This window comes from Diceros bicornis, chromosome 39 (genome assembly GCF_020826845.1).
Source record: "Diceros bicornis minor isolate mBicDic1 chromosome 39, mDicBic1.mat.cur, whole genome shotgun sequence".
Taxonomy (NCBI): Eukaryota; Metazoa; Chordata; class Mammalia; order Perissodactyla; family Rhinocerotidae; genus Diceros; species Diceros bicornis.
The window spans coordinates 10,006,520-10,148,228 of record NC_080778.1 but is presented as its reverse complement, the minus strand read 5'-3'; the positions used below and the strand labels follow the sequence as shown (position 1 = coordinate 10,148,228).

Here is a 141,709-nt window from a genome sequence, read left to right as displayed (position 1 = left end):
ACAAGGCTCAGGGCTGGACCTCAGAGTAGCTGATGTCAGCCCCGCTGACCCCTCCACGGGGCACCTTTGGGCCGGGCAGGAACTTCACCATTTCCCAGGCTGTCTCTGGCCAGAATCCCACTTCTTCAGCTTTGAGATCGTCTATCAACCTAGCTTTTCTCAACCTTCTTATCATTACCCCCCTTCTCCCAAGAAGCCTTTTTAGCCCTTTTTTCCTAATCACCCTCTCCCATAAAATTTAAATACCATGGATATACTGTATATCTGTTCGTGGACTGAGGCCCTTTGGAGGGCCATAAACCATTGCAACGATCTAAGATTTTTTGCTTCCCAAGAACCAGTTTTTGTGCTCTCACCCCCATTGAGAATGTGTATATCAGCTGTTTCTGCAGTAAAGTCTCTCTTCTGTCACAAGAGGAGTCTACCTGCCCAGGGAGGGTAGAACCATCTCATCAATAGCACAGAAATGATGGGTTCCTCACACCAGTCCCAAAGCACCCTCCCTGCCAGGCTGCCCTGGACAGAGCACTGAGCCTGTTCCCCTGACCCCCGCCCCTGTCCACTTCCCATGCTCCCTCCGCCCTCACTAACCTCCACTCTTCATCGGTTTCCTTCTGCTCCCACATTCTGCTTTCTAGTGTGCAGGAGAGAAAGATTCAGTTCACAAGGGAATCTCGTAATCTTTGAATACTTTGTGAAGCAAAGCATCATAACTCTTTAAGTTGGCAAATTGGTAAATTAGTAAATTTATTCATTCATCTATTTATCAGTTCAGGTAATCAATCAACAAACATAAGGAGAGGACTCTGTGAGCAGGAGTAGTAGTTCTGAAGCACAGGACATGGGGAAAGCCGGGGGTGCAGAGCAACTTCCAGAAAGAGCTGATGCTTGACCGGGTCTTGAGGAACAAACATGACCTAGTTTAGATAGTTGGACATCTGTGCAAAGACCGGGAGGACAGATGGAGCATGATAGCTAGTTTTGGGAAACTGCACCAGAGTTCAGCGTGCTGGAGTGTGGAGTGAGGACAGGGAAACTAGAGTGAGCAAGGAAGGCAGAGAACGGGCTGGGAGAGGCAGACAGGGGCCAAGTCGGCGTCTGGCATTACACACATATAGAAAAGACGTGTGTGCCTCCTGGAGAGAAGTGACACCTCAGGCTGTGCCCACACGGAGGGGCTGCGGGAGTTAAGGAGGGCTCTGCTGGAGGCTGCAGAGAGAGAGAGAGAGAGAGGGCCCGTCAGGCTTAGATGGAGCAGGATGGGCTGAAAAGGAGAGAACCAAAAGCAGAATCCATACAGACTCATGGGAAGGATGAAGGTCAAGGGTCTGGGCATAAGCATACTGTCTGATTTTAATACTTCCAGAAGTCATAAAGGCAGATGCAGGTTTGAACTGAAAGATGAACCAAGAATTAGAAGAGAAGACATGGCTACCACTAGCCGAAGGTCTCATTTGAATCTAAGATGTCTAGTATTTAAGCAGCAACCGTGCAAGAAATCAGCAGAGTTCAGATGGACAATCCAACCTTAAGATTGCAATAGGGGGCCAGCCCTGTGGCCTAGCGGTTAAGTGTGCACACTCCGCTGCTGGCGGCCTGGGTTCGGATCCCGGGCACGCACCGATGCAACGCTTGTCAGGCCATGCTGTGGCGGCGTCCCACATAAAGTGGAGAAAGATCGACACGGTTGTTAGCTCAGTGCCAGCCTTCCTCAGCAAAAAGAGGAGGATTGGCATGGATGTTAGCTCAGGGCTGGTCTTCCTCACAAAAAAAAAAAGATTGCAATAGAACTAGCAGCAAGAATACCTAGATAATGAACTCATGCACTTCTGACCTACGGAGTCCTGCATCTTCCTCATTAGAGACAGAACTTTCCAAGAGTCTATGGCAGAGATCAACCTGAAGTTAGGGGCCAAGAGGATGCAGATTCCCAGGTTAAGAAGGGAGGTGGGCAGAACACTGTATCAGGAAAGAAAAATATCAGTGCAGACAGAACCTCTGACCTGCACATGTCCATTTTAATTTTACCTGAACATGTCCATTTAAAAGCAGATGAGGGGCCGGCCCTGTGGCTTAGCAGTTAAGTGCGTGCGCTCCGCTACTGGCGGCCCGGATTCAGATCCCCGGACGCGCACCGATGCACCGCTCATCCGGCCATGCTGAGGCGGCGCCCCACATACGGCGACTAGAAGGATGTGCAACTATGACATACAACTATCTACTGGGGCTTTGGGGAGAAAAAGGAGGAGGACTGGCAATAGATGTTAGCTCAGGGCCAGTCTTCCTCAGCAAAAAGAGGAGGATTGGCATGGATGTTAGCTCAGGGCTGATCTTCCTCACAAAAAAATAAAAAATAAAAAAATAAAAGCAGATGAGGGGCAGGCCCCATGGCCTAGCAGTTAAGTTTGGCGTGCTCCACTTTGGCAGCCCAGGTTCAGTTCCCAGGTGCGGACCTCCACCACTCGTCAGCAGCCACACTGTGGCGGCGACCCACGTGCAAAATAGAGGAAGATTGGTGCAGATATTAGCTCAGGGCAAATCTTCCTCAGCGAAAAAAAGGCAGATGATCCCCTTCCCAACATTCTCTAATTCTAGAGTTGCATGCCTCTATAAGATTCCAATTAACGAGATATTGACTAAGGGAATCAATTTTAATTTAATAAGTGCAACCATGTGGAAAGAGCATTCACCCCAACTGAGGTAGTGAGAAAGAACACAATTTGAAGCAGATCCAGAAGGAAAATGCAACAGCTTTAGAGTGAGCAGTGATAATAACAAACCATATGTGTGTCATGCACTGTTGAGGGACCCAAGTGGTGGAGGAAAAGATCACAGATTAACCCAAATTAGTCAGACCATGGTACAAATGTAACAAGTAACTATTTAAAATTAAATTCTTAACAAAAATTGACTCAAAATGGATCACAGACCTAAATGTAAAATGCAAAGCTACAAGACTTCTAGAAGAAAATATAGAACAAAGTCTATGTGATCTTGGATTTGGCAATGACTCTTTAGTTACAACGCCAAAAAGCACAATCTAAGAAATAAAAATTGATAAGTTGAACTTCATTAAAATTTTTTAAACTTCTGCTCTTGGAAAGACACTGTTAGGAGAATGAAAAGATAAACCACAGACTGGGAGAAAATATTTGTAAAACATATATCTGATAAAGGACTTGAATCCAATATGTTTGAGGAACATTTAAAACTCAACAATAAGAAAACAAACAATTCAATTAAAAAATGTGCAAAAGATCTGAACAGACACTTCACCAATGTAGAAATATAGATGGCAAATAAGCATATGAAAAGATGCTCTATGTCATTTGTCATTAGAGAACTAAAAATTAAAACAACAATGAGATACCACTACACGCTTTTTAGAATGGCTGAAATCCAAAACACTGACATCACCAAATGCTGGTGAGGATGCGGAGCAACATGAACTCTCAATCATTGCTGGTGGGAATGCAACGTGTTACAGCCACTTTGGAAGACAGTCTGGCAGTTTCTTACAAAGCTAAACATAGACTTACCATACGACCCAGCAATTGCACTCTTAGGTGTTTCCCCAATTGATTTAAAAACTTGTGTTTAGACAAAAGCCTGCACATGATTGTTTACAGATGCTTTATGCAACCAAGATGTCCTTCAATAGTGAATGGATAAACAAACTTCGGCACATCCATACAATAGAATACTATTCAGCAATTTAAAGAAATGAGCTATTAAGCCACAAAAAGATGTGGAGAAACCTTAAATGCATATTGCAAAGTGCAAGAAACCAGTCTGAAAAAGCTACATATTATATGATTCCAATTATATGACATTCTGGAAAAGGCAAATATATAGAGACAGTTAAAAGACCAGGTTGCCAGGAGTTCGGGGTGGGGAGGGGTGTGAATTGACTAGGAGAAGAGCAGGCGTTTTTTAGGGTGATGAAACTATTCTGTGTGATACTATAGTAGTGGCTGTCTGACATCATGCTTTTGTCAAAACCCAAAAAACTTTACAGCACAGAGATTGAACCTTAATGCAAATTTGTGAAAATCATTTAGGAAGTTGAGGGTCCCATAAGTAATGTAGACTGTAACGAAAGAATCTATCTGTATGACAAATGTATGAAACGGTCTCACTGAGGGGGGAGGGGAAAAGATGCTGACCTAAACAACTCTGGAAATGAGAGGAGTCTGTAAGATTAAAGGTAAAAGCAGCCGCACATCAGCATGGTACTCTATTCGATAAAATTGTTTCCCGTTGGGGTGCAGGTTGACAATTTCAATGCCGCTCTTCATGTATACTATGCTTAACTAAGTAAACAGATGGTGGATGGTGAGAGCAGGCTTCCCTGCTGGAGAGGGAATTTACAAGTAAGCAAGGAGGCTAGAACGACTCATGTGCTAATGAATTAGAATTGGAGACATCAGTAAGAACTCGTGTTTGGCTTAATACAGATACAGATGGTCATACACAGAAATATTTATGGGCCAGCTTGGGGCCTGGGTTGGGCAAAGGCACAGTCCTGGCTGCATTTTCCAGCCCTTTTTGGTGGGCGATCCCCTCTTGGGGGTAACAGCACTCCTCCAGGAGTCATCTGAGGAGGGATCTCTTTTAAGAAGACCCCAGGCTTTTTTTTTAGCATGTTCCACTTCTGTTCCTGGAATCACACACCTTTGTCCTGCTGTTGATTGAGGAACAGCCAAATCCCTCACACTCTGTTCTCCAACTTGAGGGAGCAACAGCCACATTCTCTCTCCTTTAGACTTCTCTTATAAAGAATTAGACACTTAATCATGTGCCCCCAAATCTTCAGAGGACACTTATCTAGTTCTCCAAGGGTTCTCTTGGAGCCCCCTCTTGTGGGTTGAATTGTGTCCCCCAAAAAGATATGTTGAAGTCCTGACACTGAGTACCTGTGAATGTGACCTTATTTGGAAGTAGTGTCTTTGCAGATGTAATCAAGTTAAGATGAGCTCACATTGCAGTAGGGTAGGCCCTAAATCCAATCTGACTAGTGTCCTAATAAGACAAGGAGAGACACAGACACACAGGCAGAAGATGGAAGATTGGTGTGAGCTGCCACAAGACAAGGAACTGTCAAGGATTGCTGGCCACCACCAGAAGCTGCAAGAGGCAAGGAAGGATCCTCCCTTAGAGTCTTCAGAAAGAGCATGGCCCTGCCAACACCGATTTTAGACTTCTAGCCTCCAGAACTGTCAAACAATAACTATCTGTTGCTTTAAGCCACCCAGTTTGTGGTGTTTTGTTACAGCAGTTCAGTAAACTAAGATTCCTCCTCTATGACCTTGTTTGAGGCGAGGGGCATCACCCCATCCCTGCCTGCATGAGGAGGGGACATGCCACAGTACTCCCACCAGTCTCTCTTGAAAAATCCTCCACATTGTCATCTCTCGCATGTCAATTCTCTTCTAGGCTGGAGGTAGGTGATGTACTAATGCAGCTTATCTGAAGCCATTCACTCTGCAAGTCCCACACAGAGGGTCTACACCTCACTTCAAAACATAGAGGTACTTGGCACCTGTGTTTCATTCCTGACTCGCGGCCTCCGCTGACACTAAAATTAAAAGAGTCTCATTTTAACATCCTGCTGCATATTGTCATCGATTCAGCCTATCCCATGAGCTGAATTTCTTCATTGCCTCTCAATCCAATCGCAGATTCGGGTCAGAATAATCCCCCGCCTCTACCACATATTTCCTGCACAGTGTCACACTTTGGCCTGCCTTCTAACTTTTGTAACTGGGGCTATGTAACCCCCACCAATATCTTCAGCCCCACTCTGAAGCCCATTCTAGAGAAAGGCAGGAAGATATGAAGAGCTCTAATATCACATCCCATCTGCGCCCTGTTAGGTCAGTTTCCTGGCTCATCCTTGGTCTCCTCAGCTTCCCGAGATTGAGATCTACTCTTCCCATCTAAGATGTCCTGTGCCCCACTACCATCTTTCCCCAGCACCTTCAGGGACAAAATTCCTCTCCCAGAACTCTGGTTCTCCCAGCCAAAATAATTGGATTCTTGTCTCTGAAATCCTGCCCAATGCAATCAGGTGTTCAACAACTCTGCCCAATCCTTGCCTCTCCTTTTCAGGAGAAAACCTGGATATTCGATTGGGTTTGGGCCTTTTGCTAAGGAATAGTATTCATGGCTCACCTCTATTTTCTCCCTTCACTCTCCATCCTGTGATGAATATTGTGGTTGACTCCCCTCTGATGTTGCAATAGTTGGCTTTGAAGGATTGGTGTCAGCTCCAGGGATGGACTCTAACTGGTCTACACCAGGAGGGTAGACCTCTTACCAGAGATTGGTTTAGGAAGCTAGGCCTAAGCCCATCAGTGAACACACTGGTTCAAAAACAGGAATGTGGCTCAGTTCAAACCAATGGAATGCAAGAAGTTTGTGTTTCTGGGTTTTTCTCTCTTCAAAAAACCATAGGACACAAGACCTCTCTCCTGCTGGATATGAATAGAGAAGCATGAAGCAGCCAAACCACAACTACTCAGAAAACAGCCTTTGCACGAAGCTGATATTGTGGATGTCAGAGCAGACAGACAGAAAATACCTGGATCCTTGACGACCATGCTGAGCCACTGGATCAATCAGCCCTGAAGTCCACCATATCATTGGACTTCTGTTATATGAGCCATTCAGTGTTCTCATTAGTTAAGCCAGTGTGAGTTGGGATTCTTTTTCTTTGCAACTAAAACATCCTAACTGATCCACCCTCAATTTGGACCACCCTTCAGTTTCATGGTTCAACACATGTCACTAAATGTTCATCTGAGTGTGCGTGTTTGTCTATACATCCACATAAATACCTTGAAAAACATAAAATGGAAATTGAAACTTCTAACATATGATTTGTGTACTCTACAAATGTCAACAAATTAAATAGTGATACTATACACAGTAAACTTTGTATAACTGCAAGTACACACACATAAATACAGCCTACTTAGCGTGATCTTAACCGGGCGGAGAAAGTCAGTGTTTTACGTCATGAATAATGACACTTTACCAAAATTACTTTAGTACTATCTCTCTGTGGCAGTAAAACTTAAATGCTTTGGGGTAAAGTCTTAGGATGGGATTTTAAAAGCCATCCTATAACCAGTAGGATCTTAATACAAATAGTGAACAAAACTCATGGTACATAGGTGTGACACTGAGCTGTCACAATGGCAAACATCTCTCATGAGCGAATATGTCCATGAGCTATGTGACACTACAGTGGGGCCCACATAATGCCAGACACCTGGTTGAAAACTAAAAATAAATAATAATGGGTGTCTCCAAATAGTCATGGATTTAGAATATGAAATAGAACTTCGCATGTTAAAATTTTTATTCTATGGTCTAACTGTAATACAGTTTTGCTGTTTATCAAAGTCAAAATTAAATTTTCACATTTGTGTATTTTGCTCATTAAGAGCTAACATATTTTATGTGTAAATGACTAGAATTGCTCTAGAACTAGAACTAAGACATAAAACATGAAATTGAATTTGAAATCCCTACACTTTTTGTTACTGTGGTCATCTAAATACTGAGGCTCTCGTACATTTTCAAGAGGTAAATTCCACATTAATTTCACAATTTGATTTTGAAACATAAATGTATTTCAAATTTTCATAGATGCTAGAGTTCAAAAACTCAAATTTAAGGCACACGCATTCTTTGGCAGTAGGAAAGTATATACTGTATTTTTGAAGAATTCAGAAAAGTTTGTGTAAAGTCAAGAAAAAGTAACTTGACATTTTAATTGGTCTGCCTCAGACAATTACAGAAGACTAAAAACAGATAATTAATCTGTTTTTTATAATCTAAATAAACACCAGTAAGTTTTAGATAAACTATCTAGCAAAGAGTCTAGAATATAACAAAATGGTAAATGTCATCTTCAAATAAGATTTTAAAATGTTTGCCTTAAGTGGAAAATAAAAAGCAATAGTCTTGGCATTTGCCCAAGACATGCATTCTCAAATTCTTGTACTTATTTACCAGAACTACACAGTACTTTTCATCTCAAGCATTTCAACTTAACATTAAAAATCTTGAAAATAACCAGAGGCAAACATTCTGCCCGATTCTCCTTAAAGATCTCGATAAGAGGTTATGAACTCATCAAAGTTTAAGGACCAGCTTAAACAAACAATTATATTTAAAGAATAACTCCTCTCTCCTCTCTCTCTCTCCTTCTTTCTCTGTCTCACACACACACACACAAACACCCCACACCCACACACACAGAGAAAAAATTACTAAATTGATTACATATTTGGGTCTGAATAAATAGGCAGTAAGTTACTATTTAGCCTAATGTTTTTAAGCTACAGTCCTCTGATATATTTTTGGATACTCTCAAGTTTTTCTACAAAGTAGTAAATTATCAATTTTTTGTTTTCATTTTAGTAGTAATGCAAACAATTTTAATGTAAGCGCTTTCTGGCCTATTTGGATGTCTGTCTGCCTTATGTTGGAAGATGGCGAGATGATTTCATTTGTGGTTGCACTGATTGATTACATGGTCATCAGGTAATACCACTTTAAGTTTGGTGAGCTAAACAGAAATGAATTTAATAGAATGAGGCATTTTTAACCCAGTAAAGGTAAAAGGTAAATTGCACTGCAGATGACAGAAGGAATATATATTTTGCAATATTTTGAATAAAGGAGAGTGTTAGGAGAATTGCATCACCTCATGCAACAGTGTGGAAGCCTGCCAAGGAAAACACAGGAGAGGGGAGCAGGCAGTGCAATGTCCACAGGGGAAGGCACGATTTAGTTTCCCTGACGCTATTCATTTAAATTGTATTGGTTTCATAATTGTGTTTGTATTAAGTGATACATTTATTTGGTTTTATAGTTATATAAGAGCTATAAAAAAAGAGATTTTTACATATGTTTGTGTTTTTACATATTCATATTAAATATAATAAAAAATCACTTAAAAAAACACTTAATTGAGTTTCCTGAATTTTTTCATTTATACACACAAATCAAATGGGTTTTCTTATCAAATCTTACCATTCCTCTGAAATATTTTTGTCTGACTTTTCAACAAATTGGCAGAGAGGGAACATTTCAGACAGTTACTAAATCATGATAAGAGCTGGGCCCCATGGCCCACATCTTGCAGGCATAAAATGCAGTCTTGCAATGCATTCTTAAATAGATTTTTGTCCAATAATATAATTTCCTACGGCTCTCTGAACACAAGTTTCATAATGTGTGGCTCTAGCATTATGGCAGTAAAGAAAACAGAAGTTATCACACTGATTCAATGTATTCATTCATTCAACCAATATTATTAAGTGTACAGGGCAGTGTAGTGGGATACAGTGTGGATTTTAAAACAGCCTCTGCCTTCATGGAGCTTATGGTCTGGTAGAGAAAACTGCTACTAACCAAACAATCATGCAGCCAAAAGAGTAATAACCAGCCGTGGCGTGTTCTCTGAAGTCACCTACTGCTGAGGAAGTTGTACAGATAGCCAAGTCAGGTTTTGTCAACCCAACATTCTATTGCCAAAAAGGGGCCCTTGCTCTGATCTGAAAGTTGATGTAGACTAGCTTTCTGACTGTCAACACAAAGAACACAACCCTGGAAGTCACACAAGTCACGCTTTTCGTAATCATATCTGAAAAACAACCCGCTGCTCAGAGACATAGCTGATCTGATATTGTGATTTGAGGGAAAAATTTCCTGTTGATCCACCAGAAGGAGGATGAGGAGGAAGAAGAAGATGAAGGAGAAGAGGAAGGAGAAGGAAGAAAAAAGGAGAGATGAAAGAAAAAGAAAAGGAAGGAAGGGAGAGAAGGAAGGAAGGAAAGAAGAGAAGGAAGGGAGGGAGGAAGAGAAGGAAGGGAGGGAGGGAGGAAGGAAGGAAGGAAAGAAGGAAGAGAAGGAAGGAAGGAAGGGAGGAAAGGAAGAAAGGAAGGGAGGGAGGGAGGGAGACGAAAGAAAGAAAAAGAAAGAAAGAAAGAAGGAAAGAGAGAGAGAGAGAAAAAGAAAGAAAGGAAGAAAGAGAGAGAACGGAGCGGGGAGGGAGAGAGGAAGGAAGGGAGGAAAGGAAGAAAGGAAGGAAAGAAGAGAGAGAGTAGAAGAAGGAGGAAGAGAAAGAAAAAAAGAGAGACAGAGAGAGAGAGGGAGGGAGGGAGGAAGAATCTGCGAGGTACGAGTTGAACAACATATCCTTCACCCGCACCCTCCAATGGTTCCCATCTCATTCAGAGCAAAAGCCACTGTCCTCCTAAGCGAACTGCTCCCCCACGCCCACCCCAGCCTCCTTGTCCACCGCTAGCCCCCTTGCTCTCAGCCGCCTTGTCCTGCTGGCTATTCCCGGAACACCAGGAACTCATCCCCACACTAAGGCTTTAGTGGGGTGCCCTTCCCCTAGATATCTGTGCCCCACACCCCTGCTTCCTTCAAGTGTTCACTCAAAGGACACTTTCTCAGTGAGGCCCACCATGACCACATTCTTAAAATGCACCCTCTTCCCCACTATCTTGCTCTGACTCTATTTCCATAGCACTCTCACCTTCTAACGTATTAAATAATTTACTTATTTTTTTATGCTTATTGCCTCCCCCCACCCACCGGCAACTAGAATATAAGGTCCTTGAGGGCAGGAGATATTTAACGTTTTGCTCATTGTTCTACCACCAGCGACTAAAATTGTGCCTGTCAATAATAGTCAGTCAACAAATACCTGTTGAAGAAATGAAGGAATGAGCATCTTGGCAAATCCCCACCACAATACCACAAGGGACCTCCATCTTATACCGTCACCTCCATGCAGGCCAACGATAGCACATCAAAATGCAGTTAATAATTACGTCAAAAATGTTAAATAGTTTTTAAATATATACTGAGTACTTACTATGGGCCAGGCGCTGTGGTAAATGTTGCACATGAATTATTTGTTTCATCATTAGCTGCAATGCTGTCAAGCGTATTCTTACCCTATGTTACAGATGGGGAAACTGAGACTTAGAGAGGTCAGGGAATCTGCCAGGGGTACATGAGTGGCAAGAGAAAGAGCCAGGATTAGAGCACGATTCAATTAGGAATGTCTGTCTCCGAAGCCCAAGCTCTCGACCACTGTCTTACACTGCTCCCCTGTTCAGTAAATGGAGGTCTACAAAAACCGAAATAATGTGGTGCACGTGGGCAGTAATCCAACGGTCCGTCCAGTCCAAGAATGATTTTTAGAGGATCTCGAAAGATCTAGAGAACAGATGGACTGCATCACCTTTATCGTAGTAATAATTATAGTAACAATAACAAGGAGGAGGAAGCAGATGATGATGATGAGAGCAAAACTTATCACGTAGGAAGGACTTCCATGTGATGTACCAAGCCATTATCTTCAGACCAACTTCTATAAATATTGTTTCTTGATTTTTATAACTATTCGTCAGCAGAGAGTTTGGGATTTTACCCTGACAACTATCTGAAGTGTGAAGTATATATTGCAAATTATGGGCAGGTCCATACCCCTCCATCCTCAGTGGGGTTGAGGTGGGATTTGTAGAATAAACTACAATGTGCACAAACAGAAGGCCGTTCACTCCACAGGAGGGCAGCTCAGGAGACAGCAGGAGGCAGGGTCACCATCTTCCCTAGAGGACAATTCTAGGTCCACACAGACAAATGGACCCTTGAAGTTCAAGTTGTAGGCCATTACAGCTACCCACAACAATGCTCACCAGGCAAGAGTTTTTAAATTAATCTTACCAAATGCTATTTGCAGCCATTTTTTTAAAAAAAATCTTAGTGAAGATTTTAGTTAGTAAAGAGCCAGAAATGTTTAACAGTTTAACTTTCAAAAAGCTTGAATAAATTAAACTATGTAGAGTGGTTAGCAATAAGCCTTTAAAATGACAGTTTGGTTTTTCAAAGAGACTATGTTGTGCTTTCTGACAATAATTAAACGTCTATTAAGACAACTCCTAGTTATTGATAATAAAACATGTCATCAGCATATGGGATAATGCTTTCTATTTCATTTTCCACAACTAAAAACATATGCCATCGAAACTGAGAAAAGTGCTAGACTAAAATGTGAGAGGAAAATATCTAACGGAAAGAGCTAAGTATCCCCTTTTTGCTTATTTTATTTTATTTTATTTTATTTTATTTTATTTTATTTTATTTTATTTTTTGCTGAGGAAGATTCACCCTGAGCTAACATCTTCCTCTTTTTGTATGTGGGACGCCACCAGAGCACAGCCACTGACAGACAAGCAGCAGAGGTCTGTGCCCAGGAACTGAGCCCAGGCCACTGAAATGGAGCGTGCCGTACTTAACCACTAAGCCACCGGGGCAGGCCCTAAGTATCCCCTTTTTAGATTGACCATGTGCCAGATGTCCAGCCCTGTGATAAGCTTTAGGGATACAAAATGAATAAAGACCCAATCCCCACCCTGGAGAAACTGGCAGCTTAGCAGAGAAAACAGACCAAGAAGCCAATTATTATCATATAAACCAGTAAGTACCAGGACAGAGACAGGAGCAGACAGAATGCAGAGGAGTGAGCAGTTTGGCCTGGGGCGTCAAAAGACGCAGCATCACACTGAATCTTAGAGAATAAGTAGATTTTCCCAGGAAGAGAAAGAGAGGGAAGGAACAAGTAAAATATTTAAAGAAGTAGAAATTGAGAATTATAACCTACACAAATCTGATTACCTTCTCGTGGGAAGAAACCTCTTGGCAGGAAGTGGAGGAAATAAAATCAACACGCGACATCATGGCTGACACCCGCGCAGAGTTTTCCTCAACTGTGGTGGGGTCCTCCTTAAAATGTCTGAAACTGAGTATGGCATCTCAGTAACCTAAATATGTCAGAACAAAGGATGTGGAAAAAAAACATGAAACATGGGCTCTTGCCTAAAGGGAATTTACTTTTAGGTGGTTGAGAAACAGGAGAACTGATGACAGTGAACTGAAATTGGCATTCCGTAGAAACTTACCTCAGGCAAATTGAGAAGCTTCCTGTTTCAGAGTCTTTACAAGGCTATGCATATAGGCTAAATACTCTATCCAAACGTAGCAGATGTACCAAACAAAGAAATGAGTGTTTTTCCCTGGATCACCATTTGCGCTGGGTCCGTGATGTGAGGACCTTCTAACTAAATCCACGGCAGCCTCGAAGGCAGCTTCTAAGAGGGTTTTGTTGTGGATGTGAGATGCCAGAGCCCAGGCCAGCGTCCTGGAGATGTGATCCACGCAGATCCACAGGGACCTGAGCTCCAAAGACCCTGTGCTTTATGACATACTCTGCTGTCAGCATCTCAAAATTCTTAATAATTTGGAACTTGTGTTGTGGAAATGAAGTCCAACAGGAGGATAGAGCCTAGAATAAGCAGAGCAGACACACGCAATACACGTCTGTCATTCCCTGATGTCCCATTCACATGTAACATCCGCCATGCCCCATGAGCATAGAATTTCCATGGGCCCTTAATGTGTGGGAGCTCAGCAAGCCTGAAAGCCAGCACAAGGTAGCAGTGTTCCATCCACCACTGAGCAACAGACCACTGGCAGCTCTGAGAGCCACTCTCCGTTTGTGGACACTAGCACTTGCTTCCAACATAAAGAAGACAGTGGCTTTCTAAGAAACACAAAAGACCAAGGAACCCTGTCAGAGTCTTTCTTACTCATGTTATCTTGTATACTTCAACCCAATATGCTGAAAATGGTGACATAGAAGGAAAAGGAAAGATATGGGAACTCGTAGTTCCTTTCCCTTTAAGTCCTCCGTTACTCATCAGTGAGCCAAATCTACAGCGAGTATCAGTAGAATATGCACATGGCAGGAGGTAGGATAAAAAGAGTTGAGTTAGTTTTGTGCAGCGTTAACACTGTTCTGGCAAGAACAAAATACACAACTCAAAACATGAAGTGTGTCATTATTGGTGATTCCACATACAAGTTAAATGCTCTTATATTGGCATTGAAAGCTCACATTGCAAGATACAAAGATGAATGGTAAAATTCATGCTAAGAATTTAAATTTTTAATTATTCTTTCCTTAGAATGACATTAAATAGCAAATTAAAAAAACACCGTGATAAGTCGAGAGAGACAGTGAAAGATACGAAATAGCTTTATATTTTAGTACCCTAAACAGCACTTTTTTCCTGTTTTTTGAACATTTTCCTTTTGCCCTGGGACCCAAAAATTATGTAGTCAGCTTTGGTGTGAATTCATGGTTTTCAGTATATATATTTATTTCAGAAATAAACATAAATGTAATTGTCTGATATCTGTGTATCTATACACGCAGATATATATATGTGTGTGTGCGTGTGTACGTGTGTATGTATATGTGTGTGTATATACAATATATACATATTTACATGCATATTCACATATTCCTTAGCTCTGTCCATCAAAAAACCCTGGGAGGGGCTGGCCTAGTGACATAGTGGTTAAGTTTGTGTGCTCTGCTTCAGTGGCCCAGGGTTCACAGGTTCGGATCCCAGGCATGGACATACACACTGCTTATCAAGCCATGCTGCGGCAGCGTCCCACATAAAATAGAGGAAGATGGGCACAGATGTTAGCCCAGGGCCAATCTTCCTCAGCAAAAAAAGGAGGATGGGCAACAGATGTTAGCTCAGGGCTAATCCTCTTCACCAAAAAAAAAAAAAAACAAACAAGAAACTCTGGGAGCAATGACACCCCAATAGCAATGAGCTCAGCTGGCACCTAGATCTTGGTTTCTAAATACCATTCTCCACTAAAAAGACCCGGGGCTCTTAGGAGAAATAACCGATTTGGGGGCAGAGAAAGTATAATATGAACTTTGAACATGTTGAGCCAGAAATTAATGATGGGGCGTGTCAAAAGGACACAGGAGGCATCTTGAAGTGGTTCTCACTGACTAAGCCTGCAACAATCCGAGCATCAAAATAAATAACCCATTGAATAAAATAGCAATTCTTCAGTCCGTACAGATATAAACCAATGAGCGAATAATTTGAAAATTTGATGATAAACATGATATATACATAATCTCAAAGTATCTCCTCACAAAAGTCCTATTAGTTACAGAGGAGAGAAGAATATCTTTATGATGGAGAAGGATGGCAGGCACTACCGTACTCAAGTGGTCAAAGTTACCATCAATTAACCAGTAATGGCACAAATTGAAACCGTGCCACCTGATGGGATGCAGTGAAAAGAACACATATCACTTCCGAGATATTCCTGCCAGAGATGCATAAATCGAATCTAATATAAGGCAACAGTCGGTTTCATATTGAGGGACATTCTACAAAAGAACGCCTGTAATCACAAAAGTATCAAGGTCGTGGAAGATAAGAAAAGATTGTGGAACATTCTCAGTTTGAAGGATATTAGGAGACATGATAACTAAAGACAAAGGTGATTCTGAACTGGATCCTTTTACTAGAAAGGGCATCATTGGGACAACGGATGAAACTTGAATGGTATCTGAGGATTAGAGAACAGTAATGTGTAATTGTTAATTTCCTGATTTTGAAGGCTGTATAGTGGCTATACAGGAGAACGTCCTTGCTCGCAGGAAACGCAGAGAAAGTTCTCACTGATGGTGCGGCATCACGTCGACAACTTGCTCTCAAAAGATTCTGAAAAACCTAAGGTTCTTGTTCTATGATTGCAACTTTTATGTAAATTTGAGATTGTTTCAAAATAAAAAGAATTAAAAAGTTTAAAATGAAAAGAAGACTAAAAGATGATCGGTTCTCAAATGAACAAAACAAAAAAAGTGCAGGTAATGTGCACCTTGGAGGCCTCCTTGAATACTGTTCCAATGCCCTGATCCCACTCTGCCCTTTCAGAAATCCTGTTTTCAGCAGAGTGCATGGAAGGGAGAAAAGCGTGGAAATACTGCCACCTACTGGTTTTAGAGCAAATATATTTAGGGTAACAACAACAGCAACAAAAGACAATTCGCAGGTTTCCTTGGGGGAAGAATAGAGCTTTGTATGGGGACTGACTTTTAAAGGCTGATGGAGAACAATGGCAACAGGTCCTTAACTGTGAGGGCTGCATAAGAATTAAATCTGAGGGGCCAGCCCGGCAGCATAGCGGTTAAGTTCGCGCACTCCACTTCTGCAGCCCTGGGTTCGCGGGTTCGGATCCCAGGTGCAGACCTACACCCCTCATCAAGTCATGCTGTGGAGGCGTCCCACACACAAAATAAAGGAAGATGGGCACAGAAGTTAGCTCAGGGCTAATCTTCCTCAGCACAAAGTGGAAGAATGGCAAGTGATGTTAGCTCAGGGCTGATCTTCCTCACAAAAAAAAAAAAATTATTTGTTAATTTGTTAAAACTCCATTTCTACAAAACTAAACATACTCTTACCACATGATCCAGCAATCATTCTCTTTGGTATTTACTCAAAGGAGTTGAAAATGTATTTCCACACAAAAACCTGCACATGATTGTTTATAGCAGCTTTATTCATAATTGCCCAAAGCAACCAAGATGTCCTTCAGCAGGTGAACGGATAGACTGTAGTCCATCCAGACAATGGAATATTATTCAGTGCTAAAATAAAGGAGCTCTCAAGCCATGAAAAGATGTGGAGGAACATATTAGTAAGTGAAAGAAAACAATCTGAAAGGACAACATACTGTATGATCCCAACTCTATGACATTCTGGAAATGGCAAAACTTCCAAGACAGTAAAAAGATCAGTGGTTGCCAGAGATTTGTGGGGAGGGATGAACAGGCAGAGCACAGAGGATTTTAAGGGCAGTGAAACTACTCTGTGTGATACTGCAATGGTGGATGCAGGTCATTGTACATTTGCCTAAACACATAGAATGTACAACATCAAGAGTAAACTTTCATGGAAACCGTGGACTTTGGGTGGTTATGATGTGTCAGTTTAGGTTCATTGATTATAACATATGCCCCACTCTAGGGGGGATGTTGATAGCGGTGAGGTCTGTGGGGCAGGCAGGGGGTAAATGGGAAGTCTCTACTTTCTGCTCAATTTCTCTGTTAATCTAAAACTGCTCTAAAAATAGAGTCTATTTATAAAAATTCCATCTCTATTTCACCAATAACCATCACGACAGCTGAATATAGCCAAACTAGAGAGAATAATAGAGAATTGGGCATATAATTGTCCACTTCTTTCCAACATTTCAAGTGTTACAAATTCATGTGTTTGGGTTAAATCTTAACCTTTGGGGAAAGAAAAGGGAACTCCTTACAAGTATTCAATTAAAACAAAATTGAAGTATTGATTTCATCTATTTCCTACCTCTATAACCAGGAAACATGCAAGAAATCTCATACTCAGTAAAAAAAAAAAAATCTAGAAAAACAAGGAAAGCTTGTGCTTAGTTTAAAACCTCAAAAGGCTGGAAATTCTCCATGTTAAAATTCTCTAAGTGCAGATATTCCTTAAACAAAGACCAGGTGTTTGAGTATATGAGAAGGTTTTATACAGTTGTCTTAAGGGTAAAGATGTAAATTTACTCCCTTTGCCAGATTTTTTGCATCATTAGGACTTGACCTGTTTACAGTAATATTGTGATTCATACAGAGATCCATTACTCACCTGGAATCCTGAGGTATTGCAAAAAAAAAAGAGCTTAAAGAGATTAGAAACTGCTGTGGACTGAATTGTGTTCCCCCAAAATTCATATGTTGAAGCCCTAACCCCCAGTGTGACTGTATCTGCAGATAGGGTCTTTGGGAGGTAATTAAGGTTAAGTGAAGTCATAAGAGTAGGACCCTAATTCGAGAAGACTGTGATTTTAAAAGAAGAGGAAGAGAGAAAGATCTCTCTCTCTGCCATGTGAGGACAGAGCAAGGAAGTGGCCCTCTGCAAGCCAGGAAATGAACCAGCTGGCCCTTTGATCTTGGATTCCCAACCTCCAGAACTGTGAGAAACAAATTTCTGTTGTTTAAGCCAAGTCTACAGTATTTTGTTATGGCAGCCCAAGCAGACTAAGACATAGTGTTGACTTCCTGGTGAAAAACATTCCATGAAGAGAGCTACAACTCTAAATTACCTGGCTCTATGTCCCTGTATCACTCCAACCTGAATCAATATTAATCAAAATACTATATTTGATTTGCATTTAGTTCAGGAGGATCACAAACTCTGGAACCAACAGGGACCATAGAGAATTTGAAGTCAAAGGAGTTTTAAACTGCATTGTGAGGACACCCTCAGGGCCTGCCACATGGAGAGGAGAGTTATTTATTAAGCACCAACCATGTGCTAGACACAGGACCTGGAGATTCAGCTATGAATGGCACAATAAGGTCCCTGTCTCCTTGAAGCTCACATTCTAATGAAGAGAGGCAAGTAATAAACAAGCAAAGGAATAAATAGCCAAGATAATTACAGACTCTTCTAGGCAGGAAATAAATAGGTTTAAATAGGATGATCAGGAAAGCTTCTCTGGGCAAGCATGGCCACGTGAAGAAAGAGAGGAATAACTTCCCCGGTAGTGGGAACAGAAGGTGCAAAAGAACCAACAGTGGTCTGGGAAATGCCGAGTCCAGGCCCCCTGGAGTGTAAGAAGTGGGGGGAGTGAGGTGAGATGAGACTGAAAAAGCAGGGACGAGCCGGACCATGCAAAGCCCTGCAGGTCTTGGTAAAGAATTTTGGACTCTATACTAAGAGCAAAGGAATGACAGTGGAGAGTTTTAAGCAGAAGAATGTGCACTTCTAGGATTATTCTCCTTGTTATGTAAGAATCAAGTTATAGGGAGGCAAGATGGGAAGCTGAAAAGCCACTTGGGAGGCTTTTGGAGAAGATGCAGGTGAGACAGCATAGGGACGAAAAGGTTGTATTTTGGAAGTGGAAATGACAACAGTTGCTGATAAATTGGATAAAGAGAGTGAGAGAAAGAGAAGACTTAAGAGTAACTTAGGTTCTGGGTTCAAGCCATTAGGTGTTACTGTTTACTGAGACGGAAAAGACAGAAATGAGTGGATTTGGGAGTAGGCATAATCCAGAGTTCACTTTGGAGCAAGTTAGTTTTGAGCTGCCTCTTAGCCACTCCAATGGAGCAGCGAGATGGGAGCACGCTCTGTAAGTCTGGAGGGTAGAGCTGAAGTGGGCATCTAGTGGTGCAGAGTGTTAGCCAGGGACAACAATCCAACTCAACTCCCCTAAGCAGAGTGAGTAACTAAACGACAATTAAACACAACGATGTTCAAGAATTTTCGGCCACATAAGCAGTAAACCCCAGCACTGGCTTCAGGCACCACCAGATTCAGAGACTCGAACAGTGACATCAGGCTGCCTCTCTCTCCGTCACTCAGCTCGTCCTTCCACCACTCTCTGTCTTAATTCTGCAGCCAGCTTGTTCTGCTGCAGCAGACGAGATGCCATCATCTTGCAGGCCCTCCCAAACACGAGTCCAAAGGAAGAGGAAAATTCCTTTCCCCATTGCCCATATGCTGAAGCTGAGGGAAGATGCTCATTGACCTAATTTGAGTCATAGGACCATCCTTGAACTTATGGCTCATTCAAAAAAAATGGAGAACTTGACTAATCTAGTTCATGACTGGGGAGGGGAGCGGGCAGAGCACAGGAATAGACAGCCTCACCAAGCCTGATGGAGTGAAAAGAAGTTGTCCCCCCAAGGAATAACAGGCACTATATCAGACAGAAGAGAAAGGCCGCTAGGTAATTAGAGCAATGTTAGTTGCTGTAACAAACAAATCCCAACATTTCTATGCCTTAACACATTAAATGTTATTTTTTGCTCACATAATCTCATAATCTGAGAACACTCACTCACTGGTGTTCTTCTTTTTTCTTTTTTTTAGTGAGGAAGATCAGCCCTGAGCTAACATCTTATGCCAATCCTCCTCTTTTTTTTTCTGAGGAAAAAAAAGGCCCTGAGCTAACATCCATGCCCATCTTCCTCTACTTTACATAGGATGCCGCCACAGCCTAGCTCGACAAGCGGTGCATCTGTGAGCGCCTGGGATACGAACTGGCGAACCCTGGGCCACCGTAGCAGAGCACACGCACTTAACCGCTTTCGCCACCAGGCTGGCCCCCGCTCACTGGTGTTCTTGATCACGCAGTTCTCCTTGAAGTAGTGATTCAAGAATACAGTTTTCTTCTGCATCCCTGCCATGTTCAACAAGTGGTTTCCAAAATAGCAGCACTCATGCCCAGAAGCCAGCAGAAGGGACACAGGAAGGGTAAGAAGGTTTACCCGCTTCTTAACCAACTCTGGTCACAGTACAGAACTAGCCAGGTGGCCCCATCTAGATGTAAGGAAGGCAGTGCCTGCCTGAGCAGCCAGTTCACAGCAACAACCCCACACTACGGGAGAGAAGCCTAGGTCTTCAGTGAGCAGAGGCCATCTCTGCCGCAGGTGCTGAGAGGCAAGGGCAGCAGACACCACCTCAAGCAGCCCTGCAACAGTCCTGCTCAGGGGCAAAGGGATAAACGTGCACCTGCTCTAGTCCATGCTTCTCTAGGCTGGTCCCTCTCTGTCACAGTGGGGCTCTGTTCATGGTTCTCGACCCTGGATGCACATTAGCATCACCCGGGAAACTTTTAAAAAATATACCCATGCTGGACCACTAGAATCAGCGTCTTCTGTGGGTGAAGCCTGGGCATCATTATTTGTGGGAAGTTCCTCGAAGGTGACCCAAATGTGCAGCCAGGATTGAGAACCATTTGGTTTAAATAAAGGGAAGACATTTAATAGTTTTAAGCAATCAAGAGAGGAACCGTCTTTTAAAATTCTAGTCTTAAAAATTCGAGAGAAGAGCTCCAAGGAGCCCATCTCGGGACAAGCGGCCATCACTAGACGACGGAGCATCGCTGGAGGGATGAGTCCATGAAGAACACGTCAAGCCCAACTACCAACGTTCACCACAGCATTCAGAACACGCTGGACGTGGCGTTGGATCGTCAGAGGCATGGAGCAGAACCTGGAATGCAGCAGCGGGACAGGAAAAGATGGGAGGGCAGACAGCACTGTGACTTGTACTCTTCCGAGGAGTTTGTCCTGGAAGGGAATATGCAACATAGAGAGCATTCCTAGGAGATCTAAGTTGATGCATCAAGGAAAAGGAGACACAGCTGACGGAGAAAGGCCTGGAGAAGGGGTGTCACTATGGGAGAGAAGGTTGAGAAGGCCCAGAGTGAGAAAATTAATCAGAGTACACACTAGTGTGCATAGTGTGCCCCAAAATATCCCAGTTTGTCTGAAAAATCTCCCTTTCAAATCGAAAAAAAAAAATCTCAATTTGCTTACAAAGACCCTGTAAAGAATCTTACTCCTTAACAATTTGGTGTCTAAGTTTAAAAAAATAGAAATCAAAGCCACACACCCTTCCCATCTGCTCTTTGCAGGGAGGGGTACGTTCACTTGTGGCTTATCTCAGGCGTTCTTACAGAAAGGCTTAACCAAATAAAAATCAGCTTTTTGGAAAAAATTGCTTGGTAAACAATTACATACTTGGGTGCTGGGGAGGAAATGAAAGGATACATTGAAAACATATATAGACACAAGTAAATCAAAACGTCAGTGGAATAGCTTTATTAAATCAAGAAATTACAGCTTTTTCCTAAATGAGGAAGCTCCCCCCCATCCTGACTTATAAGATACAAATAAAAAGCATTCTTTCAGAATATTGCGCACTGTTGTGGAAAGAACACCAAGCAGGCAGAGGATCGGAGAACAGGCCATCTGAGCCTGGGCCAGTGCTGTATGAGCCTGTCCCCGAGCCTGGGTTTGCTCTGCCTGCCTTGCAGGGGGGCTGAGTCAGACAAGGTAAAAACTGAGAAGACACGTTAAACAATGGGTATTATGGGTGCACTTAATAGTGCTTACTACATACCAGACACTGTCCTAAGCACCTCACATATATTAAGGCATCTAAAACTCACAGCAACCTATTACCACCAGCTGGGGAAACTGAGGCACAGAGAGGTCAAATAAATCAAAGTCCCAAAGCAGTATCGAGACTGGCTGTTCACAAAGCCTGTTTCTCCTTCTGCCTGGGCATGGGAGTAGAACTAACCTACCCTTCCCAGCCTTCCTCACAATTCAGTGCACTGTTGTTGTCAATGAAATGTGAGCAGAAGCACATGCGCCATCTCTAGGCCTGGCCCACAGAACTGCACACTCGAGATCCTCATGCCCCTTCACACTCCACTCGCTTAATGAAGATGATGAGAGCCACGTGGATGGCACATCCAGCATGTGGCAAACCAGTAAAACCCAAACGCGGGTGGACCTCCCTTCACTTTCCTAGAACACCATACAGCAGTCCGGGGAAAGCTGCACTAGGTAAGCTCACACTTTCCAATACCAGACTGAAAAATATCGCCAGTCCACAACTTCATGTAAAATACATCTTGTGATAAGAGTGTGATTACTTCTTTTATCTCAAAGAGTTAAGGCGATATTCTGTTTGGTTAACGTTCTCAGATGTTATCACATTATAATTTAGTGTATAAAATACTATGCTATTATAGTATCAGATGATGTTACTACAGCTATGACTGGAGATCGAGTTCATAAGCTTTCTGGGTTTTAAGAGTAAAATTTCAACTGCCTATCATTGATTATTCCTTTCTCACGGTAAAAATGATGAAGCATTGTAGGATTATTGGTTTTGACACACATGCACAATACAGACCTCCTTTGATAGCTGACAGATTATTTTATTAATAATCAAAAAGCTTCACACTTACAATAGGAAAATAAATGTTTCTTCAATGAATAATTAAATGAAAACTATCCAGGACCTATTATAGGATTTTTAATATGTACTATGCATATCTTGGAAGACAGGACCTTAGCTTGCTGGGATCATAGGGTACGACTGAAAATCAGAGACAGTAATTTATAAAAGTTACCTACTAGCTTTCCCAAACAGTAATTTCTCCTGAAATTAAAACAGGAAGTAAAATTTGTATTTATATCTAGTTTTAGATATGACTCACAACACACAGCAATCTTAATTTTGTGATTTTGATGTTACTTCTCTAAAGGAACTCAACAGAAATTCAAATCTCATTTTAAAATCATGAATTTGAGGTGCGCAATAAAGTTGTAATTTCTCAACATCAAAGTTTAATTATTACACAGCAATTGAAGCAACAGATACCATTTCCCAGACAGCATTTGTTTGGGGTCCTGTCTCCCACAGCACTAATCACAGTAAGGTTTTTGAAGCACATCTATGACGAGAGCAGGCACTGCGGATTCGGTCACAAAAACCCTTCTCAGATGAACAATACTCATTCTTTTTGGAAGAAATGGCTATTTTACCTTTTCTGTTTCTTTTCTATTATGAAAAACGGGGCTAAACAGAATCTTAAATTCTCACTATCCACTGAATGATTAAAATCTTTACTCTGTAAATTAAAATCTTTACTCTGTAAATTATCTTAGTGTCTTAAAATCTATCCAACAGGGAGGAAAAACCAAAATCTTAGTGAAGGACACTGCTTTCCCTCATTCCCTCAACATCAAGTCAAAGCAAAAATAGGGCCCCATAGAAATTTCAACCTTAAATTTTTTTGGAATCTTAAAGCTTAGTAAGAGCCTAAAAGCTTTATATAAATCAGTAGTCCCTGTATATCTTTGTCAGTTCAGTACAAACCAGGATCTAGTAGACTACTTGTATTCAAAAGCCCACCTTTCAAAAAGTTCCTATTGTCTAGATGGTCTATGTAAACAGAGGTCACTGCCTTATTTACGTAGGTAAGCAGTAACCACATTACTCCTTGTAAGTCACCTTACTGTGGGACATCACGGATGGCAATCAGAGTCTCCGAAGTGTTTTCAATCCACAAGCATAAACACACATGCAGAGTTATCACTAGTCTCATCAACACTGTCTGACAACTCAGAAAACCTAAATCCTTTCCTAATTGAATTCTAAAAGTGCCTTGAATATAATTTTTTTTAAAAACTTCAGTCTTCAATATTGAAACTGCTAAATTACTCCATTTTTCCATGAAAAAAATAGAAAAATAAAGTTGGGGGAAAAAATAGAAAAATAAACTTGGGAAAACATCCTGTTACTAAATAAGTTTAAGAAAAAACCTATATGGAGAAAATAATCCAGTAGAAGGGAAAACCTATGTGGGCTGCAGACCACAGCGTTATTTGTAGTAAATAACAATTAGAAACAAATGAGATATTCAGTAATACAATAGTAAATTAGGAAAAGTCTAACTGATAAAATAGTATACAGCCATTAAAGACAATGAGGAAGATGATGCAACCTGGGAAATGCATGACAACATTAAGCCAAACACAGAAAGGATCCCTCCACCTGTAAACAGCTCCATCTGCAAAAATGAAACAGGAACATAACGTGACGTGCTGAGTCACTGTATTGTGGGTCTGGTTTCCCCTTTATTGAAAAAACTAAATATAAAGCTCCTACAGTCACTGTACATTTTTTAAAAGAAAAGAAAAACATCAAATAGGACAGAATAACTCAAAAACAAGTCTTTGGAAATAAATGAGGCAGGCATTCTTCCTTCCGTCCTGAGGCAGGCACGCTGCTGACCTCCTCCAGAAACGACTTTGTCTCTTCCGGTGAAGGCAGCACCTGACCTAGTGCCCAACCAGAACGATCCGTGACCTCCCCCCATCATTGATTTTATCAGCTTGGCCCTAACTTGTCCATGCTGAGAACCTGTACAATACATACTTCTTTGAGGACAAAATTTCACATAAAGTCTTTGTATTTCTCCCTACAGGAAAATTCAGATGCACAACTATTTCCTTCTCATAATAAAGCATTCTCAGTTAGCAATCAAGTTACACATTTTAAAAAGACAAAATGTGACCACAAACAATTAAAGACCACTGGATGATACCTGCCAGAAGTACTACTAGATAGAGGAATACCTACAAAAAGAGCAATTTTCAATAGAAAACTGACTATTTCCCCTGAGAAATAAATTTAATATTTTGTTGTTAAACAACTGGGGCAAAAGACTAGATTTTCTATAACTGCAATAGAACAGAATTAGAAACGCTTCCCTAGAGGCCCTCGCAGAATAGGGATGGGACACTTTTGATGGTTTTATGATGACAATTAAAACCTCTTAGCTATTTTAGCTCTCTGAAGAAAATGTTCAATGAAAAGACCGAATCATACAAAGCATTTAATATTTTCAAACAGTTGCCCAATAACAAAATTTTAAAACAAGAAATTATTCATAGCATTACGTTTATCAAATATTTGAATAAGCAACAATCAGAAATGCTATCCTAGAGCAGCTTACTGGCACACTGTGGTACTTCGTACTACTACAAAAATAGTCGTAAATTGCTTAATGTGCTGAGTGTAATGATAACGTTTTACTTTTTGCAAGCCACGTATCTCTCGGTTACATTCTCCCAGTTGATTACATTCCAAATAGCTTTCAGATAATCAGGTCTGACGTTTTTATACTGAAGGTAATAAGCGTGCTCCCACACATCAATCCCCAGCAGGGGTACAAGACCTATCGGAAAGAAGGGAAAAAAGCAAAAACCATGAATTTCAATCTAAAACACTGCATCTTCTCAATTTAAACTTTATTTTATGCACACGAAATTACCCTTTACAACATTCTCATCCATTTTTCAGTTTCTTATATAAATAGGAAATTGGCACAAGAGTAAGTATTCCTATAAAAAGATTTTAAACTTCACTCTTTGGAAGAAAATGTGATAAGTAGTAAAAATAATTAAAACAGACTTGGGAAAATCAATTAACTATAGTATTTTACTAGCTGTTCTTAAAACACCAACAGATTCATCCAAGAGCCAATTCTCAGTCCTCCTCACTGGGGGTCTCACAGGGTGCTACGTTGGTGGGGGTGGTCGAGGACCTTCCAGGCCCTGAGCACTCAGAGGGGTTTATGAGAAACCTGCTCTGCTCCCCAAGGCCAATGTTAGTCTTAGAGAATACGATGCACTTATGAAACACTAACAGAAAGAAAAAATTAACAAGGAAAACTAAATAGGACTATAGAAAAAAATAGTTTTCAAAAATTAAACAGTGTAAATGAAGAATTAGTTGTATCTATAAAACGTTCATTTAGAAAAACTCTCAACTAAATGATAGCTCTCCTCTAGGAAAACAAGCCTCAACCAGTATGTCTTGATCAGCTGTGAGGTATGCCACTAATAACTTATTATTAATAACTAAGGTAGTGAAATTTATAAACAATTTTTCCCACAAATAAGTTGGCACTATCTTCATTCCAATGGGCTTTCTTCAAGTGGGAGAGGAGGAGGTATAGCTAGGACTCACCTAGAAATCACAGCCTTTCCAGGTAGGTGCCTTCACCGACACACCTGACTGTCTACAGCAGGCAGGGCTCACAAATCTTCTGTGGCTTTTACAAATTCTGTGGCATCTCACTTTCCTAAGAAAGCTGTTTAGATTCTGGCAAAATCTGAGCATATCCAGGGAAGTGGGTCTGTAACCCAGTCTTCTGACATGTGTAGAGGCAGAAAAAGTGGCTGAGAACTACTGTTGTTTGATGTTAAGGTGTCACTAGAGGTTTGTGACATTGAAGACCAGAGTTCCAGCTAACCACTGGATGACTCACGACTCTATTTCCTAAAGATCTTCTAATTCAATCTGGTTCGACATGAAAAAGGATTTGGTGGGGGCTGGCCTGGTGGTGTAGTGGTTAAGTTCACACGCTACACTTCCGTGGCCTGGGGTTCTTGGGTTCAGATCCTAGGCGTGGACCTACACACCTCTCGTCAAGCCATGCTGTGGCGGCGTCCCACATACAAAATAGAGGAAGACTGGCACAGATGCTGGCTCAGCAACAATCCTCCTCAAGCAAAAAGAGGAAGATTGGTAACAGATGTTAGCTCAAGGCCAATCTTCCTCACCAAAAACAAAGAATTTGGTGAACCCAGCCTGGAGCTTCTATGCCAAGTATTTTCATATACCAAAAACCCCGGGAAAGGCAGAAGTCTGGAAACCTGAACTCTAGTTCCAATTTGACCACAAGTGCCCAGCAGAGGGGGCAAGAGATCAAGGTCTGAAGTCAGACTCAGCTTACATGTCTTTTCTTCGCTCTTACAGGTTATCTCATTTCAGTGCATATAATTCTGTAAGTTGATACGAACTCTGTCAGATAAAGCAGAGTTTGTTTAAAACATTTTTTGTTAACATATCTTTAAAATTAGGGGCCAGCCCCGTGGCTTAGCAGTTAAGTGTTTGTGCTCCGCTACTGACAGCCCAGGTTCAGATCCCGGGCGCGCACCGACGCACCGCTTCTCTGGCCATGCTGAGGCCGCGTCCCACGTACAGCAACTAGAAGGATGTGCAACTATGACATACAACTATCTACTGGGGATTTGGAGGAAAAAAAAAAAAAAAGGAGGAGGACTGGCAATAGATGTTAGCTCAGAGCCGGTCTTCCTCAGCAAAAAGAGGAGGATTAGCATGGATGTTAGCTCAGGGCTGATCTTCCTCACAAAAAAAAAAAAAAAAATTACATGTGCTTATTTTGGATAAGATTTAAGATTTCAAAATATCAAGGACTATTAAAGCATTTTTTGCTTTCACAAGACTGAGTATCATCTGTAAGATCTGCTCAAATTAGTACATGCTCAGGATAGGTTTAAACACCACTAGTTTTTCTCACTTCAAGTTAAATGCTTTCTAGTGAACCATCTCTCCCGAATGAGTGTGTAACAATTTTCAAATCTCACCTGTTGTTCCTTGCAGGGGATCCTGGTTAGGACAAGCAACAATCTGTAGGCGTCCCTGTTCCTTATTGAAACCAAGCCAGCCCCAACCTGAGCCTTGGACGCCAGCAGATACAGCGGTCAACTTCTCCTTGAACTTTTCGAAGGAACCAAAGTCACGTTTGATGGCTTCCAGCAATTCCCCTATTAAAAAAAAAAATCCAAAGAATACCCACAAGTGAACAGACTGCAACCATACAATAAAATATTTTATTACGTATATTAAAATATTCTTGTCATATGGCCCAAGATACGAAACAATGTCACATAGAAGACATAAGATAACCCAGTGTGCCTACATAACACTGTGCTACATAGTGTCATAAGGTCTCACAATTTTAATTCACATGTTTGTTACTGAAGTGTGTAAACAGGGTTTTCTTCCCTCATTGGGCTATTTCTATCAGGAAAGAAATAATATTTTCCATTAGCTTTCTTTTTCCCTCAATAGAAAATTTACTTTGACTTCTGCCTTATCTACTCTGTCTCAATTTGGGAGTAAAATGTTATGGCTGTTATTTGGTTTTTCTCTAAGGCAGCCTAAATCTTTCCTACCTCAATTATATCATTTTTAAAAGAGTGATTTCTATTACTGAACTAAGGGTACACTTTAAGAGATAAGCCCTTTTATTCTGTAGCAATATAGAATATCATTCTAGATTAGCACATCAACTAAACCAACTAGGCCAAAAATACTATTTCTCTGATTCTAACTGGTTTAAAGTAATCATCCATTACGAGCAGAAATAATGGAATAAAGTGGGACAGATAACATAAAATGGCAGAGAGTACCAAAACCTGCTGGCTGAACACGGGTACCTCCTGAGATTCTGATAACTCACAAAACCTCAAAAGTATTAAGTCATGGTCTGAAGATCTAACTCAGAAAAAATAAACTGTCCAGCTTCCCATACTGACTCCCTCGTTCATCTTTACCCCCAAATGAAACTGCTCATTTCAAGTGCACAAGATGCCTTCTACAACTCGATTAAAAACAAACAAAACACAGAAACTTCATACATGCCAGAAGCCCAGAACCAAGAGAGGCGAGCTAGATTTATGCCCCCTATCTTCCCCGGGCTGAGGGGGATAATCAAAGCCACCTGGGCCTCTGCACACCACACAGGAAGTCAAGTAAGCAAGGACGGTGAACAAGACCTTCGGCTCTACACCTCCTCATCACCCGAAGTTGTCCTGGAAAACCTAATTTTCTGGACAACTGACTTTTTATCAGGAAGTGTAGTAAAATAATAGCAAACGGCACTATTCCAAGCACTTTACATATAATAACTTATTTAACTCTCAAAACAGCCCTATTATTACCCCCGTATCATAGAGGTGAAGAAGGTGAGGTACAGAATGGTTAAGTATCTCCCCAGGCCCGAGAGGTAGTAAGGGAAAGCTCGTCCTTTCTGAAAACTAAGTTTCCCAGGCTTTCTCTAATGTACAGTACACGTCAACCAAAAGGTGACACCATATGTGATATTACGTGCACGCGTGTATAAAATCTGATGGCATAACTCCCTGAATGTATTCTCCATTCTTATCTATGTCCCTTTGCAAGTTACAACTTTGCTGTACTCCTTGCTATGAAAAACAGGCCATTATGAGACCTCAGGATGAATTAAGGCAACTTAAGAAAATCAATAGTCATTCCTCTCGTGCACAACATGCAGCTAGGCTTGCACCAATATATACCAACCTTTGGGTTCTCCACCACCATTAGGGCTCAGGTTTGTCCAGAAAATGGTATGATTGATATGGCCTCCACCATTGAATTTCAGGGCGGGCTGAAGAGCTATCTGAGCTGTAACATCACCTGAAATGTTAAAATGCAAACACGTTTTTTTAAATTCTTACTTTTTCAACCATTTTATACACTATTTTTTTTCTTTGTAAAATGTTAGATAATTGGACCGGCTTATCTGTAATTGGACCGGCTTATCTGTAACATCCCATTGGTCCTAAAATTCCACAATTTCAGGATTCTATTAAAAAAAGACCTTCTCAAAACTAATTGTCCCAGTGGATTTTCAGTTCAATTAACAATGTGCTCAACAACTAGTGAGAGGCCCAGCTGGGTGGCAATGCTGGTAGAAAATTCACTCCTGAGCGTCAAAGAACTCCGAGTTTTCTTGCATAGAAAAGATTTAATAAATGAAATAAGAAAGAGAACAAAGGAAATAACAGAATGCTAAAATGTACGGTTCCATGTACAGACTAAATGGAAAATTTTCAACTCCCGTTATCTAGATAGACAACTATTCATTGGGAAATATTTCAATGTTACATTAACAAGAAACTCAATATATTCAGAATTGAACTCCTGATGTTCACCCCCAACTTACTCCTCCTTTAGCCTTCCCCATCTCAGTAACCGCCAGCTGTTTTCTCAGGACATTTTTGATAAGTTGGTCATTTTTGACTCCCTTCCTCTCACACCCCACATCCAACCCACCAGCATATCCACCAGCAAAGCCAGCTCGACCTTGAAAACACATCCCCTCTTCCTCCCTCTGGTGCAGCAGCATCGCGCCAGTCTCTCACTGGTCTCCTGTTTCCACACCTGCCCCCCCAAGTCTATTCTCAACACAGCGGCCAGACGGCTCCTCTAGACCCCAAACTGATCATGGCCCTCCTCTAGTCAAGCCCCTCCAGAGGCTGCTCTTCTCACTCAGAGTGAACCCCAAGTCCTTACAATGGGCTGCAGAGATGCACATCATCTGACCCTCTGCACCCCCTCACTGGCCCAGCTCCAGCCATGGTGGCCTCCCTGCACTTACATGAGAAGCTCAGCATGCTCCCAGCTTAGGGCCCCCACTACTACTGTGGCCTGTGCTGGAACATTCTTCCCGGATTTGGCCTCATGGTTCATTCCCTCATTTCTCCTTCAAGTCTCTACTGAAATGTCAACCTCATCAGTGAAGCCTCCTCTAACCACAATATAAAATGGGCAATTTCCCCCCATCCCTTCCAGACCACTTCCCCTACTCTGTTATTCTTGATAGGACTTACAACCCCTGGCATACTACATTTTTACTTGTTCATCTGTCTCCCACTAGAATGAAACCTCCAGGGAGGACAAGGACTTTTGTGCACTCCTCTGTCCCCAGGGCCCAATACATTGCCCCATACGTAGGAGGCATTCAATGAATGTCTGTTGATTGACTAGATAATTGAATATATTGAATGTAGTTTTTACACAAAAAAAATTAATTCCCTGGTATCTATACTCAACAAAAAAAAAATGCTATGTTTGAAAAATTTTTTTCTACCTTACTAAACAAGCAAGGAAAGCAAAATATTTTTTTCTATGCCTTTAAGAAGCTACAAATTAACTGAACTATTAGGAAAAATGGGAATTCCCTCGTTCAATAAATATTGAGTGCTTATTATTGACAAGATACAAGAGGCAAAGTAAAGAACAGCAAGAACCACTGAGAGGTCTGCTCTTACGGAGCTTACATGATAGAAAAAGTTCTCTACTTTTGTTCTTAGGGCCTACGCTGAGAACACACGGAAGAAATGTTGCTTTCTGAAGCAACCAGGCCAAACCTCTAGCTGTCCAGCAATTCAGAAAGGAGAAGATCTAGTGATACCTGAATACACAGATAATCTTTGAGGGTTTTTTCTGATGCCAACTTTCTGTTATGTTTACAAAATAATTTCCTTACAGATCAGTGTCTCCCTTATTAATTTTTCCTGGAGAGTCACCCTAAAAATAAACATAGGTTTTATACTGCTTTCTAATAAATCAACAGCAACTAAATTTTTCTGATGGGAAAGAAACATGCTCACTGAGAAATAGTTTAATAACCTCTTAAAGTTTACTTAATAATTTTTAAATTTTAATAGACATTTCGGGGGCTTAATATCTGCTTTGAAGACACTTTTCTGAAGTTCAACATTTTATTCGGTTTCATTTCAGTTTTTTTCCTCTGTTAAATACAATGAAAGTTAAACACTTTTGTTTGAAAAGTATTTATGTTACTTACCAGTGATAAGACTGATGTTATTTTACTTATATACCTCTTTTCTCCCAAATTCTCAAACATGAAAATTTAACTCTTTAATAATTTTTAAATATAATTTTTTAAATAAAAGAAAGCTCTGCAGGTGCTTATTAATTTACAGGCAATTTAGTACAATATCACGTAAAGCTTTTTTTTTCAGTGGTTTTCATTAAACAAGCAAAGCTTCGATTGTGCAAGAGGACTCAAGTTAAGCTGTCTTTAAAATATTGACAACAACAATTCATGGGTGTCAGACGCTGTCACGTAGGAAACACTTTCACAACCGGCATATTCCCTAGCCTCTCATTACCACATCCTTCTCGGATTTATTTCCTAAATCATCAAAACTTTTCCCGTACTCAAGGTTCCTCTGATTGCACAAGCAAATCTTCCAGAATGTCGTAACTTCCACTTCCTTTGTTGAGCCAATTACCTTATACACAATCAGGCTGAAATTCTACATTTTTCCACTAGATGCCCCCAGTCAACAAGATGTCACTGTCTTAATATTTATGCAACAAATTTCATAGGACTGCGACTCAATAAAAATATTTTTTTAAGAAAGACTTTTTTTTTAACTGTGTAGCTTACAAAGCAATACATGTAGTCTGGAAACACGACTTATTTTCCTCGTGCAAACCACTGATTAACTAATAGTTGAAAAGTGTAATACTATTTTGTATAGAGACATTAACACATGGTACTCCCACACACACCCCCAGACAAAAAACACAAAAAATCCACAGCTACTGGTTTTGTCAACTGAGCCCTTTAAAAAAACAAACAAACAGTATCTCCGCATTGTATTATACTGACTTCTAAGTAAAAGTAAATAAATAGAAGCCGGTAAGTCAACAAGAACACGTGAAATGGTTCTACTGACTAGAGACGCATTTCCTTGAGGAGACACGCCCCCCGTCACGTTTCCCCGTTAGCCAGTTTCTCAAAGCCCGGCAGCTGGGCACCTACCCTTGGCCAGCGCCTCCTGATACTTCTCCTCGGTGACATTCAGGTTGTTCACATAGGCCGCGTGGTGCTTGCTGTGGTGCAGCTGCATGATCTGGGCGTTGATGTAGGGCTCCAGGGCGCCATAATCATACTGCAAGTCGGGGAGGGTGTGCTTCTGCCGGGAAGCCAGAGACCCCAGAGCTGGCACCAGCTTCCTGCTCGTGCTGGAAAGAGAGCATGCACAGACCGAGCCGCTCACGCGGGCCGTTCCCTTGACCGCGCGCACCTGTTTACGCACACTAGGCTGCGGAAGAACCCGCTCAGCCGGACATTTCTGTAGCGTTGGCTCTTCCACGTTCTTTGAAGCACTAAATTAACGCTGCCCTCCTGCGCCCCAGGCGCACCTGGACGCGCTCGGCGGACACCCGCCCTCAGGCCGGGCTGTCCGGCGCGTCCCCCGCCCGGGAGCCGCTGAGCGGGGACGGAGTGCGGAGACGGTGGAGGCCCCGGCCCGCCCGCTGCCCAAGCCCCTTCGCCCTTGGGGCCGTGACCGCGTCCCCGCCGCTCCGCCGGCCCGGCGCCTCACCTGCACGCCGCCCGGCACAACATGGTGAGCGTCACCGACCACGAACCGCTCCAAGAACGAGCCGCCGCGCCGCGCAGACCGCCCGGAGTAGACGCGCGTCCCGGCCGCTCTTCAAGGGCACCACCGGCCCCGCGGGCTCCGCCCCCTGCGCCCGCCGCTCCCACTCGGGGGGCGCGGGGTCCCGGCGTCTGCCCTTCCCGTCGCCCGGCCTATGCCCTGGGCCCCGGGGACGCGAGAAGAGGGGATCTAAGGACCTTCCTCAGCAGGCTACGGGACCCGTGACACCCACCTGCCGTGCATTCAGGCGTGTGGCCAAAGGGGAGGCCGCGCTCCCCCACCCCGGGTGAGATGGTACGGTCCGCAGCCCCGCCCCGCGGCAGCGCTGCCCTGCGGGGCCCGGGGGAGGTCCTGCCCGGCGGGGGCGGGGCTGGGTCGGCGCCCCGGGCGCCTCCTCCCCACCCTCTGGGGCGGTGTTTGGGCAGCCGCGTGGGCCAGCGACCTCTCCAGGGGAAAGGCACTTGTTTCCCTGAGCGGTCTGGGCGCGCCCTGGCGGACCGCTGAGGTCCTTCGGGAAGGCGGGTTATGAGTGCTGGTGAGGTGTAGGGCCAGTGCCCCTCCGACCACTGCCGGGAGTGACCTTTCTTTCTCAGTGAACTGACCTTCGGACTTCTGGTAAGCCAAAGCCAGGCCAAGGGTAGCCTGATAATAGTATTACTGAACCCCTACCATGTGCTAGGGACTGCACTGCAGGGTTTACATACATTTATCTTTATTTCACGGCTAGGGTCCGTATCGTTGACTCCAGGCGACAGTTAATGAGCTCATTGAGGCTAACCCAGTTTGCCCTGGTCACACAGTTAATAAGTAAAAGAGTCAGGATTAGAACCCAAAGTTCATACTTTCTTTCTTTCTTTTTTTTTCCCAATTATTTTATTGAGGTCATCATATTGGCTTATAACATTGTATAAATTTCAGGTGTACCGTATTATATTTCAGCTTCTGTATAGCCTGCATTGTGTTCACCACCAACAGTCTAGTTTTTGTCTGTCACCATACATATGTGCCCCTTTACCCTGTTCGTTCTCCCCCTAGCCCCTTCCCCTCTGGTAACCACCAATCTGTTCTCCTTATCTATGTGTTCATTTATCTTCCACATATGAGCAAAATCATAGGGTATTTGTCTTTCTCTGTCTGAGTTATTTCATTTAGCATAATGCCCTCAAGGTCCATCCATGTTGTCACAAATGGCAGAATTTTGTCTTTTTTGTGGCTGAGTAGTATTCCATTGTGTATACATACTACATCTTCTTTATCCATTCATCCATTGATGAGCACTTGGGTTGCTTCCGCATCTTGGCTGTTGTGAATAATGCTGCAATGAACATAGGGGTGTGTAAATCGCTTTGAATTAGTGACTCCACATTCTTTGGATAAATACCCAGTAGTGGAATAGCTGGATCATATGGTATATCTATTTTTAATTTTTTATTCAGTTTTTATTTTGGTTTCGTTTTTTTTTTCTTTTTTCTTTCTATTTTTAATTTTTCGGGAAATCTCCATCCTGTTTTCCACAGTGACTGCACCAGATTGCATTCCCACCACAGCAGTATACGAGGGTTCCCTTTTCTCCACATCCTCTCCAACACTTGTTATTTCGTTATCTTGTTAATTATAGCCATTCTGACAGGTGTGAGGTGATATCTCATTGTAGTTTTGATTTGCATTTCCCTAATAATTAGTAGTATTGAACATCTTTTCATGTGCCTGTTGGCCATCTGTATATCTTCTTTGGAAAAATGTCTGTTCATAGACTACATCAGACTAAAAAGCTTCTGCATGGCAAAGGAAACCATCAACAAAATGAAAAGCGAACCCCTAACTGGGAGAAAATATTTGCAAATCATATATCTGACAAGGATCAGATACATAAGAACTCATATAACTCAACAAAAAAAAATGAACAATCAAAAAATGAGCAAAGGTAGGTCCGGCCCAGTGGCGCAAGTGGTTAAGTGCACGCGCTCCGCTGCAGCGGCCCAGGGTTCACCAGTTAGGATCCTGGGCGCGCACCGATGCACTGCTTGGCAAGCCATGCTGTGGCGGCATCCCATAAAAAGTGGAGGAAGATGGGCACGGATGTTAGCCCAGGGCCAGTCTTCCTCAGCAAAAAAAAAGGAGGATTAGCAGGTGTTAACACAGGGCTGATCTTCATCACCAAAAAAAAATGGGCAAAGGAAATGAACAGACACTTTTCCATACTTTTTTGATTACTAAGCCCTACCAGGCAAGTCTTGGGTGTGTGTTTGGGGTAACTTGCATGAACCAACCACTCAGCAGAATATAAAAAGTGCAACAGAAGATTCTTTCCTACAGTGTCTTATGGTCTAATAAGCTGTAAGTATCAAATGCTTTCTCAACAATTAAAAAAAATAATCTTGAATTGTGTAAATCCTCCCTATATAGAAGTTAGGAGAGCTTTACACTGTTATTGGCCTGAGTTGATCCCTTTTTGAGTAGAATAACATAAAAGGAAGCAGTAGATGCTGAATAAAGACTTTCAGAGCTTCAGTGACTTTTTTCCACCCCCTTCACAACTCCCCACCCCACCCCCAAGGATGACTAGGCTTTGGGTTGGGAGAATAACAAACCCAAAGGGGAAACACCCAGCATGGTTTCACATAAGAGGGCTGGGGCTTCCTGGAAGTTAGGAGAATGTAGCCAAGGGTACATGACCAGGGAGAGGAGGAAATTCAGGTTGGGAGCTGGTCATGGATGCCCTTAAAACTCAAACATGTGGTTGGTGACAGGAAGTTGAGAAGCATTTTAGCTGAAATGAGGCACATTGAAGGCAGTTTTAAGGCAAGGCAGTCTGCACTGATATCAAGAGGGGCAGGCTGGTGAGAAAGCTGTTGCATGAATCCCAACAAGAGGTACTAAGAGCCAGTTTTGGGTACCAGCGATGGGAACTGGAAGAATAGGGCATTTTGAAGGATGAAACAACAGAATTCAGTGACAGATCCGTCACTCGTAAAAGGGCTTGTTCTAGGGAGAACAAAATATCACTGTTAGGAGACTGAGCCCCGTCAGGCTGCGTTGATGTACTTTTTGTTTGTACAGGTGGTGAGACTTTGAGACTTAAATTGACCCCCAGGACATGTCCTTTTGAACAAGCAACAAAGATTGGGGAGTGGGGCAGTGACAATAACAGTCAAGTAGAAGTGTCTCTAACGTCCTGTCTATCATCAGCTACATCCTTCCAGAAGGCAACCCCGACTGTGAGAGGATCCAGGATTGAGACCAAGAATTTGGGGGGGATGGGAGGTAATGAGAAGTTTCTTACCTTCTTTCTCTACCACATCCAATAAACAGGCCACTTTTTCTTTTTCGGGTGGCCACTGTAAGAATACTCATTCAGTTGGCCCAAGAAGTTAGATTCTACTTTACTGGGGTCTGGTCTACATTCCGCCAGCCAGCTCAGGATGTCATCAGCCACATCAGGGCACCGTGATTGTGAATTTCCCTTGAATAAACTTCCCAAGGCTACTTCACAGCCATCCTCAGACCCACCAGTCTAGACCAACATATTGGCTGGAGGAGGCAAAATGTGCGTTGAGATGAAATCATTTTGAGCCAGTTGTTAATTAATTGCATTCATATTCTAGTAACAGAGATCCAGCCATAGTGTCTTAAAAACAGAAGAGTGTATTCTCCCACGTAAAAGAGATCTGGAGTAGGTAGTCCAGGGCCAGGATTACAGTGCCACAAAGTCATCAAGGACCCAGGCTCCTCTATCCTCAGAGTTGCCTCATGATCCATGATAGCTTCTAGAGCACCAGCCATCTCATCTCCTTTCCATGAAGGGGGAAGGACAAAAGATTGAGCCCCAGCTGTCTCCCTTTGAAGGATCCTTTGTGGTAGATTCACCCAACAAATTCCACAAAGAATTTAGGTGCAAGGCTACAGGTAGCTACAGAAGAGACTAGGAAATGTAGTCATTTAGCTGTGCACATTTCCAGTCTGAAAAAAACATGGAATACTGTAACTAAAGGGGAAATGAGTAGTGGATTAGAAAATTAGAAAATAGCAGACAACTGATCCTTCTGTGAGGCATTATTTCTACATGCTTGGACATAAACTCTGTTAACGGAATGACCTACATTCTCTTTTTTCTTTTTACTCTTTTTTTCCCACCCTGTGTATCACAAATCTTACCCTGGCAGAAATCAAAGTGAGAATTGCAAGTGAGTGTGCCAAGTTTCCTTTGCATAATTGGGATTGTTAATAGGACCAAGAGTAGTACTTAAATGGCTAAAATGAAATCAAGGATCCAGGTTAAAAGAAAAGTGATGATAGATATAGCATCATTAACAAAAGTTTCAAGGTGAGCTTTTTGCCCCCCAGTGTTAGGTAAATTATAATTTGATTGCATCCTCAAAGAACACATTGACTACTGGAAAGGAAAGGGGGATTTTGGCTCAGAACAAAAGTATTTTATTGAACAAGACGTGTAATGGGTTGATTGTATCCATAAAGGGAGAAGGGAACCAACATTATTGAGCAAATCCTCAGCGTGTGCTAGGTACTAGGTCAGATGTGCTACATCATCTCTTAATTCACACAACATCTCTGTGAAGTGGCTTATTATTCCTCTTTTGCACAGACAGTAAGTGACTTGACCAAGGTCACACACAGAGCTGGTAGGTAGTGGAGCTGGCCTTTGAATGTATTGCTCTCTCTTAATCCTGATGGATTTCTGTGCCTTTAGCGGCTGCCACACCCTCTCCCACATTCTTTGCACCTAATAAAACTGAGCTCCACCCTATCTTCTTTGTGTGTAGCCCAACTTTTGAAATTTCCTCCCTCCTTCTGCCTCCTATGCTGCTTCCCAACTTATCCCTGTCTTCTCAACTCCTGTTTGATCTCTGGCCTCATCTCTTGCATGTGGCTCAGATCATAACTCTCGAACCTGGAGCTTGATACTGCTCCTTGGTGCTTACCTTGGGTCGCTTGCCCCTTTGATCACATTTGCTTCTTAGCCTCAGTGAAGACCCCTCCTGGAGCTTCCCTTGGCACTGGCCCACCTGACTCTTCCCACGCTTGTCTATGGAGAGAATCAGACTTGCAGGCCATGAACCTGGGAAACCAGAACAGAATGGAGGGAGGGTGAAGAGAAAGGTTGTCCCATATTTAGAGTCCAACAGATCCCTCCATAAGATCCCTCCATAAGATCCCTCCATAAAGACTGTGCAACATCTGCCCCTTTACAAGAATGAACAACCCAATCATCATCGCTACTCCAGGTGTATTAGTCAAGGTTCTCCAGAGAAACAGAACCAATAAGATGTGTATATAGATAAAGAGATGTATTATAAGGAATTAATTCACTTGATTATGGAGGCTGGTAAGTCCAGAATCTGCAGTGTGAGCCAGCATGCTGGAGACCCAGGATAGCTGATGGTGCGGTTCCAGTCCAAAAGCAATCCAGTCCAAAAACAACATGGCCAATGTGTTCTAGGTAAAGGGTGGGGAGATCTGAAGGAGAATTCCCTCTTGTTCTGGGGAGGTCAGTTTTTGTTCTTTTCAGGCCATCAACTGATTGGATGAGACCCACCCACATTATGGAGGGCAATCTGCTTTTCCCAAAGTCCATCAGTTTAAATGTTAATCTTATCCTAAAACACCCTCCAGGTTGACACATAAAATTAAATATCACACCAGGTAAAAAAACAACATGGCCAATGTGTTCTAGGTAAAGGGTGGGGAGATCTGTCAGGCTTTATACCACAAAATTCCAATTAATATCCCAGGATTTATCCTGGAGTGAGATTGAGTTCATGGGCACAGTTAAAAATAACTCTCAAGAGCTACCCAAGATGAATTTACCCAGATCACTGAGAGGAATGACCAAGCATAAGGATTCCAGGCTGACTACGTCTCTGGCCAGCACATGTCAGGCGCTGTACCCCACAACATGAGGTCCACTCTGAGGAACCAGAGTAGGCATGCAGGAGGCATGGCCTCATGTACTACGGAGGTTCATGCCAGATCTTGGTCCAATGAGAACAGTATGGACATTGGGTCCCATCTCAGGCATGTCCCAGAACACCACCCATCCCGGCCTGCATCACCCTGGTGCTGGCTTACATCTCCATTGGCCCTTTGGTGGGAAATTGGATAGAATCGTGTAAAATAAGCCTATGACTGTTTTTACCCTAAGAATATTAATTTAGTTTAAGGAACTCATCAGCTGTATGTTGGTACGAGATACTCTGGTTAATTATGAAAGAAGGCTGATCGATTACTCTTGTATTGGATCTGAAGCGTGTCCTATCAGTGATGTACAGACTGGAAGCTCTCTTAATCTCAACACTGACCCTGATCATTCCAATCCCCCTTGAGCAGACATCTTAGTTTCGTCTCAGACCACTTCAAAACTTAATCTAGTTGTTATGGGCTGTATTATGTCCCTCAAAATACATATGTTGAAGTCCTAACCCCCAATATACCTCAGAATGTGACTGTATTTGGAAGATAGAGCCTTTAAAAGGTAATTAAGTTAAAATAGAGAGCATTAGGGTGGACCCTAAACCAGTGTACCTGGTGTCCTTATAAGAAGAGGAGATACAGACACACACAGGCCAAGGGCGAGCATGGGAAGACACAGCACGAAGGTGGGCGTCTGCAAGCCAGGGAAAGAGACCTAAGGAGAAACCAATCCTGTCGACACCGTGATCTCAGACTGCCAGCCTCCAGAACTGTGAGAAAATCAATTTCTGTTCTTTAAGCCACCCCATCTGTGGTATCTTGTTATAGCAGCCTTAGCAACTAATATGGCAGTTGAGTGATTTCTGTAATCCAATCTGGTTACCAAAATGTCAGCCACTGTTGAGTTCATAATCACAATCACAGGTCTCCTTCCCACCTGGGAGTACCCCCTTGCACTCCCCTCCACTCCCTGCCCTGCTCCTTCAGAGGGCTTGCTGGTACCCACCTGCAGGGAAGCGAAGGGGAGTCTGCATGCAGGAGGGATGGGCCTTCTCAACTGGCTCCTGCTTTGGTGTCATCTGGTCCCCAGTACTAGTGACAACAAGTCCAGCAACAGTCAAGGCTGAGAGAGAGGAGGTGTGTTCTATCTTGGTCTAGCTCAACTTCATTTTAATGGCCCTCACATAAGTGGGAGTTTTTGTACGTGTGACACGTCTAGTTCAGCTTCTCCCCAACTGGCTCTCTGTCGCGTAGACCCCCGCCCCTGCTCAGGTGTGGCCATGCCTCTGTTTGGCCCTCTGCCTCTTTTCTGTGTCAATGTTTCTTTGATTGGTTGTGCGGCCATCAGGGTAGCCTGGTTCATGCTTCCTCATCATGCTCCCTTTAAGACGAGTTGGTGCCACCACCTTCAGAAATGTCCTGATGGAAAGTGGGTACCGGTGTCCAAGTTCACCCCCAACGTTCAGGGTGCATTTGTTCCATGACCCCTTTCTCGAAGGGCATGAGGGGGGAGCAAACGGGAAAGGATTGAGACCAACCCTCTGTTAAAGCCTAAAACAGCTCTTATTTGTCCCCAATCCGTCTTCTATATTTCCTGATGGGAAAAGCTGCGAAACCTGCACAGCCTGTCCAGAACAGGAGGCTCTCCACACTTGATCCAGGCTTTGGGGAATTCATAATCTTGCTTTTAGGAGCAGCTGACTCCACTAGTTGGGTGGACGAGAAAGGATTTCAATTGGTGCCTTAACCTTCGTGTTCTATTGTTATTCATTAAACAATGATGTACTGACTGTCCTCTGGGTCAAAAATCCAGAAGGAGCAAAATCAAAACTATCAAATCAGTAAATAGTACTTAGTAAGATATAGCCCAGGAATGATCAGGGCCAGACCACTCACTACTGCCCCTAAAAGTTGACTTGGATGCTTACCATTTTTACTTTTTTAGTAGTTATTGAAATTAGGTAATTAAGTACAATGTAAACTGACAAAATATGAGTGTGAAAAGAAAGGAAGTTATTTTAATGAAAACTAGACCTAATGCTTTATAAAGACTCAATAAAGATGAGCCACTAAAAATAATCACTGTTCAGTTAGACATGGGCAAAACAAATATATAAGATTGGGAAAATCATTAAATAGTTAATGGATCAGATAGCTTTGCAGGTGTCTTTAAGTTCCCACTCCATTTTCGAGAATTGAAAATGGAACTCATAGACAATGCATTATTAGTGTGGTGATGGGTGGCTCTATTTTCCAGCTCTTCCTCTGAAAATTATTGAATGAAAATGTATTTGCAGGTTTCAAGTTAAAATGCATGGTTTAACCTAAGTATGTGACATTCTAGTCTGACTCCAACTTTTTTCTTCAATTATTTTATTGAGGTCATAATAGTTTATAACATTGTGTAATTTCAGGTGTACATTATTATTTATCAGTTTCTGTATGGACTGCATAGTGATCACCACCAATAGTCTAATTTTTATCCATCACCATACATATGTGCCCCTTTACCCGTTTTGCCCACCCCCCAACTCCTTTCCCCTCTGGTAACCACTAATCTGTTCTCTTTATCCATGTGTTTGTTTATCTTCCACATATGAGGGAAATCATACAGTGTTTGTCTTTCTCTGTCTGGCTTATTTCACTTAACATCATACCCTCAAGGTCCATTCATGTTGGTGCAAATGGGACAATTTTGTCTTTTATGGCTGAGTAGTATTCCATTGTATATATATACTACATCTTTATCCACTCATCAGTTGATGGGGAGACTCCAACTTTTTTTTTTTTTTGCTGAGGAAGATTCATCCTGAGCTAACATCTGTTGCCAGTCTTCCTCAGCAACATCTGTTGCTGTGAGCCGCTGTCACAGCATGGCCACTAACAGACAAGTGGTGTAGGTCTGTGTCTGGGAACTGAACCCAGGCCGCCGAAGCAGAGTGCGCCAAACTTAGTGAGTAGGCCACTGGGACTGGCCCAACAACTTTTTTGATCACATGGAATATAAAGACTTCATATCTCAGTGCTGAATGAAGAACAGATATTTCCGTGAGCACACTTTCAAAGTTGTATGTAAATGTCTGGTCTTTGGATACATACTATTTTTGTTAAAATTTGACTTTCCATTGGCCTACTTTTATTTTAGGTTTAGGGTAGACTTTTCAAGTGCAAGGCAGAGATCTGGTTTTCTTTTCTTAAGTTTCCTGGAACACAAGCTGGTCTCTCAGTCTTCAGACTGAACTCTAGGTGAGAAATCCTCAGTGACGGGTGGTGTCCAAAACCACGAGAGAAAGAGTCAGCTTCAAACAACTGCCAGGTGAGACAACAGTAGTGAAGTAAGATGTCCCCCACACACCACCACCATGAACAGTAACCCATCACCTCCTCTGTCCTGCAGCTCATCCCTGGAGAAGTCAGAAACCATGATTAGCATAGCATGCTAGAAGAGGGGGAGCAGAAGGAGAAGGCAGGAAACCAAGATGCCACTAGCTTCCCACCCCTTCCTCCCATTGCTAGCCTGCTATAGGCCTGCTCTGAAGGAGAAGTCTCGACTGTAAATCAGTGTCAGAGTTTTATGACATAGCATGGGGCATTTAAGATTGAGCCTGTGTTCTGACTTAAAGTGATTATATGACTTTTTATTACCTAAGAATTAAAAAAGGAAAAAGAAAGGTCATGGAACCAGCATTTTGGTCCAAGAGCAAAGAAAACCACAAGCCCGCCAGGCCAATGTAATGACACAGTGGGCAACAAAAGGGAAGTCACTTTATGATCACATCCCATGAGTCATTGCTACTCCATGTGATAAGTACACATCAACACTATGTCTACCAGAAATTCTCCCATATTCCTGGTATTTGAGTGGCACTCCAGATTTCTAGCACCAATGTGCATTTTTTCCCCCATGAGTCTGTCCCACAGGTCCTCTCGGTGGGGATTTTAGAGGAGAACCTGTGCTCACACCACCATCTTGCCTAGGAGCACCCACCCCCAATCAGCCCAAATGTGACCTTTAAATTTAGAAAGCAGGATGCAAAGTTATAACTTAGATTCTTCTAGACATTTTATGGCTTCCTGATTTGTTTTCAAAGGTTTCTTGAAATTCCTTTGGAAGAATATTAGTTAAGAGTAACACTGGCTGCTCGGACAGATAAGCTCCTGCTTCTCCAGGGTTGACGTTCCCATCACAGTGCATGTTCCCTGCCTTCCTCTCCACCAGCTGGCAGATGGGAAAGAGAATGAGACAGGTTGTTACAGGCCCAGCCTGGAAATGCCACACATCCCCTCTGCCCATACCACCATCTTTAACTCAGCCTAGTGGCCATATGTGACTGCAAGAGAAGCAGGACCATGTAACTGATCTCTGTGACCAGGAAGAAGAGGAAACGGGCTTGGTGAGTATTTAACAAGTCTCTGTCACACATAAAAAATATATATTAAGGATTCTATAATTGGTAATTGTAATAAATGTTAAGATGTAAATTAATATTCACAGGATACCAAGAAATGTGATGACCTAATTCTATTAGCCACTTCCTAAACAATTTAGAAATGCAATAAATGCACACTTTAACTGAATGCCCAATGCAATTGTTATGATCAACATTGGTCAAAGATAAATAGCACCATCACAGAATGAACTTTGAAATTCAAGAATAAATCTGAAGTTTTATCCAAAATAAACAAATTTATTCTCTCATTAAAACATTTAGTTGTTGGGGCCAACCCTGTGGCACAAGCAGTTAAGTGCACACGCACCGCTGTGGTGGCCCGGGGTTCGCCGGTTCGGATCCTGGACGCACACCAACGCACCGCTTGGCAAGCCATGCTGTGGTGGCGTCCCACATAAAGTAGAGGAAGATGGGCATGGATGTTAGCCCAGGGCGAGTCTTCCTCAGGAAAAAAGAGGAGGATTGGCATCGGATGTTAGCTCAGGGCTGGTCTTCCTCACAAAAAAAATAAATAAACTCCCTAAAATTAAAAAAAAAAAAAAATTTAGTTGTAGTAGTTCAAATTTAAATTATCTCTAAATACTTGATATTATAATAATTTCTCAGCATGTCAGCTGCTAGATTCCTGCTGAGGTCATTGCTGTACCTCATGACAACTATCACCGTCAGCTGAAGTGTCAGTGTGTATTTATTATTGTAAGAGCCAAATCCCATAATGTTTAATGGTTATTGTGAAAGTTCATTTTAATAATGAATTTTATGTACAAAGGTAACTATTAAGAACTTTTAAAAGGCTAAATACATTTGAAGATAGTTTGTAAGTTAATAATAGGTAATAGTAAATATTAGGTAGATAACTTTAGGAAGACCATTACATTCTTTTGAGTCACTAAATGTTTATAAAAATTTAAATAATGATATTAAACAGAAAGAGAGAGAGCCAACCCTAATGGTCTAGTGGTTAAAGTTTGGCGCTCACCATGTGAGCGGCCTGGGTTCACTCCCCCAGCACGGAACCACACTACCCGTCTGTCAGTTGCCATGCTGTGGTGGCGACTCACATAGAAGAACTAGAGCAACTTACAACTAGGATATATAACCATGTAGTGGGCCTATGGGGAGGGAAAAAAAAATGAGAGATGTATTTCGCTCTTTTAAAGTTCTTGCATAATGAATATACATTTATACCACTAACTGAAAGAATTTCAGTGAACACAGAACCTAGGAAGATTTTTACCCCATGCTACATCTAGTGACTATCTAAATATTGGAAATAATCTGGACAGCATGCCTTGCTCCTATGACTGACGTTACTACCCTGGTTGAATATGATAATAACTTAAGCTGTTACACAATCACTGGTCTAGCACAAGGTCAGGGATGGTCCAAATGACACTGAAGGGAACACTTGACTCCAGCTTCCCAGAAGTCAAGGCTGAAGTCACGTACATAGTGGATTCTGGAAAAATACTAGGTCAAAGCCATACCATGGTTTATCCTTAAAAAACATTAAATATTTAATATCTCTGTAATGCCTTCTAGTAAGATTCCTACATAGAACAAGCACGTTTCTCTGCTGGCATTTATCCTGTATACCTTGCTCATTCCCTGTTTTCAATGTCTGAGGCCTGCAAACATTTCCTGACGCTGGCCAGTCCCTTATTCTAGGAGCTGGATCCCCTTCTCTGGGTCTGGGCTTCTGCCTGGGGTCCTACTTGAATACAACCAGCCGGCGCCACCACACAATCCCACCTCTGTTCTGCCTCACCTTCCACTGCCAGGGGTCCCGCACTGCCGAGCCCTGCTAGGAGAATGGGCCTCTGAAAACATTTGTTTGCCTAAACACACCAAAGTTTTCCATGCCTTCTGGATGTGACCTTGGACAGGCCGGTCTTCCTTACTATGAAAGACTGCACGGCCACACAGCCCCTTTTAGCTGGCCTCCACCCAAACCTGGCCTCATACCATTCGGGGATTTCTCTGCCTGGGGCAGAAGGACCGCTCACACTTGCTGGATTGTTTGGCTGTATTATTTATTTCCTAGGGAACAAGAATAAAATCTCTTCCCTGGTATCTGAGGTTTCTCCTACTGAGGAGACTTGCTATTCAGCTCAAGGGTCTATGGGCATAAAATAAGGATGTCCCAAATAGGAGACACTTAATTTTATCACAAAACCAGTTTGATTAAACATACTTTAAGTCACATTCCCTGCAGTAGTTAGACCATTATTTTGCTAAACGTTTCTGGTTTTGCACATGTCCCTAAGGGAAGCCTGTTGTGTATGTTTAAGAGAGTGGACTGAAATCAGCTTAACTTCACCCAAGGTGAGGCTTCACCCCTTCCTGTCTGTGCTATTAACCTCTGTGTCTCAGCTGTCCCATCTGTCCAATGGGATGAATACAAGCCCTCACTTCCCTGGATGCCTGGTTGTGAGGACCAATGAAACAAGGTATGAAAAGCATTCAGCAAAGTGTTAGCCATCATCTCTCATCTCTCTTTCTATTTCTTTCTCCATATTCTTTTTCCTCTCCAGAACCCCAGCAACTCTGGATTTCCCCAGATCCTCCCCCAAGAGACACGTCTCATACTGACTTTTCCCTCCTTAAGAGGGAAAATCCTGGCTTTGATCTGCAACATGCTAGTCCATTCTGTTTGGGCTGCATAGTCCCGCCTCCCTCCCCAGGCTTGGCCTGGGCAGTGATCTTCTAAGAGCCCACACTGACTTGGCTTTGACCGAGGGCTTTGACGCAGCATTAAGATTGTCTGCTTTCGCTTTATCATTAGGTGGTGCTCTGCCCCAGAGTATGACAAGCACTTCCTGTTGGGCAATCTGTTGACAAGGTGTACCAAAGGACTCCGAGTCGGAGGCCCAGTGAGATGTTCCTCCCCGAGTTAACCACATCCCGGCTCACGGGTGCTTTGATCAGAAGCCTGTGCTGGCATGGATCACGGTGTTGCCTGGAAAGAGCAGTTGCTGTCTAAAGGCTTCTGTCATGCTGGGCTGCCCCTTTCCCCGTCCTTTGGTTACAGGCAACAGGCTTTTGTTAGGGGGCATGTTTTGTCTGCGTCTATTGATATTTCCAGATTGCCTGCTTCTGGGGTTTATGAGGCAAAAAGAAAGCCCAGGGAACTTGCCCCTGTGTGGTCCTCGGGTCCTGAGGTCCCTAGCTTGTGGGCCTCCTTCTCCCCACCTTTCGGTCTTTTTGTACTTGTTTTATATGTAACGTCTGGGGGTTTTAGTTGCGCTAAGCAAGAGGAACATGGAAAAGTATGTCACTCCATTTCCCCAGAAGTGGAAATCTCCCAGAACTGTATTAGGAAAGGGCTTGCTTGTGTGTGGAAGGTGGTTTGGATGGGTGGAAGGGACCACCTAGGAGGCTGCTGCAGTCACCCATGAGAAAAGATGAAGACCCAGACGTGGCCAGTAGCACTGGACACAGATGAGTGGAATAGGGGAAAATATTTAGGAGGTTGATAAAGGCAGGAAAGAGCAACGAAAATAAGCGTTAGGTTGTTTCTAATTGATGTCGGTAGCACGCGGTCAGCATGGTCAACGGTAGAACAATTGCCTGAAGTCCAGTGCTCTTCCCTGGCAGAAGGACAGATCTGCCACTTGTCCAGCGTGAATCACACACATGGTGATTGGATGGACTGTCTCCTGAGCTAGTGGGTCTTTAATTCATGGGGTATAAAGAGCTGTCCTTTCTAAAAATTAGAAGAGGCTTCACTGACTGTTCAAACAACAGAACTTACTCGTTGTGCCCAGAAGTTAAACACAACTAGCCAGCATCAGAGGCAAACAGAATAGTATTTTCAAAAGTTCTGAAAATCAGATTCTCCAAGGCCCTTAACATTTTTAATGTAGCTAGGTCTGCATCTTACAAAGTTTGGTTTTCTGGAAGTGAATAATGGTATTTAAATTTCTGCTTTATCACATAGCTCACTAAACAATGAGTGCTGTAATCATAATATAGTGTAAAAACAGCAATGATAAAGCAAAACGCCACGGGAAGAAAAGTTATTTTGATGTGTGGGTTCAGTAAAGGAAACAGAATTTGTATCTTGAGATTTTCAATATTCAACTCTCTGAAGGTGAACTGTTTTATTATTTTTCCTGAGAAAAACTTAGCTTTGTTGATACCTTTCCATTTTCTTTAAGTTGTTTATCAGGGAAATACCCTTCTTCTCTAACTGTGTAAGTCAGACTGTGTTTGGCAATGGGTAACAGGAATCCTGATGGGCAGTGGTTTAAAATATAAGGACATTTTTATTTTACTTCATAAAAAGCCCAACAACTGCCACTCCCTTGGTTGGTTTGGAAGCTTGACAACGTCATGCAGGATCCAGGGACTTTCCGCCCTCTGGAAAGGCTGGCTTCTCGGCAGGCTGGCTTCTGAGTTCCCACTTGGTGCCTCATGGTCATAAGGTGTTTTCTTGAGCAAGCATCACAGCCTCTCCCAGCCTGTTAAGAAACAAGGAGGAAGGGAGGGGGGAAAAAGCACTTTCTCCTCATGCAAATCTCTCTTATTAGGGAGGAAAATCTTTCTCAGCAGCCCCAGGGGATTTCCTCTGGTCCTGGCCAGAAATGGTCAACTGGCCAATTCTGCCTGCAAGAACACTGGGCATCACTATTTGGTAAAGAAGATCACGATACCCACAACTGACCAGGGGTTCTCATGGGAGCATCCTGCCCATCCATGGGTGCCATAAATAGAGAGGGGGCACTTTCAGTGGTCACACAAATAGAGAGGTGCTATTGGCATTCAGTGGGTTGGTCTAGGGATGCTAAATGTCCTAAAATGCACAGAACACTTTTGCACACAAAAAATGATCATCCTCCCCAAAATACCAATAGCACTCTTGTTAGGAAACATTGGTTTGTACCAGCCATAATTCGTCCCCTGGGCCGAAGATATGACTCAGACACAAGCAGGGGACCATGAGCAAGAAAAGGAAGATGGCTCCCAGCAATGTGTGCCATGGTACCCTGGTGGAAGCCAGAAGGAGTACAGTGATGCTTAGTCATGCTGGCACACTGAATTCTTTTCAGAAAAGTGCTGTTATTTGCACTGAATGGGTGATAAGGAAAAAAATTACAGAGATCAAGATAGGGAAATTATCTCCAAGGGCTGCCTTTATGTTTCTTAATGAAGAGATCTAGCAGTAGCTAGACAAAGCTGTTTCCAAGAACAAGTGACTCTGAGTTCCCCACACCTCTGTTAATCTCTGCTCCCTGCTCCCACCAAGGATTCAGAATGATTAAAACCCAACTGTATAGTCATTATTTGGGGGACAAAATCTCCTTTGTAGACCCTGTACTTAGTACAATGTGGCAGGTACTTAGTACATGTTTCTTGGGAATAGGGCAAATACATTGATTCAAAACAATACAAGGAAACAAAGCCTGGAAAATTGTTCAGCATTTTGTTCAAGGAGACAGGTACTATGCATGGCATTTTAAAAATAGTACTAGTAGGGCCGGCCCTGTGGCTCAGCAGTTAAGTGCGCACGCTCCGCTGCTGGCGGCCCGGGTTCGGATCCCGGGCGTGCACCGACGCACCACTTCTCTGGCCATGCTGAGGCCGTGTCCCACATACAGCAACTAGAAGGATGTGCAGCTAAGACATACAACTATCTACTGGGGCTTTGGGGGAAAAAAATAAATAAAATTAAAAAAAATAAAAATAAATAAATAAAAATAGTACTAGTAAAAATTATGATGGAAATCTAATTATTAATTTTTTAGAGTGCCAGTGGAGTTCTTTGTGGGCTGCAAAGAAAATTAAGACTACACATCATTAGCTTTAATTATAGTTTAAAAATTTACATGTTAACTAAATCTAAATGATTAGATACACTAGGTTGGCATACTGCATTGCTGCTCACAGAAAAAAATTACAAGAAAGTCAATGTAAAACCCACTAGCTTAGAAAAAGAAAATCAGTCTAGAAAGCTTGGTTTAGCTCCCACAGCTGTAAAACCACATATCTCTATGTTTGACACATAATAACTAAATAATTGCTCTCTAAAACTAATTGCTAATGAGGTATAGGAGTTAACCTGGTAAGGAAGAATGGAAAGAGCACTGCAGGCAGAAAGAATGGACCGAGCACAGGCACTGACTCATGAAGAGCCTGATACGCTCAGGGTCATGGTCACACCAGCTCTGAGCTCAGGAGGGCATCCATGAATCACTACCAACTTCTTCAACCACCAAATCTGCCCATCTCCAGGCTCCCTGGACTTCTTGGGTGCCAATGACAAAGGCCAGACTTACTGCAAGTGCCTTTTTCTTTTCTCCTCTGGTCTCCCTATTAATATTTTATTAGGTGGTTCCTAAATCAAAGTAGTAGGAATATAAATTATAGGCTAAGTAGTAGGCTGATGGGAAAGAAGTGGCCAATTTACTTAACGTCAGTCTAACTCAACAGTATATGCTATGTAAAACAGTAATATGTAAGCAATTTCTATCATACTTTCATATCTCTTTTGAAATTGTAGCTTGAAGCTGGGTGGAAATTGATACTGAGGACTGTGCTAGGCCTAACTCGGGTGCTCAATATTTATTGTTTATAGTTTCATCAAGTTTTGGGGGGAATAATTTTGCTAGTATTGTTAGATTTGCCTACTACTCTTTCTCCTGTATTGTCTGTAAATTGGAGTTGTCCCAGAATCACAGATTCTAAATTTGACCGTTTGGTTCAGGTGGTGACCACTAGATGGCTCCACTATACAAGAGTGTTCTCTGTAAGGTCAGATCAATAACCCGGGAGGTGGTGTTTTGGTGCCACTTGAATAACCCCATTTCCCAGCAATCTGTCATCTAAAGGTTTTTAAGTCCCTTCCTAATCTTTGCCTGAATGAATTACTTCTTTAGGATTTGCATAATAGTTATTTTCTAACTATATCATTTATTCTACATTCATTTGCTAGCACCCTATTGTAAAGAACAGTTTTTCCTCATCACCTGGGAGTGAACCACAATTCTTTTTTTAAAAAGGCAGGGCAAATACTATTTTTTCCCTTTAATAACTAATTTTCAGAGTAAGAAGTTTTGTAATAGTCATTTCCAATGATGGAAAAATAGTCCCCTGCCCCCCTTTCTCACTCATCAAGTATAACTATAGTCATAGATTTTTTTTTTTTAATGAGGAAGATTAGCCCTGAGCTAACATCTGTTGCCAATCTTCCTCTTTTTGCTAAGAGAAATTGGCCCTGGGCTAACATCCATGCCCATCTTCCTCCACTTTATATGTGGGATGCCTGTCACAGCATGGCTTGATAAGCGGTGTGCAGGTCCACACCTGGGATCCGAACCAGTGAACGCTGGACCACCGAAGTGGAGTTCGTGACCTTAACCACTATACCACCAGGCCAGCCCCTAGAGTCATAGATTTTTATCTATTTGGTATTTACAATCAATTGTAGTCATTTTCTTTTTGATGCTGAAATGGCCCTAAATTTGGCCTATAGGAGATCCCTCAAGCTGGCTCCTGTGTCTTTTTCAAATTTACTTTTGAAGACTATTTACTTTCGAATATACAAATGGACATGGCCAGACCACATATAAAAATAGAATTTTGACCCACAACCTGCAGCAACCTGCCCAGGAAACCAGCCCCCTCATCTATAATAACCAGCCCAGGAAGTTAGCCTGCTATAAGTCAAACCTGGAGGAAGTCAGACTATCGCAAGTAACAATCCAGGAAACTAAACAATACCTTCTGTAACAATCAGCTGAAAATGGCCAGGACTTGATTAAAAAGTGACAGCTTCCCTAATGTTTGTCCCCTCTTCCAACTTAGAACCAACCAGAGAAAACCAAATACACACCTAACCAATCACACAGATGCCCCACTTCTAGTTAGCTGCCTCCAGCTTCTCGGTACCCACAGCCTCCATCAGGCACACCATTCCTTTTCCACTATGAAGCTTTCCCACTCCTCTGCCTGCCTGTGAGTCTCTGCCCAACACAAGTGATGGTGGCTGACTCCCTTGCTATAGCAAGCTCTGAATAAATAGCCTTTGCTTTTCTCATCTGGTTGGTCTTCTTTTTTTCCCACATTGAGGTATAATATATAATAATAATTTATATGAGGTATAATTTACATTACATGCATCCACTTTAGTGGTATAGTTTGATGAATTTTGACAAATGTATATACCGGGGTAACCACCACCCTAATCATGATGTAGAATATTTTCATCACCCGAAAAAGTTCCCCCATGTTCCTTTCCAGTCGATTCCTGCTCCTTTCCCCTCCTAGCCAGCACAGTTTTGATTTCTATCACTATAGGTTACATTGGTCTTTTAAGTCCTATTGACATATTTTCATTAGTCAAAGCCTTCCTTTGCATTCAGGCACAACAAAAATATCAGACTCATCTTGTCATTTCCCTGTCGCAGAACTGGAATCAGCGCTGGATCTATCTAGGAGGAAATGGAACTTGGAAACCCTGATCTGGGTGGCAAGTTTGCTCAGTGTTACTGTACCGTGATTTAAACATGCTGCTTTGCCTGAGACACTTTCGGTTTTAATAGGGCAAGTCCAGCATCCCGGGAAATCCCCTCAGTTCCTGGCAAACTGGGACAATTTGTTACCCTAGTGCTTCCTTTCAGTGCACAGAACTAGGTAATTTATTATAAAAATCTTGTGCTCAAATTGATATTTCCAATTTAAATGTATCACAGGTTCTTTCTGCACTTCCTTCATCTTATATTTGCATCTCATTTTCTCTTACACTGAAAGTCTTGTACATTATAACATTAAAATACTTGTGTTATCCTACAATATAGTTTCAAAACTACAGCACCAATATTACCATTACTTATAAACCACTGAGTGAAGCTAAAGATTCCTTTGCATTTCTTTTTTATCCTTAGAATATATCCCATCACAGATACTCTCTCAAAGTACTCTGTTCAAAAGCCCTGGTGGAAGAACTCTTTTTTCTGTGTAACAACATAGTTATGTTACCAACTTGCTTAAAGTTCATTTGTTTTAATTTGCTTTCAACTTGGGGCTTACTTTGTTTCCTTTATTATTTACTTTATGTAAAACTTTAAAAGTTCAAAGTCAGAGAATGATGCCGGCCCTGATATCAGTTACCCAAGTTGAACCCAGGATATATGGGGTTAAAAACCAAAAAGCACTCATTCTCTTTCCCTGCTTAAATTGTTAAAAGCCCAGGTGGCTTCACACTGAAGTTCTGGCTAATGACCAGTTCTTGAGGTTTGCTGTAGGGAAACTGACATCCAAAAGTTACCAAGAAGCTGAAGCTCCGCAACTCCCTTGTTCCTGGCGCTGAATCCACCATTCATCACGGAGACAGAGGACACCTGCAGCTTCCCTCATCTCCGCCAAACGCACGCAGGCTGATGGGAGGACCCTGAACTACAAAGCCACAGCTCCCCCTCTCCTATCTAAAACTTGTAAACTTTGTAATCGTTAGTTGGCAGCAGTTGCCTTCCTCTCCCCAGGGCCCAATTAGAGGTGGAGTGGGAAGACTGATCAACGGAGCCCTAAACCTCCTACTGTAGATAGGGATAACAGTTGGCCCAGTGCCAGAAGGTCTGGGATCCCCACTATACTCCCCCCCAGAAAATAATCACAGTCACAAGAGTACATTCTTTCCCACAGACTTTCCTTTAAAAACCCCAACTCCTAATGCCTCAGGAGGACTGTGGGTTTTGGCGCATGAGCCATGGCAGCCTCATTTTGCCAGCAAAATTAAACCATTTTTCTTTTCCTCGATCCCTGGTCATTGTGTTCACTGAGTCGGCTGCAGTGACAGGGTCCCGGGTTTTTCCTGCTACAAGAAGTCTTGCTATCATTTCTTTCCCCTCCACCCCTCCCCATCACCCTCTATAGGTCACATTCTTATTGTTTCTAGGATATCCTTCCAATTTCCCATATAACCTACAACTCATTCCAAAGCAACACATAAATATTGTCCTCATTCTTTCTTCATGGCTGCATTATATTCCATTGTAAGGATGCATCATGTCCAACCAGTTCCCTATTAATGGACGTTTGAGTTATTTCCAAACTTTTGTTATGACAAGTAACACTGCGACAAATAACCTTGCCTAAGTGTTGTTTCTATTTCTGGAGGTGTATTTTCAACATAAGGCTGGGGTTAGAAAAGGAATTGCAAGATACAAGAGTAAATGCACATATAATGTTAGTATCCCATAGGGCTTGAATCATTTTCCGATTCCCACCAGGAAACTTATGAACACCGTCTCTCTGGAGCCTTGTAATTTCAATGGGCATTTCCATAGTAAGGAGGATGAACAGCCTTTTACCTTTAAGGACCACTGCTATTCTTTTCTGTGAATTGTCTCTTCATGTCCTTGCCCATTTTTCTCTTCGGATTTGGGTCTTTTTCTTTTCAGTTTTTACGAGTTCCTGTGATGTAAGCTGCAAATATTTTCTTCATACTGATCTGATTTCCTGGGAATACACCATGATCCCTCTGACCATCTGGAGCATACTTTAATCTTATCCTCATAAATCATCTCATTCCGGGACACCTCCTTTGGGGATAAACAGTTTGGGTAAAGCCGGATAAAGGCAGGCCAATCAAAAGAATTACCTGACCCGTGTAGCAAGTGCAAAGAGGCTGTTATACGTTTACCAGGTAACTCCATCGTTCTTATGCAATGGTCTGGATGACACAAAGTCTTGTGTAGGGCAGTATATTCAAATTACAAAACTTATTTTAATGGGTTCATTAAAACCTCCCAGGGTTCGCCTTCGCCTCGCTTCCGAGTTAGCAAGGTGCCCCTAGCACAACCTCCATCTGCCAGACAATAGCTCCTCGGTTTCGCCTCGAGATGTCAAGGCAGGGACGAACCAAGCGGCCAGGAGGCTGCACTTCACGACGGAAGAGGGAGCATTGGTTTCTAAGAGATGAAAATTTAAACAGGGAAGCTGACCGAAGCCTAAACCGACCCAGTCCCCGCCCACGGCCCCGCTCCCGGGGTTGCACCTGGCCCACCGGCGCGCGGAGGCATCACAGACGGACGCTGCACCGCAGAGGCCAATCACACGCCACCTTCGCCCAGATTCCTCCGCCAGAGGCCGCGCCGCAGCCGCAGGTGGCCCGGCGAGCGCTTCCCCTCCGCGCCGCCAATCGCGACCCCCGCCGCCCTTCCCGTGATGCCCCGCAGCTGACCTCCGACCTCGCGGCCCAGCCTTCCCGGCGGCCCGCTTCCCTCCCCGCCCTGCCGAGCTTGCGGCGCCCCGGAGGCCGCGGGGCGTGCCACCAAGACGTAGCTCCTCCCTGGGCGCCTCGAGGCGCCGGCCGGGCGCGGTCCTTTCGCCTTCCTCCCCGCGGCGGGGCCCTGCGGTGGCCGGGTAGTGCGGCCGCTTCTGGGAGGCGACTCGTCGGTGAGTGGGCCGGAGCGAACATGGCGGGGCGGAGACGCGGACGGCGGGCGGGTGGGGCGGGGCGTGGCGGCGGGAGGAGCGGGAAGGGGGTGGGGCGGCGGGGCCTCGCTTCCTCCCTGAGCGCCATTTTGTGGCAGCGAGACCCGCAAATAAAGGGGATTGTCGGGGCTGCGGCGGGAGGAGGCGCGCGGGGGCCGGCGGAGCGCGGTCGGGCGGCCTGGGCGGCAGGGGCAGCGCGGCCTCGGCCTATGTGACTGAGGGGCGCCGGCGCGGCCTCCGTCCGGAGAGGTAGGTGTGGAGCGGCCGCGAGGACCTCCGGGTCCCAAGGGCTGAGGTGCGGCCGCCCCGGCTCGGGAAGGGGTGGACAGAGCGCCGAGGGCGGCTCGGGGCTCCCGGGCCCCCGGCCCCCTGGCCCCCTGTTAGCCGCGCCGCCTGCCCTCTTGCGGGGACGCTTCCGCCGCCCCGAGCCCGTCTTACCTCCGTTCTGCGTCGCCGGGGGCGAGGTGAGCGCTCCCGCGGGCCGGCGAGCCCGGGAGGCCGCCCCCTCGGTGGCGTCCTGTCCCCGCGTCGGTGTCGCCCCCTCCCACCCCCGCGGCCGGATCCGGGGACTGGCGGTGCTGACGAGTTGAGCCAGGGAAGGGAAGCGGCGCTAGTTGCCCAGATTTCACGTCGCGCAGTTGGGTATGACTGCAGCTGCGTTCTCCCGGAGACTTCCATTTTTAAATGGTTGTATGCGTTCTGCGTAAAAAAAGAATTTCTTTTTCAATTACTTCGAGATATTCGTGAGATTTTAAAGTCTCATCTTGCATCCCTGTAAGTCTGTTACTAGTTGATTTTTTTAAAACCATGTTTCATGAGTCAGTAGGGAACACACAGTGGAAAAGTCCAAGTTCTTGTTTTGATGAAGTCAGTTGGATATTTGATCCCAAAGGACTATGTTAAAATCTTAAAAAACAGTGCTTATAAAGTAAAAAAACGATTCTTTTGCCCGAGGTAGAGAAGTATTTTCATGAGCGTGTTACGGTCGTGAGTTGTCCGTCTGACGGTTTTTCATTTCTTAGAATTTAGCTAATTCCATTGCTGAGGAAGGTAAATGGAAGTCACAGGTCTTATCACCACAAGTTCTACCCGTTTTATGATTTTTAAACTTTGACAATTAAGTTTTCTGTAATAGATAAATATATTGTAGACGTTTAAAACCCCGTCAGAAAAAACCATGTGTGAAAATCTTTTCAAGATGGCTAAATTTTATTTATTTACTCGTTATTCAGTAGCATGTGCTTAGGCAAATTGGGGAAAGAAATTGCAGTCCACGAGGTGGCTTGTGATAAGGAGGATGAGGTTAAATTTTAAGGGTTTGGCTGAGTGTATTTCTAGACGTTTTTTTTTAGGTCTTACATTGTCTTAGCAGATAGCTATAGCTAAGTGATCGGTATTTTCACTTCTCATTGGTGGAACTTAGGCAAACTACCCAAATTTCTAAGTCCCAACGGACGAAAGTAATAATAAAAGTGTGTGCCAGGCACTAATTTATAGAACTTCATAATACCTAGATTTCCTGATTAAATTTTGAGTCAAGCTTGCTCAAAATATTTTTGTGTATTATTTGTTAGAAATGACTTGGTATATATGATGTAGAAAATCTGTAGCAGCCCTGTCATGTAGAGATGAGAGTTGTGATAATTATATTTGTACAGTACATTACAGCTTTCAAAGTCCCTTACAGTCTTGTATGTTTGTAGTATAGAATCCCCTTGAAAATATTCTTTACTTAGCTGTTTTGATCATTTTCATGGAACTGTATATTATCTGGCTCTTGAAAAAAATTTTTTTCTTGCTCTTAAAAATTTTCTATTGGCAGGACCTGTAGCCAAACAAGACCTAGGTAGTATTTCATTTTATTCTTGTTTTTATTTTGCAAATTATCTCCAACTTTTTCTGCCTCTAAATATTTTCTATTACTAAGCTTATCAGCGAAAAGCTTTTCAGTAACAGTATATGCTATTGTGTATTAAGATGCATCGGACTAGAACTCCGTGCCATAAATAAATATTCTTCCTTGAAAATGTTGGGTGGAATTTAATCTTTCCTAAATGCACGTTAAAATTATCTTTTATGTTGATGTTAGTATTTTATTTGAAAAGTCCTTTGTTTGTATAGCATTTTTATGGCACTTAAAGCATTGAGATTTACTGCACTGTGTGAGGCAGGCAAAATTGGTATCCTCTTTTGGCTGACTGGGAGACTGCAGCCCAGAGTTAAATGACTTAAGACCGCGTGACTGATGTACAAGAGTCAGGAAAGGTAGTCTTCCAATTCCCAACTGGTACCGTTTCTACCATAGTGTCAGATTATTAGCTTTTTGTGTTCAGTTATGATTGGTTTCGGCGAGGTACGTGCTTTCTTACTGAAGTTGTGTTCGCTGGTGCTTGCCCCTCTTAGGATCATAATGCTAAGAGCCAGGGGCGTATTGGGATCTGGGGTGCTAGGCACCCAGCCAACCAAAACTGAATTCTCCATCATAAACTGTTTCTCATTGTTAAGGCATCAAGAGTAGATGATGGTTCTGATGTTCTAAACTTGAGAGCTATATTATCTCTGAATTATCCACATGAATAACTGAAACCTTTACATAAGTTGAAAACCATGTGTTAACCAATCTTAAACCAGGTAGCCAAATTGGCCAATTTTGACTTTTTTCTATTTTGCTTTTCTGCATTCTCTACTTTGGCTAGGCTTAATCCTTATGAGGATGAGGGAATGGGAGAATTATCGATCTTCATCAGTTACCAACTTTTGAGAGGCACTGAATTTGGGGTCCTAACCCCCAATTTATTAATTACCAGCTGTTTTAACCTGAGCTAATCATCCAATGACTCCTAATCATTTTCACCTTTGGAAAATAGACTAATTTTGACTTTGAAAAGTTATTATAAATGACTCATAGTACTGAGTATATATTCATTTTTTTTTTCCTTCAAGATTCAGGGTTCAACTCCAAAGGATATTTCAGTCATTCTGTTTTTCTGATATGAAAATAGATGATCCCAAGACCATGGAATATCCATTGTCTTTATGTATCTAGACTTGACATTAGATAGTTATTGTGCTTGTCAGTTGTGCTGAAAAAATTGCCTTGGGGAATAATAAATTTCTTGTCACATTCATGCAGTGTGAAAGACAAAATTGAAAACCAGGTTCTATTTTTGACTAAATAGTTGAATGTTGATCCTTTTAAATTTTAAACCTTTTCTGATTTGCCTTTTGCCTGACTGTCCATTTAACTATTGTGGCATATCTTGGACTCTCAAAGACTGAGTTTTCATCAGCTAAAGATAAGGAAGGAATTTCTTTCTAAGTGCTTATACTTTGAATTCCCCTGTCACATATGCCATAATATGTGGAATGACCTGTGACTGGGAGAGTCAACATACGAAATGCAAACATTTATACAAAACCTGTATTTGTCTCTGACTTACGTTACAAATTTAGAAATGTATTTTTATAAGGAAAATATGGATATTCTCTAAGCAGTGTGTAATTAACATCTTTAAACTTCTTAAAAGGAAAGAGAACGTAAGCCAGTGTTAAAAATTTAAATAACTCGCTGTTAAGAATTCTAAAAATTGGAGATCACCAAGAATTCTGCAATGGCGCTTAGAAACAAAGACAGGAGCATGTTGTGATTGTTATCCTCAACGTATGAATTCTCCCTTCAGGTTCTTCAAAAGGTGGTGATTGAGAGTCTGTTTTTTGATGGAGAGAAGGAAACAGATAATTAAGTGCTTATTTTCTGCCAGTCACCATGCTAAAGACTAATGTTTATCTTCAAAAATAGCAGAATAATTTTGAGCTTTGGTGGCAGTAATTTTTTTTGAAATGGGGAAACTGAGGCTCAGAGGTTCTGCTGCTTTATTGTCAAAGCTTGCCAACCTCTTCTAGAAAAGTGGGGTTATTAAAACTTCCTTCATGTGTTTACCAGTCCTTTAAATGCCCTTTAAATTTAGCTTAATTGTTGCTAATTGAGCTTGCAATTAATTTTAATGAAATAAGAATCTGAATAACTATGTATTAAGAAACGAATGAACAAACCTGGGGAAAGTGTCAGGTTGTAGAAGCATATACTAGTTTATAAACTGGAGTTTAATCTACTTGGAATAACATCCGTGATGCTTAAATTTTATAACTAAAATTCTGAGTAGCTATGGTGCCCGCCCGGTAACGAGATAACAGGTAGACTACCTATCCGGGTGGTAAATTTAGCTGTTTTCAGATTCACTCATAGATCTCTTATCACAGTACCTGTTATATTAAATTCTACGTTTATTCTCAAAATTTTGCAGTATGGTCATCTTGGTTAGTTTTAGGAAAAAATTAGATTGGCTTAGCTTGCTTTTATGGTATTAATAGTAACTGAAGCAAATTCATTTGTTCATACTTTTCATTTAGAATATGTTTGAGTGCCTACTATGTACTGAGGCATCAGCAGTGAATGAAATGGTTCTCTCACGGAGCTTAATTTACAACTGGGAGAAACAGATAAGAATATAAAATATCAGGTTGTGATAAGAGCTATGAAGAAAAATAAAGCGTGATATGAGGGAATAATAGCAAGGGATTGGCATGCACTATTTTGAGTGAGATGGGAAGCCTTTAGAAGAATTTAACCAGAATAGCGACATACATAGATACACATTTATATACCAGTTAAATATGGCTAAAAGTTCAAATGGCTAAAATTGTCTTGTAGGGTTTTTTTTTTTAATTACATAAATTATTGTTTACCTATTATATTTAGCTCCGGACAAATGGGAAATTCCAGGGAAATACCATACTTGATTTCTGGGTTCCAAGAGGTTGCAGTCTAGTGGGGGTGAATGCACGTTAAAACCATGCTAAAATAGAAGTAATGTAGTCAGATCTCTATGGGGATAAAACATGGTGAGGGTTTGTTTCCCAAATGATTGTAACACTGATATCACGGTAGGATAGTCACTAAGCACGTGTCTATAACTTGCAACAGAGATGATAAACTGGACAGCAGGGAGCCTAAAGTAGGCAGGCAGCAATTTAAAGAAAAAAATAGAAAAATATACAGCATTTTAAAATGACAGAAATATGGTCCTGTCTTCATAGGTATTTGTTGGTCAGAGAGACGTGATCAACTCCATCAGCTCAGAAACAAATGATATACTCAGGTTTTTGCTTACTACATCCAATGATAAGAATATTAAATAAGGAATAATTAAGCCAGTAACTTTATGATACAATCAACATATGGTTTTTTCCTAAAACATACTGAGTTCTTCAACACAATGTACCTAATCAGAAAATTAGGATTTAATGACAGTATGATTAGAATATCTGACTTATACAGTTGGAATTTTATGTAACATAAAAAATGGTATTGGAAGATCATCACCTTTAGAGGGATGTCAAATATTCACTAAGAAATCACGTAGCTTTTAAAAACTCAGTTTTACGCTATAAATTCTTTGGTTAAGGGGGTTTTTTTGGTTTTGTTTGTTTTTTGCTGAAGAAGATTGACCCTGAGCTAACATCTGTGCCCATCTTCCTCTACATAAAAGTGGGATGCCACCACAGCATGGCTTGATGAGTGCTGTAGGTCCACACCTTGGATCCAAACCTATGGAGCACGCCAAACTTAAGCACTAGGCCGCGGGGGCTGGCCCCTCTGGTTAAGTTTTTTTTAATTGAGATATAATTGACGTAACATTAGTTTCAGGTGTATACCATAATGATTTGATATTTGTACACATTGCAAGATGATCACCACAGTTACCATCACCACAATAATTCTAGTCACCATGCATAGTTACAAAATTTTTTTCTTCTTGTGATGAAGACTTTTAAGATTTACTCTCTTAACAACTGTCAAATATGCAATACAGTATTAACTACAGTCACCATGCTGTACATTACATCTCTATGACTTACTTATTTCTCTTTGGTTAAATTTTTAATAGTTTGGAATTTGTAATAAGTATGGCTAAGTAAAATAAACTGTAAAAAAAGTTTAAAATATAAAGGCACATTCAGGACTATGCTGTTAGAATTGATACCTAGGAATATCTTTAAATTAGCTTGTCTCCTTGTTAAATTTGAACATTAAGAAGTAGCAGAGGGGCCGGCCCCGTGGCTTAGCGGTTAAGTGCGCATGCTCCGCTACTGGCGGTCCGGGTTCGGATCCTGGCGCGCACCGACGCACCGCTTGTCTGGCCATGCTGAGGCTGCGTCCCACATACAGCAACTAGAAGGATGTGCAGCTATGACATACAACTATCTGCGGCTTTGGGGAGAATAATGGGGGGAAAAAAGTAGCATAAGTGAGGGCCAACCCTGCTGTCCTAGTGATTAAATTTGGCATGCTCCGCTTCAGCAGGCAGGGTTCAGTTCTTGGGCTCAGACCTACACCACTCATCTGTCATGGCCATGCTGTGGCGGCAGCTCACATACAAAAAGGAAGATTGGCAACAGATGGCAGCTCACATGCAAAAAGAGGAAGATTGGCAACAGATGTTAGCTCAGGGCGAATATTCCTCAGCAAAAAAAAAAAAAAAGCAGAAGTGTTTTCAGTAAGCATAATAAAGTTAATGAGAGTAGTTCTCTCGTTAACCTGTCTGACAACAAGGTTAAGAAAATTTTGTATAAATTTATATAAAGAAGTTAATTTTGAGATACAAATCGTTCTGTGACATGAAATTAAATAGTGCAGGAATATTTTATTAAGGTGTAAATATATATTATATAAGCATTGCACAGTAGTAAATTATGACAATGATAGGTTCTATTTTAATATAACAACATAATGGTGTAAAAGGAAAGGCTAAGTAACTGGTACTCCCCTTCTATATCCTTTCGGCAAGATGCTGGGGATACTGCTTGAGGTCAGTATCTGACTTCAGCACAAAGCTATCACTTCTGTAAGATTTGTCTTTCATAGGGCCCTTGTAAGAATGCAATGAAAAATTATATTTCTCTCAATTCTTTAAGAATTCTTAAGAATAACCTAATAACAATAGTAATATAGATATTAACAAAAGAGAAACTGGGTGTGGAGTAAATGGGAACCCTGTCATATCTTTGCAACTTTTCTGTAAATCTAAAACTGTTCTAAAGCAAAAGGCTTATTTAAATAAAAAAGATAACGTAATGATTTGGTCATAACTGAGTTCAGTAATAAATTGGTTTGGAAAAAAGCCAGTATTTTTTGTTCCTACCTTAACTGGAAGGCAATCAATTAAACCTCTTATCTACCCCCTTTTCTAGGATTCAAGATGACCAACGAGGAACCTCTTCCCAAAAAGGTTTGTTTTTTTCCAGCAATTTTTAAGCACCTTTTTTTTTTTTTTTTTTTGATAATAGAATAGAAGGGACTATCTGTATTTGCTTATTGTTCACTCTTGCCTCATAACAATAATAGCATTGTGGTTGTATAATGTGCTAAGAGCTTCATATCTTATATGCAGTGTATTTTTAGAATATTTTCAGCTTTTGGAAAACTTGTTATAATGACATCTCCATGGTCTACTACTCTTAGCCTTTGTTACACGAATATTTCCAGCTACATAACTACAAATAACGTCAAAAAAGGAAATTACTTGCAAGTTTCTGTAAGTTACTTATTTTCTTTTTTTCCTAATTTAAAGCCCTTTGGTTGTAATATAAAACCACTTCTGTATTTTTCAAGAAGAGTTTATAGCTAGTTTTTAGATTCTACCTTTTCCTGTGAAGTTATGTTTTCTAGTCTCATTTTTTCCCTTTCTTTATCCCTACCTTTGAGTTTAGTCATTTTTACACACATGCACACACACAAAGGAGGTTACTAAAGAAGTAACATAGTTTCTAAGAGGAATTTATAATTCAATTGGGAAAGCAAGGTACATGCTTACTAACCAGTGAATTTTTAAGTGAACAATTTAGATAAGTGTTATGGAAATTTCTGTCTTAAGTTTTGATGTCAAATTATTCGTGAAATAATTAGACCATGCTTTAATAACTTGAGAATTACTGTGTGCTTTCTGTTGGACTTTTAATATATTCTGGTATAATGATTTTCCCTCTTCCATTTTATAATAGTACTATGTTAGTGATTAATGTTACAATTTGAAACATTTTTATAAAGGAAAAAAGTTTTTAGGTATCTTATAACAGAAACTAATAAAGCCTTAATTTTATATTCAAGTAGGAGAGGTCCCTCACCTTTACAATATTCATTTGGTATAGAGAAGACATTTAATGTTTCTCAATTTACAAAGCGGTTTCAGCTTGCTCTAGAATATTATGCCTGTTTGTTTTTTGTTTTTAACTTTTTATTTTGAAATAATTATTGATTCACAGGAAGTTGCAGAGAAATGTATCAAAACCAGGAACTTAACTTTGGTACAATCCACAGAGCTTATTCAGACTTCACCTGTTATGTGTGCTTTCTCTGTGTGTGGCTGGTGCAGTTATATCATGTGTAACATAGTGTAACTACCACCACAACCAAAATAGTTAACTGCACCATCACCACAAGCCTCCCTTGTACCATATCCATCCCCTCCCTCTTCATCCCTAACCCCTGGCAACCACTAATTGGTTCTCCATTTCTAGAATTATGCTATTTCACAAATGTTACATAAATGAAATCATGCAGTATATGTTTCCTTTTGAGATTGGTTTTTTTTCACTCAGTATAATTTCCTTGAGATTTATCGAAGTTGTTGCATATATCGTTAGTCTTGTTTCTTTTTATTGCTGAGTAGTATTCCATGGTATGGATGTATCATAGTTTAACCATTCACTTGTTGAAGGACATTTGGGTAGTTTCCAGTTTGGGGCTCTTATAAATAAAGCTGCTGTGAACATTCATGTACAAGTGTGAAAATAAATTTTCATTTCTTTGGGATGTGTGCTTAAGAGTGCAACCACTGGGTTGTAGGGCACATCAGTTTTTAGTATTAAAAGGAACTGCCATTCTTTTCCAGAGCAGCTGTAACATTTTACATTCTCACTAGCAGTGTATGAAAGTTCATTTTCTCTGCATCTTCACCCAACATTTGGTGTTATCACTAGTTTTTATTTGGCTCATTCTAATAGGTGTGTAATGATAGTTCATTGGGGTGTTAATTTGCATTTCCCTAATAATTATGTTCCTTTTAAAGATACCAAATAGTTCAGCTTTTTAAAACTTTTTTCCAATAAAATAAGATTTTAAAAAAAATTATGTACTAAGCCATTTAAGTCTCAGACTGGAGATGTTTCATATGTCTCAGTACAGAGTTCCTTTTGGGAGGCTTTGTATGTCACCAGTAATAAGGGTATTCCTCATAACAGAAACCAGCAATTGAAGGATTAAAATTTATGATCCCATGTTCATAAAAAGATGAAGAGCATAAGTGCCAGTGGGTATTTAATATTTAAAATTTTTGGAAAGAGCACTCAGTTCATATTTTAATTCTCTTCTCTTTATAGGTTCGACTGAGTGAAACAGACTTCAAAGTTATGGCACGAGATGAGTTAATTCTCAGGTAAAATGTTCTTTTATCAAAAATATAAAAATCTTGGGGCCGGTCCGGTGGCGTAGTGGTTAAGTTTGCGCCCTCTACTTCGGTGGCCCCGGGTTTTCAGGTTCAAATCCCAGGTGCACACCTACGTACTGCTTGTAAAGCGATGCAGTGGCGGCATCACATAAAAAGTAGAGGAAGATGGGCATGGATGTTAGCTCAGGGCCAATCTTCCTCAGCAAAGAGGAGGATTGGCAGCAGATGTTAGCTCAGAGCTAATCTTCCTCACAAAAAAATATATAAAAATCTTTCTATAGAGCATTATATTGTGATTCTATACTATAATGTTTACCTTTATGTCAGATATTGTTTTGTTTTTAATGTTAATACATCCTCAAAACATTTAATATACTTTTTGAACTTATTTCCTGTGGCCTGTTTCTTCATTATATGAACATTGAGGAAAGCATAACACTTTAAAGAACTGAAGCACTAGCTTGGGTAACTTCTAGACTAACAGATAACCTGAACTTTTGTCAGAAAGACCCTGCACTCAGGAAGCTTTCAATTTAACAGATATATAGGTTTGTGGTGTGTGGTTTTTTTTTTTTGTGGAAGAGTGGCCCTGCCCTAACATCTTTTGCCAATCTTCTTCTTTTTTTTTTTTTTTTCCTCTCCCCAAAGCCCTAGTACATAGTTGTGTATCATAGTTGTAGAGTTGTAGCTCTTCTGTATGGGACGGTGCCTCAGCATGGCTTGATGAGTGGTGAGTAGATCCACACCCGGGATCCAAACTGGCGAACCCCAGGCTGCCAAAGCGAAACTCGAAAACTTAACTGCTATACCACCGGGCTGGCCCCTATAGGCTTGTTTTGATGTAGTTATTTTTTCCTTTTCTGTTTAACGTGAAAAAGTTGTAGTCCTAAAGGATACACTTCTAGTTATGGAAGAAATACATTACTTACTGATGAGTCATAGTTACTCTTTCTCATAACTGTGACCTTGGTCAGCTCATTTAACTTTATATCTTTCATTTTCTCAACTGCAAGTTAAAGGAGTTGGATTAAATTACTTTTAAAGGTTACTTCCAGCACTGAATTTCTGTGGTTATCTTATAAATGTCTTGCAAAAGCAGATTGTCAAGTACAGCATTATAGTGTTCAGTTTTTAAATATAAGAAATCAGAAAATGAGATCACACGTTTTGTGTTTTATAATTTAAATATATTCTTTCTGCATTTGTGTATGCGTGAGGAAGATTAGCCCTAAGCTAACATCTGACACCAGTCCTCCTCTTTTTTTGCTGCGAAAGATTGGCCCTGGACTAACATTCATGCCCATCTTCCTCTACTCTCTGGGACACCCCCACAGCATGGCTTGACAAGTGGTGCATCGGTCTGTGCCTGGGATCCAAACCTGCGATCCCTGGGCCACCGAAGCGGAGCACGCAAACTTAACTGCTATGCCACCGGGCCAGCCACTATTCTTTCTGCATTTTATTTTACTATAGTTGGTGTTTTTTATATGATAACTTTTAGATAAAAATGAATATTTTTCAGGGCAACCTTTACAAGGTCATTGAACTTTTTTCTCTAGAAATTTCAAGGAATTTTTACTTGAAGAACTAAGTAAATTTAACAGGCTGGAAGTGGGGAAGAGAAAAGGTGTTTTGTAAGATATGGAGACATAGATGATGGTTCATTATTTCCTAGAGACTGGTCATTTCCCACCATCACTCTACTTAGCTACTCTATTGTGGACATGCTGTTTATCTTCCTTTGCCATAATCTCAGGCATAGGACAGTTTTTCCATTGCATACCTTTATTTTCTTGCTCATAAAATTTAAATCTGTAGTATTTTAAAACCCGCTTGTCCTCTCCTGCTGAGCTAGACACTTGCTTGTGATACTGCCACTCACGTGTTGATGTTCTCTTTGTGCCTCTGATATGGTACGCTCCCTGCCTTTTATCCTTTCTTAGATAATTCCTCTGGTTAGTACGTGCAATCTTTTTCTTCATTTAACCGTAGAGGGGAAAGTCAGTACTATAATCCAGTTAGCTTTAAGGTTTTTAAATCTCGCGAAGTTTATATTCTTGGGGTCAGTTTAACTTCTTTCTTTAGGGAATTCTCATGTATGACTTTTAAGTGAGTTTTTCCCCTCATTCTCTTGGTGATTTTAAATCAACTGCTACTTATTTAGTCTCTGTTTTCTGCTTTCTTGATGTTCTTGGTTGAGCTTTTATATTTTTCTGTTCCTCTAAAATAATAGTTCGTATATAGCCTCCACAAAAGACCTTTATTCATCCCTAAACATAGAATGAATTCCTGTTTGTGTCCTAGGTTGTAGGGGCCATAAAAATAAGCATGCCCTTGGCTGAACAGTAGTCTTTATTTAGAAGGTGGATTAGCTTGGTATTAGGAAATATTTTTTGTTTATTATGTTGTAATATTAATAAATCTCATAGCAAACCTGTCAGAATTTTTAAGGTTGTAAGATTATTAAAAAATTTTCTGAAATTAAAGTAAACTTTGATTAACTGTAACTGAAGAGCAGCTTAAAGACATAGCTCTTCAGTAAGCAAGATGGCAAACATTCAGGGCAGGTTCCTCTCCATTAGCAGTTGCTTCAACGTAAGACTGGGGGAATTTTTGTTGTTTATCTGCAGTAATTGTCAAGAGCAGCTAATATAGCCCATATTTTGAGGATAGAGGAATATAATGAGGAAGAAAGGTCCCCTCATACTCTTGAGAGCATATGGCATTTTAGACAAGTTGTTTCCGCTAATTAGATATGATTTTTTTTTTAATGCCTTGAAAAATAGTATATTCTCTCCCCTTTTCTTACAGGTAAAAATAAATATTGCTTTGAGAGAGTCACATGGTATTTTCACAAAAAAGCCAAGATAAAGAACCTTCAGTTCCTTATAATTAGGCACATTTCTTGTATGCCTTTTGTTTGAGGTGGAAAGTATATCTGAAAGTAGTAATAAGTTTTTTACTCAACCTCTATAATCCAGCCATTGTGCTGAGCATCAGTGATACGAAGCCCTATATGGTATATGATCTGACCCAGAGAAACACGCTTGGTATCTTCTCAGGAGAGAACAGTATTCTCTGTATTTCCCCTTACCTTCCTTTCCTATAAGTTAGAAGGAATAATGATGTGACTAATTTATTATTAAACTATGTTTATAATTATCTCAAAATGGAAGAGACCTTAAAAATCATGCAGCGGAGGGCCTGCCCCGTGCCTTAACGGTTAAGTGCACGCACTCCGCTACTGGCGGCCCGGGTTCGGATCCTGGGCGGGCACTGACGCACCGCTTCTCCAGCCATGCTGAGGCCACGTCCCACATACAGCAACTAGAAGGATGTGCAACTCTGACATACAACTGTCTGCTGGGGCTTTGGGGGAAAAAAAGGAGGGGGATTGGCAATAGATGTTAGCTCAGAGCTGGTCTTCCTCAGCAAAAAGAGGAGGATTAGCATCGATGTTAGCTCAGGGCTGATCTTGCTCAAAAAAAAAAATCATGCAGTGGAATTCTCAGTATTACTTAAATTTATAAGTTTATGGATGTGATTTTCTAGTTTATTTAATAAAAGAAGCTTCAATGTAGCAGCTAAAGTGAATTTGTTTCTGTACTAGGTGGAAACAGTATGAAGCCTACGTGCAAGCTTTGGAGGGCAAGTACACAGATCTTAACTGTAAGTCTGAGTTTTAGCTTCTTCAAGACTGAGAATATCTCTTTTTAGATTGTTGTCATAGATACAGGATAGTTGATTTTACTAATAAGCAAGTGTAATTTTTATTAAAGAACTGTTTCAGGCACTGTATTGGGCTAGGAAATAGAAAGATGAATGAGACATGATCCCTCTTTTTGAGGAGTCCCAGTCATTGGGAAAGATTGACATGCAATAATCACAGTGTGACTGTTTTAGCAGAATTATATAAAAGGTTCTGAGAGCATTGATAGGGAAACTCAGAACTACTTGAAACTTTGCTTGATCTCTCCCTAACCCCTTCCATAGTGGAATTTGAAGTGAAACATGAATTAGTCTAGAAGGGAGGTATATAAAAGAATCAGGAATAAATTTATGAGAGCTTAACTTGTAACAATAGGTTATAGCTGTATATTTACAGATTTTTTTAAATCTGCTAAAAATAATACCAACAGTTTATAATTTCAGACCATTTTATTTTTTGTCACTTTTGCTGAGTTAGAATAACATACTATTTGTGAGTATAAAAGCCAATATAGTTTTCCAAGTCCAGAAAGCTTACTGCCCTGAAATTTCAACTATTATATAACTATGTTATAATCCCCAGAAGTTATGAACATTATGAAAGCTTAAAGTAATAATTGTCCATGCAGTTATTGGCATATTTATATTGAATAGGTTAAAAACAATATTAGTCAGGACTTTGTGAATAATATATACAATTGTCCCTTGATATCTGCAGGGTGATTGGATCCGAGGTGGTTGAAGCCTCGGATGCAGAACTGTGGGTACAGAGGGCCAGCTGTAGTATAAACAAATGCAAATACTAATGAGTTTCCTGTGTTCTTTTGGGAACAGATTAGACTATAACAAGATGATTCCATCTAGTATTAGGTGGTTGTGGACCAGTATACACCACTACCTCCTAAAAGAGCACTTGTGATCAGAAACAAATTTCCTGGTTATACAAGTAGTTAAGATAGAAACTAAAGACTTGATGAATTTCTTTACCCTGGTTTTTATTATCCTTGACAAAGGCGATTAGAACTTGCCTTTGGTTAATTCAGTTTGATTTTGAAATTATATTTCATCATGTTTTGGAATTTTTTTCTTTAAATCATCAGCTAATGATGTAACTGGCTTAAGGGAGTCTGAAGAAAAACTAAAGCAGCAACAGCAAGAGTCTGCACGCAGGGAAAACATCCTTGTAATGCGACTAGCAACCAAGGAGCAAGAGATGCAAGAGTGTACTGTAAGTATTTCAGATGTTTTAAGTCTTCTTGAGGAATTGGTTTTTAGTCCATGTTATTACATATATTAATTGTATTTACATGTATTAATTAGCCAGCCCTGGTGGTCTTAGTAGTTAAGAATTGGCATCCTCACTATTGCAGCCTGGATTCGTTTCCCTGTCAGGGAACCACACCACCATCTGTCGGTTGTCCTACTGTGTCAGCTGCGTGTTGCTGTGATGCTGAAAGCTATGCCACCGGGATTTCAAATACCAGCAGGGTCACCCAGAGTGGACAGGTTTCAGCAGAGCTTCCAGACTGTGACAGGCTAGGAAGAAGGACCTGGCCATCCACTTCCCAAAAAATTGGCCATGAAAATCCTATGAATAGCAGCAGAACATTGTCTGGTAGAGCGTTGGAAGGTGAGAGGATGACACAAAAAGACCGGGCGGGGTTCCGCTCTGCTGTGCACAGGGGTGCTGGGAGTCAGAATCAACTTGACAGCACTAATAACAACAGAATTAGTATTAAGCTAATTTTATATGCTTAATACTAATTATAAATGCACATTTTGGTAGATATACTTTGAGCTGTAAGTATGCTAAATGTAAAGTTTTGTTAGCCATTCTCATCATCGGATTTAAAATATTTTTTGTGGCCAAGAAGTCAAAAGTTAAATTTAAGTTATTCTCTGAAATCTTCATGATTTATGAGAATTAGTATGTTGATTCAGATATTTTTCAGTAGCTTGATATCTGAGGGTATAGAAGTATTTGCTCTTTACTTAAGCAAGCCATCTGATTAGTTTCTCCTCTGCTCTCTTTTCCCGTTTGTGCATAAAATTATTTTTCTTAGTATCAGCAGCTTCTACCATGGCTCCTTTTTAATTGTTACAGCTTTCATTTGTACAATTTGCCATGTCTACATAGATCTGAAATCTAGTGACATATTTAATCGTTTAGCTCTGGTTGAATTTAGATTCAGTTTGATGCTGTCTTTGACAGTATTAGCCATTCCTTTTTATTTGGTGTTTGTCTATATATATAAGTTATATAAAATAGAGGTAGCTTTATCTCGATTGTTTCTAATTTTAAAATCTGAAATTTTATTCAGTTCCTTTGTGTAATCTTTATTCATTTGATACATATTTATTAAAACCTAATGTATAAGGCAATATTCTGGTTACTGGAGATTCCAGTACTATATAGGGCATAGTCCTAATGCTGTTTCTTCTCTTACCAATAAAATGTTCTTTAGGGCTCAATGACAGTCCTTTTACTTCCTTTGCAGAGATTGTCCACATTTCCACAAAAGTCTCCAGTCCCTCTTCCTTCACTTTTTCAAAATGACTTCTTCACAGTTACTTTGCTAAAGAAAGCAGTAGCTTCTGTCATTTTCTCTACCTTCTCACCATTTTCTCTGCTTTCGTTCCTACCAGTGTAGTTTCCATCTTCACTACCGCTGATACTTTTTCTCTGAGGTCACTAATGTATATATTAACAAATTTCTCTTTTTCTCAGTACTCATATGCCGTCACGTTCTTTATTTTCAACAAGTGACCATCTCCCACCTTTGGCTATTTTTTTTACCTGGACACTTGGTTCCAAAAAGTCGTACCAGTAGTTTGAATGTAATCTTTTTTCTTTTTATGTAACACCCAGCCTACCCCTCCAAAAAAATTTTTTTTTCTTTTATGATTTTCATATCTAATGGAGTGGCACTACCTCTCAAGTGCCCAGTCTCAAAACCATTTAATTCTCTCCTTTTTCTGATATTCAGGCTTCTAATTCTGCTATTTACTCATTTAATAGTTTTAGGTCTGTCTGTTTGCATGGCACTGTGCTAGATGCTTACACATGCACAGGATGAATCTTCCCTTCACAGTGCTAACATCTGGTAGAGGGAGTGTGAATGGATAGGGCCAATGGTAATATCTCATAACACCAGCGTGTCTTGAACTCATTCTCTCGTCTTGGGTCCTGCTTTTGACACCTCAGTTCAGGTACTTCTTACCACTTGCCTAGATAGTATGTGCTATTGACTGACCTCTGAGATTCTTTAGCTACCCTATATACACTGGCAGGATCATATCATGCCTGGTCAAAGCCTTTGGTGATAGCTCATCACTCTTTTGTCTTCTCAACCTAGATTTTAAGGTTATTTCAACTAGAACCTAACTTTTTCCAGCCACATTTTTTACAGCTCTCCCCTGCGTAGGCCGGCTGAACAACTCACTCTTCTTTCAGCTAGAATACAGTGTGAGGTTTTGCATAAAGGGCAGCAGGAACAAAAACACAAGGAAAGGGCAAGATTATATGTGGCAGATGAGAGCAGTTCACTTTGTAAATCTAAGTAGTAACCGTGTCTCTGTTGGAGAGGTAGTGCTTCCTTTAAGGATAGCAGTACATGGCATATGCTCTATGACATGCTTTATTCCTGTTAAATTATCTTAGCAACTGGTCTTACATGGAATAAACAGTTGTACTTTTGTTTAAAATTAGTTACTTTAAAAAGTCTCCCGAGGGCCGGCCCCGTGGCTTAGCGGTTAAGTGCGCGTGCTCCGCTGCTGGCGGCCCGGGTTTGGATCCTGGGCATGCACCAACACACCGCTTCTCCGGCCATCCTGAGGCCGAGTCCCACATACAGCAACTAGAAGAATGTGCAGCTATGACATACAACTATCTACTAGGGCTTTGGGGGAAAAATAAATAAATAAAATTATTTTAAAAAAAAGTCTCCCTAGAGGCCAGCCTCATGGCGTAGCAGTTAAGTGCGCACGCTCCACTCCTGGCGGCCCGGGTTCGGATCCCAGGCGCACACCGATGCACCGCTTGTCAGGCCATGCTGTGGCGGCGTCCAATATAAAGTGGAGGAAGATGGGCACAGGTGTTAGCCCAGGGCCAGTCTTCCTCAGCGAAAAAAAGAGGAGATTTGCATGGATGTTAGCTCAGGGCTGATCTTCCTCACCAAAAAAAAAAAAAAAATCTCCCGAGCTAAATAAAAATTAGTTCTGTTTACTCAGTGAAATAGTAATTAAATATATTCCCAATCCACTTACTATGTTTGTGTCTTTTACTCAATTTATGCTGGAAATTAACTGCTTATGAAATGTTGACATTAATCCTATTTAAACCTTAGTGTGGCACAGTAGATCTGGATCTTGAACCAGATCTACTTTGGGTGTGAAAAAAGTGATGCATTTAATGTTAATAAACTGTATTTCATATTTTAGAAATGTATTTTTAGTGTGCTAGTAAATAGTACACAACTGAAGTCGAAATTGAAGGTTTCATATGTAAGTAGAGGGTTTTTGGTATGGTGGAAAAAGCCCTAGGCTGGGAGTGAGGAGGCTTGAGAACTAGAATTCTGGTCCCAGTTCTGGCACTGAACTAACTGTAGTCTTGGACAGTTGGCTTAATCTCTCAAAAATAAGCAGTTTGGACTTTGTCACCTTCCAGCTTTATAATTCTGTGATTGAAATCTACTCAGAAGGAAAAAAAAATGAATATATACCTTATTTTGGCTTAAGGTGCTATTTATAAAGTTGTAATGCCAACTCGTGTAAATAACTACTATATATTTTTAAATTTAGAAATGCAAATATGTGTTTTTAAATTATAGTCCTGTACCTGGTGTATTTTTAGGGGACTTGTACATACATAGATAATTGCCAAAGGCACAAATTCGAATGAGTAAACTACTGTACTCTTAGATAATTAATATTTTAAACTTGGCTTTTTTCCAATTGGTGTCAGCATTTTTAGTAAATATAACATTGACTTTTTTGTACTGTTGGTTGCAGAGTAAGATGTAGCCTCTAAAGGTTCCAAATATGGAAATACAATCAAATGGCCTTAATTCCCACGTGGATAACCTTAAATAGTTGTTTTTAATTTATACTTTATCTAGAGGATTTTAAGGTCGCAGCAGGGGCACTTAATAAACAAGTTGGTAAATACAATGAATTAAAGGGATTTTGCCCCACCTTCTTTTGTATGTTTCCTTTGATTTGGTAGTAATTATTTCTTTTGCTTTGCACAGACTCAAATTCAGTACCTCAAGCAAGTCCAGCAGCCTAGCGTTGCCCAACTGAGATCAACAATGGTAGACCCAGCCATCAACTTGTTTTTCCTAAAAATGAAAGGTGAACTGGAACAGACTAAAGACAAACTGGAACAAGCCCAAAATGAACTGAGTGCCTGGAAGTTTACGCCTGATAGGTAAACAAATCATACTCCCCAGTCAAGACTTCCCTGACAGTCCCACTACGAGAAAGCTGTGGTGGGACAGCCAAGTACTCGTTTCCACACCAAGACTCAGACTTTTTGAGCCAAAAAAAGCCACATTCTTAAACTATCCAGCTTGTAATGGTTAATGTAAAACTTACCAGATGAACCTTGTATTTCAGCTTTTTTCTCTTCCCCCTCCCCTTGCTTCAGAGGCCTGATGGCGTCGGACTATTCCGAAGAAGTGGCCACCTCCGAAAAATTCCCCTTCTAGAACATGTAGACACTTGAGAAATGTTTCTGTTTGAAGAAAATAGAGGGAGAAACAGAAGTCTTAAGTCTGTGGCACACTGTGTCTTCAGACAGTTTGGAGGAATGAAAACCTAGAGATTTAAAATCACGAGTTGAACATGTAAAATTCCAGTAAAATGTAAAAATGGAATATGCATCGCTCTTAACCTTGAGCATAGTGACTTAGAGACACTGTATATCAGTTTTGCCAATAAGACTGTGGACTTCGTGATTGTTGTTGAACTTCTGGGTCAAAACTCAAATGAGGTGAATTTTGCCTTTAAAGAGTTTATTTGGTAAGAACCAACTTAATAGTCGAGAGAATCAAATAATAGATGTCAGTACAAGTAGTTTATATATTTAACCATTTAGTTTGGGGCTCTATATTACTTGATTGAGCCTTAAATCATTGTGGTTTTAATCAATGGTTTGTTCTTTGAATCGTTGCTAATACTGTAGATAATCTTACTGAGGACTGTACAAACATGAAGGTGTGGTATCAAACTTTAGGTTTAAACTGTTTGAAGCATTATAAACATTCATTTCACAATTAGATTGTATAAGGATATTGGCTGTGATGAGACTCACTGCGATATTTTTTTCAGTAGTGAAATTTATTAAATCCCCATTCCATTAACAGGCACATGTTGAAAGAGCATTGTCGTTGGTGTTAATGGGGGAATGTGTTCCTTCATTGTATTTGGGCCTTTTGTATTGCACTCTTGATATTAAATTAAATGTGCCTTGAAATAGTTGTTTTTTTTTTTTTTTTTTTAAAGTTCAAGGAATACTATGATGATTTTGTTGTACTTTTAACATTTTGATTTTGGGGGGTTGTGGAGAGCAGACTGATTTTGGAAAAATTGTTGCTGTGCTCTTCAAAGTGAAGGAAAAGGCTGTGTCTCATTTTTAAAAGACCTACTTTTTTCCAGCTGGTATCATAAAAGACAAGGAGACTTGACACTTGTTACTTTTTGACACCTTGTCCCAGGATTTTGCAGTAGAAATTAATGTGGGACAGCTTCACAGGGTGCCTGCCAGAAGATTGGGGAATATGTATTGGAACTGTGGGCTGGCGTAAGTGAGACTTTTTGTGAATTGAAAAGAAGGTATAGTGATCATTTCTAGCAAATTCATTTGATCATTTAGATAAATGAGGCATTATTTTCTTCATGCTTCCATCCAATCCTGGAGGTGAATTTTTTTCGTCAGATCATTCTATAAGTCACCAATTCGAGTTTTCACTTGGTGATAATGGAATCTAAGATGAGTGGAAGATAAATGTTCCAGATTGTCCCAACGGTTTAAGTGCAGTTTTAACAAGGGTGACTTAAGTTCTCTCTTAAACATTCAAATCAATTGTAAGTATCTTGTATGTTTGTGCTTTAGGGAACTGATTGTGGGGCAGAGGGTGGGTTGAAGAAGTGGTTTGTGTGACTTCACAGCAAGAAATCTAAAATTCTCACTATTTGTGGGGGTTGGAGGGTAAGTAACCAAATCTGTTTGAAATTAGTTTATTGTGCTCTCATTAAGGCTTTTGTATGTATTTTATGCCATTTAAGATCACAGTAGAAATGGCCTGAGTATTTTTAGTAGGTCAAGAAATAATTCATAAAATGTATTAACATATACTCAAATTTAGCCAGCATCTTTCTTTGCCACTTAGGTAACAGTCACTTTGAGGTCTGTGGGGTTTTTGTCTTCTTGCTGTTAAAAAAAAAAAAATTATTTTAATTAATAAGATAATACATGCTCATGTATAAAATGGAAATAGCATGAAGAAAGCTAGAGATAAAAATTGAGTGACTCCTGGATGTGACCTTGCCCTTCCCCATTCTGTTCTCCAGCAGTAACCACTGTTAAATTTCTTGGGTATCATCAAGATAATTCTATGCATATACAGTCATTTTGTATATACTGATTTTAAACAGAAGTGAACATACATACATAAAGATGATTTGCAGCTTGGTTCCCCCCCTCTCCCCACTTTACCCCTTGGGCATTTTTCCATTTTTTAGTACATTTAGATTATTTCATTTTTAATGGTAACATAATATTTCCTTTGTATTAATGAATCATAATTTATTTTAATCACCTACAAATTAACTTTTGTTCTGTAAAAAATAGGCTATAAACCAGAGAATATCAGGTAGTATAAATACATCATTAATCTGAAACAGGAAGTGCTCAGTCAATACTCTGTCAGGAATAATTCAAATAGAATGGGTTCTGTTTTGTTTTTGTTTTTGTTTTTTTGTACTTTCCTATTTTAATTTGGAGAGAGAGAAGGATTCCCTGAATTAGATATTTAGAATTTGGACAGTTTTCAGTTTGCATGTAATCATTTAGGTAATTGTGTGTACACCTCTCCAAAATACTCTGTTTCCCTTCCCCTTGATAACAAAGCAATGTCCGGTGTCCATTCTTTTTTATAAATTCTTCTCTTGAGCTATTTCCTATTATATTTTCCTTGTGGGTTATTTGATTTTAGGAATGGATTGGATTTTTTTTTTTTATTTAAAAAAATTATTCCAGAAAGTTACTTGTACTTGAATTCTTCTCATTTTTTTGTGATGCGATGAACACAACACAAATTTCACGTGACATAGTTAGTAAAATGATGTAAAATTACAGAATGTTTAAAGAACAACACTTTTATTAAGATTTGTTTATTAAATTTGATGACCAAATTCAGAAATGTTAGGATTATCTTAGAACGAGCATTTATTTATAAAAAGGTATGACTTTATAAATGAAACGTTTTTTGCCTTAGAATTTGTGATACTTTATATGAAGTTACGTTAGGTCACAGATTAATGTGTTGATTTCTCAGTCTTTTTTTCTAATCTTTATTAAATTCATATAGATTTTTCAGTTTAGTTGGAAACCACTGATGCTGTATATTTTGCAAGAAAACTAAGTTGTGGGAGCATAGACAGTAAAGTGGGAGGAACACCACTAGCTTTGATAGTGGTACCTATTTCTTTAACTCCTCATTTGATTTGTTTTGTTTTGTTGCTTGAGGAAGATTCACCTTGAGTTAACATCTGTGCCCCTCTTCCTCTATTTTGTATGTGGGTCACCACAACAGCATGGCCGCTGACAAGTGGTGCAGGTCTGCACCTGGGAACCAAACCTGAGCCTCTGAAGCGGAGTGCGCCACCCTTAACCATTAGGCCACGGGGCCAGCCCAGGCCCTCTCATTTGATTTTTTTTTTTTTTTTAAAGATTTTATTTTATTTATTTTCTCCCCCCAAAGCCCCAGTAGATAGTTGCATGTCATAGCTGCACATTCTTCTAGTTGCTGTATGTGGGACGCGGCCTCAGCATGGCCAGGGAAGCGGTGTGTCAGTGCGCGCCTGGGATCCAAACCCGGGCCGGCAGCAGCAGAGCGCACGCACTTAACCGCTAAGCCACGGGGCTGGCCCTCATTTGAGTTCTAAACTCTTGTTTGGTGGAGGCTAAAGTCTGAGAGTACTGATGGGAAATGGGGGATATCTGGAGCTACAGCAGCAGTGAACAGGGACACCAGCTGAGAAAGGTGCCATAAAAAGAGTAAAACCCTTACCATGTGCTGACTCACGGCTTTCACCCCAGGCTCCTTTGAGCAGTAGTAACCCAGGTTTTATTGTACCATAGATTTGTGTCAGGAAACGTAAACTACTGACTTTTGCTTGAATTATATTAGGTTAGCACATGTGCTTATAGGTAAAAGAATCTTGCAACACTGAATCAAAGACTGAGAATCATTTATAAAGTGTTCCCATTTTAAAAGTTCTAAGGCTTAACAGGGTCAGATGCATTCTCAAATAATATATTAGGCAACTGAAAGCTGCACTAAAAGAAGGAAAGAATAGAAAGTGTCAGCAAAAAAAATGTTTTTAACTAGTACGGTCATTCTGAACTTGACTCAATGATAAGAGTATCAAACTGTCCCTATCCAAGTCTCAAAGGTAATATCACAATTATATACTTAAATGGGATCCCTTTAAAAGTGATCATTTCTTTTGTTATTGCTGAGGCTAAAGAAAAGCAGTAAAGTTTAATTGAGAGACTATTATTAGGGCTTATGATTGCATTTTTGTAATTACTGTGTATATGCATGTAGGTTCTATGATATGTTGCACTAGCACTTGGTAATTAATTTGTTGAAAGTATGGCACGCCTAATGTGGCAAATATTTACATACTTGCATTATTTGTGATAAGTAACCCGTCTTATTTTTGTGTCCTAAGGATAATCGTGAATAAAATTGTAACCAAATATCAATATTAAATTTTTTTTTAAATTGCATCACAGTTTGACAGCACAGAAGTATATATATCACATAAAGACATTAAATGAGGGATTGATGAAGAAAGTGTCTTAAAGCTTTTTTTTTTTTTTTGAGGAAGATAGGCCCTGAGCTAACATCTGTTGCCAATCTTCCTCCTTTTTTCCATTTTTTCTCCCCAAAGCCCCAGTAGAAAGTTCTGTCATAGTTGTACATCCTTCTAGTTGCTGTGTGTGGGACATGGCCTCAGCATGGCTTGATGAGCAGTGCATAGGTCCATGCCCAGGATCTGAACCAGCAAACCCCAGGCCGCCGAAGCGGAGTGTGTGAACTTAACTGCTACACTACCGGGCCGGCCCTTAAAGCTCTTTTTTAAAGGCTGTTTAAAAACAATTACTTAACATGCCTCAATGCAATAAACATTCTTGCGAGAAGTGTCAGTTAAGAGGCATCCTTGTTAAATGCTGTTCTAGCAAGAATAAATATGCTCTGATTCATTTATATTTACAGGTACTGATTTTCATGTTAGATATTTTAAGGAAGTGTACATTTGTGACTGATGTTGAATTTACCTTTTCAAAAACTTTTCTGTTCCATAAAGCCAAGTACCCTAGTATTTTACTAATCTTGGTATATCCAAGGCGTGTGTTAACTGGCTTTTTTCTACCTCAAATGATAATTTGGGATGAAAGTACATTTCAGAATCGATTATTAATGTAATAGAAACAAAAAGTAGCCGTTTGGGTACTTTTTGTTTAGGGTTTATTTTTGCTCCTGTATTGGCAAAATACTGAAATGCAGAAGATGGACGAGTTCCAGAAAAGAAGATGGTAATTATAGGGAGGCATCTGCTGTGACATAGTTATGTTCTATACGTCTTACATCTATCGCTGTAATAATTGCAAACAAAGAAGATTGTGGAGAGTTTTGTCTTCATTTTGTGATGGATGGCTCTTTCCTTTGCAGCCAAACAGGCAAAAAGTTAATGGCGAAGTGTCGAATGCTTATCCAGGAGAATCAAGAGCTTGGAAGGCAGCTGTCCCAGGGACGTATTGCACAACTTGAAGCAGAGTTGGCTTTACAGAAGAAATATAGTGAGGAGCTTAAAAGCAGTCAGGATGGTAAGGGGTTTTTTGAAAAGTTTGGTTAATTTTGCACTGGCTTTAAAAAACTGCCAGGCATGAATATTGTAGATTAGATTCTGTACATGCTCATCTCTGCCAATTGTTATATAAAATTATGAATGAAACATTTCTAGTTGAGTTAGCAAACAAAGCCATTTAAATTTAGTGGTTTTTTCCCCCCACTCTCCTAATTATTTATTGTGCAAATTTCATAAGAAGTTTGTTTTTCGGTGGTGGGATTTGGTGAAAGACAGCCTATTATATTACTAAGGCATTACATGGATATACAAATTTATATTCAGTGGTTAAAAGGGGGAATATCCTCATTTAACCAATTACTCTAAGTGTAAATCTTGGAAGTATTTGGCTACTTCCAGTAGTCTAAAAATATATAATTGATTGTACCGTTAAGATCCTATTTTATGAATAACACGTAATATTTAAATTTGCTAAGACAAACTGAAGGTAACTGTCAACTGCCATCCCTTTTTTTGGCAAATTTAGCTGCATCCGTGCTGTATCTCTCCTTTTTGAGGAATAGTAGTAGTAAGGAAAATATCCAAACTCTAAAAATTAAATTGAGAGTTAGTGTATCTGGCAGTTAATTGCAAAGAAGATAAGTGTTCAAGTGATATCTTTACCTTTTCAGAGTGATAGTTCTTAGATTTTACTTTTTGTAAATATAGCAAATAGATTTTGTATGGTAGTGACGTCAAAACAAAATTTTTTAGAACTTAATGGACGTGTATTTTATCAATTTTCAAGGGTTATTTTCTCTGATTTTCGTTCTTGGGTGTAGAACAGTCCTTGGTTACAGCATAGGCCTCTTTGGGGTGTTAGAGTAGGGGGCCACAGACTAGACCTGCTGTGGAGCTGAGATAGACACTGGCTGGAGGTGAAGAGTCAGGGGACCAGCCGTGTGGGCCCCCCGGGTAAACAAGTGTGGAGCAGATTCTGTGGGCTGTAATCAGCTTTGTATGGCTGGATGGTTTGAATCAATTTGAACTTGATTGCTTTAATATATTCTAAGCATCTGTCTTCCCCCCAAAGCAAACTCATTCTTGTATGACTATTTTAAAATTCCACACAAAATTTTAAAATATTCTTTTGTGATTTTAGAATTATATTTGTTCACTTAAACATTTATTGATTGCCTGGCTTTGTGGCAGGCAGTAAGAAATATTTTAAAATATGTTATAAGAAATATTAAAGTAGGTTTGACTCTCCTTTGCACAGAGCTGAATGACTTCATCATTCAACTTGACGAAGAAGTAGAGGGTATGCAGAGTACCATTCTAGTTCTTCAGCAGCAACTGAAGGAGACACGCCAGCAGTTGGCTCAGTACCAACAGCAGCAGTCTCAAGCCCCAGCCCCAAGTACCAGCAGGACTACATCTTCTGAGTGCGTAGGACAGGCAGAGCCCACAGGTAAAGACTGCAGTCGTCTGGCCAACGGACCAAGTAATGGCAGTTCCTCCCGGCAGAGGACGTCTGGGTCTGGATTTCACAGGGAGGGGGAGACAACCGAAGATGACTTTCCTTCTTCTCCGGGGAATGGTAATAAGGCCTCCAGCGCCTCGGAGGAGAGAACTGGCAGAGGAGGTAGTAGTTACGTAAACCAACTCAGTGCGGGGTATGAAAGTGTAGACTCTCCCACGGGCAGTGAAAACTCTCTCACACACCACTCAAATGACACAGACTCCAATCACGACCCTCAAGAGGAGAAACCAGTGAGTGGGAAAGGTAACCGAACTTCGGGTTCCCGCCATGTGCAGAATGGCTTGGACTCAAGTGTAAATGTACAGGGTTCAGTTTTGTAATATTTTTTCCAGCGAAATTTTTATACAGTGTCATTTAATTTGGGAGAGGATACTGTCCAGAAAATTAACGCATACTTTTGTCACAATTTGCCTTTTTTGTGGGTGTGTGTGTTTTTTCTTTTTTTTTTCTTTTGCTTCAATACCTCTGCCACTTTGGAAATTGTTAACAGTTAATTACTTTGAATGTTGCTAAAAGGACATTTTGTGTAGGGTCAAGTTATTTTTATATGAGTTAATGTGAAGTTGTAAATGGAGATCTTTCCTTAAAGTATAACACAATGATGTCTGTATAAATCTGTGTCTATCCTAGAACCTGTGCTGTGTAAGGGCATTCTTACTCATGCTGTTATATTATACTTATGCACCATTCAGACTTGTTAGAGTAGATGTGGGTTTATGACTGCCAAGTTTGCCCAGTACAGTAGTTTTATCACTAAAAGTTGGACTTGTTGATGGAGTCCTATAGTAGTTTCAGTGTTAGATACAGTTTTTTACACCATACATCTGTGCATTTTCTCTTTAGGTGACTGAATGTTTAAGAAATTTGTGTGCATAGTTACTCAGTTTTTATGAACTGTTGTATCCTGTTAATGCATATTGCTCTGTGACTCCAGTATATCTTACCTGTACTGACCAAACCTAAATAAAGATTTTTATTGTAACTCCTTGCATTCGTTTTTTTTGTTTTTATGAGTGTGTTTAACATTTGTCATTTATTTTCATTGAATTGCTGAATTTCTACTCATTATCCTTCAGCGTACCACAAAGGTGACACTTAAGTCCATGCATCAATTTTGATTGTGCACTTAATTTTTTTTTTTTTAATTTATGCCTTGTTTTGCAAAATGAACTTGGAGTTTAGGGCTACACTTTAAATGTATTTTCCTGACTTGTAAAAATAATTGTTATAAAATACAGAAAAATATAAAGAAGAAAATAGTTACCTAACTATTTGTTAGGTTTTAATTGAAAAGCAGGCTTTGTTTTTGTGATATGATTTCAGGTAATTAGGTAATTCACCTGTGTAGTCAGTGATGTTTGTTTTAAAATATGGCCACTGCTACTGATTTGTATTAATGACATGTCTGCTAATGTTACACAGTAAGGCTGTGGGGTGGTTAGAATGAAGGAGAAAATGTTTTTAAGATGTAAGATTCAAAGTTTGCTTCGTTTCTGTCTTTCAAGTATCAAGGTCTGGGCCGGCCCTGTGGCTTAGTGGTTAAGTGCTCGCACTCTGCTGCTGGTGGCCCGGGTTTGATCCCGGGCGCGCACCAACACACCGCTTCTCCGGCCGCGGCCCACACACAGCAACTAGAAGGATGTGCAGCTCTGACATACAACTATCTACTGGGGCTTTGGGGGAAAAAAAATATAAAGTATCAAGGTCTATGGTATTGAATGGCTTTAGAATCTATAGCTTTTCATATATGTGTTTGAGATGAAATGTGATTTTTGCTGAAAGCGAAATACTTTGTTTTAGATATTACTTGTAATATCATCAAGGAACCTCAGAAGTGGAGTTATGACTCTTAAAACTGAGGTACAACTTATTTGAAAATAACTCCTGTGTTTTTGCTTGTTTAACTGGCATACAAGTATACCTGGTCTTCAGTGGGGTATTTAAAATACTGCACTTCCCTATCTTTTGATTGATCTTTTGTGCAGTCTTAAATAAATCCTACACAATTTTAAATAAATTTGCTTACGATAAACATTTTGGTGTATACTAAAATACTAAATATTTCCTTGATTTATTGGTTTTTGTTATGTACATCCTTTTAACGTACCCAATTTAAACAAATTTCTCTTCCTTTTGGTGTTATATAATCGTTGGTGTGCAATAGGAAATTAGTTTTTCAACAGGTGATGTAATTTTATGACTAAATTTAATATGGACCTATATGTGTCATTAGCAGTTTTCATGTTTCTATTGAATTTGTGTTAATGGATGAATAACTTGGGCAGAGAGAACTTAAGATTGTGCAGAGTCAGTCTTCATTTCTGGAATTGGATGCTTTATTTGTTGGGATGACTGATAAGAGAGGTGGTAAGTCATAATCCAGGTTGAGAGTGACCTCTGGAGCTAATGAGTTTGAATCCTGGCTTCACCACTTACCTGCTTCACGGCTTGGGCAAACTGCTGTATCCCCTGTGGCTCCATTTTTCCTGTAAAGGGTATTAAATGAGTTAATACGTGTAAAGTGCTTACAGTGGTGCCAAGCATACAGTGACTTCTCAGGAAATGTTAGCCACTACTATTACCTTGAAGTGAGGTTCCAGTCCTGATGACAGACCATGTCTCTTGGTCAAACTGCTCCAGATATAAATTTTTATTATTTGGATAGTTTCCACTGAAAGAGAAAAGACAGCTTTAACTAAACGGATTGTGATGTCTTGGATGTCAAAGTGAAAAGCTGCCTGTGTTTTCTTCCTGCCTCTGTTAAAAGTGTATTACTCCTTAAGCAGGACAAGTGGGAGTGCAAAGCATTTTTTTTCTTTTTTTTTTTTGGTGAGGAAGAGCAGCCCTGAGCTAACATCCATGCCAATCCTCCTCTTTTTGCTGAGGAAGACTGGCCCTGAGCTAACATCCGTGCCCATCTTCCTCCACTTTATATGGGACGCGACCACAGCATGGCCTGACAAGGGGTGCGTGGTTGCACACCTGGGATCTTAACCCGGGCCACCAGCAGCGGAGCGCGCACACTTAACCGCTACGCCACCGGGCCAGGCCCAGTGCAAAGCATTCTTGAGATGACTCCTGGAAACGGAGAAACGCAGCATTTGGCAAAAGCTTGATGCATACTGCCCAAGAAGGTTAATTTTAAGGGCAGTCAACTTGGATAAAGCCTAAGATTAGTAAAGTTTCAATGTCTCTACTTCAGCATTATTCCAGAGAGTTGTCTATGAAGGTAGTAGAAAAATGTCTTAACACTTTTTGATATCTGTTGAGTACTTACATGGCAGAAACTGACAGGTATTTTATATGCATTATTGTTTCCAGTATCATTCCATGTGATAGGCACTTTTATCCCCATTTATAGAATAGGAAATGGGCTTACAAGGTAAAGTAGCCACCAGAGGGTTGGTAAGTGCTGGAGCTGCCCTCTAGGGTGCTGTCATGAAGGCTCCCCGGACAATACCCACCTCAAACCTGGCAGCTCAACCGCGTCTGGTTCGAAGAGCCCAGGCTCGGCACGGTGTCTTTCTGCCTCCCTTCATCCTCTTGAATAAGAGGAAGAAATGTCGCCGAGCTTCTGAGGATGGCATCGCACCAGCAGTCTGAATGGTTGCTGTGCCAAAAACGTATGAGTGGGAAACAATCATGTGAAATGGCAATGCAATGATGGGAAAAAAGCGAATTAAAAGGTTGTAGGTATGTAGTTCAAGACGCTGGCTAAGGTAAGAGGGTTTAGTTAAGAATCATTTCGTAGAAGTGGTTAATTTGGCCCTTGAAGGGAACGATGTCAGTTTGTGGACAAGAGGAATGAGAACATCGGCAAAGTTCTGGATTGGAGCATGTACCAGTTGCCATCTCTTCACGTGAGTTTTAGTGGATACTACTGCTGGGAAGGTTTTAATGAGAACAAAAATGTACACGTGCTTGTCACTTAGGGCTTACCAGATAGTTCCCTTGGCCTCTCAGCTGTATTTGATGCAACTGACCACTCTAGTTTCTGGGACACTTGCAAACAATGCCAAGCCAGTCTTTGACAGTTTTCTCTCAGGTGTTCCTTATTTCTCGTTAATGCAGTTTGTCCCCTGTACTCATCATTGCCTTCCTCTCTGATGACGTGTCGTCCATGGGAGTTCATCTATTCCCATGGTTATAATTAACACTTCTTACAACCCTGGATAATGTCATTACCTTTGATCTGGACCCATCCTGGGGGAGCTGTGCCAAGGGAGTGTTGGCTATCCCTGTGGTAAGAAGCACACTGCAAACTCTGGCTGTGGCCAGTCCGCTTTGGTGATTGCTCCCTCCAGACCAACAAGGGAGTTTGCTACGTGGTAGGTTGGTGAATTCTGCCTTCTGGCTAAAATCTGCCCTGGACTCCCACAACGCTGTTTGTGAAACAACCAAGAACAATTGCAAGGCTGCTTCAGGAGAAACTGGCTCGGTAGCACTGCTGTTAACGGGCCCCTCATTCGCACTTGGAGATTATGGTGGCTACTCACCCACTCACTCACCAGTCCAAGCAGCATATGATCTTAGAACCAGATGTAATTTTTAAAATGATTCTCTTCTCTTCTTTTGCCTATTCATTATTCATAGTCCCCATCTGGCCCGTACATAGCTTTGAGTAGACATTAATGAACACCTATAACGAGGACACAGGTGCCGTGTGGCAACACAACAAAAGCAAGCAATAATCTCAATTTTTGCTCTTAAGTCGGTTCTGGATAGAGCTTTTAGGTTGGGAACAAGTAAATACATTGCTTGCATCCAGAAGAATATTTTCATATTCATTCAGATGTGTTAGACACTGGGTATAAAGAATATATTAGTATTCATTCATATTTAATGCCTATGATGTGCTAGGAGCTGTGCATAAAGCAGTATAACAAGATCGTCTTGCAAAGCTTATATACTCTAGTAGAGGAGACAGGGAAACTAGGAATTTTAACATATGGTAAGTAGCACGACAAAGTTAGGTAGAAGATGCCGAGGGGCACCAAATGCAGGAGATAGGAAGGCTTCCTGGAGGAAGGGATGTCTAAGTGGAGTGTTACACGGTAGGCTGGATAATAGAAGATAGTTAACAGTGCTCACTGAGATTTTGAGAGAAGAAACAAGGCTGGAAGAGGTGGATGTAATGAGTTTAGTTTACATGTCTTAAATGTGATGTGCTTATGGGAAATTTTAATGGCAGGGGCCTGTCTCCTCAAGAGACAACTAGGAGAGAGAGATTTCAGAGCTGTCAGCATATAGGTGGTAACTGAAGCCAGGGGAGTGAGTAGTATTACCCAGGTGCTGGTGCAGAGTAAGAACCTTGGGGAATATGTTCAGGGGCAGTCAAAGTAAGCCACGAAGGAGACTAAGGAGTGGCCAGAGGTGTAAGGGGACACTGGGCTAGAACAGAGCATGAAGCCAAGGAACAAGTTCCTTAAATTCCTTGGATTCACGTATGTTTCAGGACAGGAACCCATTCCAGACAGAAGACTCTTACAGTGTGCCGCTGAGTTCTTAGGGAGAACTGCTGATTCCATCACTATTCTAGACGCAAAGGACTTCTCCCCAAGGAAACACCATTTACCCAGGCTTTTCCTTCTCTACCACCCCAACTGTGGGGCCTACACTCTAGTCATCGTCTCTGGCTTCTTTGGCCGGTCCACATATGTCTGCAAAGTCTTAACGTAGGTTCCCAGGACCTAACGAGTTTTCAATCCACTTGAAAGTTCTTCAGGAGGTTTCCCCAGGCTGATCAACAGTTCTCCCTCCACAACCTTGTGACAAAGTTCTCTTGCTCCAGCGTTCTCAACAAGCTGCATGCCTGCCTAGAAACTCTTTCCTTCCGGGTTGTTTCTCTGTGATTTACGAACATGTAAAAATTTTAACTTCCTACCAGGAAGTCAGCCTGGATGAATCAGGATGCTTTCAGTTGATGTAACAGAACAGCTTACCAAACTCAAAATGGCTTAAACAATAAGGAGAATCTGTCTCACAGAGTTGGAAGAGCAGAGGTTGAGTGGACACCATGGTTGGCCTCAAAGCTGTCCTCAAAGGCCATAGTTCTTTCCACCTCCGCTCTGCTGTCCTCAGTGTGTTGGCCTTGCAGTCATGCTGGCTCCCCTCATGCTCAAAATATGGGTGCAGCTGTTCCGAGCCTCACACCTAGACACCACAATGTCCAAAAGGAGAAAGGATCCATCTTCTTTGTACCTCTTAGAAGTGAGAATACCTTTCCCAGAGCCACCCAGCAAGCTTCCTTTCACATTTTGTGGCCAAGATTGGGTCACATGTCCATGCTGAAACCATTGGCTGGGGCTAAGACTAATTATTTGGAGTAAAATGGATGTTAGGAATCAATCACTATAATTGGTTCCATGGAAAGAGGTGGAAAGTATCAAGTCTATTCCAAACAGCCATGAAATTCCAGCCATTACTGATTACCCCACCCAAGTGTCTGCCCTTTACCCAAACATCTTGCCAATGCTGACAATGGATGATTGTTAAATGTTAATTATTATCATTCAAATACTCATAAGACTCCATATCTGTGGCTGACTCTAACCTCTCTATACGGGGCCTCATGCACCCGTGGAGGATTGTTAAAGCTTTTGGATAATGTCATCAAAATTCATTAACATTTATTTGATAAGCATTAATTCAGTCTCTACCGTGTGTACAACACTCTTCTAGCTGCTAGAGAGAATGAGACAAAGCAGGACCTCTCTCTGGGAGACTAGGCTGTGGGGTATGTCCAGCAGGAAAACAGCCCGAGTTGAGGGTGGAAAGCGACTGGGGCCAGGTCACTGAGGTTCCCAGAGAGCTCTGGAAAACACTGTACTCTGCCCTGTAGGGGATAGGAATTTTTAAGGGTTTAAACAGAAGAGAGACCCAGTTTGGCATTACACGCTCCTCTCCTTTCAGGTTGTCCGAGCTGTCAGCCAGAGGAAACCCTGTCGATCGGTGGGACAGGAAGCCACGCAGGCTTCCTCACACAGTCACCGCTGGAGCTGAGCTTCCAGGAGAAGCGGTGCCAACCCCACGAAGGGCGCGGAGCCCTCCCGCGGCGTGCGCCCTGGAGAGCCGAGTTAACCCCTAAGGGCGTGATTACTGCCGCCCAGGCCCAACGTAGAGCAACTTCGGAAGCCACGAGCCAAAGGCGCCCCGCGGAAGCGCCCGCAGGCGTGCAGCGGCCAGGACTCGCACCAGACATTCTCGGCCCTGGGATGCGAGTCCTCGGCTGAACGCGGGACGTCCTTCGGACCCCCACACTTTTCACTGACCCAAAAGACACTAACTTCAAAAGAACCAAACCTCTTCCCAAAACAAAAACGTCAACACAGGAGCTACCACACCGCGGGGCTCATACGAGGTTCTGAGGCGGCAGCAGGACGTCTGCGTCTCAGTCCCAGTCCGCGGCCCCGCCCTCTGCTCGCGCCCCCCCCCCCCCGCGCGGCCCCGATCTCGCGCCTGCGCACTGGCGGCGGCGATGGGCGGGGCGGACCGCGGCTCCGCCCCTCGCGCATCCCGTCCGCGGCCAGGCAGGGCTCTGCCTCACTCTCCGCGGCGCCGGGTCCACAGCAGCACGAGAGGCAGTCGGACGGCAGGATGAGTGCAGGGTCGGACCCCGTGGTCATCGTCTCGGCGGCGCGGACCGTCATTGGTGAGTGGCCGGCGGGCCCGGCGCGGCGTCTATGCCTCGGGCTCTGCTCGGACGCGGGGACCCGGGACCCGTAGGACCCCCGGAACCCGACGCCTCGCGCCTCCCCCGGCCCTCCCGACAGCCTCGCCCCCTCCGCACCTGGTCTGACCACTCCACGCCGCGTGCTCTGATTGGCTCCTCGGGTAGATGCCGCCGCACCGCCCCATCTCTCCCATTGGCTGGCGGAGAGAGGCGCTCTCTGGCGAGGCGCCTGATTGGCCAGCTCCAGGAGGGGCCGTGCCAGCCCTATGGTCTCAGGGATGAGGCGGGTGGGTGGTCCGAGAAGTGGCGAGGGCAGCGTTTGCTCTGGTAGAACCAGACTTAGTGAGAATTGCCTCCAACTCCTCAGTGCTGTAAAGATTGCAGAGCCCGTGGACGCGCGGAGGATCGACCCCTTTGTTACGGAAGCGTGGGCTGCGTCCATCCGCTGGGACTTGGGGAATAGATGGGCATGGGCAGGTTTCCCGCGGGTGCGCGGCCTCCTCGCGCGCGGTGGGGGCCCCGGGCCCGGGTCTCGGCCGCTCTGAGTCCCCCGCTCCGGCCGCTCTGCACCCCGGGGAGCTTCGAGGGCGCCTGTGCAGGAGGAGTCTCTCTTCCTCCCTCGCCTTCCCTTCTGTCCTAGGCTCCTTCAATGGCGCCTTGTCCACCGTGCCCGTCCATGATCTGGGCTCGACTGTCATCAGAGAAGTCCTGAAGAGGGCCGCCGTGGCCCCCGAAGACGTGTCAGAGGTCATATTTGGACACGTTTTGGCAGCAGGTAACTTCTCAGTGACCTGGGCAGAGATGAAGTTTTTCAGAATCAGCCCATCAGCGCGCGCGCGCGCGCGCGCGCGCGCACACACACACACACACACTTCTGTTCTTGCCTCCATACGTGTGCACTCGGAGTTCCGTCTGTGAGAGTTCTTCCTGTCACCTTCCTGCCAAGTCCCGTAGATAGCTTCTCTCCAGCTTAACACTCAGCACCTTTCATCTGCTGTTCCTGAACGAACCTCGACCACCTTCCTCCACTGACATTTCTTTCTTTCGAAGCAGGGCCAGCCTGACACGTGGCAGAGTCTGCACCTCCCTCCATATTTCTCTAAGTGTCACACATTCAATAAAAGTACTGAATTCCTCCTTCATGCCTCGCCCTGTGCTAGGTGCTGGGGATAGGGCTCCAACAGCACAGGGGAGGGCCTTGCCACACAAGCCACTTCTGAGCTGACAAGGTGAGTGGCACCTCATGCTCCTTCCAGACAGGGGCTGTCCCTCCCCGGGTGGGCATAGGTGTGTCACCAGAGTGCCCCACTCTCACTTCTGAGTCCCACTGGGTGTATAGACTAGCGATCACTGACGATTCCTAATTAGTTAGTTATTAATAACTAGTTTCATGCTCACTCAGTAGCATAAATTTTAATCATTTGTAGTGATCGTTGGTAATACTCACAACCAACTCTTGTCCTTACCCTATCTGAGACCTGGCCCATTTTTCTGTGTATTTACTTTGTGGTTGTGTAGTTCCTCTTCCTAATTCTCCTTTCTCAACTTGTCCTTAAGGACATTCAAGTGGAAGCACGACGCCACTGTCTGTGACTCTCCAAGGCTTTAAAACATATGAAAAACACTCTCAGGTTGGCTACTTTGGGGCCGCTCATCCTTTCTTGCTTCCCACACACATAACTCAGACTTATTCAGTTGCCGCAGGGTACTCCACGGCTGGTTTTCTGTTATCTCTTCAACATCTTATCTCTGTAGTATATACATAATTACAATAAAAATCATAGCTGTGTTTATTGAGGGCCTGCTGAGTGCCGGGCCATTAAAGCACTGTGCTCACTGCTTTCCTCTAATCCGCTCAGTAAGTCTGTTGGATCATATTATCTCCTCTGTACACGTGAGTAAGTGAGGTTTTGAGCGGTCAGTAACTTATCCAGGGTCACAGTTTGAAGTAGAGCTAGCACTTGAATCCGCATCTGTCCTCCTCCTTGAGTTCGGGTACCTTCCACAATCATGTAACAAATATCTACTGATCCCTGCTGTGTGCCAGGCACCATTCTGTCAGCTAGGGATAAGCAATGTTCATATTAGATAGAAATCCTCATTCTCGTGGAGCTCATATTCTGTGAAATGCTGAACTATTGGTTAATTATGTTCAGCACTCCTTTCTCAACTCTACCTGAAGATGGGGATTATGAATAAATACATAAAAATTTTATAAAGGAGTTATTTACTTAAATGTAAATGTAATTCATTATAGCTTAAAAAGCAGGAGTCAAATAATATTAATGTTTTCTTTATTAACTAGTGTCCTATGAATTTAATTCAGAGAATATTTTGATACTGTCTTTTTAATAATTTTCCTGCATCTGTTTTCAATCTCAAGTTTTTAGCTTCCAGTCTAATCCCAGGTTAATAACACTGGGATGAATATAACCTCTAAATTTTTGTCAATGACCCATTTGCTAGTTTTTTCCAACAAACGCTGCAAGGAAAGGTACTGGGTATGCATATATCCGAAATTTGCAAAAGAGTGACCACCAGATAAACACTGACCCTTTGAGAACAGACAGTGGTGACTGAGAATATTTGGAAATATCAACTCCATCCCCTCCTCTGCTAGTTTGATTAAGGATATGGTATATTTCTTCCCATTCCCTGAAGGAAGTTCCCACAGTTGAATTATAGAAAGGTATTTGTCAATTCTGATTTTGTACCTATCTTGTTACAGAAGCAGTTAACCATGGCATGATGAGTCTTAAGCAAGGAAAGAAGTGATTCTTATCAGAAGATTTCATGTTTAAGTAGCCTTTTACCCTCCTGGGTATCTTAAACCATGATCATGGAAGCAGATAGCCCTAGTTAGAAACATGCCCTAGTTAGAATAATGCCCAAGTTCTGCCCTATGTTTATGAGGGAGTGTGTGCTTATTCAAGTTCTGTTGCAAGATCAAGAAGACAGTTCCTTCTTAAAGTATTCATAACTCCTTTGTGGAGAACACATCTTATATCCCTAAAATATCTATAGAGCAGCACAAGATAATACGTATTCAAAGGCTAGACTGTGATAGGTGTAGAGTGTCCGCAGGCCCTTTTGCCTCTGGTGGGGACTTGGCTTTGCTGGGCAGTGGCAGGAGACCCGGCTGGCAGTCTCCTGATTTTGCATGTACTTTCATTTTTCTCTTTGATTGCTGAGAGGCCTCTGTGTTCCTTCTACCAGGTTGCGGGCAGAATCCTGTTCGACAAGCCAGTATGGGCGCGGGAATCCCCTACTCTGTTCCAGCTTGGAGCTGCCAGATGATCTGTGGGTCAGGCCTAAAAGCTGTGTGCCTTGCAGCCCAGTCCATAGGGATAGGAGACTCCAGCATTGTGGTTGCTGGTGGCATGGAAAGTATGAGCAAGGTAAGGCCTCTGGAGAGATGGCTCTCACTGACCTCTTGCTAATAAATTCATGTCCATGCCACAGTGGAGTAAACTGATGCATATCAGAGCTGGAACCAAACAGTCAGCAAATAAAGAAAAAAATGGACTCAACCTTGAGCCCTACCCAAATGTTAATTATTGTTCAAATTGGGTGAGAAATCCATGTTGAAGAAAAAGCCTATCAACCAGTGTGACTGGAACAGAATATATTTTTTTGAAAATGTTACCGAAGTGTAAAATACTTTCTGAATTAAACCTATAACATTTCTTGCTTGATATCCTTGGTCTTAAGTTTCTTTCTCATTGTGAGGAGGAGTCAAAAACAGTCGTTGCCACTTACCTTCCTGCACGTGACAAGGAGGACCCCAAGGGCCCAATTTTGTTGACCTTTTGGAGGTATAGAACATGGAAGAGAGGACCACTGAGTGGTGCCCTTCTCCAGTAGGTTTGCCAAGTGGGATTTGTTTCACCAAGTTCTACCCCTCAAATTAGCACCGTGGTGAAAAGGAAAAAGTATATCTCCTACTTTCTACAGGCAGTTCAGGGTCCGACCTAGTGATCCCCTAGGCAGAGGCAATTCAGCCCAGCCTTTGCTGAGGCCCAGGAAAAGGGAGGCTGAAGGTAGCAAACACGATCAGAGTGAGTCTGATGGGACCATACTGATATCTATGTAGTACTTTACGAGGTGCTTTCATACATGCAGTCACAACAGCCCTTAGAGGGTAGGTGGCATCATTCCCAATTTACAGGTAAGGAAACTGAGGTCCAGAGCCAGCATTCAAATACAGATCCATGACTCCGAGTCTTTCCATTCTGTTATAGCTGCTATTGAGTTGGTAGGAGTTAAGAGGACCTCCTACCCATAAATCTCTCCCATCAGTTAACTAGGGAACCTGATTGTTCTCACTATAGGCATTATGTCTCCCATCAAAATAGGTAACACATTGTTATCACTTAAGCCCTTCGATGAGCTCTTCAGTTAACAGGTAACTAGTTGCCTCTTTGGAAGAGTAAATGAGGTTCTTAAGGAAACAGGATACAGAATGGATAGGTTTGATGGAAAATGGAAATGGGGAGGTAGGAGGGTAATGGATTCTCACGAGTAGGCAGGGTGGAGTAGTCTGCTGATTGCAGGGTCCAGGCCCTGGGCCCTGGGTGAGGAAGAGGATGGGCTGGAACTGGGGAGAAGAGGCACAAGGGGGACTAGGTGAAGACTGAGGAACCACTGGATCATTTTAGGGGGATCCTAAGGAGAGGACTAGTCGCAACCAAGCCTAAATCCATTTGCATGTCTTGTTCCCAGGCTCCTCACTTGGTTCACCTGAGGACAGGAGTCAGGCTTGGGGAAACGCCACTGACTGACAGTATACTCTGTGACGGGCTTACAGATGCGTTTCACAACTATCATATGGGCATTACAGGTAAGGTAGACATAGCTGAAAACGTACTAACTGTGAAAAGGTTAAAAAGATCATATAATAATTGGCTTCATAGGGCTTTCCTCTTTAAGGGCAGGGACCATGTCCTGATCACTTTGTATCCCTGATGACAGAGATAGTTCCCCTGTGATGAACCGAAGGGAGGAAATATCCCCTCTCTCCTTTGTGACTCCTTGATTATCAGGGAGTGTTAGAGGTGGGAAGTACCTTAGAGTTCTTTTGGATCAATCTCTCATTTTACCATGTAAAGAAACAAGAGCCCACAAATAGTGGTTTTGTGGCAGAGGCAATATCAGAGATAAACTAGTACTTCTGCAGCCTAACTCTGTATTCTTTTTTTTTTTTTTTTGGAGGAAGATCAGCCCTGAGCTAACATCCATGCTAATCCTCCTCTTTTTGCTGAGGAAGACTGGCTCTGAGCTAACATCTATTGCCAATCCTCCTCCTTTTTTTCCCCCAAAGCCCCAGTAGATAGCTGTATGTCACAGTTGCACATCCTTCTAGTTGCCGTATGTGGGACGCAGCCTCAGCATGGCTGGAGAAGCAGGGCGTCGGTGCACGCCCGGGATCCGAACCCGAGCCGCCAGTAGCGGAGCGCGCGCACTTAACCACTAAGCCACGGGGCCGGCCCTAACTCTGTATTCTTTGCACTACACAATCAGATCTTCATTAGTCATCCATCTAGAAAGCTCCTGTGTGAGTGAGAGCTGCAGCAGAGAAGGCTGGAGACTGCGGGAGGACCATGGAAGGTGCTCTGTGCCATACCAGGGTCTTACTTGTTATAGTTCTCGTGCAGAGGTTCTCAAAGTGTGATACTCCAGCTAACTACCTCAACATCACCAGAGATGGTCATTAAAAATTCAGCTTTCAAGTCCTTTCCAAGATGTTATGGGCTGAATTTTGTCCTTCCAAAATTCATATGTTGAAGCCCTAACCCCCAGGCCCCCTGAATGTGGCTATATTTGGAGTTAGGGCCTTTTAAGGGGTAACTAAGTTAAAATGAGGTCTTTAATGTGGGCCCTAATCCAATCTGACTGGTGTCCTTATAAGAAGAGGAAGAGACCCCAGAGATGTGGGCACAGGAGAAAGACCATGTGAGGACACAGTGAGAAGGTGGCTGAAGAGAGGGACCTCTGCAGGAGAAAACAAACCTACTGACACCTTGATCTTGGACTTTTCTTCTCCAGAATTGTGAGAAAATAAATTCCTGTTGCTAATAAAAAAGATAATGACTCAGGCCATGATTTAGTAATTAGTGAAGACTAGATCTCCTACTATAAACAAGTATAAAACTGGTCAAAATATATAAAGCCACTGTTTTAAAATGTCAGCCAACAATCACACAAGACTGAGATTCTTGAAAAAAGGGAGAGCCCCAGTGGCTTTCTCCCTGGGGATACTTTCCAGACTTTCTACATGGGAGAACAGTAGCCTCAAGGAACTGGGGAGGCAGAGATCAGAGTTTGGAGTTGCTGAAATGGTTGGAGTCTGCGGGGCCGGGTACTGGAGAGAAAAGAAATGGAAGAAATAGTCAAGACCTCACAGGAGGTGCTGGGACTTTCTGGTTTTAGAAAAGTAGAAAGGTAGTAGATAACCTCTGGGGTTCCTAATGAATAGGCACAGAAACAACGGCATGCCAGTAACAATGAGTGGTTCTAACACCAGATCTTTGTTTGTAAATACCTTTTTCCACTAAAAAGAACTAGGGTTTCTTTGAGAAAAGGCTCATTCTAAGCTAGGACAAAAGTGCTAAAAAAATAAAGAAGTGCTTAGAGCACATGGGGACGTGGCAAAAGGACACAGGAGCCAGCTTAAAGGACTCCCACTGCCCAAATCTTGAAGAATTTGAGCATCAAAATAAATAGATAGTAATGGGTTATAACTTATTAAATAAAATAAAAATACGAGTCCATACTGATGTAAATAATAAATGGAGAGAGAAGGAAAAGCTCCTTACAGTCGAATGCCAATTAATACATATAGAAGGAATGTTGGAGTTAGAAAATCATGAATGAATGCTAAAACTAGTGGGTGAAATTTGATGAGGAAGAAGATATTTTCATAATCTCAAAATAACTTTCCATAAATTACTGATTAATTATAAATGAAAAAATAGTAACTTTACAGTGTAGAAACATGGTGCATATGACTTTAACCAAGTGATCAAAGCTAACGTCACTTGAGGGGTCGGCCCTGTAGCGTAGCAGTTAAGTTCATGCATTCCGCTTTGGCGGCCCAGGGTTCACCGGTTCGGATCCTGGGCGAGGACCTACTCACCACTCATCAAAGCCATGCTGAGGTGGCGTTCCATATAGAACTACAACTCTACAACTATGATACACAACTGTGTACTGGGGCTTTGGGGAGAAAAAAGAGGAAGATTGGCAACAGGTGTTAGCACAGGGGCAGTCTTCCTCAAAAAATAAATAAATAAAATCTTAAAAAAAAAAGAAAAGAAACACAAAGGTAGTCTGAGGAACTGTTGCAAATAAAAGAAAACTGAAAAGATTGACAGTGAAATGCAGTGAATGATCCTGGATTGGATCCTGGACTGAACAAAGAAATTAGCTACAATGGACATCATTGGGACAAGAGGTGAAACTGAAATATGGACCAAGAATTAGATAATAGTATTGTATTGGTGTTAAATTTCCTGATTTTGATAGCTGTGGTTATGTAAGAAAACGGCCTTGTTTTGGGGAAATATACACTGAAATTAAAATTGAGGAATAAAGGGGCATGAATCTCGACAACTTTCTCTCAAATGGTTCAGAAAGAGAATGATACAGCAAATGGGGCAAAAATGTAAACAGTTGGTGGATCTGCATAAAGGAAATTGCTGAAAGTTTAAAATCATACAGAAAGGAAAAGAGAAGGAAGCAAAGAAAATGGCTTCTTAAGAGCCACTGCAGCGTTTCCACAGTCATTGCCGGTGGGAGGCAAGATTGCCTCAGAGTGCCGTCTCAGCCCACCAGTGGGCCTGCTCGTGTTGGCAGACAGTGCCTGTTGAAATGTGCAAAACTTGAGCTACCAAAAGCCAGTTCCTCAAAATGTTTGTTTGCTTTATTTTTTTTTCTTTCACAGCTGAAAATGTAGCCAAAAAATGGCAAGTGAGTAGAGAAGATCAGGACAAGTTGGCAGTTCTGTCCCAGAACAGGACAGAGAGTGCACAGAAAGCTGGCCATTTTGACAAAGAGATTGTGCCAGTTTTTGTATCTTCTAGAAAAGGTGGGTGTATAAATCATAATGGTTTAAACATTAGTGTGGCTATTTATAGATAAGAGTAATATCCAAAAGAATAATATATGGGAATGTTTATAAATTGTCTTAGTTATGTCTTTCAGGTTGCAAAGAAAAGATATATGCTGGATAAATCTGAACATGGGTGGGGGGATGTTTAGCGGGGGAGGAAACATGGGAAGCTGTGTCAGCATTTAGATACTCTTGGTCCCAGAGTGTGCACACTGCTGTGTAGGTACAGCAGGTTTCATGAGAAACGGGAGCATTGGCTCCCGTTAGGAGGCAACAGCTGCCCTTTTGCCTACAGGCTAAATCTCCTCGGAAGTGAACATCCATTACTTCCTGCTGCTTCTGTGTGCATTTCACATTTCTTGAGGGTGGATCTTTTGGGGTCACTTTGCTATTATCTAATATGGAGGGCTCCAGGCAAGTTCTGTTACTGATAACTGACATCTCCTATGTCCAGCCCTTGTCACACTGGCTTTGACACTCCCCCATCCAGTCAGTTGTAACCACCCAAGTCCTATGCCCCAAACCATAGCAGCCTTCCTCAGAAAGGGCTGTGGATATGGAACATTCAAAATGTCTGAAGACAGTGCTCGTAAAATGTTTTAACATACAGTTTTTGTGTATAGTTTCCTCCTATTAGAATGAAAGTAATTTTTTAAATTTATTTTATTAAGGCCAAAATAGTTTATAACATTGTGAGATTTCAGTTGTACATTATTATTTGTCAGTCACCGTATACATGTGCCCCTTTACCTCTTAGGCCTACCCCTTCCCCTCTGGTAACCGCTACTCTGTTCTCTTTGTCCATGTGCTTATCTTCCACGTGAGTGAAATCGTACGGTCTTTGTCTTTCTCTGTCTGGCTTATGGAATGAAAGTTGTTTTTTTTTGAGGAAGATTGGCCCTGCGCTAACATCTGTTGCCAATCTTGCTCTTCTTTTTTCTCCCCAAAGCCCCAGTACATAGTTGTGTATCATAGTTGCAGAGTCGTAGCTTTTTTTTTTTTGTGAGGAAGAGCAGCCCTGAGCTAACATCTGCCAATCCTCCTCTTTTTGCTGAGGAAGACTGGCCCTGGGCTAACATCCGTGCCCATCTTCCTCCACTTTATATGGGATGCCGCCACAGCATGGCTTGCCAAGCCGTGCGTCGGTGCGCGCCTGGGATCCGAACCGGCGAACCCCGGGCCGCCGCAGCGGAGCACACGCACTTAACCGCTTGCGCCACCGGGCTGGCCCTGAGTTGTAGCTCCTCTATGTGAGACAGTGCCATAGCATGGCTTGATGAGCGGTGAGTAGGTCCACGCCCAGGATCTGAACCGGCGAACCCCAGGCCACTGAAGTGGAACGCGTGAACTTAGCCACTGCACCACCAGGTCGGCCCCAGGAATTAAAGTATTTTTTAGTAAACCTTTCTTCCAAAAGTGAATCCTCATGTATCACATCTGAGGAATCCACCATTCCTAGCACACTGACTGCCATCTCTGTACTTATATTGGGTAATTGATTCTCCTTTTTTCAGGTCTTATTGAAGTTAAAACAGACGAGTTTCCTCGCCATGGGAGCAACATAGAAGCTGTGTCTAAGCTGAAGCCTCACTTTCTTACCGACGCAACAGGAACAGTCACCCCAGCTAATGCTTCAGGTTAGGTTTTCGGAAGGGCAGTTGGAGGAATAGCATCTTCTATGTCTACCAAGTTAATGCCTTTTTTTTCTATTTTATTATTTATATGCAAGTTATTCTAAAACCTTGTTTTAGTTGCTCTGGGGAAAAAAATTTAGTTTCTCCATATTTGATTGACTTAACCCATATATACTGAAAGAATGGATTTGGTTTCCCAGCATCCTAACTGGACATACCAATGAAAAAGCAAATTAGGGAACCCCAGAGTTTATCTACTAGCTACTTTTCCAAAACCAGAAATTCCCAATACCTCCTGTGAGGTCTAGGCCATTTCTTCCATTTCTTTTCATTAATCTCCTTTCCCCCACTGCTTTAATCTTTCCACTCTTTCTCATGTTAGAATGTTCTATGGTCAATGATGTCATACTGCCAAACTTACCATTGGTTTATAACATATAAATTTCGGGTGTACATCATTATATCTTGATTTCTGTGTAGATTACATCATGGTCACGACCCGAAAACTAATTACAATCCATCACCATGCACGTGTGCCTAATCACCCCTTTCGCCCTGCTCCCTCCCCCCTTCCCCTCTGGTAACCACCAATCCAATCTCTGTCTCTATGTATTTATTGTTTTTATCTTCTATTTATGAGTGAGATCATACAGTATTTGACTTTCTCCCTCTGACTTATTTTGCTTAGCATAATATCTTCAAGATCCATCCATGTTGTCACAAATGGCCAGATTTCATCCTTTTTTTATGGCTGAGTAGTATTCCACTGTATATATATGCCATACCTTCTTTATCCATTCATCCTTTGAGGGGCACCTAGGTTGCTTCCAAGTCTTGGCTATTGTGAATAATGCTGTGGTGAACACAGGGGTGCATACACCTTTATGCATTCCTGTTTTCACGTTCTCTGGATAAATACCGAGCAGTGGAACAGCTGGATCATATGGTAGTTCTATTCCTTTTGTTTTTTTGTGAGGCGATCAGCCCTGTGCTAACAGTTGCCAATCATCCTCTTTTTTTGCTGAGGAAGACTGGCCCTGGGCTAACATCCGTGCCCATCTTCCTCCACTTTATATGGGATGCCGCCGCAGCAGAGTGCGCACACTTAACCGCTTGTGCCACTGGGCCAGCCCCTGGTAGTTCTAGTCTTAATTTTGGGGGCAATCTCCATACTGTTTTCCATAGTGGCTGCATACTATTTCTAATTACACTGTAGAGTCTGAATTATGGCAAATGGCTTTGCCAAAATATTAAGAATAATTTAACTCATGTCTTCAGGTGTTAGAGAAAGTAGACACAGGTATATAGCTGATTAACATTTTAGAAATCAAGACATTCCTATTTTACAGGAATAAATGATGGTGCTGCAGCTGTGGTTCTTATGAAGAAGTCGGAAGCTGATAATCGTGGGCTTACACCTTTAGCATGGATAGTTTCCTGGGCACAAGCAGGTGTAGAGCCTTCCATTATGGGAGTAGGACCAATTCCAGCAATAAAGCAAGCTGTGAGTTTAATTCTGAATGTTGGCACCTGTCCTTTGTTTTGCTATAACTTCTTTGAAACCAGACCAAGAATCTACAATCTCCCCCACTTTTTTTTTAATTTTTTTCAATATTTATTTTGTGTGTGTGTGTGAAGAAGATCAGCCCTGAGCTAACATCCACGCCAGTCCTTTTTGCTGAGGAATACTGGCCCTGGGCTAACATCTGTGCCTATCTTTATATGGGACGCCACCACAGCATGGCCTAACAAGTGGTGCCTCTGTGCACGACCGGGATCAGAACCCAGGCTGCCAGCTGGGGAGTGCGTGCATTTAACAGCTATGCCACGGGGCCAGCCTCCTAAAGTGGTGTTTTTTAAGAGATCAATATCGTATATTCTGCTTTTGTATCTACATTGAAGGATGGTTCCACCCGTTTTTTAGATCTCTATTCCGTTAATCTTTTCTTCAGGTTGCAAAAGCAGGCTGGTCACTGGAGGATGTTGATGTATTTGAAATCAACGAAGCTTTTGCAGCCGTCTCTATTGCAATAACTAAAGAACTTGGATTAAACCCAGAGAAGGTAAACATGAGCAAGTCCTCCTGAGGAAAGCCTGCCAATAAACATTCACAATGCAATTTTAAGATTATAATCAGTTACATGTAGTTAGATAACAAGTCCCAGGTATTGGCCATGCAGTAATGGGTGGATACTAGGTTAAGTTCCTGCTGGGACTTGAGAGGTTCACTGATTTTGCTTCCCAAAGTATAAAATGTTAATGCGTTAGTTTACTTCCAACACAAACGGGGCATTTTAAATCTTTTAAACCAAGAATTAGGGAAGGTAGTTGGGATGGATGTCACAGGGGTATAAATCAGTTCCTGAGCAGTTAAAATAAAAATTGAAAGGGTAGCTGCCTGGTATAACATTAAGAGGAAAGGTAATAGTTTAGGATTTGAACGCTATGTCCACAGAAGAATGATATAAATCTTTTCCCCCTTAGGTCAACGTTGAAGGAGGGGCCATAGCCTTGGGCCATCCTCTTGGAGCATCTGGCTGTCGGATTCTTGTTACTCTGCTACACACAATGGAGCGCAAGGGCGGACATCGTGGTGTTGCTGCTCTATGCATTGGGGGTGGGATGGGAATAGCAATGTGTGTTCAGAGAGGATGAAACTGTTTAATAATCTTGCTTAAACTAACCTTGAAGTAATTTTTTAAACTAATAAGGTACTCAAGTTTTAATATGTGAAATCAGAGGACCAAAGTGAGGAGAGAAACCATCACCCACTGCATAAGAACCCAGGCTTGACAGCTCGTTGTACTTTAATGTGTAATACTCGAGGTACAAGACAACTGCCTCTAACATTGTTATAAATAAAAGAGAAATCAGATCAGTCATCAAGGGCTCCCGAGTGAACAGCATCTTCATAACCTCCATGCTTATCATCTTTGCTTTCTGGGTGTAATTTAATAAGATCATCAATTCGAAGAATGGTAATTGCAGCTTCCGTTGCAAATTTCAAACTCTTAACTTTAACTATGGTTGGTTCAAACACCCCAGCTTGTTTGTTGTCTCGAGGTTTACCATTGACCAAATCAAGACCAATCCTGCAATTTTAGGAAAAAACTATTAAATGGCCTCTTACACAAACACACACCTATCCCCCCATCCCTTTAAAAGTTGATTAGGTGCTTCATTAATTCCACCTATTCTACCCAGATGTTAATCTTGGTAAATGTTGGGACCCTATGGTACATCCCTTTAGGACTCAAGTAGTTGATTATGAATAACAAAATCAGCATTGAAAAAGCTGTAGGAAGGCCTAGATGGTAGTAAAGGCAGTTTCTAAACATCATTTGATATCTTATAAAAGAGTTGCTTAAAAATGGATATGGATCACCCAAAAATAATCTCCCCTCTGCCTCTGTGGGACCTTGCTGTAGGTAAAGTGACTCTACCCAGAGAGGCAGGGCGAGTTGCGGAATCAGTCGTTAAGAGAGAAACACAATGCTAACAGAACCACTAGCCATCGTCCTTCATGAATTTAAAACAAAACAGAACTACCATATATGATATACAGATGACAATGAAAAAGAAATGCTTACCATTTTAGATTTTTGCGTTCTGGGTTTACCTGAGCCTCATTATGAAAAGCTCTTAACTTTGCAACCAGATCTGTGGAGTCTTGGGCAGCATTAACTGCTAGTGTATTAGGAATAACAAGAAGAGATCTTGCAAACTCTGCAATAGCAAGCTGTTCCCGAGACCCCTAAAAAGAAAGACAATGAGATATCTTCACAAAAGGAAGAAAATTAAAACCCAAAGCAGCAGCTAAGGTCTCAGATGAGGTATATTATCAAAATGCCAAAGATGATCTCTCCCATGCCCTTCTTTGAAAAGAAAACGGGTTTCTAGATGTTCTTACCATGCTGGTTGCGTAGTTTTCAAGGTATATGGACAGGGCTGCTTCTACAGCACCCCCACCTGGAACCACAGATTTTGACTCCAAAACTCTCTTCACCACACAAAGAGCATCATGTAAAGAGCGCTCCATCTCATCACACATGAAATCATTTGCTCCACGTAAGATAACTGATGCAGATGTACGAGCTTTAGTGCTATTAAAAAATAAAGTACAATTCTTAAATAAATATTTTTACAAAATAAGTCTACATAGAAATTCACTGCTAAGTGCCTTAATTAAATCCTGCGTACACAGGACATTTAGACATGAAAAGCCATGTCTGGACCATGCAGAAGAGATGAATTGGTTACTCCATCTTGATTTACAATGGCCCAATATTATTTTATCCCATGCGTATAACTGCTCATGTCACTGAAAGACTATAGCAGCAAATAAATGGGAAGGCGATCTATTCTTACTCATTAATAAAATCTGTATAGCTTTATAATTCAGAAAGTAGCTCTTACTTTTTGATCAAGATCAGTTCATCATCACAAATTCTTTCCTGTACCACCTCTTCTGCTTGTCCCAACATTGAAGCTTCAAAAGTTTCTTCGCCTTCCAAATTGGCCAGGGTTGACAGAATAGTTGCTATTAAGATAATTACAAAGATCTGTAAACAATGTTCTCTCACGAATATTTTCATATCCTGTCTTAGATTCAGAAACATTTATTTATGATAAAAGCGATGTATAAATACCAGTTTAAGGTTTACAGTCAGGCATCAAACAAGCAATTGTCCTTTTATCTTAAGATGGAACTATGTCATTTTTTTTTTTAATAATTTATTTATTTTTCCCCCCCAAAGCCCCAGTAGATAGTTGTATGTCATAGCTGCACATCCTTCTAGTTACTGCATGTGGGACGCGGCCTCAGCATGGCCGGACAAGCGGTGCGTGCGCGCTTAACCACTAAGCCATGGGGCTGGCCCGTAACTATGTCATTTTGAGGTGAAGAAATTTAGTAAGTTAAAGAACTTTTCCAGTCATATGAAAACATGGCCCTATAACTATATTTGTAGCACAAAGCATTGAGTAAAAACTAAAAACTGTTATGTTTTTGAAGCTGCTTAGCATTAACATTCCAGTGTAAAGAGACATAGTTGTGGATAGTAACATGAAGTATCATATCTGAGAGCTGGCAGAAGACATACCTCCAGAAGCTTTAGCAATACGTTTAAGGTCCCTTTTTAAAACTCTTCTAACTGCCATGGCGCCAGCTTCCACAAAATACTTCAGACACATATCGTCAATTCCACCAGTGGTTAGAATAACGTTGGCACCAGTTGCCAGGATCTTCTGGATTCGCTCCTTGGTGATATCTGATTCTCTACAGAGATAAAGTATTTGAGTAGAACCCGAAGTTATCTTCTGTTTTTTATACAATATAGCTCTAAGTTCCATTAAGTATTTTTCACAAAGTAACTGCAGATTAAATTATATTAACCATTCTTTCCCTTCTATGACCAAAATTTGTATCAGCCTAATTTACAGAAAAGTTCAAGGAATAAAGAATTACCACTTAGCTCTCCCCCACCCCAATCTGAGTTTCCTAATCAAGAAATGAGGTTAGAAAAGTAAACAGTCCCTGCCTTCAAGGATCTGGCAGGGAGACAGACTGTCAACAGCATGCCGGGGAAGTGTTACTATGGTGGAATGCAGGTAACAAGCACATGACAGGCATAAATCCAGCCTGACAGGTGGAACAAGGAGAGTTTGAAGGTCTGGAGTCAAGAGAGGGGTCAAGAGTCTGCATGTAGTACCAGGAAATGAAGAACCCTGTAGGGATGTTAAAGAGTCTGGACCGATAAGTTTAATATTTTTAAGTAAGAGTAGTAGTAGTAGTAGTTACCAAATCTGTGTCTTCAAAAGGATCCCCTGATGTCAATATGGAAAGTGCACTGGAAAGATGAAGGACTGAAAGCAAGGAGGCATGAACTGGAGACACAGGAGTATACGTGATGATAACCAACAGCTGGAACAGAGAAGTCAACGTTTATGGCTTGGGTAACCGGGAGGTTCAGCCACTGACTCCTGGAGTAAAATGAGTACTAAGAGGCTGGGGGCAGGATGAGAAAGCAGAGTTCAGTTTTCGACAACATGAGTTTGAAGTCCCTCTGTTATTCCGATAAAGCTGCACGGCAGTCAGACACAGTATGGAAATCACAGGCAGGCTAAGGGAAAGAGAGGCAGGTGTGAAAACAGCTAATATATAGACAACTGAAGCCATTTCACTTATCATTCAAAGAACAGCAGATGCAATCAAAGAATTTTTATAGTGAAGTGAATTCAAGATGAACTTCAAAATAAACCTCTCTGTGTATACCTCTCTGTGTATACTAACAAAGACTGTGTGCCAGACACCACTAAGGACAGGACTCCAAAGTCAAGGAAATCAATCAGTCTCAACCATGAGAGCTTACAGTTGAAGCCATACAAATACAGGGTCAGAAACTGTACGAAGCCCCAGGAAGACAGAGTATAGGAGTCGTAGAGTGTAATTTAGATCGAAAGAGAAAGAAAAGCTTCTTTGAGAGACTGACCACCTAATGAGTAAGTAAAAAATTAACTAGTCAACAAGCAGGCGGAGAATATGTTATAGGCAGAGGGAGGAACATTCCTAGGGGCCTGCGGAGGAAGAGTTTGGTGGATCCCAGTTCAAGCTGTGGCTGGACCACAGTGAAAAGAATATGTAAAGAACTAAAAAAAAAAAAAAAAAAAATCTATCCCAGGGCAATGGGAAGCCTCCAAAAGGCTATAGCCTTGGAATTGATGAGATCAACTTGGCTGCTGTGTGGAAAACAGCCTGGGAGGGGACAAGAGTGAAACCCAGACGACCAGCTTTGGGGCCTCTGTAATAGCAGGGACAAGAGAATGGAGATGGAAAAGGAGTGAATTTGAGATTTAATTTGAAGATAGAAATCAAGTGATCTTGGTGACAGATTAGAAGGTAAAAGGGTATCAGGTAAAAAGAGGAGTTAAGGATATTTCCTAGTTTTCTGCCTGAGTAGAGGGGTCTGCATCACTAAAATGGCAAAGAGCAGATCTGGGGGTATCAGCACAAGTTCAGTTTTAGACACACTAATTTGGAGATGCGTAAGAAGCACTCAATTAGACAAACAGGTGTGTCTGGAGCTCAGAGAACTAGATTTGAGCGTTTCTAGCATGGAGATAATATGTGACATCATGGCAACCATAAGTTATCCCAGGGAGAGCAGAGATGGTGGCCAGCAACACAGACAAGGCAGCATCACAAAGCCGCTCCCCCCTCCAAAAGTCTTTCAAGAAGGAAATAGTCAAAGGTTTGATAAAGGTCAAGTGAAGGCTGAAAATGTCTAGTTAATTTCACACTCACGGTCACTAGTGACCTTATCAAGTGATCCTCCATTGGAGAGCAGAGCAGAAAAGGGGATGAGAAGTAAGCACCAGAAAACAGTTTCTGTGTAAATCACTCGAGGCATCTGGCTACAGACAAACGGGACAGGGATTAACTGGAGCAGGATGTGTGAGGAAGAGGCTTCCATTTAAGGATAAGAGAGCGACAAGTGGAATCTAGAAAGTAATGAAGCGTAGAATTAGTAGTTGAAGAAGCAGTTGAGAAAGAACAATCAATGAACCAAGACTCTAAGGCAGAAGGGAACAGGATCAGGAACACTTACACTAGAGGGTCGGGCCTCTGACAGAATGAAGCACATTTTGTTATATCAGGAAGGAGAGAAGGAAAGAGTACATAAGCAAATAGATTTAAACGATGAGAGCACTCCTGACTCTTGGCAAAGATTTCTTGTAGGTTTAGTTCAGTCACTGATTTTTTAAAATTTTTTTAAACTAACCAACTAACCATTAAAATAAATATTTGAAGGATGTAGGTCACGTGGAAGTAGGCAGTCAAAATCCATAGTAGCAGCCAAACTACATCTGCACGACTAGCTCTTTAGCATGCCAATCAATGAATAACACCATTGTACCCCTTAGTACCTGGCATACAGTAGGTATGCAGTCAACACTGTACTGCTTGGTTCTTATACTGCTTACCTGAGGAAATGCATTCCTGGATATACCTTTACTATCAATAAAACCGAAATTCCACAAAAAGGTTGATTTCGTAAGTTATATCACCCCTAATCTCTCTTAAAACACCATCACCATATTTTCTAATTTTCCTGGAAATTTATGGGAAATAGTTTGTGGTTAAAAATGTTAATTTTTAAAATCCTCTAAGACACTCACACTTAAAAAAAATCCAGTGGCATAATCACCACACTCTGCTACCTAGTGACTGGTTGGTTACTTGCCGTCATCTACGAGATGTAGCACTCATTCTTTTCAGTTAACTGTCACCGGCTCTAACAGAAGTGTGATTTACAAACACTCCTTTCAAAGGCCAAAAATAGTCTCTCAACATACCTCTGTCTAATCTGGTCCAGTTTTTCAGGGTCTGTAATAACCACCTGTACACCAAGCTTCATTTTCGTTTTCTGCAGGCTGAAGTCCAGGCAAGCAATTTTTGCATTAACTATTCTCTTGGGCATGCCTATAATTGAACATAATACTAAGTTCCTTTACAATAACTATAACACTACATTTTATAAAATACAGCTACCCTTAAAGCATAATAGATAGTAGCACAGAAAAACTGTTATATGTAAACACTCAAATTTAGATATTACTTCATTTAACTTTGGAAACAAATTTTTATGGCATTAAACACATGTACTTTCTTTTAACTTGCGTTCTTCCTAAGTTATATGTACTTAAGTTACAAGAGAAACTGACATGATGAACAATTTCCTTTTTCCCTGGGCTTCATTAAAGAACAGTAGGTGCATGTCTTGAATGGTTCATCTGAAGATGTACAGTATGCAGTCCACAAAAAGCAAATTTTAACCTTTAGTACTCATAATTATATGAACAGATCCCCAGCCTTACCCTGAGATCCCACCACACAGTTGAGTGCATAGCCAGTGATGAGCATACTCTCCATCTGACTTCTCCCATGGGCTTTCAGAACATTAATGGAATTGACTGGATAGCGAGGCTGGCCTCTTACATCTGTGTATTTAATAGCAAGTACAGCATCTACTACCATATTAGCGAAAAAATCACCATTTCTAAGCCAACAGTTAAGGAGAACAAAAGACTTGGAATGAACAATGGATGCACATGAAAACCAAGGTTAATCCAAAGGCACTTCCTTTTAGCAATCTCACCAAAGAAACCAGTATTATTTATGCCATCAAAATGCTAGGGTACTATTTGCAATTCATGGCTTTTATATACACTTTATACTACCTTTCCCTTAACTTTATAGCCTAGACTTTACTGGATCATCACAAGGATACATTCCAATGATTTTGGAAGACATCGATGTCTTAGCAGCATTAATCAGGCAATCTCTTCCAAGTTCATCTGTGTTAATAATTAGATTTTCACTGATATAACGCACTGCTTCCCTATTTAAAGTGTGGGAGAGAAAACACTTAGAAATTCACAACTCAAGCTTTTTTCAAATCAGTGTCAAAATGTCATAAGCACCAATTTTCTGTTCAGCCATTTCATATAGGAGGAGGACACAAATAAATCCTCCCTCTTCAGATCATGGCAATTTTAATCTATCCCATAAGCATAGCCACTAAAATCTATTGAGAGGAGAAAACGTGGTAGTCAAATGGGAAAAAAAGAATACTGGCCCTACTTCTTACTTCAAATATCACTACTTAAATGCTAAAATATACTTTTCCAAAATACAGTCATTAATCAAAACATTTAAAGAATACAGAATCTGTTTACAACTATTACATCACACAATACAAAATTTTCTCTGAATGCAACCAATCTTACTTGCAAGCAAGTCGATAGCCACTAATCACTGATGTGGGATGAATTTTCTGTTTGACTAGTTCATCTGCATTTTTTAGAAGTTCTGCTGCAATAATAACCTGTTGAGAAAAGATTCAGTGCTCTAATATTAGCCTGACATTCAACGTGTGCAACACTAAAATGATTCAGGTATTATTTTTTTTTTTTTATAATTTTTATTTATTTATTTTTCCCCAAAGCCCCAGTAGATAGTTGTATGTCATAGCTGCACCTCCTTCTAGTTGCTGTGTGTGGGATGTGGCCTCAGCATGGCCGGAGAAGCAGTGCGTCGGTGCGCGCCCGGGATCCGAACCCGGGCCGCCAGCAGCCGAGCGCGCGCACTTAACCGCTAAGCCACGGGGCCGGCCCGATTCAGGTATTATTAACCAGAGTGACGAGGGTGGTGAAGAGTAACTGGTTACTAGAAACCTCAAAAAAAGATAACACTACAGGGTTTTATATGCAAATGGTCAAAGCTAGATAGTAGCCAGAAAAATGTTCTTAATAAACTAGTTCTACAGTACAACAGTAGAAGGCTAGGTATCCATTACCTTTAAAGATTAAGCACTCAACAGAAGGTAAATGAACAGTCCGACTACTCAAATGATCTGTACTATCAGGTTATTACCTGGTTTATTTTAAAAAATCATCCTTCTAAGCACACTAAAAAATATTTTTTAAAGACTTCAAAAAACTCTGCCTGCCTCTTTTGGGGAAATAACAATCATTTTATGTTAAAAATCATATTATCATAAACAAGTTACTCACAGAAGGACCGTTTTCATTATTTTAGAAGTGATACATTCCAGTCTCTCACAGCTTAAAGTTTAATTTAGAAATACAAACATTTTCCCCACAAACCACTGCTTGCTTCTTTATAGCAATTATTTGTTCTTCACCAAATAATACTGTTTCTACTGCATCAGTATGCTGGATGATCTTTAGGGAGTTTATATCACGTCATTGATCACATGTTTACCGACTTTCTTGCACTCGCATTTTGAACTCACGAGATTACCTGACAGCATTTACAACATAAAAACATCTTTGTTTTTTAGAAAGTGGTAACATTTTCTTCTCTAGATAATTATAAGGGAAGGTTATAGAAATTTCCAAGTCCCAGGTAGTGAGGGGGAGGAGGAAACAAAACTTTTTTTCAAAGAAACTATTAAAAAAAAAACTCTGTGTGATATATGAATATTGTTATAGCTGAGGGAAAAAAACTAATGTTGTGAAAATCAACATTCAAAATGAGAAAAGTATATTATCTCTTAATTTTCACCTAAATTGTACCAACTAACTATAACCGTCAGTTTTCAAGTTTTGTTTCTCAATCATTAAAAAAACCAAAGAACAACTTAAATCCTCTCCTTAAGTCTGTAACTTATTTCTGACTCAGAAGCAAATGACCTACTTATGGCCTAACGTTCAATTCTAGGAAAACAACTAGCCTGTAGCCATCTACCAGGTGACTACCTACCACAGAGGTAGTTCCATCGCCCACTTCTTTGTCTTGCAGGTCAGCTAGCTCACAAAGAACTTTAGCTGCAGGATGTTCTACCTCCAGTAACTTCAGGATAGTTGCGCCATCATTAGTAATGGTTACATCCTAAGAAACGTGCAAGAAAGAAAAAGGACAACACAATCATCTAGAGAAACAAGACATCCTCTAAATTAACCCCATTATGATACACATTCATTTTTACTACATCTTCCAATACCAGCATTCTGATAAAAATGAAGAATTTACACAGCAAAATACGTAAGAACTTTTTTTTCTAAAAGCACCAAACACAACATCTAGGTGTACTTACACCAATATCATCCACCAACATTTTATCCAATCCAACTGGACCAAGAGAACTTTTTACAATATTGGCAATAGAAGCTGCAGCCATAACTGTATAAATGAAAAAAGAAATGAAATCAGAAAAATCCACTACTCCAAAGAACAATCATTTCATTCTAAAGAAAAAAAATGACATCCAACAGCCTCTGAATTTTCCAAATCTACAAATCTGTCCTAATTACTTAAAAAATTAGGTATTAAAAGTCTAATATGGGGAGGGGGGAAGACTAGCAAAATTCGGTTTGAATTTATCCGCACAGGAGATGCCAAGTGTTTTAAAGAGTATCCACTTCATTGCCTCATAAAATAAAAGAGTAATCTACTTTTTATCATTTCGGGTTCTGATACTTCATACACAAGGAACAAAAAACGTATCAGCCTTTTCCTTCAGATTTTGGCAGTTTTTTCCTTCATCCTATTAAAATTAACATAGTCTTTATCCGCGAATCAGAAAAGCAGGAAGCCAAAGGTTCTAATTTTACTTTAAATTCGTCCAAGAGAAAAATTAGAAATCTATCAAACAACGGTAAGATCGACAAGCATCCATGACTGCAACGGGTAAACGCTCTCCAGAGGCTCAACAGCAAATCCCTTAATTCGCATAAATGTTTACTACGATAAACCCATTTTAAGCACCGTTTACGCGAACATTTAACTGAACTCTGGTCAGCTCACTACATTATAAGAAGCTGCCAGCGACAGGTGGCTGAGAATGGGATGGGGACACGGGAGCACCCGCATCCACTGCACACGAGAACCGGCGGGGGTACAAGGGGCAAGTCGTCTAACCGTGACCATGCGCCCATCAGCAAACCGAGCAGCTGAAACTAGTCTTTTCTGGTTAACGGTCTCGACGAGGCGCCATGGCTGAGACCGACGCTCCTCCCGGTTATGGACCGGAACAAAAGCGGGGCAGGGCCCCGGACCGCAGGGGCCTCCCGGCGTGGCCGGCACGTGTTGGGGCGCCGGGCTCGCTCTCCAGGCCGGAACGCCTTTCCCACACCAGGGCCGGGACGTCCACGGCCAACCCCCTCCACCCGGGGCAGCTCCCCCAACGTGCGGCGTGCGCGGGCCTCTCTGCCCTAGGGGAAGTGGCGACACCGGCGCGAGTCGGAGACGCCCCTGCCCCGGGGGGAGCGGCTTTTTGGGAAAAGAAAGAAGGAAAATGCAAGCATGTCAGCCGCGGTCCGAGCTGGCCCGGCTGGGGGGAGCCGCGCCGCCGTCGGCCCACCCAGGCCTCGCCTGCCCTTACCGTTCTGGGAGCGGATCGCCTCCCCGGTGCTGCGGTCCCCGAACACAGACAGAGGCCCCTCCATCTTCGCGGCAGGGTACACGTCCAGGTTCCCTCACACCGCAGGCAACCAGCGTCTCGGTGCGGAGGCCTGGCGGCGGCCACAGCAGCGGCGACGGCGTGGAGCAGACGCGAGCGACGCCGCGAGGGCTGCTGGGAACTCCGCTCCCTGCTCCCGGGCCCGCCGCGAGGCAGGGCGGGAAAGAAAGCAGGGCGGGGCGGGACGAGAGGGTGAGTGTGCAGGAAGTGAGCAGCCGGAAGAGGGCGCGTCCAGCACTTTCGCCCAATTAGAGACCCAATGAGAAGGGCGCGAAGGGAGGAGAACGGAAGTCAGGATTTTGGGCCGCTGGAGGAAGGAGGTGCTGGGCTGAGGTTTCGCCCCCAAGCACGGGTTGCGCGTGCGCCTTTGCACATTCTAGTGCCTTCTCGAAAAGGTGGTGGGTAGGGCGGGGCTTGGAGTTGGAGTGTGACTGGAGGAGGTGGGCCCTTCTCTAAGGCAGAGGTGAGGTTCCGAGCGAGTCCAGCGTGGTAGGGTCTTCCTTGTTCTCCTTCAGTGTCGGAGTTTGCTCGACAGCGCGCGGCAAGTCACGAGTCTAAGCCTGGGGCCTGAACCTGGGTGCCACGGGCCAGGGTTCTCCACTGGCCGTACGGGAAAATGACAGCCACCGTTTCTGGAAACTGTGCATCTTGCGTTGCCCCGTTTCCTCCCAGTGCCCCACTGGGGTATGCGTGGACCCGACACTGGTCGGTCTAAGCTTTGTGACCGGAGGGCCCAAATACACTAGTAACGGGCAGTTACGGGCGCCTTGGACGCGAGATTCGGGCAGACGCACCGCCCAAACTAACCGGTCGTGCCCCACCTCCAAGTGCGTTACTACGAGCTGGTTGGTCGGCTCCAGCGTCTTCGTGCCCAGCGTAAGCGATGATTGGAGGAGCGCGCATAACAGATTGCCCTCTGAGCCACTCAGCTTGTTAGCTCCGGGTCGCGACGCAGATACTTTACGCAATCCGCAGGCTCTTCCTTAAGTTAACATGGCTGCGGCCGGCAATCCTCAGGGACCCTGGTGAGGAGAGGAGGCGAGGCTTTTCCGAAACTTTGCCCGCAATCCCCTCAGCGATGGCGCTTCGGTCGCGGTTCTGGGAGTTGTTGCCGGTTTGCAGGAACCCCGGTAATGAATCTTGCTTCACTTCTCTCAGATCACTCCCCAGCGTCTGCACAATAAACGCACATTAAGTCATTTTATATTTAGCATACTTACCGAAAAGTAAACGGGCTAACCACATTGTGATGACAGGGTCTGCGAGGACTACAGCATGTGACCGAACGTATCTTCTCTCCTCCTTCCCTGGCGCGAGGGTTGGGGAGAGGATGGGGTGGAGGTTAGAGCATGTTCTTGTGCCGTCCGTACTTGTCGTTTCTTAAGATCCGTGCGGTGGTTTCCATCCTCAGGGTGTGGGGTCGCGGCGATCTCCACCAGATCCACGCCGGCCCTGAAGCCTGAGGGGGACCCTCTGGACAATGAAGCGGTTGCCCCGCAGTTCACCAACCGGAACCCCCGGAATCTGGAGCTCTTGGCTGTAGCCAGGAAAGAGCGGGGCTGGGGGACAGTGTGGCCCTCCCGCGAGTTCTGGCACAGGTAATTAAGGTTGCTGGTTGCTGATTGACAGCGGTGCACGGTGCCCTGCAGGTTGTTCTCAGCAGTCCATTCAGCGATCCGGCCGGATGCTGCTGGGGACTCTTCTCCCGGGAGGCTGACCGCGGTGGGTGGAGGAGGGGGGCGGTAAACACTAAATAAATAGGTGTCACGGAGAAAATTTACAGGGGATAAGGTTAGAATGGGGAACTGACTGTGTTGTCTATTAAAGCTCTTGTGAAAGATAGGAAGAAGCCAAACTATCTGCCAGGAAGCGCCGAACAGCTAGGGTGGGAATGAGCTTGGTGTGTTTGGGAAATTACCTGGAGCTCAGTGAGCAAAGGGCTGCATGGTGTGAGATGGGAATGGAGAGGTGGGTAGGAGACTGGTCATTAGCTTTGTAAATCGAAGTAAGCGTTTCAGGCTTTATTCTTTCTGCAGTGGGAAACTATGAGAGGATTTCAAGTTTGAGCCTGAATTAAAGACCATTTTGGTTGCTTTGGGGAGAACAGATTTTTAAGGGAGCAGGGGTAGAAGCAGGAAGACCAGTTAGGAGTCTCTTCTTTATTGAACACTTTGTATTTGCCAGGAACTATGCTGGTTGCTTTATATGCGTTTTCTCATTGAATCCTTAAAACTACTTTATGAAGCAGGTACAATAATTTTCCCCATTTCTCAGGAGCAAGGGGATTGAGGCTTAGGGAGACAGGGTTAGTAACCACCAGAGCTAAGATTCAAACACGTTTTGTCTGACCTCAGAGCCAGGACACTACATGTGCTACGGCATGTTGGTGTTTATTTGCTGTTTAGCTACTTGGTAAGGATTTGTTAAAGATAGAATATTTCTGAAGGACTACCTAAAGTTACAAGAGCAAGTTAGAAATCATAACTGTGTGATACATTTGTTCAACAAACGTTGGGCCTGTATCACCTCATGGGCATTGTACTAGATGCTGAAGATGCAGAGATGAAGTAGATGTCTTCCCTGTCAGCCAGAGTTGTAACAGCTGTGTAGCGGAAGGTGGAATGGGACAAGAAAGTGTTACAGTGGCTCTGATGCATGTTTACTTGGTGAATCCAGGAAGGAGTCACAGAAAGGAGTAGGCAGTTTGGTTTTGACATAATCTGGATTTTAAGTCTAAAGTTCTTTGAAATACCCAATCGATTATTTTTACTTAATATTTGAATCATTTAAATAATTAGAGATCTATTTTCCCTTTTTTTCCCTATCTGCCCTATTTACAGTATTATCAGTGTAGAATTTTGACATATTACAGTAGGAAGTGACCTTGGAGATAACGAGTCCTACCTGTTTGTTGAGCAAATGGTTTAAGACAAGGATCAGCAAACTATGGCCCATGGGCCAAAGCTGGCTTTCAAGCTAAACATTTTTACATTTTTTTAAAAGGTTGAAAATATCCAAAGAATAGTACTTTGTGACGTGAAAATTATATAAAATTCAAATTTCATTACCCACAAAGGAAGTTGTATTGGAACATAGCCACCACCCATTTTCACCTGGCTGTGCCAGTATTACTATGGCTGAGTTGAGTAGTTGTGACAGAGACCATATGGCCTACAAAGCCAAAAATCTTTACTGTCTGACCCTTCACAGAAAAACTTGGTTGATCCCTGGATTAAGAGATTGTGTTTTTTCCTAGAGCTACCAGCAAAACCAGGAGTAGAACCCACGTTTTTTTTTTTGTTTTGTTTTTTGTGAGGATGATCAGCCCTGAGCTAACATCCATGCCAATCCTCCTCTTTTTGCTGAGGAAGACTGGCCCTGGGCTAACATCTGTGCCCATCTTCCTCCACTTTATATGGGACGCGACCACAGCATGGCCTGACAAGCAGTGCATCGGTGTGCGCCAGGGATCCGAACCCGGGCTGCCAGCAGCGGAGCACACGCACTTAACTGCTATGCAACGGGGCCGGCGCCCCACATTTCTATTTGTTTTTATTTTTTTGTGTGTGAGGAAGATCAGCCCTGAGCTAACATCCATGCCAGTCCTCCTCTTTTTGCTGAGGAAGACCAGCTCTGAGCTAACATCTATTGCCAATCTTCCTCCTTTTTTTTTTTTTTATCCCCCAAAGCCCCAGTAGATAGTTGTATGTCATAGTTGCACATCCTTCTAGTTGCTGTATGTGGGACGCCGCCTCAGCATGGCCGGATAAGCGGTGGGTCCGTGCGCGCCCGGGATCCAAACCCGGGCCGCCAGCAGCGGAGCGCGCGCACTTAACCGCTAAGCCACGGGGCCGGCCCCACCCCACATTTCTAAATCTATTGCTTTTTCTCCTATTTCAACTGAGAATCTTAGTGTAATCTCTAATTCCAGTGTGTTTTTTAATGTAAGCTTAATTTTTAAGTGTGTAATATATACACGTTATAAAATCCAAAAAGGTACAGTTTCTTGTGTATCCTTTTAGGGATAGTCTGTGCACATAAGTATAAATTGTAGTTTTTTAATTATGAATCATAGCACTCCATATACTGTTCTGCATCTCCCCCCCAACCCCCACACACACGTACCCACACACTTAAAAATACATCTTGGAGGGCCCCCCCACCCCCCGTGGCCTAGTGGTTAAGTTTGGCGTGCTCTGCTTTGGTGGCCCCAAGTTCGGTTCCCCCAGCACGGACCTACACCACTCGTCCGTGGCCATGCTGTGGCGGCAGCCTAGATACAAAATAGAGGAAGGCTGGCACAGATGTTAGCTCAGCTAATCTTCCTCAAGCAAAAAGAGGAAGATTGGCAACAAGATGTTAGCTCAGGACGAATCTTCCTCCGCAAAAAAAAATCTTGGAAATCTTTTGTGTTGGTTGGGAACATTGGCTCTGGAGCCAGACCCCTGGACTTAAATCTCGGCTCCATTACTTACCATTGGTTGTAATCTTGCTAAAGTTATTTAACCTTTCTGTGTCAGTTTCTGCAGCCTAAAAAAAAATGGAAGTAATAAGGCATTATTTTGAGACATGAGCTGTACCTGTAAACAATTAGAATGGTGTCTGGCACAGTAAGTGCTCAATAAATGTTAACATTGTCACCATCATAAAGTGCTAGTGCATTCTTTTTAGTAACTGTGGAGTACCATTGCAGGATGTTTTAGTTAACTGGCTCTCTGTTGATGATTCTCTTTTATGATTTCAAACAGTGTTGCAATGAATTGTCCATGCATTTTATCAGTGAGATTGAGCATATTTTCATGGGTTTAAAGTCATTAGTATTTTTCCTTTTCTGTGAACAGTGGGTTCAAATCCTTGGCCTATTCTGTTAAGTTATTGGTCATTTTCTTAATGACTATAGAAGGCTTTTTGCATATTTTGGAAATTAATCCTTTGAACAATATACAAGTTTAAAATATTTTTTGTTTTATTGCTTGCCTTTTGACTTCATTTTACTGTTGGTTTTTTTTTTTTTTTTTAATTTTATGTATTTATTTTTTCCCCCAAAGCCCCAGTAGATAGTTGTATGTCATAGCTGCACATCCTTCTAGTTGCTGCATGTGGGACGCGGCCTCAGCATGGCGAGAGAAGCAGTGCGTCGGTGCGCACCCGGGATCCGAACCCGGGCCGCCAGTAGCAGAGCACGCGTGCTTAACCACTAAGCCACGGGGCTGGCCCTTACTGGTGGTTTTGTTTTTTTTAACCATGCATAAAACTTTGTCAGTCTTTTCTTTTATAAAAGCTATATGACATGGTTTGATGTCATGTTTAAATAGGCTTACCTTATTTTGAGATTATAAAAAAAATTCTCTCGGGGCTGGCCCTGTGGCTTGGTGGTTGGGTTCAGCGTGCTCTGCTTCAGCAGCCCGGGTTCATGGGTTCGGATCCCAGGCGCAGACCTATACCACTGGTCAGCCATGCTGTGGTGGCGACCCATGCATAAAGAGAGGAGGATTGGCATGGATGTTGGCTCAGGGCTAATCTTCCTGAAGCAAAAAAAAAAAAGAAAGATTGGCACAGATGTTAGCTCAGGGTGAAGCTTCCTTAGCAAAAAAAAAAAAAAAAATCCTCTCATTTCTTCTAGTATTCTTATGATTTCAGTTTTTACATTTAAATCTTTGATCCATCTTATATTTATTTTGGTGTTAGCTGGAAAATAAAAGCATGACGTATATCCTTACCCATTGAAGGGTCAGCAACTTAGCTCTGCCTCCTCAGTCCTTTCTGAAGTAAATACTATGTAAATAAGCCTCAGCTTTCAGAAATACCAAACTTCTCCTGGATTTTTGAGGTTTAAGTGGAAATGTTTGATTTACTATTATTGAGGACATCCTCATAAATGCAGGGGAAAAACACCTTTACCTGTAAACTCCAGGTTAAGTATGTTGCAATAAATGAACCAAACATTGCATTCTGGAGAAATATTTAGGGATTTATTCACTGGAGGTCATTTATTCGTAGGATTCTTTTCTGATCTTATTCTCTTCTCACCTTATTTAGGTTGCGAGTCATAAGGACTCAGCATCACATAGAGGCCCTTGTCGAGCATCGCAGTGGCCAGGTCGTGGTTTCAGCATCCACGCGTGAATGGGCTATTAAAAAGCACCTTTATCGTACCAAAAATGTGGTGGCCTGTGAGAGTATAGGAAGAGTGCTGGCGGAGCGATGCTTAGAGGCAGGAATCAACTTCATGATCTACCAACCAACTCCTTGGGAGGCAGCCTCAGACTCGGTATTTTTGTTTTCATGTACTTATTTAAAAGGTAGTGTGTTAATTCTTGCCGTTAGATACTTACATAATAATAATAATTCTGTTTATCAAGTTCTTTCATGTGTCAGACCCTGAGGTGAGTATCCTGATGTGCGCTATGTCATTTTATCCTCACAGCAGCCCATGGGGTCTGTGAGGATGAGACACTAGTCTATATACAGGACTAGTGTTCTGTTCTGTATATAGGTAACCTGAGACTGGCTTGCCCAGGGCCACAGGGTGACAGAGTCTATAGCACGATGTCGACCACTCTACTTCCGTGTTCATATATTAACTTCTTGTACATAATATTTTTAAATGCTGCTAATCCTTGACATTTCTACATTCTTTTTGTTCTTATCTATGACATTATTAAGATCACTTTCTGAAAAACCAGTGTAGCCTGGGAAGTTAGCAAGGAACAAATCAGTTATTTCTCTTTCTCTTGGGCAGTGAACTGTTGAGTGTCAGCTTACTTGTGGTGCTGACTTCATCTTTTCCTTTTTTTCTGCTCTTCAACACCAGATGAAGCGACTGCAGAGTGCTATGACAGAAGGTGGGGTGGTGCTGCAGGAGCCTCGGAGAATCTATGAGTGAAATGCAAGCGTTGTTTGGAACGTGTAGATATAAAGCTGTCAGCTCTTACATCCATCAGAAGAGAGCATCTGGAAGAACAGCCAGCTTGGAAGTTTTAGACAATAGTGTGACAGCAGAATGTTAGTAGTAGTTAAGGTCATCCCGTCCTCCCCTTGTGTTTGTTTTTTTAAATCAAGGGCTAAATTCTTCCCCTCTCTTGGACATGAGGGATGTATCTGAGAAAAGCTGTCACCAATTATAATTAACTTTTGAAGGACAAATTAAATGCTGTTTATAAGTTAAAGAATAAAGGCATATTATGAACTCTTCCGGTTATATGAAATTTTCTCTGCCTTTGAGCTCACTGTGGCATGAATATGAGGCTGATGCAAAGCACTTGTTACCGTGTCTAGCTTATAGTGCGTGACCTCAATAAATGATAGCTATTGCTGCTCAGGGTGTGCAGGTGGGTCTTTTTAATAGGAAATGTCAACATCAGTCAATTTATTATAGTAATGTGAAGATAGAAGGGGCAAATCCTGACCTCAGTTGGGCTCCTGGATCCTAACAGAACCAGATTTGAAAGAAGAAAGGAATGCAGTGAGGATCTGAAAATAAAGGTGGAAACAGACAGGGTTAGTGTATACTAAATTTGCCACAAAGTGAAAATTTGTTAGATAAGAGATGAAGCTTGAAGTGCATTCAAGTTAATTTAAAATTGAAGTTGGGGTAATGGGAATCATGGCAGTTCTCTTAAAGCAGTTGATTAAATCAAAGTAAGGTGTTAACTCGGGCAGTTAAGACAAATGTGAAGAGGAAGAGCCTGTGAGCAGTTAAGGTGGCTGCTAGAGCATTTTCTCTCCAATTTTTAAATGTGTACTCAATTATATATTTATATAGAAGTGAAATAACATTACTGCTGTCGATCTGAGTATTCAATATATTATTTTAAAAAGATAACAAGTATGTATGCACCAACATTTTTTAAGAAGTAGGATTGATTCTGAGAGGCCTTCAGAATGCAATGGCGTAGTAGCCTGGTTTTGATAATAAATACCCCAGTGGAGACATTTAAAAAAATATATTATAGTTCTCATATTTTCTTCTCTCACTTTAAAGATTAATTGGAGCATCTTGCTTTGAAGACCACAGTTGTAGAAGTTTGTTCAAACAACTTTAGAATTCAAGGGAGGACGTAAAGAGGACCATGGACTGGACTAGTGGCTTGGGAAATTGACAAAAACAGGGTTGGCCTGTAAGTGATGCTGTAGGTAGGGATTTTTTGTGCAAGGAATATGATTGTCCTAGATCAGCTCTGTGCACCAAGGATCCTGCAGTTTGAGGGGCAATTCTTCACCCTTTGTGTGGCAAGTTTGATATAAGGTATTATAAAGACAGCAATGATGCAAAGTAAAGTGAGGAAAAAGATGGGGTGAGGGGGAGAGATGGGGACAGTCCAACATTGGCGATGATGGCGAAGTTGGGAGGAAGTGCTAATTTACAAAACAGACAAGCTGTAGTCCTTCCATCCCGCAGCTGCAGTACCTGCTTACTGCAACTCCTTCAGGTGCTGTTGACCGGTCTACTTTCCCCTGCCATGCCTCATAACATTCTAGGTCTACGTAAATGACGTTCTCATCTTATATAGGGACTGCAAAGAAATTGCCGCGGAGCAAGGTCACTGGGCTTTGACTGCAAAGGCGGAGCCTAGCAATCCTTCACCGTAGCGGGCAAGGTGTAAAATCCAACACCTGGGGGCGGGCAGGTGGCGTGGCCAGCAGCCCCATCCGGAGGCGCCCCGGGCGAGGGGCGCGGGGCGCGGGGGCGGCCGGTTTCCCGCGCGAGCCCTTTAAGGCGGCGGCTGGGCGGAAGCGCGTGGCCGCACCGGCGCCTCGGCCGAGCTTCGTGGCCATGGACGTGGGCGCCGACGAGTTCGAGCAGAGCCTCCCGCTGCTGCAGGAGCTGGTCCTGGGCGCGGACTTCGTGGGTGAGGCGCCGGGATCCCGGGCTCTGTCGCCGGAGCCCAGGGCCGGGGCGAGCCTGCGGAGAGGGTGGCGCGGGCGGGACGGGGCGGAGACGCCAGGCCCAGCCGGACGGTCGCCAGGCCGGGCGAGACTCGGAGAGGGCCCTTCAGAGGGACAGGGAGAGTCCTTCTCGGACCTGGGCGGTGGGACGTTGAACAGCAATGACACCCTTGGCTCCGCTGAGGCCCAGGCGGACAGAACGGGCTGGCCCGGCTTGTGCTCGCTGTGGCTGCCTCTGTTTTCCCTTCCTGACCTCACCTGGGCTCTTGAGCACCAAGAGGGTGAGCCGCGTTGTGTGCCACCTGCAGCATCGACAGCTTGAAGAGCGGCGGCAATGGGCCGCACCTGGAGGCTCATGTCCTCTTTGCCTCCCCGCAGGTCTGGACATAGAGTTCACGGGCCTCCGTTCTAACCTGTCCCGGCCCCAGCAGATCAGGTAAAGCTGACGCTACCTTGGAGCGGAGCCAGAGGGGCTCACCTGGGCTGCTCTGGAGAGCATCCTGGCTAGGCCATCGTTGGTTCTCACCAGGCACTCTGTTGGCATTGTGGGGGCAGGACATTTTGTGTGAGGGTCCGGAGGCCTAGCCTTTGTCCACCAAATGCTGGTACTGTTCCCTCCTTGTTATGACAAGGAAAAATGCTGCCCCGGTTGAGAGGCGCTGATCGAGCCTGGAGCCGGTGGTGCCCGGGTCCCATCTCATTGCCTGTAGGATGAGATGCCTGTTTTTCCACAGTCTTTTTGACTTGCCATCGGAGTGGTATCTAAAGACCCGTCGGAGCGTTCAGCAATTCACAATCTGTCAGATCGGTGAGTTTAATCTTCAGTTGTTATGAGTTACTGAAGGACATATCTTTATTGTCTTTGTGTTTCCTATTGGTAAAACAGTCTTGACACCTTTCAAGGATATTGGCTATCATTTTATATGTTTGGTTTTGGCCATGTTATGCCTGTGGGGCCTAACACTTTAGAACAAGCAGAAACCCAATTTTCCAGTGTTGTTTCTATGCATAAATAAATTGCCTTATGGAACCTGTACCATCTTTCAAGGAAATGTGTGTGTGTGACTTTTGTGTAAAGAAAACTTATGCAAACAAGATTGTCCTATAAACAATTTGTTCTGCGTCTTGTTTTTTCCACTAATGGGGTTTAGAGATCTTTCTATATCGACATACAGATCTCTTGTTCACTTTTAACAGTTGCATTGTATTCCAAACTATGAAGATTATGTATTGACTCAGTCTCTTAATGACTCATACTTTGGTTACCACTACTGTAATAAAACAAGGTTGCATTGACTATCTTGGTACTTATATGTTACTGTACTCGTGTGAGTACGTGTCTTTGGTATACTTCTAGCAGTGGAATTGCAAAGTTAAGTGCATTAAAGTAGTGATTTGTGTTGCCCAATTCTTCCTCTTCCTACCAACCATCCAGTTTAGTGACTCACACTAACAGCTGTGAATGTGCCTGTCTCCTTCACTGACACCAGGTATTCAGTCTTAAATTTTTTGCCCACCTGGTAGAAGAAAAATTATCTAATTGTTATTCTGATTTACATTTTTAACACAGGATCAACAAACTTTCTGTAAAGAGCTAGACAGTAAATATTTTAGGTTTTTCAGGCCATATGGTCTCTGTCTTTGTTAATGGGAAATCGGCTATAGATGATACATAAGTAAATGAGCATGGCTGTATTGCAATAAAACTTTACAAAAACAGGTCGGGAGACAGATTTTACTGATCTTTGCTTTTCCTATGAATGATGATGTGTGTTTTACTCTCTTTCTTTGTCCTTGCCATTTTTCTATTTTCCTAAATTGTAAGACCTCTTTGAAAAATATGGGAAACAGCACTTAGATATGTTTCTATTCTCTCCCTACTTTGAAGTCTTTTTCACTTGGTGTATGGTCTTTTTAGCAATACAAACACTTTAAAGCAATTAAATGTGTAAGTCGTCATGGTTTTTAGTGTTTCCTCTGGTGAGTTTTAAAACCATAAAAATGTCAATATTTACTTCTGTGTTTGAAGAACCATTCACAGTCAGATTTTAGTAATTTCAGCATGAATTACAATTTGACAGTGCTCGTGTTTTGGATCTGTCTCTTCTTCCTCTTTTTTTTTTTTTTTTTGAGTGGTTCTTCTATTCTAAAACCTACGCAGTATCTTTGGATGCAAAGTAGTGTCCAAAATGTTTTGTTTTTATAGTTAAGTGCTGGTAGCTTTTCTTGGTATTCACTTCCTCTACTATCATTCTTCCAGGATTGTCTGTGTTTTCCAGTATTGAAGGAGAGTCAAATAAGTATGTATAAAGACCTTTTGCAAAACACACAGCTCTTGCCCGTTTGTCTTCTCCACCTGCTCTCTTCCAAATTCTGATTCAGGCTCCCAATTCTGAACCACGTTGGCCCTGGACACTCCCTGTTGCCTCCTGCTTCTGTGCCCTTCCCCTCCCTCCCTCCCCTGCAGATTCCGGCTTGTCCAAGTCTCTCTCGAAACAGCACTTTTTCTGGAGGCCTTTCCCGACACCTCTGCCCTGAATCTTAGGTGTCCTTTCCCTGGTTCTGTTGTCTCTTGGGTGGCCTTCAGGATAGCAGTTAACACAGTGTCACAAAGAGGGTGATGTGTCTCCCAGACACCAGCAGTCAGCCCGTGGGCTCAGGATGGGGGGTAGGCTCTGCTCCCGAGGGCAGGATCTCTGCCTTTCTTCATTGGCCCCAATGCCAGTCCTGGTACTGGAAACTTAGCCGACATTCATGTACTTCTCCAGTGAAGGGAAGAGCCCACTTTGAAGCCTGCTGTGTGAGCCAGGCTTTTAAAATGATTTTGGTGTTTTCTCCTTATGGTTATCTTTTTTTATAGGTACGTAGCCCATTCGTGTAACTTCTTTCTTTTCCCTACAACGTTTGGGATTTTGGATTCGGAATTCTCTTTCCAGGCTTCCAGTGTTCAGTTTTTGAATCAGTATGGCTTCGACTATAACAAGGTACGGCGTCGGAGGAGGGAAGTGGGGAGGTTTCAAAGTTCACCTAGTCCAGCTGGTCTCTGAGTCGTGTTTTCTGTCCCTTGCTTGCTGTCCATGTGAAACCAGACAAGGAAGGTTTCTTTTTGCTCTGCTACCGGGCACAGAGGATGCCTCTGACTAGTCTCCTTGTCTGTTCCCATCTTTAGTTTCTCAAAAACGGAATCCCATATATGAATGAAGAACAGGAAAAGAAAATTAAACACAACATCCTGACTGGGAACTGGAGCGTTCGCAGGTGAGGCCTATTTCTCTGGGTGCTTTGTGGCTTTCTCTGTTGCTGGTGTTTTTCTGCATCTCCCTTGGGTAGGCTGCTGTCTCCGGAGCGTAGTGACCTCATGCCATCACCTTTAGCTGGGGTGGCTTCTGCAGGATGCGCTCAGCCAGACACGGCAGCTCAAAGTGCTGGTGATTCCGCTCCTACGCCTGAATGGAGAAACCTGTCACCGCATTAAGTGTGATTTTAGTGTTTAAAAATGAAGGGAAAAAAAAGAAAAAGAACTGACTCTTACGTTGGTACTCAAAGTAGCAGGAACTCCATTCCAGTGCTCAAGGAGAAAAATGGCTCTGTTGGCCTTACCATGAGATGTTATATTGGCCTTCCATGTGATCTTAGGGATTTTTCAGGGGTAAATCGTGGGTAACCTTGACCATGCAGTCACAGGCCTCGGCTTGGACACATCGCCCCATGTGCTTGATCCTGCTGTGTGCCCCAAGGGCAGGATCTCTGCCTTTTTTCTTTGTCCTCTGGTGCCTGTCATCATACTCGAAACCCGGTACTGCCATAGAGCTGGGGACAGGAGTGATGGAGTGAGTGGCAGTGTTGTGTGGTGGAAGGAGCAGGCCACCGGGTCCCAGGCAGGCCCTGCTATCAGCTAGTTGCGTCATTTTGAACAAGTCATTTTAGCTCTTTGGGCTTTAGGTTCTTTGCCTTTACAGGAAGGGGGTTAAATTGGACAGCTTTTAACTCTGGAATGTTATGATTGGTTATCTGGTCCAGATAATCATCTTACATAATGTTGAGGTTTTTTTTTTTTTTAATCCTTGTTTGTGATTTTCATATACAAATGTAGTTTTTTGTAAGGGAAAAACAATTTGAATTTTTAACCTTCTGTTAGTTTCAAATGTTGGAGAAAAGTCTTTCCTTATCTCAATAACATCCTGTTCTTCTATTTCTAACAGAGGAGAAGATGTGCTTACCAAAGTGCCTGTCTTTTCCTTATTTCACCAAATGGTGCTTCTTCACCTCTGAAAGCTGAGTTAAGAAGCCAGGCCTGACAGTAGTGCTTAGTGTTGGCTAGCTCCCAGTACCTCTTCCTGCAGCGTCCTGGAGAAGCAGAAGGGGATGGTGCGCTCCTGTGAGCATGTGGGAGAGGATAGGCCAGGTGTTTGGCTTCCTGTTGCAGAACAGGACTCAGACAATAAGTGGTCTCTTGGGGTCTGTTTTCTTGCTGAGATCACAGTGTTAAAACTGGAGGCCTCAGACACCCCTCCCTTATTAGCACTGTCCTACAGTTCTGGGGGTGTCTCCAACGCTTCATGTGCCCATTTTCAGTTTTCTCCAACATTTCCACTTCATGTGCCCGTTTTCAGTTCTCTGGATAAAGACCAAATCAAGGTGGTGATTGATGAGGTGACACGGTGGCTGGACCTGGCAGACGAAGGCGACTGGATGACTCTCCCTGGTATCGCTGGTAGGCAGGAGGCTGCCCCCCGACCTGGGAGTGGTCACTGTCCCGTCCCAGTGGGTGGGGAGCATACCTTCTCCTTCCCCTAGATCCTGGGCATTGGCTCAGCAGACATGTGGTCTGCTCTCGTTAGGTAAATCTCTGACTTCAATTCAGAAGTTGAAGGCTTTTCGACCTACTTTTCGAGCCTAATTTTAAGGCTGAGGAAGGAAAGTTCCATTCAGAGCCATCCTTTCCATCCCGGTCCTGAGTGCCATGTACTCCTCTCTCATTCACTTGTTAATCTCTGGATTACTCCTCCATGGTGCAAGGTGGCATCGCAGTGAACAGCTCTAGATCAGTGGTTCTCAGCACTGGTCTGTGGACCCCAGGGGTCTCTGAGACCCTTTCCAAGGGGTCCACGAGATCAAAACTATTGTCAAAATATTACTCGGCTACCACTCACCATTGTCGTTGTGCCATTTGCACTCATGGTACTGAAGCACTGGTGGGTAAGCCTGCCAGCACCCTAGCACAGATCACAGTAAGGTGGGAGCGTCAACCACACTGGTGATCATATTCTTTGTTACCACTTACTCGGTTGAAAAAAATCCAATTTTACTTAAGAACCTCCTTAGTGAAGAAGTAATAATTCTCAATTTTATTAAATCTCAACCTTTGCTCATCTTTTAAAATATTCTATATGTCAAAATAAGTATGCAAAAAAAAAAGTATGCATAAAACATTGCTGCTGCTGCTTACCAAAGGCTAGTAGTTGTCTTGAGGAAGAGCACTTGTGCAAGTTTTTGAGTTGAGAGCTGAATTAGCTGATTTTTTTTTTTCCCATGGAATATCCTTTTTTTCTTGAAGGAACTGACTGTGGTTATTTGAACGTGGGTATTTTCAGTCATTTTCTCCAGTGAAAAAAGTAAGCCTGTCACTTTGAGAGTAACTCACAGTATTTGCTGGTGATAAAATTTGAGCTTTCAATCAAAAACTGGAATTTAGGGAAACTTGCATCTGCCAGCATAAGCTTGACAGCTTCCCAATACTGCGACCTTTCTGCTGAGATCACTTGCCACATTTGCAAGTGTCTTTTGTTGGTATTATATAATGAAATGTGCGAACGTTTGGAAGATCTACTTAACCCAGCAAACCAGTGTTTTCTAAATGACCGATGCATGACGTTACAAAATCGCGGGCAAAGGATCCATTCAAAGTGTAAGATAGACCAGCAGATTTTACTGTAACATATGAGAAAGCTCATTAATAACAGTTTCAGATTCCTCGTTGCACTTTAAGAAACTACCACTTGTTGAATTTTGGCATAGTATTAAGACAATCCAAAATCATCTGATAAGGCTAGTAATTCTTTTCCCTTTTCCATCTGCATATCTGTTTGAGCCTGGATTTTCTTCGTATGCTTCAACGACAACATATCACAACAGATTGAATGCAGAAGCAGAAATAAGATTCCAGCCAGACATTAAAGAGACTTGCAAAAATATAAAACAATGTCACTCTTCTAAGTTTTTCTGTTTTGGAAAATAGTTATTTTTCATAAATGTTATTTGTGTTAATGTATAATGAGTTTATTATTTTAAAAGAGACCTTTACAATTTTTAATTTAACGTATAGTTTTAATTTCTAACACAGACATCAAGAGCTATAACCCACACACAAAAAGACTCTTTGGGGACCTCAATTTAACAGTGGCCCTGAGATTAAAAACTTTGAGAATGCTGCCCTAGATCATGACTTGACAGGCCATGCCATCCTTGTCACGTGGCCTCAAGGGTTTAGGCCCACCTAAGAGTTCCCTTTCCATTTGATTCATCCATGTCTCAGCTTCTATTCCTCTAGGGCTTCTCTTAAGGGGAAGGTGGACTGCCGTCCCAGGGTCTCGGTGGTCCTGTGTGAGCCCCATGTTTCCTTGCCACAGGCTTCCAGGCCTTTGAGGTCCAGCTGGTGCTGAGGCAGGCCCTCCCCGACATCTGGACGGTGCTGAAAGACCAAGGGGTGAGTTCTTACCTGGAGTGGGGCAGCCTCAGCACCTCTGTCATTTCTTTTGCATTCGCCCAAATCTGGCCTCTGAATGGCCTCTCTCTCTCTCCCTCTCTGCCCCCTTCCCCCCTTCCCTTTTGAGGTGAACAACGACTTCTTTGGCTTCATTCCCAGGAACCCGGGGTTCAGAGAACCTGTCTCTACTTTTCATTTCAGGTGATAGTGAAGAAAGTGAGTAAACAGCATCGCTGGTACCTTGATAACACCTCTTGTGATCGAGAGAGCTGTTGGAAGGAGAAGATTCTTCTCTCTGCCAGGGGTTTTACTGTGTTTTTCCAGATGCTGGTGAAAGCCCAGAAGGTAGGAGAAAATCTCTTTTCTTGGTATTTAGCAGTTGTTTGTATTTCTGGCCATAGATACTGGTGGATCCTTCAACAGTAAAAGACGATTCCTTAAGATAAGCAATGCCTTCTTGTTGACAATGGGCTTTATGGCTCTAACTTTAATTTCACCGAATCATGATAGATTAACTTGGGGAAAGACCATCCATCTGAAGCATTACCATTTCCTTGCTCCTCAGGCCCACGGGCATTTCAGTACTAATTGACCTGAAACTACTTGGGGAGGCACATGTATCTGCCTAACAGTTCGGATTCCCAGTGTGGGCCCAGCCTCAAGCCCCTCCTACTCACTGCTTTTCTTCTTTGTTGGCCTTTAAGCTGTCGGGCTGCTAATGGGGGTGGAATGAGGGTGGGGGTGGAATTACCACAGGGTCAGAATTGCAGTGGCTCCTAAAGCTATAGCCTTTGTGAGAGACTGCTCTGAGTCTATGGTGTCTGTTCTTATTTTTAAAAATTCATTTCTCTCACCTGTCTTTTCTCCAAGTAGCCCTTAGTGGGACATAATATGATGATGGATCTGCTGCATCTCCATGAGAAGTTCTTCCGACCTCTCCCAGGTAGGGACAGACCTGTTGTTCTCCTTCCTTTGATCTCAGTTTGCCGTCTGGCAAGGGGATGGCTCCAGGTTCGTGCTCCTGAGGTAGCCCTTCCATGCAGACCCCTCCCCAGACTCTGTAGGTTTCTGAAGAGATCGGGAAGATGGGTGCCTGCTACCATTTTTCTGGAGTGGAAGATCAGGGGACTTTCTCAGGGAGAAAAACTTAAATTTGAATTGATGCCCCTCTCCCCATTATAGAAGTCATTTAGTCTCATTGTATAAAACCTGGCAGAATCAGAAATGTGTACAGGAGACAAGCCACCTTTCAGCTGTAACCCCAACACTTTTTGCTTTTCCTGAGTCTTTACATCTTTGATCACACTGTGTATTTGATTTTATGTTGGGCTTTTTTGCACTAACCAAAAGCATCTATTTGTGTCAGTAACTTAACGTCGTTCTAATGGCCGTGTGAATGCCATCATAAGCCCTGTCTTATGGCTGTACCGTACTTGTCCGTGACTGATGCCATTGTTGGCCGTCCACCAGCGTCGAGTAGCAGTTCAAAGCATGGACTCAAAAGCCAAGCTTGGGTCCTCCTTCCTCTCCTTGTTGTGTTTATGATCACAAGCAAGTTACTTTAACATACCTATTCTCGTTTTCCGTGCCTGTAAAACGGGGGGTAATAGTACCAATATCATAGACTTCTTTGGGGATTAAATGAATTTAATGTACAGAGAGACTAGTCTCGATTAAAAGGGGTGAGAAGGTTCTAGGAGAGATTTCCCCAAGAAATGAATTGATAAAACACCTCAGTTTGAGCATATTGAGAGAATTGGAGGAGAATTAGAGGTAAAATTAATAATAATAATCACTCACCAAAAACTAAGCAAACAGCAAGGCATAAATTACTGAGAGAACAAAAGCTGTGCAAGAAAAGTCACTGGAGGACACTGCAGAGCCCCTTCCTGTGTGAATAACTTGCAGGTGGCTGTAACGACGAGGTGGCACAGGTGGAATGAGAGAGCTAATTGTCGTCTTACCTGGTGGGAAGTCAATACTTAAATGCCTAAAACTGGGGAAATCACCCAGCAGCGTAAACATGTTGTTTAGAGAAATGGGAATAAACACGAAAAAAAGAACTGAAAATAGTTGCCTTTGGGGAGTAGGAAGCAGGAGGGTAGTGAGAAGAGAATTGCAGGGGCTTGGTTGGTTGGTTGGTTTTGCAGTAAACCTCTTTAAACTATGTGCATGTATAATTTTAATAAATATACCAATAGTTTCAATTTTTCTTCTCTTATCAGAGGACTTTACTCTTATAATGATCTTTAGTTGGTTTTTCTTAGAGTTTTCTCTGAACAGTCATTTACAAATGATTTCACATCTGCCTTTCCAATAATACCTCTCTCTCTCCTTTTCCATCAGCTAGAACTTTGCAAACTACACTAACTAAAGTTGGCAATAGACAGTATCCTGAATTTAATGAGAAACCGTTTGGCTTTTACTGTTATAAATGGTGATTGGAAGGTTGATTTGAGACTTAGAAATCCTCAATGATTAGGAGTAAGGATGTTTTCAATTCCCATTTTGTTTGGTTTATTTGTTAAGTAGTGTTGCTGACAAGCTAGGTTGGAGAACTTTCCTTCCCATTTTTGCCAACAAACTCACTTCTGACTCTCTGGGTCTTTCCCTTCAGAAAGCTATAATCAATTTAAGCTGAATATCCACAAGCTGTTTCCTGTTCTCATTGATACCAAGAATGTGACAAAGGATGTCTGGAAGGTAATGAATGAAATCACTTCGGGTTAAGGAATTTTTATTTGTCCCAGTAACACTTAGCTTTCTCTCTGTCTCTTAAAAATTTTTTCTGTGAACCCTTTTCTCGTGATTTGCAACCAGCATGTTTCCTTTTGTATTTTAGCAGCCCCAGGGCGTCATATTAGCTCACATATGATTTTTTTCCTTCCCTCATTCGAGTTCCCCTGTTTTGCCTTATTTGTGTGCAGTTCGTGTGTTTATTTAGACAACAGAACAGCTTGTTCTACAGCTTCGTCCATGCCTAGTAAACATTTACAGCTTAAAGAGCATCGGGCTGTGGGGGGTGTCCCCTTTTGAAAAATCTTGAGAAAACATCTCTCCTGAGCCTTAAACTCGTGGCATTTCAACCCAGACAGCATGTCAGAATCACCTGGGAAGCTAAATACTGGCACCGCACTGCAGCTTCTCGTCTGGTTGCGAGGGGCCACGGGTGATATTTCTAGAGCTCCCTGTGACTTCTGTTGTGCAATTGAGGTTGTGCATGACACATGGAGAAAAGAAGCACCCAACTGGTTTAAATGCTGCTTAGAAGTTAAATTGAGGCACAGAAAGAGGAATCAGATCAATATTTTAAAGCCTTAAGCTGATCACTCAGAGTTAATTACAGTCATGTGTCACTTAACAATGGGGATACATCCGGAGAAACACATTGTTAGGTGATTTCGTCATTGTGCGAACATCATAGAGTGTTCTTACACAAGCCTGGATGGTATAGCCTGCTATACACCTAGGCTTTACGGTGTGTAGCCATGTACACCAATCTTATGGGACCACCGTCATGTATGTGGTCTGTCATTGACTGAAATGTCTTTATGCAGCGTGTGACTGCATTCAAGAAAGAAGCCACAGAAAAGGGTCTGGGTTACTCGGTACATCTTTGCCCAGAGAGGCCTTTATTATTTGTACTTCACATATTTCTGGCTCTGATGGTGTCCTGTGCTGCTGCTGGTCTCCATGTAGAGGAGTCCTTGGATGAAGTGGGAAGGACAACGGGCTGATCCGAGGGAACCAGCGTGTGCTCTTTTCCACACAAGATGAGACAAACTCTAAGACTTGGTGACCTGGCCTTGCCCAAGGCCCTCTGGTCCTTAGGATGCTTGGCGTCCTGTATATGTGTCCATGGCTGCAGTCTGGTGCCTTGGAGTCCTGTGTTTCTAGAACCCCTTAAACACTTGTTTGTGAAGGAAGGTGGTATGAGTTGTGGGTGTGGCAGTTTTTTCTAGCCTGGGTTATTGGGTCCCTCATAGGAAACCCAAGGGTGCTAGGTACCCTGATGTCGTAATTAAGGAATAAAGACTGTATGTTTGAAGAGAAAGGGGAGATTGTAGGAGTTAGCATTTTCTAGGTCATTTTAATTGCCATTTGGGGATACCTGATGCAGATAACAAACAAAAGCACAAGTGTCTTATTCTCCCTGATTTGTTTCCCATAATTATAGGAACTGAATTTCCCAAGGGTTTCAAATCTTTCAGAAGTTTATGAAGTCCTCAACAGGTAAGGAAGGCAGTTTTTGGAGCTGGTTGTGGAGCAGGGGTCCTCAATCAGGGCGATTTTGCTCCCCAGGACACGTTTTATTTTTCTTTTGATCTGTTTCTCAGTGCTGGAGTAATGGGCTCCATGGGAGCCAGGGTGTTTTTCTCTCGTACCCTGATGTTTCTCGTGGGCCTGCAGCAGTGCAAGGCACAGCAGGTGCACATTACACGTTTGTGAGAATGAGTGATCCTGTTACCTAGGCAAGTCCCTGACCCTCCTGTGGGAAAAGTAGCTCCTGCCTCCCTCACAGCCTCGACTGTGCTGCAGCTGTGCGCCGAGCCACCCACATCTTCTAGTTGGTCGAGTCCTGTCGGTTTTACTCCCTAAACGTCCTTAAAATCTGTTCCTTTCTCTGCACCCCAGTACCATTGCCTTCGTTCAGGCCTTCATTTTTCATTCCAGTGATGGTGGTAGCCCTGCCTGGTGTCCTGTGGCCTGTCCTACCTCATTTCTCACACTGCCGTTTGAAGGATCTTTTAAAACATGAGCTTGCCTGGGGCACCTCCAGTCAGTCTTCCTGTGGTTCCTTTAGCCGCCGCATATCACACGAGCTCTTTCACTGGCCCCCGCCCTTCATATGGGGGCTCAGCCACACTTCACTTCTTGGAAGCATCTGGTTAGCCTTGCTGTCTGTCCCTCGCTGTCTTTGCATGTTCTTCTCTCAGCTGGAAATGCCTGACACCGCCCCAGTTCTTCAACCAAGTGAATTCCTGTGGTTCAGGACTCTCCTGTAGTGCCACCTCCTCCAGGAAGGCTTCCCTCCTGGATGTCTGCAGCCCGAGAATCCAGGAGTGCACTGTTCGTGCCTCAGGCGTTGCATGTCTAGGATGCAGGCGTGAGCATCTCTGTATTTGTCCTTCAGGCCCCTGGACAGCAAGCTCCCGGGGCAGAGCAGGCGTTGTTTATCCTGGTGCATAGGCTCGAGATCAGCATTTGATAAATGCTTGAAACAACCCAGTTGGAGCCTCTTGCCCTGCTGTTCTCTCACCTGTCCTGTGGCCTAGTCACCATGCCATTATCTGCCCATGCCTACATCCAGGTGTTTTTTTAAAGGTGTCTCAGTACTGAGGACGTTTATATTAACTTAAGAGGGTGAGGGGAGAACAGAAGGGGTTGTTTCCAGTGAATGTTCTTCATCCTATTCTTCTTTTCTAATAGTGACTTGAATCCCACCAAGAATTCTGGGCCTGTGATTATTCACGCAAGCAAGTGTGAAAAATACGGTGCGTCCCGTGAGCACTCCTCCTCAGCTGGCGGAGCCCGAGTGCCGGAGCCAGGCTGGGGCGCCCATGTGGCAGGTGTTGGGAGGTTCCTACAGGGGTTTCCTCCATAGTTTCCTGGGCCGTGCTTGTATACCCCCCCACAAAGGAGTCATCCCAGAATGTGTTGGAGGTCTCAGGGGACTGTCTGCTTCCCCCTGACCTGGTAGTTGCTCTGTCGGGAAGCTCGCGGCTCTTTGCTTCCCCCTCCTGTGGGGGCTCATGCTGCTCTAGGGAGGACTGAGGTGAAGATGGGGTGTGGGTGGGGAGGAGAGCACACGCATCTCTGGAGGAACGACGGTTGGTGGTTGTGTGTGCACGGCCGACGCGGGTGTGGACTGGGGTGGGGATGGTGGTGTATGCATGGCCAATGCCGGTATAGAACCGGGGGGGATGGTGGTGTATGCACAGCCGATGTGGGTGTAGAACCAGGGTGGGGATAGTGGTGTATGCACAGCCGATGTGGGTGTAGAACCAGGGGGGGATGGTGGTGTATGCACGGCCAGCAGGGATGTGGAACCTGGATTGGGGGAGAGACTCCTTTCCCAGGCCGTGTTCTAATCGTTGCTTGACTCTCTCTCCCGCTTCTGGAACAATGCTTCAGTTGAGACAAAGTACCCCCACGAAGCAGCGTACGATGCCTTCCTCTGCGGGTCAGGTGAGAATTGCTGTCCTTTTAAAAGAGACTCATGTATTATTTGTGATAATCCCCTGCCATCCTAGGCCCTCCGTTTCTTTCCAGGTGGGTGGCACATACTGGAAATAAAGCATGAGTTTGCATATTTTGATAAGGCAATCAGGCTGAGCCTTGACAGCTGTTACATTTCTATATTCTTTTTTCCAGTTCTTTTGAAAGTGGCACACTTGCTCCTGTGGAGAGTGCACGGGTGAGTGTTCTTTCCTTTCATCCTGTGATTCCATCCGGGGTCAGGATTTGCTGAGCCCTCGTGGTAAGCCAAGACCTCCGGGCTCCTGCGGCTCTCCCCAAGAAGGGAGAATGCAGAGCATCATTGTGTAACTACAGTCCCTGCCCAGGCAGCAGCCTCCTCCTCGCCCCTGCCCCTGCCCCTCCCCCCTGTGCTGGTCCTGGCCCCTGTGGTATCGGGAAGAGTCACATGTCAGGAGGCGGCGGCAGTGGGGCAGGCCGAGGTTCTCCACCTGCTTCAGCGCCTACAGCGCGATGTGCTGGCTCTGTTACCGCCTGTTTTCTCGTAACCGTGTAAATCACAGCGAGGGAGGAGGACAAAGTGTTCAGGTCAACAAATGCCCCGTCCTTGGGGTCCACACTGTCAGGCTGGGGAGAAGGGTAGTGACTGGGAATAAGGCACACAGGGGAAGATTCTTAGAACCCCAAATTGGAATCTTAAATGCATTTCCCCGTGGCAACATCGTCCTTGATGCCTACAGTGCTGGGCTCATAGGCACCAACTCCACACTTGAAATATGCATTCTGTAGCACCGTCCTTGGTCTATGCATTTGGTAAATAGGATCCAGCAGGCCAGGCGAAGGAGCTAATCCAAATTGTAACAAGTTCTTTGGGACTGACTTGGAAACATTTGTGGACTGTACTTTGTTAAATTGGGTCCTGCCTATATTTGTCCATTTTGGTAATGGATATCATGCGTGGAAATAGTCTGACACATTGATGTGAGGCTTACAACTTAAATAAGAGATCTGCCACCCCCGTCTCCCTTTTTCTGTGCTTTCACAGCATCTAAATGCCCACTGGGCAGTGTATGCATGCTGGACGGTGAAGGCGGCTAACTGCAGTGGAGCCCCTTAATGCCCTGGGACCTGGGCCTTACAGCCTCTTTCTTTGAATCTTCATGACCTAAAAAACCCTCCTGGGTTTACAGAAGTTCTGTGGTGGCCCAGGCCTGCCTGACTCTGAGGCCTGTGTTTTTTTGAGGGCCTGTGCTCAGGTGTGTGGTGGTGTCTGGCTGGAGGCAGGGCTGGTGGTAGAACGAGGCTATGGGATGAGGGACGGCCATTTGGAACCAAAGGTGATGTCATGTCAAGGGATGGTAGATGGACCTTCCTTTGAACAGTGGCCTCTCCTGAGTTCTCTGAGCCTGTTGCTAACATTTGTCAGCAGAGGGATCTTCACCAAACTCACCAACAGATGGTGACCACATAGAAGCGTTGCTTTGGCTTGGGCCAGTGAGAGAGCTCTCTGAGATGGTCAGCACATGGGCATAAGCCCCAAGACTTGTGCGGGGAGGAAGGGAGAGTTGTCTGAGGCAGCCCCTCCCGCTCTTCTATCCCCAGACCCTTAGCTGCGCCCGAGAACATGTGCATAACCGCCTATGTGCCTGAGTGCTTTGGGTTCTTCTCTGTCCATGCAGTGCTGGTTCCACACCTGAGCCCTCCTTCCCTCTGTACCTTGATGTGCTGGCCCCCTACGTCAACCAGGTGAATCTTATCCGAGCTGGGGTCCCTAAGATTGTGAGTATCTTTGTTTTGTTCCTTTCCCCTATTCAGAGGTTGGGGAGCAGCTGGGTTCTCTGGGAGATCTCAGAGGGGTCCTGATAATAACCAAAATCAGAGTTGAAGAGGGTGTTGATGCCCCACTAAGCTTGTTCTGTTATTCTTGTGTCTTGCTGCCGGAACCAATGTGGACTTGCTCACTTCTTCTCCCCTCCCCCTCCCAACACCGGACAGAGCCTTTCCTAGTGTATCTCAGGATTTTTGAACTGGGTAGGTTGTCAGTAGGAATTGTGGAAAATCTCTTCTGCTCTTCTCCCTATCTTCTAGAATTTTTCTGGTCCAGATTATCCCAGCATCCGCCCTCCCATCCTCATCCTCAGTGTGAGGAGGTGGCCCGGGGTCAGCGAGCAGCAGGTCTATCGTGAGTTTCAGAACCTCTGCAAATTCGACATCAGGCGGCTCACGCGCACTCAGTTCCTGCTCTTGACAAACAAGTTTAAGGAGTAGGTGCCTTGGTTCTAAGCCATCCTCCCTTCCCTGCAGCCACCCTGTCCCTTTGCCTGCAGCCACTTTGCGCCTCCTTGGAGCAGCAGGTCTGACACGTGCGTGCCTGACCTGAAGAACTTCTTTTGGCAGCGCTCGGAATATCTTGAAGGAGTACAGAGGCCACCCCACCCTGCAGGTCTCCCTGTACCGGTACTGGAGACACTCCCCGAACGTCAACTGCTTGTTACAGTAAGTGCCTAGGCCCGAGGCTGCTTGCCAGACTGTCCTGTGTTCCCAATTTGGTCTGAGTCGAGCGCAGGTCATTAGCTGGTGTGTGTTGTAATGGAGTTGTTGACAAATATGTTGAACTGAACGTTATTCAGTAACATTCAAAGATAATTGTTGAGTATTCTGCTGTATTGGGCACGGTCAGAAGTTCTAGGGCTTCGTCAGTGAATAAAACAACAACCCTGCCCTCGCAGGGCTTGCTTTCCAGTGGGAGGTGATGATCAATAAACAAGTGCAGTGGGTGATGTATTAGGTGGTAAGTGTTTATTAAAAACACTTTAGGTCAGGAGGTGGGACCTGGGGGGAGGGTGCGGGTTAAAGGAGAAGATGGGGCCTCGTTAAGACCCCGAGGAGGTAAAGGAGTGAGCCAGGCAGAGGGGGCAGCAGGGCAGAGCCCTCGAGTGAGAGGTGCCTGGTGTGTCGAGGGGCGGTGAGAAGGCCACTGTGATGGAAGGAATGAGCAAGGGGACGAGGCTAGGGAAGTAGGCAGGTCTCGACCAAGTGGAGGGCCCTGGGTCAAGACTGTGGGAGAAACGCAGACTGTCAGAGGATTTTAGCAGAGGAGTGACGACGCATCGCTCTGTCTGTGTGAGACAGACCGTGGAGGACACACAGGGTGGGGGAGAAAGTCGAGAAGCCAAGAATCACGGGTCACAGTTTGGCTGTGGTTTGGGCCCCTTGGTGGCAGAGTGGGGGGGTGAAGGTGGGATCGCTGACAGACCAGAGCAGGCCAAGTTTGGATCCAGAGCTTTGGGCCTGAGCAACTAGAAAGATGGAGGTGCTGTTAATTGATAAGGGTTTTGATAAGGATTGATAAGGATTTTGCTGGCTTTTAGGAGCCATATCGACAGAAAACAGCATTGTTGAAGAAAAACATCTGGCTCCTAGGCAATCTTTTTCCTTATGTCAACCTCTGATGTCAGTCACTGGGAAAAATGACTTGTCTGCGTCCCAGAGCCCTCCTAACCCCGAGAGGCAGGAGTTGGTACTGGGAGAACGAGGGAAAGAAAATCACATTTGGGGGAACAAAGCCGGGAAGAAAGAAGGGCGAGCCTGTGTGCCAGTGCTTTCAGACCTGCTGGGCCACACACACGGCCTGCCCGCGCCCAGGCCCGCTGACCCGTGCCCAGGTCAGACACACGGCCTGCCTGCGTCCAGGCCCGCTGACCCGTGTCACGGGTCACACACACGGCCTGCCCACGCCCAGGCCCACTGACCTATGTCCAGGTCACACACACGGCCTGCCTGCATCCAGGCCCGCTGACCCGTGTCACGGGTCACACACACAGCCTGCCCGCGCCCAGGCCCGCTGACCCGTGCCCAGGTCAGACACACGGCCTGCCCTCATCCAGGCCCGCTGACCTGTGTCCAGGTCGCACACACGGCCTGCCTGCGTCCAGGCCCACTGACCCGTGTCCAGGTCGCACACACAGCCTGCCTGCATCCATGCCCACTGACCTATGTCCAGGTCATACACACGGCCTGCCCTAATCCAGGCCCGCTGACCTGTGTCACAGGTCACACACACGGCCTGCCCACGTCCAGGCTCGCTGACCCATGTCCAGGTCGCACACACAGCCTGCCTGCGTCCAGGCCCGCTGACCGGTACCATTGTCTTGCAGAGTCTGTGGCATAGTCACCACCTGGGCCCTCCTCATGTTTCTTGTCGGAAGGCCTGGCCCGTGAGCACAGCGAGGCCACCTGCCGCCTCCGTCCCTCCGTCCGTCTCTGTACCTCTTGGGGACGGCCATCCTGGGTTTTGTTTGTATAAATCGTATTCTACAGATGGATCTGTGTGGTCCTGATGAGGACTTTTGTTATGTCTTGAATGTGAAATTCTGTAAATACTGTCGATAATAAAGGTACCATATCCAAGGATTTCTTTGTGGCCTAAACTTTTCTTCCTATGAGTGACTGGGAGAGGTCACCACCTCTGGGAATTTCAGCTCATGTTCCAGGGTGTCTTGTGAACAGACAGGATGGGAGCTGGACACCAAATGGACAAAAGGCTATGTTATTTCTGGGAGAGACGCTAATAACCAATAGGCTGGTGAGGACTTAGGCCTGAGAATAAATAGCCTTTCTAAGTTTAGGAAAGGAGAAAAGTGAAGCTAAATGTCCATGTGCATTGGTGATGTTTTTGGTAAGTGTTATAAACCATAAAACATTAATATTCACTTTAGAAACAAAAAAATGTCTACCTTGAAAGTCGAGGTCCGGTTGAAGTATCGTTTCCTCCGCGGCATCCACGCTTCACCTGGCTTTTAGGAGCTGAGCTTCACTGGGCTGTCTGCTAACCTCGAACTTAAGGATTCGGCAAAGCCATCTTAAGTCCAGTGTGGAGCAGGTTTTTTCTCTATAAAAACAGGAGGGTCATGGGTGGCAGCTGTCCAGATGGAGAGTTTGAGAGCTGCCGTTCCAGAAGTCACATCCCTGTCCTGAGGAGAGTGACCGATGGGCTGCTGTCCCTACGAGATCCGGGGCAGCTCGTGGTCAGAACCGTGAAACCTTGCCCTCGGGTGGCGGGAGGGAGGTTTTACCCATTTGCCCAGACGGCATCCTAGTGGGACCGACTGTATTTCCACTGGGTGTAACTATATGCTGAGGAGAAGCCCCCTTTTCTTTAGTGGGCTTTTGGGGACCGATCGCATTTAGATGAGCCCTGCGTTAAGTGAACAAACCTGAAAAGTGACAACACTTCCCCGCTGAGGGTGCTGAGTGACCGTTTTGACTTCCCGGGTTGGAACAGGACCACCTGAGCACCATAAGCTGTTCTATGTGGTTCTGGAGTGAAGGAGATTTTATCAGACCTTGTTCACTTAACTCTTATCTTTATCGAGCCCCTGCTACGTGGGCCTTCAGTGGGGCATGCTTGCTGTTGGTAGCGTCCTGCCGCCCGTCATGGGGACTCTGGCTGACCGCACGGCCCGCTGTCCCTCCCCAGGGAGGCAGGACAGGGTGGTGGCACCTGAGCTGCTGCAAGCCCGTGGCTGAGGTGGGATTCCATTTACTGAATCCTCCTTGGACTCTATCTGTGTGCACGTTTGGAAGTGCTGAGTAGGGGCAGCGCCCTGCTCTTACCAACTGTCACCCGGTGTCCCTGGAGGGAGAGCCCTGGGGCGCTGGGGATGCTGTGTCCCCCCATTGTGTGTGGTTTTGCGGCCCCCGCCCCCTGTTCTCTCATCTGGTCTAGTTCTTCAAGTTGGTGCTTTTCATGCTGTTCGTTCTCCCATCATTAAATGAAAACACCAAAGCAAAAAACAGACCAGGCGCTCTGCCCGTCTCCCTCCCCTGTCCCCTCTCCCTGTGGCTCTGGTGCCCGCCACGTTCCAGCCACGTTTTCCTTCACCCTTGACTCGCTCGCAGACCACGCAGCTTGGCCTCCGCCCTCCCTCCTGTCCCCCCAAATACCCCTCAAGGCTCTGCTTCCCTGCACCCGCTCCGCAGGATGGCCGCCCCTTTCTCCCCAGCTCCCCGTGATGCCCTGCCCCTGGTCTGTGCATCGCTCTTCCTCCTCCTGTCTCTGACGCCCCTCAGGCGTTCTCGCAGCCGTCCGTGTTGAAGGACCGGGCACTGGCAGTGTATGGTGTGACTCACGTTCGTTCTCCAGCTGGTCTCTCAGGCCAGTTCACCCGTGCCCCAGGCTCGCCAACCCGGCAGGGCGGGATGGAAGGGGTTTTGCCCCAGGCGGCCTCCCATGGTGAAGGAAGGTGGTGGCCGTCCCTCCAGTTGCCTCAGCTGGCAGCTCCAGCTCCCAGACTTCCCAGCTCACCGCCCTGGCTCCAACTGGTCACCAACCTTCACCTTGTCCCTTTACCCAGCCCTCCTCACCTTCGCTGCTGCCGGCCTCGTCAGGACCCCTCCCACCGGCTGGGACAGGAGCAGAGCCTGCTGGCCGCCCCGCCTGCCGCTTTCTCGCCCTCTCCTGCCTGGTCCTCACAGAAGTGAGAGGGATCTTAAGGCCAATCTGGTCATCTCTCCTGCCCGGTGTCTTGGGTGCTGCTCGTTGAGGCACCTTAAAAATGGCACGAGGGGCTGGCCTGGTGGCGTAGCAGTTAAGTTCACACGCTCTGCTTCAGTGGCCTGGGGTTCACAGGTTCGGATCCCGGCCGCCGACCCATGCACTGCTTGTCAAGCCAGACTGTGGTGGCCTCCCACATACAAAATAGAGGAAGACTGGCACAGATGTTAGCTCAGGGCCAATCTTCCTCACCAAAAAAAAAAAAAAGACACGAGTCTCATCATTTTGCATGACTAACAAGTGGTTCTGCCTCTGCAGCAGAGGAAAGGGGCATGTGGTGGTCCTGAAATCCCCCTAGCCCACGGTTCTTCCTGGCCATCTGGGTCCTGATCAAATAGATGTGCTGTGACTCCAGTCCTTGCTCTTAGAATTTTGAATCCTGTTTGTTTGTAGTTTAAAGTATTTCCATGAGATTTTCAGGGTGAGAAAGATGATGACTAGAAATAGCAGTCTTAACATGATCATCTTAAAATTAGCCAACCTTTCTCTTTATATCCCCAACTACATTTCCTTTGCTTTACAGGAGGTGGGAGTTCATGTCATTCACTGTGTCTACAGAGAGCTTTTGTCTTCCTCCATGGTCTTTCTAGCACGTCAGATGAGACAGCAAAGGTCGTTTTCTGCAGCAAAATATGGGAGAGATGATAAACTTTGTAATACTTTCTGATGAGGGAAAAAACAAAGCCTGTTACTTTCTAACCATTAAGTGTCATTGGTGTAATTTTCCATAAGTTTCTCTGAAAATCCAATACAATCTAATTAAAACCTCCAAGTGGTGGTGGTAGTGGTTTTCTGGTGGTGTTGACTTGCCAAATTAAAAAAATTCACTTGGAGAAAATAAGCAGGTAATAATCTGGAAACTTCTGAGAAAGAGGAATAACCAAGGTGACTTGCCCTCCCTGCCATATTGGAGCGCGGTGATGAAGCTGTGCCCTTTTTATTAAGATGAGGATACTTACAATCGATGTTGTGTTGTAATTTAACTGGCAGTGTTTTCTTAATGTACACAGAACGGTGCCTCTTATAATTGCACGTCTGAGGTGGTGGAACTGTGGCGTCGTAGTGCTATAATTAATGCATAGCGGTACTGGCACAGTAACAGAATATTGGCATGGAAATAGACTGAGTACGTGTGTAAAACTTGCTATGATAAAGGTGGCATATTAAATCTGGGAGAAAGATGAATTGGACAATTTGGGGGAGTCAGCCATTTAAAAATAAAGCCAATCCTTATTTTAGTCCTTATACCAAAATACATTGAAGATATGTCATAGATTTTAAGGTTGAAAAAAGATAAACCATGTAAATAATAGAAGGAAATGAAAAATATGTAATCTGAGGATGAGGAAGGACTTTCTAAGCATAAACAAAAGCTTAAAATCGTAAATTAAAAAGTTGATAGATTTGAGGCAAACTGTATTTCACGTCGTCTGAGACGTGGTCCACTGTGAAATGATCAACTTTTACCAGAAATCTGTCTAGAAAAATCTATATTTATGGAAGATATTTTGAAGGCTGTCAGTCAGTCTGTTCCTGGATAATGTAGGTTTTATCCATGTTCCAAGCTGGACCTCTAAAAAGCTGTGTTCTTGGACTATAGCATTTTTATTCTACAAAGTTATTCGTTATTCACTCCAAAGAAGACCATGGGAGGAATTTTATTCAGACTGAAGTGCAAGGAGAGCTAAGAAACATTACTGTATTTTCTTTTGGTGAACGCAAATCATGTACCCTACCATATTTCTCTTTTGGCTTTGACCACCAGGAAGCTCAGATCAAAATATGTAGATAAATATTAATTCATATTAATTTTTATGGGACTACAGTCTGGATATCTACATTTAAAAAAATTTTTCCTTTGGACGAAATCGCTCATCCTACCTCAGCTTATAAGATCTTTTTTTAAATTGAGATATAATTGACATATATCATTGTGCAAGTTTAAGGTGTATAAC

General features: G+C 42.8%; 6 protein-coding genes, 1 long non-coding RNA gene and 2 other non-coding genes across 14 annotated transcripts; 4 read left to right on the top strand and 5 right to left on the bottom strand.

Annotated features, from left to right (window-relative positions):
- Positions 1-25,134: 25,134 nt before the first annotated feature.
- Positions 25,135-33,486, bottom strand: SOD2 (superoxide dismutase 2). The gene is made up of 5 exons (XM_058534058.1): positions 33,296-33,486; positions 32,731-32,933; positions 29,451-29,567; positions 27,713-27,892; positions 25,135-25,494 (listed from the first exon to the last, which is right to left on the bottom strand). Exons 1-5 carry the CDS (start codon positions 33,316-33,318, stop codon positions 25,349-25,351), a joined length of 669 nt encoding a protein of 222 aa, XP_058390041.1. The 5' UTR covers positions 33,319-33,486; the 3' UTR covers positions 25,135-25,348.
- A 21,498-nt stretch (positions 33,487-54,984) lies between these two features.
- Positions 54,985-81,985, top strand: WTAP (WT1 associated protein). 3 transcript variants are annotated; one of them, XM_058534056.1, is made up of 8 exons: positions 54,985-55,128; positions 62,419-62,456; positions 64,606-64,661; positions 68,284-68,342; positions 69,482-69,609; positions 73,631-73,809; positions 79,346-79,500; positions 80,740-81,985. In XM_058534056.1, exons 2-8 carry the CDS (start codon positions 62,427-62,429, stop codon positions 81,321-81,323), a joined length of 1,191 nt encoding a protein of 396 aa, XP_058390039.1. In that variant the 5' UTR covers positions 54,985-55,128; positions 62,419-62,426; the 3' UTR covers positions 81,324-81,985. The 3 variants fall into 3 exon arrangements, with proteins under 3 accessions (XP_058390039.1, XP_058390038.1, XP_058390040.1); XM_058534055.1 differs by lacking the exon at positions 54,985-55,128 and adding an exon at positions 55,305-55,416; XM_058534057.1 differs by lacking the exons at positions 54,985-55,128; positions 79,346-79,500; positions 80,740-81,985 and adding exons at positions 55,308-55,416; positions 74,029-74,856.
- A 1,044-nt stretch (positions 81,986-83,029) lies between these two features.
- LOC131399658 (uncharacterized) lies at positions 83,030-88,381 on the bottom strand. The gene is made up of 3 exons (XR_009217182.1): positions 84,468-88,381; positions 83,586-83,674; positions 83,030-83,489 (listed from the first exon to the last, which is right to left on the bottom strand). It is a non-coding gene; the product is annotated as an uncharacterized LOC131399658 (long non-coding RNA).
- A 156-nt stretch (positions 88,382-88,537) lies between these two features.
- On the top strand, positions 88,538-101,299 carry ACAT2 (acetyl-CoA acetyltransferase 2). Its single transcript, XM_058534051.1, has 9 exons — positions 88,538-88,654; positions 89,316-89,450; positions 91,892-92,073; positions 93,398-93,515; positions 96,618-96,761; positions 98,300-98,422; positions 99,769-99,923; positions 100,372-100,482; positions 100,904-101,299. Exons 1-9 carry the CDS (start codon positions 88,600-88,602, stop codon positions 101,072-101,074), a joined length of 1,194 nt encoding a protein of 397 aa, XP_058390034.1. The 5' UTR covers positions 88,538-88,599; the 3' UTR covers positions 101,075-101,299.
- Positions 101,209-111,510, bottom strand: TCP1 (t-complex 1). Its single transcript, XM_058534050.1, has 12 exons — positions 111,328-111,510; positions 110,041-110,126; positions 109,707-109,835; positions 108,209-108,306; positions 107,710-107,820; positions 107,297-107,478; positions 106,775-106,901; positions 103,522-103,697; positions 102,836-102,959; positions 102,330-102,522; positions 102,010-102,173; positions 101,209-101,511 (listed from the first exon to the last, which is right to left on the bottom strand). The coding sequence occupies exons 1-12, from the start codon at positions 111,389-111,391 to the stop codon at positions 101,295-101,297; spliced, it is 1,671 nt and encodes a 556-aa protein (XP_058390033.1). The 5' UTR covers positions 111,392-111,510; the 3' UTR covers positions 101,209-101,294.
- On the bottom strand, positions 102,643-102,772 carry LOC131399804 (small nucleolar RNA SNORA20). The gene has a single exon (XR_009217231.1). It is a non-coding gene; the product is annotated as a small nucleolar RNA SNORA20 (small nucleolar RNA).
- LOC131399805 (small nucleolar RNA SNORA29) lies at positions 107,904-108,043 on the bottom strand. The gene has a single exon (XR_009217232.1). It is a non-coding gene; the product is annotated as a small nucleolar RNA SNORA29 (small nucleolar RNA).
- A 352-nt stretch (positions 111,511-111,862) lies between the features above and the next one.
- On the top strand, positions 111,863-118,599 carry MRPL18 (mitochondrial ribosomal protein L18). 2 transcript variants are annotated; one of them, XM_058534053.1, is made up of 4 exons: positions 111,863-112,535; positions 112,817-113,003; positions 117,445-117,527; positions 118,220-118,287. In XM_058534053.1, exons 1-4 carry the CDS (start codon positions 112,484-112,486, stop codon positions 118,285-118,287), a joined length of 390 nt encoding a protein of 129 aa, XP_058390036.1. In that variant the 5' UTR covers positions 111,863-112,483. The 2 variants fall into 2 exon arrangements, with proteins under 2 accessions (XP_058390036.1, XP_058390035.1); XM_058534052.1 differs by having other exon boundaries at positions 111,873-112,535; positions 117,445-117,676; positions 118,220-118,599.
- Positions 118,600-120,174: 1,575 nt separating this feature from the next.
- Positions 120,175-137,611, top strand: PNLDC1 (PARN like ribonuclease domain containing exonuclease 1). Of its 3 annotated transcripts, XM_058534049.1 has the most exons (19): positions 120,175-120,257; positions 120,673-120,730; positions 121,029-121,102; positions 122,555-122,594; positions 123,155-123,278; positions 123,464-123,552; positions 124,908-125,008; positions 126,924-127,000; positions 127,202-127,345; positions 127,874-127,943; positions 129,618-129,703; positions 131,178-131,233; positions 132,431-132,495; positions 133,136-133,189; positions 133,376-133,418; positions 134,878-134,977; positions 135,287-135,462; positions 135,596-135,694; positions 137,356-137,611. In XM_058534049.1, exons 1-19 carry the CDS (start codon positions 120,182-120,184, stop codon positions 137,417-137,419), a joined length of 1,596 nt encoding a protein of 531 aa, XP_058390032.1. In that variant the 5' UTR covers positions 120,175-120,181; the 3' UTR covers positions 137,420-137,611. The 3 variants fall into 3 exon arrangements, with proteins under 3 accessions (XP_058390032.1, XP_058390030.1, XP_058390031.1); XM_058534047.1 differs by lacking the exon at positions 120,175-120,257 and having other exon boundaries at positions 120,396-120,730; XM_058534048.1 differs by lacking the exons at positions 120,175-120,257; positions 135,596-135,694; positions 137,356-137,611 and having other exon boundaries at positions 120,396-120,730; positions 134,801-134,977; positions 135,287-135,365.
- The last annotated feature ends 4,098 nt before the right edge of the window (positions 137,612-141,709 follow it).

Bases quoted from the DNA above. Each gene is read 5' to 3' on its own strand.
- PNLDC1 (XM_058534047.1), top strand. From the start codon at position 120,456: ATGACACCCTTGGCTCCGCTGAGGCCCAGGCGGACAGAACGGGCTGGC. The intron at 125,009-126,923 runs GTAGGCAGGAGG...TCCTTGCCACAG, and splicing joins GACTCTCCCTGGTATCGCTG to GCTTCCAGGCCTTTGAGGTC. The intron at 133,190-133,375 runs GTGAGAATTGCT...TCTTTTTTCCAG, and splicing joins TGCCTTCCTCTGCGGGTCAG to TTCTTTTGAAAGTGGCACAC.
- SOD2 (XM_058534058.1), bottom strand. From the start codon at position 33,318: ATGTTGTGCCGGGCGGCGTGCAG. The intron at 32,934-33,295 runs GTGAGGCGCCGG...CTCTCTTTCCAG, and splicing joins TTGTGCCGGGCGGCGTGCAG to CACGAGCAGGAAGCTGGTGC. The intron at 27,893-29,450 runs GTTGGTATATAT...TTTTTTTAATAG, and splicing joins TGGTGGTGGAGAACCCAAAG to GGGAATTGCTGGAAGCCATC.
- ACAT2 (XM_058534051.1), top strand. From the start codon at position 88,600: ATGAGTGCAGGGTCGGACCCCGTGGTCATCGTCTCGGCGGCGCGGACC. The intron at 88,655-89,315 runs GTGAGTGGCCGG...CTTCTGTCCTAG, and splicing joins GGCGGCGCGGACCGTCATTG to GCTCCTTCAATGGCGCCTTG. The intron at 92,074-93,397 runs GTAAGGCCTCTG...TCTTGTTCCCAG, and splicing joins GCATGGAAAGTATGAGCAAG to GCTCCTCACTTGGTTCACCT.
- MRPL18 (XM_058534052.1), top strand. From the start codon at position 112,484: ATGGCGCTTCGGTCGCGGTTCTGGGAGTTGTTGCCGGTTTGCAGGAAC. The intron at 112,536-112,816 runs GTAATGAATCTT...TTCCATCCTCAG, and splicing joins GCCGGTTTGCAGGAACCCCG to GGTGTGGGGTCGCGGCGATC. The intron at 113,004-117,444 runs GTAATTAAGGTT...CACCTTATTTAG, and splicing joins TCCCGCGAGTTCTGGCACAG to GTTGCGAGTCATAAGGACTC.
- WTAP (XM_058534056.1), top strand. From the start codon at position 62,427: ATGACCAACGAGGAACCTCTTCCCAAAAAG. The intron at 68,343-69,481 runs GTAAGTCTGAGT...TTAAATCATCAG, and splicing joins CAAGTACACAGATCTTAACT to CTAATGATGTAACTGGCTTA. The intron at 79,501-80,739 runs GTAAGGGGTTTT...TCCTTTGCACAG, and splicing joins GCTTAAAAGCAGTCAGGATG to AGCTGAATGACTTCATCATT.
- TCP1 (XM_058534050.1), bottom strand. From the start codon at position 111,391: ATGGAGGGGCCTCTGTCTGTGTTCGGGGACCGCAGCACCGGGGAGGCG. The intron at 103,698-106,774 runs GTATGTTGAGAG...TTATCTCTGTAG, and splicing joins CTGGACCAGATTAGACAGAG to AGAATCAGATATCACCAAGG. The intron at 102,523-102,835 runs GTAAGAGCTACT...ATTTTTTAATAG, and splicing joins GAACTGATCTTGATCAAAAA to CACTAAAGCTCGTACATCTG.